Genomic DNA, 144,179 nt, shown 5'->3' with positions numbered 1-144,179 from the left:
ATGTTTGGTAGCCCTGTAGGCTGTTATATTAGACACGTTTGGTAGCCCTGTAGGCTGTTGTATTAGACACGTTTGGTAGCCCAATAGGCTGTTGTATTAGAAATGTTTGGTAGCCAGGTAAAGACTTAACAGACCCAGGATCATACCGTCCCATCTCCCTGATAAATCAGGATATAAAGTTGATTACTAAGATACTTGCGGATAGGTTAGCTGCCTTTCTTCCTGGTTTGGTGGGGACCCATCAGGTGGGTTTTGTGAGGAACCGGTCATCTGTAGTAAATATTCGCAAGGTCCTGACAGTAATGGACTTCGTGGGGCGCAGATCTCAGACAGACTCCCAACCGGTTTTACTGACATTAGACGCAGAAAAAGCGTTTGATAACGTGAGATGGGACTGGCTGGGATCTGTGCTTGATGAATTCGGGATCCGAGGCAACTTTAGGATCTTTTTATCAGGGTTATACCAGGGTCTCACAGCACGCATTTACACGCCGGGCATACTCTCCCCACCCTTTCCAATGGAAAGAGGTACCCGCCAGGGATGCCCCCTATCTCCCCTTTTATTTGACTTAGCCATAGAACCCTTAGCAAGACACTTATTATTATCTGACGCTTTTGAGGGCATACATCTCCGTCACCACACCGTAAAGCTGGCCATGTTTGCCGACGATGTGCTCCTTTTTTTAAGTAATCCCGTGTCTGATCTGCCTCGCTTATTTCAGTTTTTCTCCTGGTACGGCTCATTCACGGGCTACAAAATTAATATAACAAAGAGCGAGCTCTTGCCGTTGGGGAAAGCCTGTGCTCAGTTACATTCAGTAGCAAGTTCGCTAGGTCTGGTGATAGCCTCCTCCTTTATAACGTATTTGGGAATCAAAATAGGAAAGTCGATCGGCCAGTTATACTCATTGAATTATACCCCGGTTATACGGAGGGTAGTCACCGAATTGCAGTCTTGGCACTCCCTTCCGCTTTCCTTCATGGGGCGCTGCCATTTGATTAAAATAATAAGTTTTGCTCGCTTGTTATATCCCTTACAAACCTTGCCACTTCTGATAAAACATGCGGATATTAACGCACTCCAAGCGGCCTTCTCCAAGTTCATATGGAGTGGCAAGCGACCGCGGATATCTCTAGCAAAACTAATGTTGTGCAAGGCGGAAGGGGGTGTCAACTTTCCGAACGTACGTGGATACAATTTGGTGAGTCTTTTCCGCCATATTATAGACTGGTTACATGACTCCTCCCACTTCTCTAATCTTCTTTTAGAACAAGATCTTGCTTTTCCTTGGAACCTTATAAGCCTTTTGCATACCAACTATACCAAATTACCCTCTGAAATAAAGCAATCCTGCATACTCCGTGACTCGATAATACCATGGAAAGTACTCAGAAAGATGCTTGGACTTCCTTTTCTGCTGTCCAAGCACATGCCGTTAGATAGACATCCAGAATTTTTGAGGGGCCAAAATGTAGACTGGCTGAAAGTTTGGCATGAAAAAGGCTTTAACTGCGTTGGTGATCTCATAGATCCTCGTCAGCAACGCTGGCTCACACCCCAGGAAATACAGACGAAATTCCAGTTGCCACCCACACATAATTTATATATTAACCAGGTCCATACATTTTGTACCGCTAGACTTAGGAACATCAGGAAGGAATCCCAACGGCATGGGCTAGATGGGATTATTGGGGACAGTACTAATAGGGCATCCATATCTATCTTATATAATGCCCTAAGGAACGACTTCCTTAAGGTCGATCCCGCGAAGCTTTTCCACAAATGGGCACTGCTGACCGGAGACGAGAACATTACCGAAGTAATTTTATCAGGGTGGGCGGTTATCAGGAAATGTGTTATAAACGAACGATGGCGGGAGACATACTTTAAACTCTCACATTCAGCATTATATGGATTCAATATCCTTCCGTCGCCATCCTTCCCTGACAGAATCACTGAATGTCCTAAGTGCCACTCCCCCCTAACCAACCTGTGGCATGGAGTGTGGACTTGCCCCTCCACAGTCTCTTATTGGACCATGATAATCGCTTACATTCACACCTCTTACAAGATTAAACTTGATTTAGCCCCGAAGATGCTCTTATTTCACCAATTGAGACCCCCCGAATCGACATCGGATAGCAGTGCAATACCACAATTGGTGCACATCACTTTACTGATTGCTCTACGGTGCTTGTTTACCAATTGGTTATTGCCTAATGTGCCTGACCTTGATTTGGTAGTGGCACAGAAAAAGCTCTTTTTTGGAATCGATAAGATTGATACGGAGATGCATAAAGATTCTGGTTCAAAAAAGTTCTTCCAGAAATGGAGACTCTTTATTTTACAGCATTATGATACGCAGGCCATTCATGACATAGTGAAACCCTTCCAGTTCACAAAATGGTATTGTACGGAGTCGCTGAAAGGTACATTAGGGGCCTTACAGCTGACACATTGACTCACTTTCTATGTTACTCTGTTTGACTCTTATTAAACCCCCTTTGTTATATTGTAATGCGAATACCTTTATCTGTATGGTATGTTGTCCACTTTGTACTCTGTCCTGTCTGTACTTTGTACTTTGTCCTCTTTATCTGTCTATATGTTCCTATGTCTGGATCTTTTTGGTTATGATCCCGTTATTGGGCTCTGTTTTCTCTATTTTTGCTTGATATATGTTGTAATCTTTGTGTCTTGCATGGCACCTCATTGTTGTTTTTGGTCATTATTTCTGAAAATCCAATAAAAATATTTTGAAAAAAAAAAAAAAAAAAGAAATGTTTGGTAGCCCTGTAGGCTGTTGTATTAGACACGTTTAGTAGCCCATAGGCTGTTGTATTAAACATGTTTGGTAGCCCCATAGGCTGTCGTATTAGACACATTTAGTAGCCCCATAGGCTGTTGAATTAGACACACGTTTAGTAGCCCCATAGGCTGTTGTATTAGACAAGTTTGGTAGCCCCATAGGCTGTTGTATTAGACACGTTTGGTAGCCCAATAGGCTGTTGTATTGGAAATGTTTGGTAGCCCTGTAGGCTGTTGTATTAGACACGTTTAGTAGCCCATAGGCTGTTGTATTAGACATGTTTGGTAGCCCCATAGGCTGTTGTATTAGACACGTTTGGTAGCCCCATAGGCTGTTGTATTAGACATGTTTGGTAGCCCAATAGGCTGTTGTATTGGAAATGTTTGGTAGCCCTGTAGGCTGTCGTATTAGACACATTTAGTAGCCCATAGGCTGTTGTATTAGACACGTTTGGTAGCCCCATAGGCTGTTGTATTAGACATGTTTGGTAGCCCAATAGGCTGTTGTATTGGAAATGTTTGGTAGCCCTGTAGGCTGTCGTATTAGACACATTTAGTAGCCCATAGGCTGTTGTATTAGACATGTTTGGTAGCCCCATAGGCTGTTGTATTAGACACACGTTTGGTAGTCCCATAGGCTGTTGTATTAGAAACGTTTAGTAGCCCATAGGCTGTTGTATTAGACATGTTTGGTAGCCCCATAGGCTGTTGTATTAGACACACGTTTGGTAGTCCCATAGGCTGTTGTATTAGAAACGTTTAGTAGCCCATAGGCTGTTGTATTAGACATGTTTGGTAGCCCCATAGGCTGTTGTATTAGAGATGTTTGGTAGCCCCATAGGCTGTTGTATTAGAGATGTTTGGTAGCCCTCTTAGTCTTTTTGGTGGTGAGCTTCTTCACTGTAGTGGTCAGTTCAACCTTGAACAACTTTGTTCACCTCTCACATCAATGGCACCTGGTGCTTTCCAGTTTTCATATTGCTTATTCTCAATGGCGCCATTTGTTTGCTCATCATACACTTTCACCACAACAGTCCACAAACTGTGCGGTGTCAGAAATACCACCATTTATAGGTTGAATTTGATGGACTCTTGTTTTTTTAACCTTATTAACTATGTGACTATGTAACCCTTTGCCCGAAAGCCAATAATCATCTTTTCCTGCAACTCTGATAAATCTCCCTATTTACCCAGGATGGCAATGAAGGATATGTGTGCAGGCTATTGCACCCCTTATATACCCACCAAACCACTCACCACACATGACTCCATCATAAGCTACACACAAAAGTAAGAAGTGATCATAATTAGGGATGAGCAAAGCTGGATTCGTAATGAAGTTTGCAAAACTTTGCTCAGTTAACAAAGCAAAATTTTCAAATTTTCAATTTTCGTTTTCAAATTTGCTCAGGATAGCTGTCACACACACACACACACACACAAGGTATGCTTACCTGTCCACGCTCCCTCGGTGTCCTCCTCTGTGTCTCTGGTGTCTTTAGCTACTTTCAGCCTGCTCGGACTATAACTGACTTAGACAGGACAGCGCAGCGGCCAGTGATTGGCTGAGCGGGCTGTGACAAGAGTGACAGCCCACATAGCCAATCACTGTCTGCAGCACTGTCCCTCAGTCAGTGATTGACTGAGAGGGAGTTTGGCTGCGGGGGACACTGGAGACCAGAGATGGAGGACAGCGGGGGAGCAGGTAAGTATTCATGTTTGTTAATGCTTGGTTTGCAAGTCCATCATTTTTATGCCAAAAATCACGAAACCTTTGCAAACTTTGCTCATGTCTAGTCATAATAATGTGACCTGTGTGTATAAATCTTACAGCTACAGAACTTGGGTAGATGCCATTCGAGTCACAGTCTTATTTATGTATTATATAAGTTTATTGTTTGTAACTGTACAAGTCGTCGCCAAATTATTAGAAATCATTAAAAATGAACATTTTTGTGGCTGCCCAATAATAAGATCTTAAGTTACACGCAATACACTCTGTTCTGAAAGTTTCCAAAAACTAGGAACACTTTCTGTGCAATGTTCAGTAATGTTCAGTCATGGGTTGACACTTCTGTTGTTGAACGTCTGAGCGCCAGCGTGGTCACGATCCATCGGTTTCTTCTTATACAGCTAACAGATCTCCAACTTCTGACCCATGAGCACCATTGTGCTTTTGTGGCTTAGGTGAGACAATGTACCCATTATTATGGCAATACTCACCTGTTTACCAGTCGTGTATGGTGTTGCGCCATCTAATGGTACATTGATCATGTCCTTTATTGAATATGAAGAGCTATGTACGTCATGCTCAGATACGATTAGTTACAAAAAGACCAAAATACACCTGTATTTCCTTGAAACAATTCTGAACAAAACTTCTGGCAGCCTATGAAACAACCAACCCAAGGCAGAACGTCTGACGTTAAGTTGGCTTCTTCAGCTTTTTATAGAAAACAGCTTTTCGTAAGGGTTAGCCAACTTTATTGGCCAACTGAGAACCACAAAGAAAGGATAAAAGACACAATTTATTTTAAGATATAAAGGTGAAGTCGGGGCTCTGACTTTTATTTTCCCTAAAGAGCCAAGGAGGAGGTGGCTGAACATAGCAACATGCACCTACCTCCCCGGCTCCATTGATGTCCTCCACTCCGGTTCCCGGTCCCCCACCGCTTCCTGGTAGTGATCTGTCAGGTCCATTCAGCTAGTCAGTGGCTGAGGCGGAACCCCGCTATGGTCATTGACTGGCTGAGCATGCCTGACACATCACAACCTAGGTCCCCACTCAGACCAGGAAGTGGCCAGAGGACCAGGAACTGAATCGGAGGACAGGATTACCGTGATGGAGAAAGGGGCAACAGCAAATCCATGAGAGTCAACAAGTCAGTTTGGTCTCTTTCTGATCATCTGCCTTAAGGTCCTTTTATACAGACTGATTATCAGTTTGTAGGAGCACTTGATCCCAAAAATCAGCCCATGTAAAAGGGCCAGTGATCAGCTGATGAATGAGTAAATGATTAAACGTTCCTCCTGGACACCACAGGGTTCCCCAAGGAGATGAAAGTCCAGGTTGGCCTCACTGGACAGGGAGTTACTTGTGGGTGGGTGCAGATAATGATAGCCGTAATAATCACATACATATGGGGGGGGGGGCCATCTAAAATTGTGACCATCTCCTGGGCACACTGGGGCATGCTTGGTGATGCATGTTATATAGTAAGAACACGAAATACACTGGACAGTAACCCTGGATAACCCCTGTAAGGATCAGGCTGAAGATATCCCAGCAGGAAGGGGGGGGGGGGGGGGCTTTAAGTGGGAGAAGTGAAGCTGAAAAATATGGGAGTTAAACTACAGGGTGGAGACAATAACCAGGCATCGAAATAAAAATAGTTATATGGACGATGAGTGTAGGAGAAGCCATAGGTAAGAAGAGCTATAAACCCAGGCACTTACAAGAGGTAGAGACTGAGCATAAGTACTAAAAAGTTTCATTTAATTCCAGCACCTCCTCCCTGGTGCGTGTACTCTTGGTGTGTATTCATGTCATGTCACGTCCATTTATTTTCAATCTAAATATTTAAACACATTATTGGTTCCTCGCTTCACCGTGGGTTATCAGGACCAGATGCTGTCATCCGTTCTTCCTCTGATGGTAGACCTTCCTGTTAAAAGTTTGATACTAAGGGCCCTATTCCACCAGACGATTATCGTTCGCATAATCGTTAACGATCAACGATCTCAAACGACAGACCTGAAAACATTCACTCATTTCCATGGAACGATAATCGTTACTTATGATCGTATTTGCGATCGTTTCGTCTTCGCTATTTCTTCGCTATTGCGTTCATATCTATTGCGAACGACCGAACGATGTCTTATTCAATGCGAACGATTTGCGAACGTTTTGCAAACGAGCAACGATAAAAATAGGTCCAGGTCTTATAAAGCGATCAACGATTTCTCGTTCGGTTGTTAATCGTTAACTGCATTTCAATCGAACGATTATCGTTTAGATTCGAATGATTTAACGATAATCTGAACGATAATCGTCCGGTGGAATAGGGCCCTAAGGCCACCAGCAGGGCACAGTACTCACAATGTTCATAGTTGTTCTTCCTGACCTAACTGGACAGGAGGAAGATTCCCCATGCTCCCATGCTTGTCACCAGTCTCTTCGATAATCTTTGGCAACTCCAAGATGGCTTCCAATAAAACCTCTGGCTAGCCCGGGCTCACATAGGAGCTCTCCTCTTCATGCTCCTGTCCTTCTCTCACTGTTATCTGGGCAGTGTATGGCACTATTACATAGGTACTATGCTATGGTATTACAGTATGTTTTTGAACTTTTCACCCAATATCTGAGAAATTCTCCATCCCACCACTTTTTGGGAGGAAGGGACATTAAAATCAATATGACGCTCTTTTTGTTCTTGACTCTCGTAGACAATATTATGTGTATACATTTAGGTGATTTCCCCTTCTTAGTTATCAGCTTATGGCGTGTGTCCTGTATACATTATACGGTCATACATAATAATTATAGTACTTCTGCTTTAATCAGTCATCAGGCATCGTTCATTATTAAAGGATTGGAAGTCGTCTGTGTTTTTGGCTCGGGGATTGTTATTTTTGTTTTTACATCTAATAGCTTTTGGAAGCCGCACAAACCAAACATTCCCTTGTTTTATTGCCAGTCTTAAAATTCAGCCTTTGCCGTTTGATATTACATGCGGTTTGCGGAGTACGGGCCCAAGTCTCAAGCAAATCCCAGGTGGATTAGAGAAGCTAATTGTTCGGTCGCGGACTGATAATGGATGCGAAAGGCAACTTGTGGTTTGTTAAAATTAACAAGAGGAACGAGATGCCATTTCATTCTCACAGCTCGGTAATGTATTCAGGGATGGAGCGCAGAATAAGAGGTGTTATAACAGATTCTGATTATATTCTAACCAGCAACGTTTATCTCTTAAAGGGGTTTTAAAGAGATTTGAACTGATGCATTATGGGAGACATTCACAAAGGCTGCGCCACTGGTGTACGCCAGGGAGAAGGTGCAGATTTACTCCTTCTCCTACACCTACTGTATTGCCCGCTGGCCAGACTAGCAGGCAGGGGGCTGCGGCAAGGAGGGGAGGAGACGTGGCGTCCTCCTGCGCCTCATTTAACACGATTTACGGTCGCTCGCCGGAGTAAATCATGGCAGAAATCTACACCTTCTAAGGAGCAGGTACCGTATGGCGGTTACAGGTCAGGCCAGATTCACTAAGAAGTGTACGCCTCTTAGTGGATGCGGTGGGGGAATTAGAGGCAAGGCCTGTTTGAGACATATATATATATATATATATATATATATATATATATATAAAGAGAGAGAGACATATATATTTACTAATATCCCATGTGCCTGTTATGTTTTTATATCCTGCTGGATGCAAAAATGTAATGCATTTAATATGCATATGTGAAACTATCCTATGGGTAGGTTCCCTCTTCTCATATAACAGTTTGATCTTTTTTTCAAGTTGAAACATAACCTTAAAAGCACTGACACAATCTTTGCCCACCCTACCCTGCCGGTTTCTGTAACCAGGACATCAGAGGCCTCAACAAGGCCTCCAGTGTCCATATCTACCATTTGAACTCTGTGCTTGCTTTGGAGAGCCCTGATGGTGAACAAAGGAAGATTTCTCTCTCTGTAACCCCGTAGATGCTGCGGTTGCAGTGACCGCGGTGTTGATAGGATTAACTGTCATCATTGTTGGAGTCTGGCTCCAGTGCTGATAGTTACGGCAGGCGCCCAGCTATCCCTGACAGCTAGGACCTGCGGCGGATGGCACAGGCACTGCTTCTGTGCCTGTGTCATTCTGGAACAGCAAGAGAGGGTTAAGTTAGAATAGGGCTTGGAACTCACAGACACATGGGATGTTTCCAGGGTAACCAGAACGTCCGGTGTCAGCTGTATCTGGAGTTTCAAAAGCTTTAAACGCCATTTCATTTCATTTCTTTTTTTTTTTTTTAATGCACACTGTCATTTTAAAAAAAACTTTTCATATTTCATAGCAACAAAAGTTTTAATTGGTCAGGTGTTTAGACCCTAACCAGTATATATATATATATATATATACCAAGGCTGGAAAAAGAGGAAATAATACAACAGGGAACACAGTGGATGGTAATAAATAGAATAGAGGTGAATGATGTAGAGAAGCCAATGCTAGAAACACGTCCTCGTCCCTCGTACAGATGAGCGGGTGACCTGGGGTGTCACCGCTTGTGTCTGTCTGCTCTCCATCCCTCGGCCACTGACTGAAGGATGCCAGACGGCTCATGTCTTTCTATCCAGAACTCCTGATTAGACACACTGGGTTTGTAGTGTATTTTGTGATCTGTTTCCATCACTGCCAATTACATGTTCCCGGCTGTGACAGAGGAAAGGTGGGAAGGAAAGAGATAATAAACACCAGCGACCTCATCCTGCCAGCGAATCATTACCGAGCCGCCACCGCGCTCATCTGACTCACCCGGGATGTCATTGTGACAGCCGCCGCCCCGAGCTGTACTGAACTGTACTGAACTGTCCGTGTCTCTGTCATTAGGAAACAACTTTTGACCATTGAGAATCTAAGGGCCGTATTACATGACCCAATGTTAACGATAAGCGAGCGCCGATCTGCTAGATCGGCACTTGCTTACAAAGCCTATTACACGGCTTGATTATCATGCAGCAAGGGATATATATATATATGCCGTGGCCCGGGGTGCTGCTTGCAGATGTTGTGTGCAGCCGGTGGGCTCTGGTGTTTTGGGGCAACTCTTCACAGTGGCCAGGAGTGGTAAAGCCCACCCCCAGACAGAGCGCCCTGAAAGGTAGCACGAGTCCCAGGCCTCTGTCTCTGGGTGAAGCTAACTAGTAGTTTCCTTCCTACTTAGTCGAGCATAGTCAGTAGAGAGTGGCTAACTTGCACTGTGCTCTACTGTGTTACAGTCCCTTTTATCACTCCTTCAAAAGTTTGACACATCCCTATGACCCTTTGTTTTCATAACAGGAACACTTTAAAGGGGTTACCCAGCGCTACAAAAACATGGCCACTTTCCCCCTACTGTTGTCTCCAGTTTGGGTGGAGTTTTGAAACTCACTTCCATTGAAGTAAATGGAGCTTAATTGCAAACTGCACCTAAACTGGAGACAATAGTAGGGGAAAAGTGGCCATGTTTTTGTAGCGCTGGATAACCCCTTTAAAGTGTTCCCCTTCAATCTCTATGTCCATATTATGAGTTTGTACAACCTGTGAGCTAAATATAGTATCACAGAGGGGTTCTGGAAAGCCAGAGTCTTTGGTGGAAAAATGTTTAAAGGAAAAGTCATGCAAAAAATTTTTTTATTACCTCCAAAAGTTATACAAATCCCCAATATACACTTATTACGGGAAATGCTTATAAAGTGCTTTTTTCCCTGAACTTACTACTGCATCAAGGCTTCACTTCCTGGATAACATGGTGATGTCACTTCCTGGATAACATGGTGATGTCACTCCCTGGATAACATGGTGATGTTACTTCCTGGATAACATGGTGATGTCACTTCCTGGATAACATGGTGATGTCACTTCCTGGATGACATGGTGATGTCGCGACCCAACTCCCAGAGCTGTGCGGGCTGTGGCTGCTTGAGAAGATGATGGCGGGGGGGACACTGAGGGACACAGGGCACTGGAGGGACACTGAGCATCCATCTGCCATCATCCTCTCCAGCAGCCACAGCGCGCACAGCTCTGGGAGTCGGGTCGTGACATCACCATGTCATCCAGGAAGTGACATCACCATATTATCCAGGAAGTGAAGCCTTGATGCAGTAGTAAGTGCAGGGAAAAAAGCTCTTTATAAGCATTTCCCGTAATAAGTGTATATTGGGGATTTGTATAATTTTTGGGGGGCAATACAATACTTTAATAAAAATTCTCGCTGTACATCTCCTTTAATTACATAACTGGCCATGACATGCCAGTGATCTAGCACAGGTCAGACATACAGCTGCACAGGTTGTCGGTCCCTGCTGTGTGACCGTATATAAGCCTGTAGCCAGCACATCCTTATCCCTTGCCCTATTGGATGGTACAGTATGTAATCCACCTTCTATGGGATGTACAGCTGAATACATGCAGCGCGGCTTTAACCACATTGTTCACTAGAGCCAATATGTAATAAAAGACATAATAACAAAGTCTGCGGCTCCCTGGGCGGGCTGAGGGTCAGAGGTGACACTGAAAAATGTATCTGTAAATGTTCACAAGTTCATGCGTTTTTATGCTATTATTATGCCTCTCCTTTATTTCTGAGTTGAATGAGGCTCTCAAGGTCCAGGAGGGTAGGATAGTGCAATATAGGCTATGACATCATTGTGTGCAGTGTTGTTGGGACATGATCTTACTGTGTGCACAATATCCCTGCTCTATGACATCACTGTGTGCACAATATCCCTGGTGTATGATGACATCACTGTGCACACAATATCCCTGCTCTATGACATCTGTTTGGTTGCTAGGGGCAACTGAGCCAGTTTCACTTTACACCATGTTTGATAAATCTCCCCCAATATCCCTGCTCTATGACATCACTGTGTGCACAATATCCCTGCTCTATGATATCACTGTGCTCACAATATCCCCGGTCTATGACATCACTGTGTGCACAATATCCCTGCTCTATGACATCACTGTGTGCACAATATCCCTGCTCTATGATATCACTGTGCTCACAATATCCCCGGTCTATGACATCACTGTGTGCACAATATCCCTGCTCTATGACATCACTGTGTGCACAATATCCCTGGTCCATGACATCACTGTGTGGTCATCATGATGACTACCATTATTATCACCACCATCATGGTCGCCACCATCATCATCACCATTACCATCGTCATCAGGGCCGGACTGGGACTGAAAATCAGCCCTGGCACTCACACCCCTCCAGCCCACATACCATATCACACTGTGTCCTTAGGTTGTGTTGTATTGCAGCTCAGTTCCATTGACGGGAATGGTCCAAAGTCTATCTATCTATCTATCTATCTATCTATCTATCTATCTCCTATCTATCTATCTATCTATCTATCTATCTATCTATCTATCTATCTATCTATCTCCTATCTATCTATCTATCTCCTATCTATCTATCTATCTCTCTATCTATCTATCTCCTATCTATCTATCTCCTATCTATCTATCTCCTATCTATCTATCTCCTATCTATCTATCTATCTATCTATCTATCTATCTATCTATCTATCTCCTATCTATCTATCTCCTATCTATCTATCTATCTATCTATCTATCTATCTCTCTATCTATCTATCTATCTATCTATCTCTCTATCTATCTATCTATCTCCTATCTATCATCTATCTATCTATCTATCTACTATCTATCTCCTATCTATCTATCTCCTATCTATCTATCTATCTATCTATCTATCTATCTATCTATCTATCTATCTCCTATCTCCTATCTATCTATCTCCTATCTATCTATCTATCTATCTATCTATCTATCTATCTATCTCTCTATCTATCTATCTATCTATCTATCTATCTATCTATCTATCTATCTCCTATCTATCTATCTATCTATCTATCTATCTATCTCCTATCTATCTATCTATCTATCTATCTATCTATCTATCTATCTCCTATCTATCTATCTATCTATCTATCTCCTATCTATCTATCTATCTATCTATCTATCTATCTATCTATCTCCTATCTATCTATCTATCTATCTCCTATCTATCTATCTATCTATCTATCTATCTATCTATCTATCTATCTCCTATCTATCTATCTATCTATCTATCTATCTATCTATATCTATCTCCTATCTATCTATCTATCTATCTATCTATCTATCTCTCCTATCTATCTCCTATCTATCTCCTATCTATCTATTTTCTATCTCTCTCTCTATCTATCTCCTATCTATCTCTCTATCTATCTATCTCCTATCTATCTATCTCCTATCTATCTATCTCCTATCTATCTATCTATCTATCTATCTATCTATCTATCTATCTATCTATCTCCTATCTATCTATCTATCTATCTATCTATCTATCTATCTATTATGCAACAACAGGTTACAGCAGTGATAATATATATAAGTAGGGTCCTAGGGAAATTGTTAGGATATGTAAAATAATATTACACATTTCCTGTATAATGTTAGCACTGGTAAGACAATTTTCTATGCATGATAATACTGTATATCTCTAAATAGCTATTATAGTTACCAAAAACCACCAGTATACAGGAAGCGAATATCATCATTACTGTTACTGGCCAATCTATTATAAAGAGACTGATACTACCATTATTACAGTATACAAGTAACAGATAATACATCAACTACCATCATCACTACAACATGACTAATACCACTATGCTGTCACTGAATAAATCCACTACGGGAACACAAGTATTACCAATAAAATGAGTACAGGACAAATAATACCATGACCACTGCCATCATACAGTGACTGGATAATACTGCTGTACTGTCTATTAATAATATTCCCTTTATAGCACCAGTATATAAAATGCAATATTCTACCTCAGCATTGACCAGAGATGAATTTCAGAGGATTTGGGTTAATGTGAACCTAAACTTACTGTAAGGTCACTCATCTCTAGCAGTGACCACATAGAGGTAGAGATGCAGCTATACAAAGGATCTACAGACCTTAAGAGTGTGTTCACACATATAGGATCTGCAGCAGATTTCATGCTGCAGATATCTTTGTTACTCAATGACGGAACCCAGCATCAAATATGCAGCAGATCCTGTACGTGTGAATGCACCCAAAAAGTGATTATGCATGATTGTGCAGTTACATCCAGTGACTTACAGGAGGCGTCTTCCTACATGAATCATAAGTGACGTTCTTGGTAGTCAAAGTTGTCTGTTCTTTCCATCTGGCTCAGCCCATCATGAAGATTTCTCCAGCCATGACTCTTCTCCCCAGAATCTGCGAGACAAACACTTTAGGCTCCACGTTCCAGCACCAACCTAACCTTATACCTCATCATAACCCTATATTCCCCATTGCTTTACACAGTAACAATGCCCCCTCTGTGCTCCCACATAAGCAGTCAGGCCCAATATGTGCCTCCAAATAGTAGTCAGGCAGCTCCGTGTGCCTATATAGTATTAGACCCTCTCTGTGCTATGTCATTATATAGGCAACTTCAATGCTCCCCTATAGTAGGCTCCCCTGAGCAGCAGTCCCCATATACCATAGGTCCCACTGAGCAGAACTTATATAGCACAGGTCCCCATATGCAGCCCATAAAAAATATAGCCCCCCACACATAATATAGATGCCCTGTGCAGTCCCACATAATATAGCCCTTTCCCCTGTGTAGCCCACAAAGTATATCCTACCTTTGTAGCCCCTACATAGTATAGGTCCCTGTGTAGCCAGCCCCCACATAGCATAACCCCAATATATTACCCCCTCCCCATGAAGCCCCGCACATAGTATAGGTCCCTGTGTAGCCAGCCCCCACATAGCATAGCCCCAAAATATTACCCCCCATGTAGCTCCCCACATAGTATTGGTCCCTGTGTAGCCAGCCCCCACATAGCATAGCCCCAAAATATTATTCCCGCCCCGGTGTAGCCCCCCACATAGTATAGGTCCCTGTGTAACCAGCCCCCACATAGTATAGCCCCCAAGAAATTAACCCCCCCGTAGGCCCCACATAGTATAGGTCCCTGTGTAGTCAGCCCCCACATAGTATAGCCCTCCAACATATTATCCCCCCCCCTTTAGGCCCCCACATAGTATAGGTCCCTGTGTAGTCAGCCCCCACATAGTATAGCCCTCCAACATATTATCCCCCCCCCTTTAGGCCCCCACATAGTATAGGTCCCTGTGTAGTCAGCCCCCACATAGTATAGCCCCAACATATTACCCCCTTCCCATGTAGCCCGCACATAAGATAGGTCCTTGTGTAGCCAGCCCTTACATAGCATAGCCCCAATATATTACCCCCCCATGTAGTATAGGACCCTGTGTAGCCAGCCCCCACATAGTATAGCCCCAACATATTACCCCCTTCCCATGTAGCCCCGCACATAGTATAGGTCCTTGTGTAGCCAGCCCTTACATAGCATAGCCCCAATATATTACCCCACCCACATAGTATAGGTCCCTGTGTAGCCAGCCCTCACATAGAATAGCCCCCAACATTTTATCCCCCCCCCGTGTAGCCCCCCACATAGTATAGGTCCCTGTGTAGTCAGCCCCCACATAGTATAGCCCCTAACATATTACCCCCCCCGTGTAGCCCCCCACATAGTATAGGTCCCTGTGTAGCCAGCCCCCACATAGTATAGCCCCTAACATATTACCCCCCCCCCCCCCCGTGTAGCCCCCCACATAGTATAGGTCCCTGTGTAGTCAGCCCAACATATTACCCCCCCGTGTAGCCCCCCACATAGTATAGGTCCCTGTGTAGCCAGCCCTCACATAGTATAGCCCCTAACATATTACCCCCCCCCGTGTAGCCCCCCACATAGTATAGGTCCCCGTGTAGTCAGCCCCCACATAGTATAGCCCCAACATATTATCCCCCCCCCCCCCATGCAGCCCCCACATAGTATATGTGGCCCTCTGTAGCCCCCACATGGCATTTCCCCCTGTACAGCCCCCACATTGTAAAAAAACAACAAAAGTATACTCACCTCGGATCCAGCAGATTCTTCCTGGTCCTCTCTGGTCCGCTGCCGTTAGCTGCTTACATTTTCCGTCATCAGCAGCCCGATGCAGACCGGCCCCGGAGTCTCCCAGCTCCAGCCCCGCGGCGCCTGCACCTCTCTCATCTACTGCACGTCGGCGGACGTGTGACGTCATCCGTTACTGCCGGCCACAGAGCAGTAGATGAGAGAGGTGCAGGCGCCGCGGGGCTGGAGCTGGGAGACTCCGGGGCCGGTCTGCATCGGGCTGCTGATGACGGAAAATGTAAGCAGACAACAGCAGCAGCAGGTGCAGAGCGGCCGCACCAACTCCTTAACCGGTAGGGCTAGCGGAGGGGGGTTGGTCGGCGGCCCTCGGATTGACAATCTGAGCAGCCCAGCGGGCATTTGCCCGGCCTGCCAGATTGTCAGTCCGGGCCTGATCGTCATCACCATCATGACTTCCATCATCACCACTACCATCATTACCAGGGGCTGGCTGGCAGATTTTAGCCTGGGGGGCAAGCACACGGCACTGGCCCTTGACTGGCAGGCTAGCGGCCCATCCACCACCCTGGCCCTTACCTGGTATTACCCTCCCCAAATAAGTGCGGGAAAGGAAGATTACACATGCGCCACAGAATTATAGTATTGTGGCCAGTGTTCCCAGCCACTAAAAGCCCTTGTGATATACATCTATTGGATTAAAGGGAACCTAGCTCCAGGTGCACAGCACAGTACCTTAGGATGCCTTTAAACAGAGAGATTTATCTGACCGATGTTTGAAGCCAAAGCCAGGAACAGACTATAAGCAGAGAACAGGTAATAAAGGAAAAACTGAGATTTCTCCTCTTTTCAACTCCATTCCTGGCTTTGGCTTCAAAAATCTGTCAGCTAAATCTGTCTGTGTGAATGCACCCTTAAGGTACCATGCTGTGTACCCGGTGACCCTGTTATCAGTGCTGTAATGCCCTTTTGGTTCTCTTATCATGTTAAAACCATCAGCCCTGAATCTCTGCAGCACCAGCTGTTATCAGAGGATGTACTACAACTCCCAGCATATCCTGAGGGCTGCAGACTGTAAGTAAATGCTGGGAGTTGTAGTGTTTGCAGCTGTTGTACTTGGAGGATTCCTGGTGTATTGTATACTGGAGGCTTTGTGAGAGATCAGTATACAGAGTTCTGTGGGGGATCAGTGTGTGGATGTGACCCCAGAACAGAACTAATAGGGGATAGAAGAAATATACCGTTACTGACCAAATCCAATACACCAGTATATAAGAAACATATATTGTCACTGTGACCACAACCATTACCACCCCATACTAACTAATACCACCACACCATAACTGAGATCCAGTATAACAAGACCAATAATACCAGTATAAAAGAAACAAATATCACAACCCCTTCACCACCACCGCCATTACTAACTAACATCCACTGTACAAATACCAGGATCATCCCCATAGAAGGTTCTCATTATTAAAATGTGTCTGCTGGTTGTGATCTCATGTGTAATCAAAGATACATAATGAACTGCTAGATAGCTATTTCCTACTGGATATCTATCTATCTATCTATCTATCTATCTATCTATCTATCTATCTATCTATCTGTCTCCTATCTATCTCCTATCTATCTATCTCCTATCTATCTATCTATCTATCTATCTATCTATCTATCTATCTATCTATCTATCCATCTCCTATCTATCTATCTATCTATCTATCTATCTATCTATCTATCTATCTATCTATCTATCTGTCTCCTATCTATCTCCTATCTATCTATCTCCTATCTATCTATCTATCTATCTATCTATCTATCTATCTATCTATCCATCTCCTATCTATCTATCTATCTATCTATCTATCTATCTATCTCCTATCTATCTATCTATCTATCTATCTCCTATCTATCTATCTATCTATCTATCTATCTATCTATCTATCTATTATCTATCTATCTATCTATCTATCTCCCTATCTATCTATCTCCTATCTATCTATCTATCTATCTATCTATCTATCTATCTATCTATCCATCTCCTATCTATCTATCTATCTATCTATCTATCTATCTCCTATCTATCTATCTATCTCCTATCTATCTATCTATCTATCTATCTATCTATCTATCTATTATCTATCTATCTATCTATCTATCTATCTATCTATCTCCTATCTATCTATCTATCTATCCATCTCCTATCTATCTATCTATCTATCTATCTATCTATCTATCTATCTCCTATCTATCTATCTATCTATCTATCTCCTATCTATCTATCTATCTATCTATCTCCTATCTATCTATCTATCTATCTATCCATCTCCTATCTATCTATCTATCTATCTATCTATCTATCTATCTATCTATCTATCTCCTATCTATCTATCTCCTATCTATCTATCTATCTATCTATCTCCTATCTATCTATCTCCTATCTATCTATCTCCTATCTATCTATCTATCTATCTATCTCCTATCTATCTATCTATCTATCTATCTATCTATCTATCTATCTATCTATCTCCTATCTATCTATCTATCTCCTATCTATCTATCTATCTATCTATCTATCTATCTATCTCCTATCTATCTATCTATCTATCTATCTATCTATCTATCTCCTATCTATCTATCTATCTCCTATCTATCTCCTATCTATCTATCTATCTATCTATCTCCTATCTATCTATATATCTCCTATCTATCTCCTATCTATCTCCTATCTATCTCCTATCTATCTCCTATCTATCTCCTATCTATCTCCTATCTATCTCCTATCTATCTCCTATCTATCTATCTATCTATCTATCTATCTATCTATCTATCTATCTCCTATCTATCTATCTATCTATCTATCCATCTCCTATCTATCTATCTATCTATCTATCTATCTATCTATCTATCTATCTATCTCCTATCTATCTATCTCCTATCTATCTATCTATCTATCTCCTATCTATCTATCTCCTATCTATCTATCTCCTATCTATCTATCTCCTATCTATCTATCTATCTATCTATCTATCTATCTATCTATCTCCTATCTATCTATCTATCTATCTATCTCCTATCTATCTATCTATCTCCTATCTATCTATCTATCTCCTATCTATCTATCTATCTATCTATCTATCTCCTATCTATCTATCTATCTATCTATCTCCTATCTATCTATCTATCTATCTCCTATCTATCTATCTCCTATCTATCTATCTATCTATCTATCTATCTATCTATCTATCTCCTATCTATCTCCTATCTATCTCCTATCTATCTATCTATCTATCTATCTATCTATCTATCTATCTATCTATCTATCTCCTATCTATCTATCTATCTATCTCCTATCTATCTCCTATCTATCTCCTATCTATCTCCTATCTATCTCCTATCTATCTCCTATCTATCTATCTATCTCCTATCTATCTATCTATCTATCTATCTATCTATCTATCTATCTATCTATCTATCCATCTCCTATCTATCTATCTATCTATCTATCTATCTATCTATCTATCTATCTCCTATCTATCTCCTATCTATCTCCTATCTATCTATCTATCTATCTATCTCCTATCTATCTCCTATCTATCTCCTATCTATCTATCTATCTCCTATCTATCTATCTATCTATCTATCTATCTATCTCCTATCTATCTCCTATCTATCTCCTATCTATCTCCTATCTATCTCCTATCTATCTCCTATCTATCTCCTATCTATCTATCTATCTATCTCCTATCTATCTATCTATCTATCTATCTATCTATCTATCTATCTATCTATCTATCCATCTCCTATCTATCTATCTATCTATCTATCTATCTATCTATCTATCTCCTATCTATCTATCTCCTATCTATCTATCTATCTATCTATCTATCTATCTATCTATCTCCTATCTATCTATCTCCTATCTATCTATCTCCTATCTATCTATCTATCTATCTATCTATCTATCTATCTATCTATCTCCTATCTATCTATCTATCTATCTATCTCCTATCTATCTATCTATCTCCTATCTATCTATCTATCTATCTATCTATCTATCTATCTATCTATCTCCTATCTATCTATCTATCTATCTCCTATCTATCTATCTATCTATCTCCTATCTATCTCCTATCTATCTATCTATCTCCTATCTATCTATCTATCTATCTATCTATCTATCTATCTATCTCCTATCTATCTCCTATCTATCTCCTATCTATCTATCTATCTCCTATCTATCTATCTATCTATCTATCTCCTATCTATCTCCTATCTATCTCCTATCTATCTCCTATCTATCTCCTATCTATCTCCTATCTATCTCCTATCTATCTCCTATCTATCTCCTATCTATCTCCGGTATAAGAACACTGACAATAGAACACAGTTGTCAAACTCCGTCCCTCCAGTTGTTACAACACTACAAATCCCATCATGACTGGACAGATAAACCATGACGGGAATTGTAGTTTTGCAACATCTGGAGGGACATAGTTTGACACCCCTGATAAGTTATAAGACCTTATAAGTTATTATAGTGCAGTTACATTCAGTGACTCACAGTAAGCGTCTTCTCTGCATGAAGAGACGTCCACTTTTCCTTTTCTTCTCCATCCGGCTCCGGCCATCATGAAGGCTTCTCTGGCCATGACTCCTCTCCACGGGATCTGTCAGACAGACATTTTAGGCTTCTTGCTCCAGCAACATCCTCATCAATACATCCCTCCATATAGAATAGCCCCCCGCTGCACATCTCTCCATATAGAATAGCCCCCCCCCCCCGCTGCACATCTCTCCATAAAGAAAAGCCCACCTGTGCATCCCCCATATAGGATAGCCCCCCCCTGTGCATCCCCCCATTTAGAATAGCCCCCCCCTGTGCATCTCCCCATATAGAATAGCCCCCCCTGTGCATCCCCCCATATAGAATAGCCCCCTGTGCATCCCCCCTCATAGAATAGCCCCCTGTGCATCCCCCTTCATAGAATAGCCCCCCTGTGCGTTCTCCTTTATAGAATAGCTCCCCCTGTGCATCCCCCTCATAGAATAGCTCCCCCTGTGCATCCCCCCCCTCATAGAATAGCTCCCCCTGTGCATCCCCCCCTCATAGAATAGCCCCCCTGTGCATCCCCCCATATAGAATAGCTCCCCCTGTGCATCCCCCCTCATAGAATAGCCCCCCTGTGCATCCCCCCATATAGAATAGCCCCCCTGTGCATTCTCCCTTATAGAATAGCCCCCCTGTGCATCCCCCCTTATAGAATAGCCCCCCCCCGTGCATCCCCCCAATATAGAATAGCTCCCCCTGTGCATCCCCCCATATAGAATAGCCCCCTGTGCATTCCCCCAATATAGAATAACCCCCCCCTGTGCATCCTCCCATATAGAATAGCCCCCATGCACCCCCCCATATAGAATAGCCCCCTGTGCATCCCCCTTCATAGAATAGCCCCCCTGTGCATTCTCCTTTATAGAATAGCCCCCCCTGTGCATCCCCCCTTATAGAATAGCTCCCCCTGTGCATCCCCCTTATAGAATAGCTCCCCCTGTGCATCCCCCCCTCATAGAATAGCTCCCCCTGTGCATCCCCCCTCATAGAATAGCCCCCTGTGCATCCCCCCCTCATAGAATAGCCCCCTGTGCATCCCCCTTCATAGAATAGCCCCCCTGTGCATCCCCCCCTCATAGAATAGCCCCCCTGTGCATCCCCCCTTATAGAATAGCTCCCCCTGTGCATCCCCCCCTCATAGAATAGCCCCCTGTGCATCCCCCCCTAATAGAATACCCCCCCTGTGCATTCTCCTTTATAGAATAGCCCCCTGTGCATCCCCCTTCATAGAATAGCCCCCCTGTGCATCCCCCTTCATAGAATAGCCCCCCTGTGCATCCCCCCAATATAGAATAGCCCCCCTGTGCATCCCCCTTCATAGAATAGCCCCCCTGTGCATCCCCCCAATATAGAATAGCTCCCCCTGTGCATCCCCCCATATAGAATAGCCCCCCTGTGCATTCTCCCTTATAGAATAGCCCCCCTGTGCATCCCCCCTTATAGAATAGCTCCCCTGTGCATCCCCCCTTATAGAATAGCTCCACTGTGCATCCCCCCCTCATAGAATAACCTCCCTGTGCATCCTCCCATATAGAATAGCCCCCATGCACCCCCCCATATAGAATAGCCCCCTGTGCATCCCCCTTCATAGAATAGCCCCCCTGTGCATTCTCCTTTATAGAATAGCTCCCCCTGTGCATCCCCCCCATATAGAATAGCCCCCCTGTGCATCCCCCTTATAGAATAGCCCCCCTGCGCATCCCCCTTCATAGAATAGCCCCCCTGCGCATCCCCCTTCATAGAATAGCCCCCCTGTGCATCCCCCCAATATAGAATAGCCCCCCTGTGCATCCCCCCTCATAGAATAGCCCCCCTGCGATTCCCCCTTCATAGAATAGCCCCCCTGCGCATCCCCCTTCATAGAATAGCCCCCCTGTGCATCCCCCCAATATAGAATAGCCCCCCTGTGCATCCCCCCTCATAGAATAGCCCCCCTGCGCATCCCCCTTCATAGAATAGCCCCCCTGCGCATCCCCCTTCATAGAATAGCCCCCCTGTGCATCCCCCCAATATAGAATAGCCCCCCTGCGCATCCTCCCATATAGAATAGCCCCCCTGTGCATCCCCCCTCATAGAATAGCCCCCTGTGCATCCCCCCCTAATAGAATACCCCCCCTGTGCATCCCCCCTCATAGAATAGCCCCCTGTGCATCCCCCTTCATAGAATAGCCCCCTGTGCATCCCCCCAATATAGAATAGCCCCCCTGTGCATCCCCCTTCATAGAATAGCCCCCCTGTGCATCCCCCCAATATAGAATAGCCCCCCTGTGCATCCCCCCTCATAGAATAGCCCCCCTGTGCATCCCCCCAATATAGAATAGCCCCCCTGTGCATCCCCCCTCATAGAATAGCCCCCCTGCGCATCCCCCTTCATAGAATAGCCCCCCTGCGCATCCTCCCATATAGAATAGCCCCCCTGTGCATCCCCCCAATATAGAATAGCCCCCCTGTGCATCCCCCCAATATAGAATAGCCCCCCTGTGCATCCCCCCAATATAGAATAGCCCCCCTGTGCATCCACCCCTCATAGAATAGCCCCCCTGCGCATCCCCCTTCATAGACTAGCCCCCATGTGCATCCCCCCAATATAGAATAGCCCCCTGCGCATCCCCCCAATATAGAATAGCCCCCCTGCGCATCCCCCCAATATAGAATAGCCCCCACCCCCCCGGTGTGGCCACATGTTAATGGATTTAAAAAAAAGAAAAACAACTCACCTTTCCTCGGGCCGGATCTTCAGTGTGCAGCAGCTTCTCCCTGCTGCTGCAGCGCGGCGGCTCCTCTCCTCTCCCTTTCCTATCAGGTCCTCAGCGGCGCGTCAGGGAAGTGACGTCACCGCTGGGGACCTGATGTAGGTGCCTGCAGACGTGCCTGCGTACAGCACGTCTGCGGCTCCTGGGGGGAGCAGGCGGCCCGGAAGAGACTGAGGGAATAGCGCGGCGGCCGGCCGCGCTATTCTTTCAGTCTCAACTACTGCAGAGAGTCGGCCGCGGGTCGCGGCCCACTCATTGGTGGGGAAGACCGGCCCGGGGGGCACATGCCCTCCTGCCCCCCGGCCCAGCCCGCCCCTGATCATTACCATTACCATCATCATCAACCCCACCATTATCACCATCCCCACCATCATCATCACCATCACGACTACCATCATCACCAGTACCATCATCACCACCACCAATATCACCATCATCACCACTACCATCATCACCATCATCACCACTACCATCATCACCATCATCACCACTACCATCATCACCACCACCATTATCACCATCATCATCATGATCATCATCACCATCATCACCACTACCATCATCACCACCACCATTATCACCATCATCATCATCATCATCATCACCACTACCATCATCACCACCATCATCATCATTATCACCATCATCAGGGGCGGGCTGGGCCGGGGGGCAGGAGGGCATGTGCCCCCCGGGCCGGTCTTCCCCACCAATGAGTGGGCCGCGACCCGCGGCCGACTCTCTGCAGTAGTTGAGACTGAAAGAATAGCGCGGCCGGCCGCCGCGCTATTCCCTCAGTCTCTTCCGGGCCGCCTGCTCCCCCCAGGAGCCGCAGACGTGCTGTACGCAGGCACGTCTGCAGGCACCTACATCAGGTCCCCAGCGGTGACGTCACTTCCCTGACGCGCCGCTGAGGACCTGATAGGAAAGGGAGAGGAGAGGAGCCGCCGCGCTGCAGCAGCAGGGAGAAGCTGCTGCACACTGAAGATCCGGCCCGAGGAAAGGTGAGTTGTTTTTCTTTTTTTTTAAATCCATTAACATGTGGCCACACCGGGGGGGTGGGGGCTATTCTATATTGGGGGGATGCGCAGGGGGGCTATTCTATATTGGGGGGATGCGCAGGGGGCTATTCTATATTGGGGGGATGCACATGGGGGCTAGTCTATGAAGGGGGATGCACAGGGGGGCTATTCTATGAGGGGGGGATGCACAGGGGGGCTATTCTATATTGGGGGGATGCACAGGGGGGCTATTCTATATTGGGGGGATGCACAGGGGGGCTATTCTATATTGGGGGGATGCACAGGGGGGCTATTCTATATGGGAGGATGCGCAGGGGGGCTATTCTATGAAGGGGGATGCGCAGGGGGGCTATTCTATGAGGGGGGATGCACAGGGGGGCTATTCTATATTGGGGGGATGCACAGGGGGGCTATTCTATGAAGGGGGATGCACAGGGGGGCTATTCTATATTGGGGGGATGCACAGGGGGGCTATTCTATGAGGGGGGATGCACAGGGGGGCTATTCTATATTGGGGGGATGCACAGGGGGGCTATTCTATGAAGGGGGATGCACAGGGGGGCTATTCTATATTGGGGGGATGCACAGGGGGCTATTCTATGAAGGGGGATGCACAGGGGGCTATTCTATGAGGGGGGATGCACAGGGGGGGTATTCTATTAGGGGGGGATGCACAGGGGGCTATTCTATGAGGGGGGATGCACAGGGGGGCTATTCTATAAGGGGGGATGCACAGGGGGGCTATTCTATGAGGGGGGGATGCGCAGGGGGGCTATTCTATGAAGGGGGATGCGCAGGGGGGCTATTCTATGAGGGGGGATGCACAGGGGGGCTATTCTATATTGGGGGGATGCACAGGGGGGCTATTCTATGAAGGGGGATGCGCAGGGGGGCTATTCTATGAAGGGGGATTCGCAGGGGGGCTATTCTATGAGGGGGGATGCACAGGGGGGCTATTCTATATTGGGGGGATGCACAGGGGGGCTATTCTATGAAGGGGGATGCGCAGGGGGGCTATTCTATGAAGGGGGATGCGCAGGGGGGCTATTCTATAAGGGGGATGCACAGGGGGGCTATTCTATATTGGGGGGATGCACAGGGGGAGCTATTCTATAAAGGAGAATGCACAGGGGGGCTATTCTATGAAGGGGGATGCACAGGGGGCTATTCTATATGGGGGGGTGCATGGGGGCTATTCTATATGGGAGGATGCACAGGGAGGTTATTCTATGAGGGGGGGATGCACAGTGGAGCTATTCTATAAGGGGGGATGCACAGGGGAGCTATTCTATAAGGGGGGATGCACAGGGGGGCTATTCTATAAGGGAGAATGCACAGGGGGGCTATTCTATATGGGGGGATGCACAGGGGGAGCTATTCTATATTGGGGGGATGCACAGGGGGGCTATTCTATGAAGGGGGATGCACAGGGGGGCTATTCTATATTGGGGGGATGCACAGGGGGCTATTCTATGAAGGGGGATGCACAGGGGGGCTATTCTATGAAGGGGGATGCACAGGGGGCTATTCTATGAGGGGGGATGGACAAGGAGGCTATTCTATATGGGGGGGTGCATGGGGGGCTATTCTATGAGGGGGGATGCACAGGGGGGCTATTCTATAAAGGAGAATGCACAGGGGGGCTATTCTATAAAGGAGAATGCACAGGGGGGGTATTCTATTAGGGGGGGATGCACAGGGGGCTATTCTATGAGGGGGGGATGCACAGGGGGAGCTATTCTATAAGGGGGGGTGCACAGGGGGGCTATTCTATGAGGGGGGGATGCACAGGGGGGCTATTCTATGAAGGGGGATGCACAGGGGGCTATTCTATGAGGGGGGGATGCACAGGGGGCTATTCTATGAGGGGGGATGCACAGGGGGAGCTATTCTATGAGGGGGGGATGCACAGGGGGAGCTATTCTATAAGGGGGATGCACAGGGGGAGCTATTCTATAAGGGGGGATGCACAGGGGGGCTATTCTATGAAGGGGGATGCACAGGGGGCTATTCTATATGGGGGGGTGCATGGGGGCTATTCTATATGGGAGGATGCACAGGGGGGGGTTATTCTATATTGGGGGAATGCACAGGGGGCTATTCTATATGGGGGGATGCACAGGGGGAGCTATTCTATATTGGGGGGATGCACGGGGGGGGGCTATTCTATAAGGGGGGATGCACAGGGGGGCTATTCTATAAGGGAGAATGCACAGGGGGGCTATTCTATATGGGGGGATGCACAGGGGGGCTATTCTATGAGGGGGAATGCACAGGGGGAGCTATTCTATATGGGGGGATGCACAGGGGGGCTATTCTATGAGGGGGGGATGCACAGGGGGAGCTATTCTATGAGGGGGGGATGCACAGGGGGAGCTATTCTATGAGGGGGATGCACAGGGGGAGCTATTCTATAAAGGAGAACGCACAGGGGGGCTATTCTATGAAGGGGGATGCACAGGGGGCTATTCTATGAGGGGGGGATGCACAGGGGGCTATTCTATATGGGGGGATGCACAGGGGGGGCTATTCTATATGGGGAGATGCACAGGGGGGGGCTATTCTAAATGGGGGGATGCACAGGGGGGGGCTATCCTATATGGGGGATGCACAGGTGGGCTTTTCTTTATGGAGAGATGTGCAGCGGGGGGGGGGGGCTATTCTATATGGAGAGATGTGCAGCGGGGGGCTATTCTATATGGAGGGATGTATTGATGAGGATGTTGCTGGAGCAAGAAGCCTAAAATGTCTGTCTGACAGATCCCGTGGAGAGGAGTCATGGCCAGAGAAGCCTTCATGATGGCCGGAGCCGGATGGAGAAGAAAAGGAAAAGTGGACGTCTCTTCATGCAGAGAAGACGCTTACTGTGAGTCACTGAATGTAACTGCACTATAATAACTTATAAGGTCTTATAACTTATCAGGGGTGTCAAACTATGTCCCTCCAGATGTTGCAAAACTACAATTCCCGTCATGGTTTATCTGTCCAGTCATGATGGGATTTGTAGTGTTGTAACAACTGGAGGGACGGAGTTTGACAACTGTGTTCTATTGTCAGTGTTCTTATACCGGAGATAGATAGGAGATAGATAGGAGATAGATAGGAGATAGATAGATAGATAGATAGATAGATAGATAGATAGATAGGAGATAGATAGATAGATAGATAGGAGATAGATAGGAGATAGATAGGAGATAGATAGATAGATAGATAGATAGATAGATAGATAGATAGATAGGAGATAGATAGATAGATAGGAGATAGATAGGAGATAGATAGATAGATAGATAGATAGATAGGAGATAGATAGATAGATAGATAGGAGATAGATAGATAGATAGATAGATAGATAGATAGATAGATAGATAGATAGGAGATAGATAGATAGATAGGAGATAGATAGATAGATAGATAGATAGATAGATAGATAGGAGATAGATAGATAGATAGATAGATAGATAGATAGATAGATAGGAGATAGATAGATAGGAGATAGATAGATAGGAGATAGATAGATAGATAGATAGATAGGAGATAGATAGATAGGAGATAGATAGATAGATAGATAGATAGATAGATAGATAGGAGATGGATAGATAGATAGATAGATAGATAGATAGATAGATAGATAGATAGGAGATAGATAGATAGATAGATAGATAGGAGATAGATAGGAGATAGATAGGAGATAGATAGGAGATAGATAGGAGATAGATAGGAGATAGATAGATAGATAGATAGATAAGAGATAGATAGATAGATAGGAGATAGATAGGAGATAGATAGGAGATAGATAGATAGATAGATAGATAGATAGATAGATAGATAGATAGATAGATAGATAGATAGATAGGAGATAGATAGGAGATAGATAGGAGATAGATAGATAGATAGATAGATAGATAGATAGATAGATAGATAGGAGATGGATAGATAGATAGATAGATAGATAGATAGATAGATAGATAGGAGATAGATAGATAGATAGGAGATAGATAGGAGATAGATAGGAGATAGATAGGAGATAGATAGGAGATAGATAGGAGATAGATAGGAGATAGATAGGAGATAGATAGGAGATAGATAGATAGATAGGAGATAGATAGATAGATAGATAGATAGATAGATAGATAGATAGATAGATAGATAGGAGATAGATATGAGATAGATAGGAGATAGATAGATAGATAGATAGATAGATAGATAGATAGATAGGAGATAGATAGATAGATAGATAGATAGGAGATAGATAGATAGATAGATAGATAGGAGATAGATAGATAGATAGATAGATAGATAGATAGATAGATAGGAGATAGATAGATAGATAGGAGATAGATAGATAGATAGGAGATAGATAGATAGATAGATAGGAGATAGATAGATAGATAGATAGATAGATAGATAGATAGATAGATAGGAGATAGATAGATAGATAGATAGATAGATAGGAGATAGATAGATAGGAGATAGATAGATAGGAGATAGATAGATAGGAGATAGATAGATAGATAGATAGGAGATAGATAGATAGGAGATAGATAGATAGATAGATAGATAGATAGATAGATAGATAGATAGATAGGAGATGGATAGATAGATAGATAGATAGATAGATAGATAGGAGATAGATAGATAGATAGATAGATAGATAGATAGGAGATAGATAGGAGATAGATAGGAGATAGATAGGAGATAGATAGGAGATAGATAGGAGATAGATAGATAGATAGGAGATAGATAGATAGATAGATAGATAGGAGATAGATAGATAGATAGGAGATAGATAGGAGATAGATAGATAGATAGGAGATAGATAGATAGATAGATAGATAGATAGATAGATAGATAGATAGATAGATAGATAGGAGATAGATAGATAGATAGATAGATAGGAGATAGATAGATAGATAGGAGATAGATAGATAGATAGATAGATAGGAGATAGATAGATAGATAGATAGATAGATAGGAGATAGATAGATAGGAGATAGATAGATAGATAGATAGATAGGAGATAGATAGATAGGAGATAGATAGATAGATAGATAGATAGATAGATAGATAGATAGGAGATGGATAGATAGATAGATAGATAAATAGATAGATAGATAGATAGATAGGAGATAGATAGATAGATAGATAGATAGGAGATAGATAGATAGATAGATAGGAGATAGATAGATAGATAGATAGATAGATAGATAGATAGATAGATAGGAGATGGATAGATAGATAGATAGATAGATAGGAGATAGATAGATAGATAGATAGATAGATAGATAGATAATAGATAGATAGATAGATAGATAGATAGATAGATAGGAGATAGATAGATAGATAGGAGATAGATAGATAGATAGATAGATAGATAGATAGGAGATGGATAGATAGATAGATAGATAGATAGATAGATAGATAGATAGGAGATAGATAGATAGGGAGATAGATAGATAGATAGATAGATAATAGATAGATAGATAGATAGATAGATAGATAGATAGATAGGAGATAGATAGATAGATAGATAGGAGATAGATAGATAGATAGATAGATAGATAGATAGATAGATAGATAGATAGGAGATGGATAGATAGATAGATAGATAGATAGATAGATAGATAGATAGATAGATAGATAGGAGATAGATAGATAGGAGATAGATAGGAGACAGATAGATAGATAGATAGATAGATAGATAGATAGATAGATAGATAGGAGATGGATAGATAGATAGATAGATAGATAGATAGATAGATAGATAGATAGATAGATAGGAGATAGATAGATAGGAGATAGATAGGAGACAGATAGATAGATAGATAGATAGATAGATAGATAGATAGATAGATAGATAGATATCCAGTAGGAAATAGCTATCTAGCAGTTCATTATGTATCTTTGATTACACATGAGATCACAACCAGCAGACACATTTTAATAATGAGAACCTTCTATGGGGATGATCCTGGTATTTGTACAGTGGATGTTAGTTAGTAATGGCGGTGGTGGTGAAGGGGTTGTGATATTTGTTTCTTTTATACTGGTATTATTGGTCTTGTTATACTGGATCTCAGTTATGGTGTGGTGGTATTAGTTAGTATGGGGTGGTAATGGTTGTGGTCACAGTGACAATATATGTTTCTTATATACTGGTGTATTGGATTTGGTCAGTAACGGTATATTTCTTCTATCCCCTATTAGTTCTGTTCTGGGGTCACATCCACACACTGATCCCCCACAGAACTCTGTATACTGATCTCTCACAAAGCCTCCAGTATACAATACACCAGGAATCCTCCAAGTACAACAGCTGCAAACACTACAACTCCCAGCATTTACTTACAGTCTGCAGCCCTCAGGATATGCTGGGAGTTGTAGTACATCCTCTGATAACAGCTGGTGCTGCAGAGATTCAGGGCTGATGGTTTTAACATGATAAGAGAACCAAAAGGGCATTACAGCACTGATAACAGGGTCACCGGGTACACAGCATGGTACCTTAAGGGTGCATTCACACAGACAGATTTAGCTGACAGATTTTTGAAGCCAAAGCCAGGAATGGAGTTGAAAAGAGGAGAAATCTCAGTTTTTCCTTTATTACCTGTTCTCTGCTTATAGTCTGTTCCTGGCTTTGGCTTCAAACATCGGTCAGATAAATCTCTCTGTTTAAAGGCATCCTAAGGTACTGTGCTGTGCACCTGGAGCTAGGTTCCCTTTAATCCAATAGATGTATATCACAAGGGCTTTTCGTGGCTGGGAACACTGGCCACAATACTATAATTCTGTGGCGCATGTGTAATCTTCCTTTCCCGCACTTATTTGGGGAGGGTAATACCAGGTAAGGGCCAGGGTGGTGGATGGGCCGCTAGCCTGCCAGTCAAGGGCCAGTGCCGTGTGCTTGCCCCCCAGGCTAAAATCTGCCAGCCAGCCCCTGACCATCACGACTACCATCATCACCACCAGTGACTTTTCCTGATACTGATCTCGCAGAGCCGGCAGATCCTTCTTGTTTTTCTCATTCGCTTTGTTCTGTAATGATCCTTTTGAAGAGGAAACAGAACATGTAATTTGCGGGGCCCATCGAATCCCGTCACAACTCATTAGAATTATGTGAAAGAGATGAAGCAGTGTCGGTTCCTCACCTCTGTGGTAATGGCTGTAAGGTAACGTATACTAGTACAGAACCAGTGACCGGCCGACAGCAGGACCCCTAAGCTGGCCCATGCATACCGTACTCCTCCTGCCCTATAACACTATATGAGACCTTCAACATCTAAGTAAGACCTAAACTGTCCAAGAAAAGTCTATAATACACAGAGTATACCACTGCAGTCATAATGCAACGCCACATTGATATTTGCAAAATTTACTTTCTTACAATATTTGCTTTATTATAGTCTATGGTGTGAGTGTCATCATCTCTTTGTCCAACTCAACACAGTATACAGCACATATGTAAAAAAAAAAAATGCTATCTTCTTAAAGGGATAATCAACTGATACCAGAGAGTTATATAGATTTGTAAATTACTCTGTTTACAAATCTCCAGTCTTCCAGTACTTATCAGCTGGTGTATGTCCTGCAGGAAGTGGTGTATTCTTGCTCTCTGCTGCCACCTCTGTCCATGTAAGGAATTGTCCAGAGCAGCAGAAAATCCCCATAGAAAACCCCACCTGCTCTGGACAGTTCCTGACATGGACTGAGGTTGCTGCAGAGAGCACTGTGCAGCACATACAGCAGCTGATAAGTACTGGAAGACTGGAGACTTTTAAATTTAAATAATTTACAAATCTGTATAACTTTTTGGTACCAGTTGATTTGGGGAAGAAAATAATAACAACTTTTCGCTGGAGTCCCCCTTAAAACATAAAAAAACTTGTTAAGCCATGCACGCCAATTTTCAGAGTATACATTTTTTGTCTTATTTTGTGCCACTTCCCCCCCAATTTTGTGTGATTTATGGTACATGGGCATTCAGGAAGAGGTGGGACCTCCCACAGACCCATAAAGTTCAAATGTTGCTGTGAAACATATCCTAAAATTGCAAGTTATCCAGAGGATAGGAGATAGCTAGCTGATCGGTGGGGATCCCAGTAGTCAGTCCTCCATCATCCTCTTCATCTGGGATAACTTTCTACCCCTTTAATTAATTCCCCTATAGCTCTCACAATACCAACCTCTGTCCATTGGTTAATAATAATAATAATAATAATAATAATAATAATCATCATCATCATAAAAACAATAATAATAGTAATAATAATAATAATCATAAAAACAATAATAGTAATAATAAAAATAATTGTAACAGTAATAATAATAATAATAATAATAATAACAATAATAATAGCAGCTGCAATAATAATAATATAATAATGATGATAATAATATTAACCCTTTAAGAACCCGGACCAAAATGACCCAGTGGACCACGCAAATTTTCATTTTTGTGTTTTCGTTTTTTTCCCTAAGAGCTCTAGCACTCTTAGTTTTCTATCTACAAGGCCATGTGGGGGTTTGTTTTTTACAGGAATAGCTATACTGTGTAATGGCGTCATTCATTTTACCATAACATGTATGATGGAATCCCAAATATATTATTTATGAAGATATAAATTGGTAAAATCCTAAAAAAGAATGCAATATGGTAACGTTTGGGGGGTTCCTGTGTCTACGTAATGCACAATATGGTAACAGCGACATGATACTATTACTCTATAGGTCAGTCTGAACACAACCATATGCAGGTTACACAGATTCTCTAATGTTATATATATTTTTTTTTTATTAAATCCTTTTTTTTTTTGCAATTAATTATTAATAAAATGGGCCTATTGTGAGGCTTATAACTGTTTTAGTTTTTCACCTACGGGGCTGTGTGTGGTGTCATTTTTTGCGCCATGATCCCTAGTTTTAATAATTCCCTTTTTGTGTAGATCGGACGTTTTGATCACTTTTTAATACGTTTTTTTTTGCATATAATGTAACAAAAAAAATCGATAATCCTGGCGCTTTTTCCCCTTTTTCCGTTTACGCCGTTCGCGATGGCGATTGTTATCTTTTAATAGATCGGACAATTACGCACGTTACGGTATATAATATGTCTATCTATTTTTAAAAGTTTTATTTATATAATGGGAAAGAGTGTGATTTTAACTTTTATTGAGGGAGGGGCTTTAGGGTAGTTATAAAAACATTTTTACTTTTTTTTTTTTTTTTTTTTTAACATTTTAAGTCCCTTTAACTCTTTGAGGACCAGGCCCAAAATAACCCAGTGGACCGCGCAAATTTTGATCTTTGCGCTTTTGTTTTTTCCCTCCTCCCCTTCTAAGAGCTCCAGCACTCTCAGTTTTCTATCTACAGGCCATGTAAGGGCTTGATTGTTACAGGAATAGTTGTACTTTGTAATGGCGTCTTTCATTTTACCATAACATGTATGATGGAATCCCAAATATATTATTTAAATCGTAAAAAAAAATATGCAATATCGTAACTTTGGGGGGTTCCTGTGTCTACGTAATGCACTATATGGTAACAGCGACATGATACTATTACTCTATAGGTCAGTCCGAACACAACCATATGCAGGTTACACAGATTCTCTAATGTTATATATTTTTTTTATTTAATTCTTTTTTTTGGCAATTAATTATTAATAAAATGGGCCTATTGTGACACTTATAACTGTTTTATTTTTTCACCTACGGGGCTGTATGGGGTGTCATTTTTTCCGCCATGATCTCTAGTTGTTATTAATACCATATTTGTGAAGATCGGACGTTTTGATCACTTTTTATTAATTTTTTATATATATAATGTAACATAAAATCGGTAATCCGCAAGACTTTTTTCCCTCTTTTCATCTACGCCGTTCATCGTTTGCAATGACGCTTGTTATATTTTAATAGATCGGACAATTACGCACGCTACGGTATATTATATGTTTATTTATTTATTTTTATATGTTTTATTTAAATAATGGGAAAGGGGGTGGTTCAAACTTTTATTGGGCGAGGGGTTTTGGGGTAGTGTGTTAGTGATTTTAACTTTTTTTTTTTAATACATTTTAAGTCCCTTTGGGGGACTTGTACATACACTACTTTTATTTTCATTACTGATCACTGCTATGCCATAGGCATAGCATTGATCAGTGTTATCGGTGCTCTGCTCATTGAGCCTGCCTGTGCAGGCTCAGAGAACAGATCGCCGATCAGACTGCGCGGAGGCCGGTGAGAGACCTTTGGCGGTCCGTTTTAACCCCCTCGCGATCGCTGCAACCTGTGATTAACGGTGAGGTGCCGGCTGCTTACTGCAGCCAGCCCCCACCTCCTATGAAGCGTGCTCCACTCTGGAGCGCATGTCATAGCAAAGGACGTACCGGTACACCCTAGGTCACCTAGGGGTTCATAGTAAAAATAATAGCAATAATAATAGTAATATTAATAATAATAACAACAATAATTAAATGCTGTCCAGACTCCTGAAGAAGCAGGTAGACAGCCAATAACTGATAACGAACGCTCGCGCCTATAGTCACGTATTCAGTCTCCTGATCTGAACATCCATGAACATCTTGGGGACATTTCATCACTCTGGATGTTGAAACTAGAGGAACAAGGAGGATTTGTTTCTTACTAACATTGGGAATGGAAGGGTATAAGTCAGCGTGATCCCAATGATCCTGTGCTCCTAACAATGTGGGCTTCTACTGTGTATACAGCAATGTTCTTGTGTCTGGAGAACAATATGGGCTGATGTGGTGCAATGTGGTGTTGAATTATACAGATGGAGCAGTGTTTATTGCTGCAGTGTGGTGTTGGATCATACAGGTGGAGCAGTATGTATTACTGAAGTTTGGTGTTGGATTATACAGATGGAGCAGTGTTTATTGCTGAAGTGTGGTGTTAGATTATACATGTGGAGTGGTATGTATTAGTGCAGTGTAGTGTTGGATTATACAGGTGGAGCGGTATGTATTAGTGCAGTGTGGTGTTAGATTATACAAGTGGAGCAGTATGTATTAGTGCAGTGTGGTGTTAGATTATACAAGTGGAGCAGTATGTATTAGTGCAGTGTGGTGTTGGATTATACAGGTGGAGCAGAATGTAATTGTGCAATGTGGTGTTGGGTACATAGGTGCAGCAGTATTTATTTCTGCACTGTTGTGCTAATTTGGTGCTGCTCTGGGATATTATGTGCGCTACATGGCAGTCTCTGGCACTGCGTAGTAGTATGTGTTTGTTGTTGAGGCCCCAGCATCACCATGGATCACCAGGTGAGGCCCAAAGACAACAGAAAAAAAGAACTATTGCCCCACACTCTGGGAAAACTACATACTGCTTCACCTGTATATTCCAACAACACACTGCAGCAATAAACACTGCTCCACCTGTATAATTCAACACCAAACTTCACTAATACATACTGCTCCACCTGTATAATCCAAGACCACACTGCAGAAATAAACACTGCTCCACCTGTATAATTCAACACCAAACTTCACTAATACATACTCTTCCACCTGTATAATCCAAGACCACACTGCAGCCATAAACTTTGCTCCATCTGTATAATCCGATACCACACTGCAGCAATAAACACTGCTCCACCTGTATAATCCAAGACCACACTGCAGCAATAAACACTGCTCCACCCGTATAATCCAACACCACACTGCAGCAATAAACATTGCTCTATCTGTATAATGTACCAGGATTGACCATCCCCAGAAGTTGAATAACCATAATTTACTTTATTATATTTTACAAGTAAGGTCCCAGACACCTCTTGACCTTGTTCAATGAAGCAACCATCACAGTATCATATGGTGGAAGTTCCACAGCGTCCTTGCTACAGATTGAAGACGAAGGCCTTCATCCTCATCAGTTTATGATGCTTTTACATTTTCTAGGAAGATTATAATCAGTTCATACACAACCCCCATCCTCCATAGCCCAGCAGCCTATATCTGGAGGAAACATGTATACGCATCTAATGGGGTTACATAAGGAGTATTTGTTATTACTGAGCTCATTGTTTTAGGCTAGAGGAGTCTGGGAGCGCAGGCCTCAGGAAGGTAGTCTCCAGATCTGCTCAGTATGTTCTGTCCCCGGCTGTCAGTATAGTCCCTTGCACTTCATGACAGACATTTCCAGAGGGCACCCCGGGCCTCTCCTCTGTGCTCCGATATCAGGCAGTTCCTGGAAAGCCTTTCCATTATATAGCATGTCAGGATGTGGTGATGAAGTCCAGCGTCAGGCAGAGCCGAGCTTCTCTCATAACCGGAATAAATGAGCCTCAGGACGAGGTCGAGGAGTCAGAGATTAGAATCAGAGGCTGAAGAGGCATAGGTGAGGGTGAATGCACACATAGTAGGACTGGCGGAGTTCTCTGTATGGCCGCCATCCCACTCAGTGCTTGTAACCTTCATCTGAATAATAATAAAATTGCAGAAGCTGTTGGACTTAAAGGGGATCTGCGATGTGCTCTGAAAAATCTAGCTGGCAGCATCCACTGATATAGTCACCCATATACTAATTCATTACCCCAATCACTATTAGTGCTCTTATCCTATACACCAGGGATGGGGAACCTCGGCCCTCCAGCTGTTACAAAACTACAATCCCCATCATGCCTGGACAGCCAAAGCTGTCCAGGGCTGAAGGTTCCCCATCCCTGATGTATACTATGGAGCCCCTATACTGTTGAGTGCATGGACACCATTGCTCAGTTCTTTATAGGAAAAATGCTCAGATTTACACTTGACTGCCCCCTTAAAGGGGTATTTTTTTCATTCAAATCAACTGGTTTTAGAACGTTTAATAGATTTGTGTTTACTTCTATTTAAAAATCTCCAATCTTCCAGCACTTAGCAGCTGCTGTATGTCCTGCAGGAAGTGGTGTATTCTTTCCAGTCTTACACAGTGCTCCCTACTGCCATCTATGTCCATGTCAGGAACTGTCCAGAGCAGCAGCAAATCCCCATAGAAAACCTCTCCTGCTCTGGACAGTTCCTGACATGGACAGAGGTGGCAGCAGAGAGGCTGGAAAGAATACACCCCTTCCTGCAGGACATACAACAGCTGATAAGTACTGGAAGGCTGGAGATTTTTATTTTTTTTTTTTAAATAGAAGCAAACTACAAATCTATATAACTTTTGAAAAGCAGTTAATTTGAAAGAAAAAGATTTTCGCCGGAGTACCCCTTAACAGGGCAAAGGCTGCAGTAATGTCCATAGACTGTCAAGGGGAAGGTCACCAGTTCTCAGTGTCTCATGAACCCGAGCGCTCTCCCCCTATTCTATCTAGTGGCTCCTTAGCATATTGTGCTGGAACTAATAGTACCTTCTTATATGTTATAGATCAAATAATAGGGGAGAACTGATTCTGAACGTTGCTCTGTTTCACTCCTTGCTGAGTTAATTGGATTCCACCACACCCGTCCGTTTCTCCTGCTTTCTTTGTTCTGGGCTGCAGAGGGTTAAGCTTGTTGTGGGTGATAGTTTCTTCACCAATCATGTTCCTTCCTTACCAGTCTCTGATGTGTGTAGTTTGGATGTCAGAGGACTGGTCCAATCATGCCCTGGACTGGGACTCTGACATCCCATAAGAATACCTCTGGCCCTCTCATCAATGCTGCTGTAAGTCTATTTGGATTTGACTGACATTTGAATAATAACTATATTGCTATTTTGGATCTTTTGACCTCTGGCTTACCCTTCTCTGTTTTTTTTATTTACCTGCTGATTTAGTTCTGTATTTTCCTACTTGTTTTTCTGACCTATTTCTGTACAACCATTATTTAGTGTTTGTTTGTGTGCACCTTGGCATAGGAGCCAGTTGACCAGTTGTCACTGACTGCCATGGGTCACATGGGTAAGTAGGCAGTTGGGGGGCATAGCATTAGGGCTCACCTACCTATTCACCCTGGTCGTATGTTCCTAATATATACTCTGTATAAAAAAAAAATGCAAAGCAGCTCATTTGAACCTTCAATCTATGAGGGAGTGGGAGGCTACAGCAAGGAAAGATTAAGAATAATAAAAGCTTATAGCGTGCATTAAAAATATATAAATAAGCTAAGCCTAAATACAATCCAGAATAATACAAAAGGCTCACCAAACATGGCAGAAAGAAATGTTCTAATAGTAAATAATGTACGGGCAACAAAAGGCAGAAAAGCCCGAGGTAAACTGGTGACTGGAAAATGCAATTAATATAATAAAGAAAAAGCCAATACTTTGTTACTTAAAGGAGAAGTACAGTGAAAATTTTTATTATTCTATTGTATTGCCCCCCAAAAGTTATACAAATTACCAATATACACTTATTACGGGAAAGGCTTATAAAGTGATTTTTTCCATGCACTTACTACTGCATCAAGGCTTCACTTCCTGGATAACATGGTGATGTCACTTCCTGGATAACATGGTGACGTCACTTCCTGGATAACATGGTGACGTCACTTCCTGGATAACATGATGACGTCACTTCCTGGATAACATGGTGATGTCACTTCCTGGATAATATGGTGATGTCACTTCCTGGATAATATGGTGATGTCACTTCCTGGATAACATGGTGATGTCACTTCCTGGATAACATGGTGATGTCACTTCCTGGATAACATGGTGATGTCTCTTCCTGGGTAACATGGTGATGTCACGCCCCGACTCCCAGAGCTGTGCGGGCTGTGGCTGCTGGAGAGGATGATGGCAGGGGGACACTGAGGGACACAGGGCACTGGAGGGACACTGAGCATCCCTCTGCCATCATCCTCTCCAGCAGCCACAGCCCGCACAGCTCTGGGAGTCAGGTCGTGACATCACCATATTATCCAGGAAGTGACATCACCATTTTTATCCAGGAAGTGACGTCACCATGTTATCCAGGAAGTGACATCACCATGTTATCCAGGAAGTGACGTCACCATGTTATCCAGGAAGTGACATCACCATGTTATCCAGGAAGTGAAGCCTTGATGCAGTAGTAAGTGCAGGGAAAAAGCACTTTATAAGCTTTTCCCGTAATAACTGTATATTGGTGATTTGTATAACTTTTGGGGGGCAATACAATACTTTAATAAAAATGTTCGCCGGACTTCTCCTTAAACACCAGATACAAGTGTCCCAACCTTCACCCCAACACCCCTTTACTGCACGACTTCTTCAGGGGAACCTGAGGCCTAGGAGACAGAAAAGGGCAGGGAGCGGGTTACACCCTATTTTTTTTTTTTAAGAAACAACTGAATAAAGGCATTTTAAATCTTCCCCTCTGTACTGTGTATGTATAGTCATAGCCAAATCAGCAGGTAGGCCCCCCCCTCTTTGTTTTGTGGCATCACACGGACGCCGGTTTTGGAGTCGGCTTGTTTACTCCTGGGTCTCTGACCTGTCATGAGAAACTGAAAAGTTCCATCCTCCATAATTCCCTAAGTTTTCCGGCTCATCTTCACATAACAAGAGGAGGGGGAGCGACACTCAACAAATAAACAAGCGGCTTTGTGATCCAGATCATCCTGAATAATGAAGCCATTCTCATCCCCGCCGGGAATCTCATGTGAATACGACACAAGGATCGCAGCTCAGGAGGGAAGAGAACTTGGGAATCCAGAGAATGGAATCGATATGATCTGTAATGGAGATGAAAGTGGTTCCATCCTGTGCAATATGTTCCAGTGATCGGAGCAGTTATAGTTTCTGCCTTGTGTTAGTGCAGCCACACTGACTGCAAAACTACAACTCCCAGCAGGGCTGGACTGGGACTAAAATGGAGCCCTGGCATATAAAGCACCTTACCAGCCCAGCACATAAATCATCATATAATAGAAAGACATTGCTGTGTTCCCAAATGGTAGTTGGGTCTCTTTGTGCCCCTATATAGTGGTTAGGTCCCCTCTGTGCATCCAGATAGGTAGCCTCCCTGGTAGTAGTTGGTAGTATCCCCCGCGTAGCTATTCTTACTGCTACTTAGTCCCCCCATTGTATCACCCATGCAGGCAATCCTCCCCCATGTAGGTAATCCTCCTGTAGGCAATCCTCCCCCATGTAGGTAATCCCCCTGTAGGCAATCCTCCCCCATGTAGGTAATCCCCCTGTAGGCAATCCTCCTCCATGTACTGTAGGTAATCCCCCTGTAGGCAATCCTCCTCCATGAAGATAATCCCCCTGTAGGCAATCCTCCCCCATGTAGGTAATCCCCCTGTAGGCAATCCTCCTCCATGAAGATAATCCCCCTGTAGGCAATCCTCCCCCATGTAGGTAATCCCCCTGCAGGCAATCCCCCCCATTTAGGTAATCCCCCTGTAGGTAATCATCCTCCATGTACTGTAGGTAATCCCCCTGTAGGCAATCCTCCTCCATGTACTGTAGGTAATCCCCCTGTAGGCAATCCTCCTCCATGAAGATAATCCCCCTGTAGGCAATCCTCCCCCATGTAGGTAATCCCCCTGTAGGCAATCCTCCTCCATGAAGATAATCCCCCTGTAGGCAATCCTCCCCCATGTAGGTAATCCCCCTGTAGGCAATCCTCCCCCATGTAGGTAATCCCCCTGTAGGCAATCCTCCTCCATGAAGATAATCCCCCTGTAGGCAATCCTCCCCCATGTAGGTAATCCCCCTGTAGGCAATCCTCCTCCATGAAGATAATCCCCCTGTAGGCAATCCCCCCCATTTAGGTAATCCCTCTGTAGGCAATCCTCCCCCATGTAGGTAATCCCCCTGTAGGCAATCCTCCCCCATGTAGGTAATCCCCCTGTAGGCAATCCTCCTCCATGAAGATAATCCCCCTGTAGGCAATCCCCCCCATTTAGGTAATCCCTCTGTAGGCAATCCTCCCCCATGAAGATAATCCCCCTGTAGGCAATCCTCCTCCATAAAGATAATCCCTCTGTAGGCAATCCTCCCCCATGAAGATAATCCCCCTGTACGCAATCCTCCCCCATGTAGGTAATCCCCCTGTAGGCAATCCTCCTCCATGAAGATAATCCCCCTGTAGACAATCCTCCCCCATGTAGGTAATCCCCCTGTACGCAATCCTCCCCCATGTAGGTAATCCCCCTGTAGGCAATATTCCCCCATATAGGTAATCCCCCTGTAGGCAATTCTCCTCCATAAAGATAATCCCCCTGTAGGAAATCCTCTTCCATATAGGTAATCCCCCTGTAGACAATCCATCTCCGTGTAGGTAATCCCCAGGCCAGCTCACCTCCGCCTCTTGTGGCCAGAGGCATAATGATGCCTGCTGCCACAAGAGTGACTGACTAAGCGGGGAGCCAATGGCTCCTCACTCTGTCACTACACCTCTTTTAACTGTATGAGCTGAGCTGATTAGGAACGCATGTAGTTAAAGGCACAGGCGTCACTCCTGGTGATTTGCATGGAAACAGCAAAATCAAAATAAGGCAGCTGTGACCGGCCCACAAAGGGGACTGGCCCATCTGGCATTTGCCCAACATGCCAGATAGCCAGTCCAGCCCTGACTCCCAGCATATCCTGCAGTTTCCCAACAGCCCTGGAGACTCATGTTTGAAACCAAGTAATATTTATCCTACTATGGGTATAAGCTGAAGGCCGCACTCCTTTATGGCGGGGCTGTGTCTTTAATATCTTTCCTACAGCAAATTAAATAGAATTATTAGGCAATAACATTGTAGCCAAATCATCGCTCAGACAGGAAACTAGTTAGAATGTAATAAGTCAGCAGAGATTTCGGGAGCGCTCCTTGGTAACCGTTTCATGTCCTCAAAAAAGAAGATAGACAGATAGAAACCCCGCATGTAAAAGGGCTAAAGCTTTGGATAGAAAGTCTATATCGTAGCATAATGTCAGACAAATGCACAAAAGCAAAGTAAATGTTATACAGTATAACTCTATATGGGCACAGCTCCATGTGTGTCAACAGCAAATACACATAGTAGTATAACAGCAGCCAAAGCAAGAAGGGTAAGCACAAAATAGGAGAAGGACAGATAAAAAGGAGTTTAAAGAGGAACTCTAGAGAGAAAAAGAAATGTTTTCAAATCAACTGGTGTCAGAGAGTTATTCATATCTGTAAATTACCTCTTTTCTCAATTTCCAGTACTTATCATCTGCTGTATGCCCTGCAGGAAGTGGTGTATTCTCTCCAGTCTGACACCGTGCTCTCTGCTGCCACCTCTGTCCATGTCAGGAACTGTCCAGAGCAGGATAGGTTTTCTATAGGGATTTGCTACTACTCTGGACAGTTCCTGACATGGGCAGAGGTGGCAGCAGAGAGCACTGTGTCAGACTGGAGAGAATACACCACTTCCTGCAGGACATACAGTACCTGATAAGTACTGGAAGTCTGAAGATTTTTAAATAGATGTCATTTACAAATCTGTATAACTTTCTGACACCAGTTGATTTGGAAACTATTTTTTTCTCCGGAGTTCCCCTTTAAAGTGGTAAAAACCAGACATAAAAAAGACTGCAAAGCATTCCTTGCTACCTGGACAAATCAGTTTTTGTGAAATGTGTGTTGGATGTGGTTAGTTACCTGGTTGGCTACTTAGTAGACTTTTTATTTGCCCACCACCGGGCTGCTCCATGTACTGGGGCGGGCAACGAACAAAGGCAAATGTTTTGTAAAATTTGTACTTAATCCGATCCGATCATTGCTGAATGACTTCTTTCATCTCTAATTCTTACTCTGGGCCTTCTAGTATTATTATTATCATTGTGTACCTATGTTTGTACCTTTTGGGATACACGGTGCCAGGTTACCTCTGCCGCAGGTGCCGTGTTCTGTGCTCCTCCCCGCTCCTGTGCTTGTATAATGCTGCAGTACCTGTTTCTGCCTGTAGGGGGTGCACACTCTCCCTTTCTGCCTCCTAAAGTATTTGTGTACACACCCAAACCTTCCCACCCTTCCACCTTGCCCACCGTGCCTGAGCGAGGACGCAACTGTAATCGTATATATATAGAATAAAGTATATATATAGAATATAGTGACTTATCAACGGTTGTACAGAACTTTTTCAGTGTCTAGTTAAAATTTTTGGATTTATTTTGCCGTTACGATCTTACAGCATGACGGCCAATTGGACTGGATGACCAAGTCCGTTGTGATTTCAGTACACCACGTACAGGGGACGTACAGGGATAAAACCAGGCATAGAAAAAAACAATACATTTATAGAATACAAAAAGTCTTTGTTTTTCTGAATCTTTATGTAATTGGATAACAAAGGACAATAGATAATTCATAGATAAGTTACGGAACATTGGACCTGATCCCTGGAGAGTTCTGTGGATTTGTGGTTGGTGATGGGATACATAGAGATGAGTGAGTATACTATGCACTCCAGTATCGGGGGGCTCAGCGGTACTTGGTGCACCAGACACCCCGCTGCCCAATAGGAGGAGGCCCCTGAAAAAATCCTTAAGTCTCCTAGTGGACTTAATGGGGTTTGTCACTCGATATTGGATTTGGATATATTAAAGGGAAACTCCAGCAAATTTTTTTTTCTTTCGAATCAACTGGTTTCAGAAAGTTATATAGATCTGTAAATTACTTATATTTAAAAATCTCCAGTACTTATGAGCTGCTGTATGTCCTGCAGGAAGTGGTGTATTCTTTCCACTCTGACTCAGTGCTCTCTGCTGCCACCTCTGTCAATGTCAGGAACTGTCCAGAGCAGCAGCAAATCCCCATAGAAAACCTCTCCAGCTCTGAACAGTTCCTGACATGGACAGAGGTGGCAGCAGAGAGCACTGTGTACCAGTTGATTGAACAAAAAATGCCTGTGTACTGTGTACCCCTTTAATATGTGCACTATTTGTAATTCTCTACTCTTGAAGCACTGTCGTTCCATTCACTGCCAACTCCATTTTACCAGTACATGTAGACCGGAAAGAATACACCACTTTCAGTAGCTGATAAGTACTGGAAGACTAGACATCTTTAATTAGAAGTAAATTACAAATGTATATAACTTTATGGCAGCACAATTCGGAGTACCCCTTTAGGAGTAATAATACAAGCTCATAAAACAGCATATAAAGTAGGACTTCCTTGTAAACCAGTTCCTGGCTGAGGATGGGCAGACAGCTGGGTCCTTGGTTCTTCCTCGAGTCCTCTCTGCCATGATGACATTGCTCTGACCCTGCCCTTCCTAGAGAACGTCAGTGCTTGGACACACACTTGTATTCAGAATCATGTAGTAGGAACAACAATCATCCATCAGATTCCGATCACATAACATTAGGTCATACGTTATAACGTCGGGGGATGGGTATCATGTATTTTATATGGATGAGACCCAAATGAGTCTGATTTCTGTTTCTGGCTTATAAACCCGTCTGACAGCAGCTAAAACAGGTCGGTCAGGTAGACGGGTAGACTGGCATCAGGACATCGAGGTTTCATCCTCGCTTACACAAAACATTGTTTCATTCAGCTTCGATGCCGCCTAACATTAACTATGGAATCATCAGCGTTATCAATGCCAAATATCTACCTGCAATGTTTCTTCTAATATGATCAATCCACAAAGTAGAGAATTAAAGGGGTATTCCGCTCATATATAACTTCTGATATGTTGCTGCCCATGGTGAGACTAACAATTCCTTCCATACTTGTGTTAACTATTTAGTCTCCTTCCCCCAGTTCTGAGCTGCTGCTTTCTGTTGAAGACACAAAAATCTGTGTGAGAGCTTTTCTCCCCCTCCTCCCCTCTCCCTTCTGAGACAGCTGATGTAAATAAGTCCATGGCAGGCTTTATCTGCAACATTGTAGCTTCTTTGTAATGTTGGGAGGGTTTTTCACAGGGAGTTCCTCAGCAATTTGACCTCAGATTAACACTGTCAGCATTACAAAGAAGCTACAATGTTGCAGATACAGCCTGCCAGGGACTTGTTTACATCATCTGTCTCAGAAGGGAGGGGGGGAGACTAAGAGAAAAGCTCATATACAGATCTTTGTGTTTTCAGCAGAAAGCAGCCTCTCAGAACTGGAGGAAGGAGACTGAATAGATAATAACAAGTATGGAAGGATTTGTTAGTCTCATCCTGTTCTCATTCCTATACCAATACACACTAGAGGTCAGTGACTGGGGCGGCACCTTGTTGGGAGGAGGCAAACACCACTCCACCACCGTGCAAACAGACACCCCCAGCGGTTAATCACTAACAATTGGTTAGAGAGTAAAAAATCTGAAACTTCTACTTCAGTCTTTCCAATGCTGTCAAACTAAATTAGCTGATTCAGAGCAATGTATAGCAATTGCCTCAATAGAATAGCATTAAAGGGGTACTCCGGTGAAAATTTATGTACTTCTATTTAAAAATCTCTAGTCTTCCAGTACTTTTCAGCTGATGTATGTCCTGCAGGAAGTGGTGTATTCTTTCCAGTCTGACACAGTGCTCTCTGCTGCCACCTCTGTCCATGTCAGGAACTGTCCAGAGCAGCAGCAAATCCCCATAGAAAACCTCTCCAGCTCTGGACAGTTCCTGACATGGACAGAGGTGGCAGCAGAGAGCACTGTGTACCAGTTGATTAAAAAAAAAAATGCCTGTGTACTTTGTACCCCTTTAATATGTGCACTATTTGTAATTCTCTACTCTTGAAGCACTGTCGTTCCATTCACTGCCAACTCCATTTTACCAATACATGTATAGGTGTCAGCGTTTCCCGGTATAATGCATCCGGCTGAACTCTCTGACCCAGTCATTCCCAAAATTTCTTCACTGTATTACAAATCTGATGGTGGTGGATCGGCTCCAACTCCGCAAACTGATAAATGACATAACAGCCCATAATAGGTTATGAGAATAAGAGAATTTTATCAGTAATGTTGTAATGGTTGTAGCTGGACTATAAAACAACAGTCAGGCAGCAGGAGGAAGGCCGCCCCTCGCCCTCTCACCCCTCGCCCCTCGCCAAAAAGCACTCTCCTTTTTCTTGTGTTTGTTAGGCCGGCCATACTTCCTTCCTTAGCTCGTTGTATGTCATTAGCATGTAATGTTATGCAATGCCACCATGTGACTAATGTGATCGCCATCGCTTTGCTGGCAATTTAGAGGAAATGGTGGAATTGCTAAATAATATATATATATATTACTGGATAGCATTGCTTTTGGTTTCTTAAAACGCCACAGACCATTTCATCAGCTAAAAAATGCATCAGAAACCGTTATACTTATAGCGAAAAACAAAACAACAACTCCCCTCTGCATGAAAATGGCAACAATAAAAATAGCGGAACACTGCGCAAAAATAAAAATAAATAAAGGTTTTAGGAGTCAAAACAGTTAAAACTAGTACATCATAAAAAAACAAACTACTATACTGCTATAACTGACCTGAAGAATCAAGAGAACATGTCATTAGATACTTCTAACCACTTTCACATTAAAAACAAGTGTGGTGTACTAATACGCCTCCGTTGATGATGTGATTATGGAGGAGCGGACAGTCACTTGCCAGATGTTGAGGTGTGACTCCACTCCGGTGGTGGTTGGCCGAGATACAGCCGGACCTTGAGGTGTTATTTGGTGACACCAGTGCCGGTGTAGCAGGCCAGTTTAACCCCCATCCAGATTATACCCGGGTATAAAATGGCCTAGGCCAGAGAATACCCCGGGGTATAAAATACCCTAGGCCAGAGTATACCCCGGGGTATGAAATAGCCTAGGCCAAACTATACCCCTCCAGGCCAGAATATACCCCAGGGTATAAAATAGCCTAGGCCAGAGTATACCCGGGGTATAATCTAGCCTAGGCCATTTTAACACCGGGTATAGTCTGGGCTGGGGGTATACTCTGGCCTGTTACTCCGGGACGGTGTAGTGACCCTCCCGGACTATCGAATCTGCCACCCACAGAAAGGGTAAGTGTCCCAAGGTTGTGGTGTATACTGTGTCGGTGTAAGGCGAAAGATCACAGAGTCTCTTTACCATAAATAAGTTTGTTTTTACTGAAGAATACGTGCTTGCAGCAGGATACACAATTATAACGTTTCTCTTGATAAAGCACTGGATAATACACTTGATAACACTTGTAGATAAATACTTGGCAATACAGCAACCAAATCTGCAATAAGAATACAGTGTGAGAAATAGTCGTGCCGACTGAGTAGCTTGTGGAGTGATGCAGAGAAGCAGGGTAGCAGAGAGGAGCATGTCGTGAGAGTCTCAACCCAGGTAGTACTGTGCTCTGCCGGGATGTTGTAGGATGAGGTATAATAGTGTTTAGAAGAAGAAGAAGAAGAAGAAGAGAACACATGTGCACATGTATTGACCTTTGATTAGTCTTCACACCACCTTTGCCCACTAGATTTGGCCGAACCATCCTAGAGGGTGACACAGGCCCCAGACCTTGTTACCTGAGATGAGTGGAATGCTGAGTGTTCCCTGCTGACAACCACGCTGCGAGATAGAGTTCCTAGGCTTACTGCAACTTTGCTCTGTCTGGATCAGTTCCTAGCCTCTGTGGCTTTTGTGCATACTGTCCTGCTCTGTTACTCTCCTAGTGCACAGCATGGGTTGAGGTTGTCTCTGACATGTCCTCTCCTGAGAGGGGTTTAACACTGCATAGTGTTGTGTAGCATCACTGAGAAGAAACTGTTAGCTGTGTATTGTCTGACGTCCTACCCATATGGAGCTCTGGCTAAGACTGAACCTTTGAGGATATGGGGACCTGGCAGAGGGCCAGGGCCCAGAGAGGACCAATGTAGAGAGCTGTCTAGCTTGTGTTCTTCCTCTACAACGTCCAACGCGAAAAGACCCATGCGTTTTCTCCACCCATGTGACTTCCTTCCTCCAGGGCATCTTAAGTGCGCTGTGAGTGGGTAAAGAGTGCAAACAGAAGAAGTAAAGAGAGAGGTGATAGGAAAGAAGTACAGATTGTTATTGCTTCACAGATCCATGTGACATACAGATAAACAATAACCCTTTACACACTTCAGCTGTGCAGCTTTTGAACACACATATCTTATACAGCGACATCTAGTGGCAAAGCTTTATCACTACTTTCATCACCACATAAGTACAATAAATACAGGCATTTACGAAGGGTGTATTTAGTAACACCCATGGTAGGACACCATCCCTACCTACCAAACCTTCTCCTATGTCACTATCCTTACCTACCAAACATTCTCCTATGTCACTATCCTTACCTACCAAACCTTCTACTATGTCGCTATCCTTACCTACCAAAACTTCTCCTATGTCACTAACCTTACCAATATACACCATTACCAACAACCCTCTAATATCTCTCCTTCCCCAACCACAAATCCACTGAACTCTCCAGGGATTGAGTCCAGTTTTCTCTAGCTTTTCTATCTGCTCTTTACGGGGAACTGTATCAGTTTTTACTGAAGTCCAAATAGGCAATATCCACGGCGCCTTCACCTGTGACATAAACAAAGAAATAAATGCGATTAGTCCGACATGATCTGCCTGCAGTAAAGCCATGCTGGTTGGGTTCCATCAAATTGTTCCATTATGTTCTTTTTTTAATAATGTTTCCATAATTTTTACTACTACAGATGTCAGGCTAACTGGCCTGTAGTTACTGGCATCTTCTCTACTCCCCTTCTTGTGGATGGGTGTAACATTGGCCTTTCTTCAATCATCAGGAACATCTCCTAGTAGGAGGGATTGGTTATAAAGATCTGTCAGGGGGGCAGCAATCACAGATCCGAGGTCTTTAAGAAGCCTGGGGAGAACCCATCGCCTTATTCAACTTTAAACGGAAAAGTTCCTCCTAAAGATCGTCCTCTGAAAACACTGGAGCTGAACCCATATAACAGGACCCAATGCTATGTGCTGCCATACTGTGATTGTGAAGGCCTCCTGAAAACACTGAGCAGTGAGCCCTGATGCTGAACCCACCAGCTGTCCCTACCTACTTGCCTCAAACGGCCCTAGGTAGCCGTGGACAACCACAAAGACGTTCCCTGTACTGGATACGTGCACACAGAACAAGACAGACAAACAAACACAATAGCAGATAATCAAACAAGCAAGGTTAGAACCAAACTTGCAGCGTAGTACAAAAGCAAGTTACAATCGAATAGTCAAAAAGTCAAGCCAGAGGTCAGGTAACAAAATCAAGCAAGCAGAGGGAGTTAGGACGGGGAGCGCAGGAATAGACATGGGGGAGCTGGGACCAGGGTATTAACCTAATAGCCAGCGCTGGGAGACTACCTCAGCTTAGTTTTATGCTGACCAAGAGCCCGGTCCGGATCCTCATTGGACCGGCGCTCTGATCTCCCAGGCTTCAGACAGGCAGAGGAACAAGTCAATCAAGGAGCCCGCTCAGCTGCACTAATCAGGTCTTTGCAGGGCTCTGGTTAACTCCTGCATTGCCGAATGCAGAGAAGCAGTCGGGTGTGTCACATAAATGCAAAAACCAAGCCCAGTTCACACCAGGTTACTGCACGATCCTGACAAAGATTATTCCGGTTGCCCAGAGCGACCAGCTTTTATGTTACCAGGGCAATGAGACCTGAAAGCTGAGCTGTGATTGGTTGCTATGTGCAACACAAAGACTATACTAGAAGACTGTACTATAAATGCCTATATATAATTACAATAAGTGCCATAAAGCTCCCCCTTGATGAATATATCCTATGCAGTGGAGCAGTTACCATAGCAACCCATCAAACTCCAGCTTTCATTTTCAGAGGCCTTTTAAAAAATGAGAGCTGGACTCTGGTTGCTAAGGGCAACTGCTCTATAGTTACTTAGCAACTGCTCTATAGTTACTTAGCAACTGCTCTATAGTTACTTAGCACAGGCTGTGATAACTGCCCCCGATAGTGTTATGGAGGGTGGAGGAGGGGAGCGCCTAAGTCCATAGTCACCATATCGCATCAGTCTCTGGCATATGATCATGTTGCTTCATTTCCTATAAACAATGTTATGATTAATCTGTTTAGGGATAGGGTGAGGGCGCGCCATTGTGCAGATCTACAGTGTGTAGAATTACCATCTTGGCAGTGGTTTCTAGGAGTTTTTCCCAATGGCAAGATCATGAGGTAAAATCTTTACAAAGCAGTACGGAGATCAGGCCGCCATTTTACTTAAAAAAGATTAGACCGGCCCTGAAGAAGTGATGCACTAGTGAAGAAACACGGTGAGTCATTTCCCTTTATCACGGGGGTCTGCGATGATGTCATCTGGCACCCAACGTAATACCTGTATGCCACAGGCTACATTCACATGCTGTGTACTTTTGTCCGTATATGCAAATGACCTATTCACTCCTATTGGGCTAATCACACATCCGTAATTTTACTGATCGGTGAATAGCCCATACACTATGCCATGACAAGCCCAGCATAGAACGTTCCATAGAAGTCTATGGAAGTGTTACAGAAGTATCCTCAGTAATGTCCGCAAAATACGGATCCATCATTCCGATGTCACTGATGTAGCTCTTCCTGGCAGCCATTTTAACAAGTGACTTCCCACTTTTACAGAACAGCAAAAAAAAAAAATATATATACACCCAGATTACGGATGACTTTTTTTGCGCATTTCGGAGATAATAGACGGTCGTGGAAATTCAGGAACGTGTGAATGTAGTCTTACTAAAGATGAACCTGTTTGCCTTTACACTGGCTGTCATCCTGATGATGTATGTAAACAAACATGGCGGACGCCTCCCCCATATACAAGCATTATATAAACTGCGATGCTATGTGTGTATATAATAAGCAATTATACAATAACAAAAGAGGAGCACACATAGGTGCACACCCAGTACAAGACATGTAATAGCTATCTGCAAGATGAAAACATCCGACACAAAGAACAACCGTGAACATCTATCCCTACCCGGTGATGAGAACATAAAATAACAAGCAGTCCAATAATACAAACCCACATCACAATCAATATATACCTGGAAGAAAATGACGTCCACAAAGTAACAAAGAAGATTAAGTTGAGACTGCATACAAGGAGAACAATGGAAAAAACATGTAGAGAAAGCAGGATACAAAAGGACTGCCTGCTACCACTGGGAACAACCCGACGTGTATTGCTGTGCTTTGTAACTTCATCAGGGATCATAAAAAAAAATACAAAAGAAGCCTGTAGAAATACACAAAAACTTAGAAACATAGAAGATTGTCGCAGAAAAAGCCCCCTCCTCCGGCCCATCTAGTCTTCTTAGTATTTCCGTTCTTATTAACCTTAGGATAGATATGTGTATATACCAGGCAGGTTACATTCAGTTATTGCAGATTTACCAACAACACCTGCTGAAAGTTTGTTCCAAGCATCTACTACTCTTTCAGTAAAGTAATTATTACCAGAAAAAGGCAAGAAAGGTTATGGTGCTAGACAAGGACTGGTGGTGGCATTGGTGTCAGGTAGACTGCAGTGCATTGTTGGATTACAAAAAAGAGAAGAGATATACAGCGCATGTGGGCAAGACAAGGAGCGAAGGTTACAGGGGTACTTCGGAGAAAATCTTTTTCTTTGAAATCAACAGGTTTTATAGATTTATAATTTACTTCTATCTGAAAATCTCCAGTCTTCCAGTACTTATCAGCTGCTGTATATCCTGCAGGAAGTGGTGTATTCTTTCCAGTCTGACCCAGTGCTCTCTGCTGCCACTTCTGTCCATGCCAGGAACTGTCCAGAGTAGGCTCACCTCCATTAAATTGCTTCTTTTTTACCTTTTACCTTTAGTTTTTCAACCACCTATTGGATTTTGTAATGAATCTATTGATTTCTCTGTCTATGTATCCACCCTCTGTGGACACATGTATTATATACTGTATATATGTACTGTATATATGTAAATGTATTGTATACTGTATATATGTACTGTATATATGTATATGGATTGTATACTGTATATATGTACTGTATATGTATTGTGTACTGTATATATGTACAGTATATATGTATATGGATTGTATACTGTATATATGTACTGTATATGTATTGTATACTGTATATATGTACTGTATATATGTATATGTATTGTATACTGTATATATGTACTGTATATATATTGTGTACTGTATATATGTACTGTATATGTATTGTGTACTGTATATACACTTCCGTTCAAAAGTTTGGGGGTCACCTAAACAATTTTGTGTTTTCCATGAAAAGTCACACTTCTTCACCACCATACATTGTGAAATGAATAGAAAATAGAGCCAAGACATTGACAAAGTTAGAAATAAGGATTTGTATGTGAAATAACATTGTTCTTACATGACACTTTGCTTCCGTCCCAGAATCCTCCTTTTGCAGCAATTCCAGCATTGCACACCTTTGGCATTCTAGCTATTAATCTGTTGGGGTAAGCTGGAGAAATTGCCCCCCACGCTTCTAGAAGAAGCTCCCACAAGTTGGATTGGTTGGATGGGCACTTCTGGCGTACCATACGGTCCAGCTGCTCCCACAACAGCTCAATGGGGTGGTGATCTGGTGACTGCACTGGCCACTCCATTACCTATGATAGAATACCAGCTGCTGCTTCTGCTGTAAATAGTTCTTGCACAATTTGGAGGTGTGTTTAGGGTCATTGTCCTGTTGTAGGATGAAATTGGCTCCAACCAAGCGCTGCCCACTGGGTATGGCATGGCAGTGCAGAGTGATAGCCTTCCTTATTCAGAATCCCTTTTACCCTGTACAAATCTCCCACCTTACCAGCACCAACCCCAGACCATCACATGACCTCCACCATGCTAACAGATGGCGTCAGGCATTCTTCCAGCATCTTCTCATTTCTTCTGCGTCTCACAAACGTTCTTCTTTGTGATCCAAACACCTCAAACTTGGATTCATCCGTCCACAACACTTTTTTCCAGTCTTCCTCTGTCCAATCTCTGTGTTCTTTTGCCCATCTTAATCTTTTTCTTTTATTGGCCAGTCTCAGATATGGCTTTTTCTTTGCCACTCTGCCCTGAAGCCCAAAATCCCGCAGCCGCCTCTTCACTGTAGATGGTGACACTGGTGTTTTGCGGGTACTATTTAATGAAGATGCCAGTTGGGGACCTGTGAGGCGTCTGTTTCTCAAACTAGAGACTCTAATGTGCTTATCTTCTTGCTTAGTTGTGCAATGCGGCCTCCCACTTCTTTTTCTATTCTGGTTAGAGCCTGTTTGTGCTGTCCTCTGAAGGGAGTAGTACACACCATTGTAGGAAATCTTCAATTTCTTAACAATTTCTCGCATGGAATAGCCTTCATTTCTAAGAACAAGAATAGACTGTCGAGTTTCAGATGAAAGTTCTCTTTTTCTGGCCATTTTGAGTGCTTAATTGACCCCACAAATGTGATGCTCCAGAAACACAATCTGCTCAAAGGAAGGTCAGTTTTGTAGCTTCTGTAACAAGCTAGACTGTTTTCAGATGTGTGAACATGATTGCACAAGGGTTTTCTAATCATCAATTAGCCTTCTGAGCCAATGAGCAAACACATTGTACCATTAGAAGACTGGAGTGATAGTTGCTGGAAATGGGCCTCTATACACCTATGTAGATATTGCACCACAAACCAGACATTTGCAGCTAGAATAGTCATTTACCACATTAGCAATGTATAGAGTGTATTTGTTTAAAGTTAGGACTAGTTTAAAGTTATCTTCATTGAAAAGTACAGTGCTTTTCCTTCAAAAATAAGGACATTTCAATGTGACCCCAAACTTTTGAACGGTAGTGTATGTATTGTGTACTGTATATATGTAAATGTATTGTATACTGTATATTACTGCATATGTATTGTGTACTGTATATGTATTGTATATGTATTGTATACTGTATATATGTACTGTATATGTATTATGTACTGTATATGTATTGTATACTGTATATATATATATACTGTATATGTATTGTGTACTGTATATATGTATTGTATATGTATTGTGTACTGTATATATGTACTGTATATATGTAATTGTTATGTATACTGTACATATGTATTGTATATGTATTGTGTACTGTATATATGTACTGTATATGTATTGTGTACTGTATATATGTACTGTATATGTATTGTGTACTGTATATATGTACTGTATATGTATTGTGTACTGTATATATGTACTGACTTCAGACTTTGTTCACACTTCTGCATTTTGTTCTGTTTGTTTTTTAAGGACTATGATTTAGTTTTTTCCTTCTAACCTTCCAATAGCCATAGACATAGCTGTTTCCCATAGGATAGGTTTTCCTTTTTAAAGCCCCCATAACGTTCAGTATATAATATACGAACCCCAAAAAAATAATGATGTGTAGGGTGGAAAAATTAAAAAGTAGTTCTGTCAATTTTGAGTTGTTTTTTTTGTTACTGTAAATTTATATTTTACATATACTGAAAATTATATAGATTTGTAATTTACTTCTATTTAAAAATGTCAATTCTTCCATTATTTATCAGCTGCCGTATGTCCTGCAGGAAGTGGTGTATTCTTTCTAGTCTGACACAGTGCTCTCTGCTGCCACCTCTGTCTGTGTCAGGAACTGTCCAGAGCAGGAGAGGTTTTCTATTTTTTTGAATGGAGCTGAATTGTAATACCTCACATAACCTAAGAACAAGGGTGGCGTTCTTTTTTTTTTTTTTTTTTTTGTAGCTGTGCTTTTTCTAATTCCTTTTTCCTGTATAACCCCTTTAATATCTTGATCCCAATGTATGGTCTCATCTCTGGAACCAGCAGGGACTGTGCCCGGCCTATTGGTGCAAGTGCCTGGTTATTGCCTCCAGATTGTTAGGTTGTTGTGTTTCCTATTGATTTTTGTAGCACATGTTCCACCTCAGCGCCTTCACTATCCTCTTTACACTGTTACTATGCGTCGCTGTCAGGATAATACACTGATAGTCGGCTGTAAATACTGTTTTTATATATAACAGTCATAGTGATACAATGCTTAGGCACTCACTAGGTTATTGATCAGGATATTGATCCCACAGGTCTGCAGATCCAGGAGTGTTCTACTCTGCTATATAGCGGTGGATACATTCTAGAACTCACTGCACTTTATAAGTTGATCGGTTTTAGTAGAAATTGAAGAAACAAACATTACATCTGTCCTGTGTCTTTTTCTTGCTCTTTTATAGGGTTATCCAGGATTAGAAAAAACACAGCTGGAATTTTGCAAAAACAGCGCCACCCCTGTCCTCAGGTTGTGTGTGGTATTGCAATTAAGCTCCATTCACTTCAACAGAACTGACCTGCAAAATTACAAACACACTGAGGAAAAGGGTGGCACTTTGTGGAGGAAAGTGGTCCTGTTTTTTTTTAGTCTGGATAATCCCTTTAAAGGGGTATCCTTTAATTTTTTTTCCTTTCAAATTAACTGGTGTCAAAAAGTGATGCAGATTTGTAATTTACTTCTATAAAAAAAAAAATCTCCAGTCTTTCAATATTTATCAGCTGCTGTATGTGCTACAGGGAGTGGTGTATTCTTTTCAGTCTGACACAGTGCTCTCTGCTGCCACCTCTGTCCATGTCAGGAACTGTCCAGAGCAAGAGAGGTTTTCTATGGGGATTTGCTACTGCTCTGGACAGTTCCTGACATGGACAGAGGTGGCAGCAGAGAGTACTGTCAGAATACACCGCTTCCTGCAGGACAGGCAGCAGCTGATAAGTACTGGAAGGCTGAATATTTTTAAATAGAAGTAAATTACAAATCTAAATAACTTTCTGACACCACTTGATTTGAAAGAAAAAAAAAATTGTCGCAGTACCCGTTTAACTGAAGATGAAAATGGTTGTGTTTTCTTATAAAATTCAATGTTTTAAGAATCCCTCTTAGGGTACAAACACACACAGCAGATACGCAGCAGATTTGATACTGTGTTCAGTTATTTAGATCTAATCTGCTGCGTATCTGCTGCGTATTGCAGCAGTAAATACGCAGCGTATATGCCGTGTGTGTTTGTACCCTTAATCCTTAAACTGTAGATCCAGAACTATTTGAAAACTGCAACTCCCATCATGCCCTAAATTGCAGTTATGTAACTATTGAACAGGCCAGAATATGGAACAATAATGCAGGGGGAGAAAGGGGAGAGACCTGGGGCATAATGGGAGTTGTAGTTTTGTAACAGCTGCAGAGTTCATGTTGAGAAACTCTAAGGTAGGGGAAGCTAGCCAGGACATGATGGGGGTTGTAGTTTTGTAACAGCTGCAGAGTTCATGTTGAGAAACTCTAACCTATAGGGAGCTAGCCAGGACATGGTGGGATGATGATGATGATGGGAGTTAGACCCCCTTCACATTCATGCAGTGGTCCAATTTCAAAGTGCCGGAGATAATCTGATGTTTGGACTGATCCCATTCACTTGAATGGGAACAGTTCGAACTAACTGCCGCTCAAATTTGGACGCCAGATTGCTGGACACGAGGACACATTTTCCAGCGTTCTTCCGACTGTCGTGTCCGGAAAACCGATGACAGCCATTGCATTCTTGGCATCAAGTGTCATCAAATGACGGGACTGGTCCGCCTGATGTGTGACACCGGCCTAGAGAGGGAAGGGGGGGGGGGGGGGGTAGGGGGTTATAAGAGGTTTTTAAATACTTTTCAAAACTTTTTTTTTTTTTATTACACTTCCCCCCTTCCCACACACACACACACACACACACACTTTTTTCCACTTTAAAACATGGAATTATTAGATTACATATACTGATCTATGCCATGCCATAGCATAGCATAGATCAGTGTTATCAGCGATCTGTGTATAGAGCCTGCCTGAGAGGAGTCTCTATACATGGAACTCCGATCTAACAGGACAGAGGTAAGTGACTTACCCCCGCCCATCGATACAAGTTATTGGGATCCCTGCAGCATGGCAGCGGGGGTCTCGATTACTCAGTTACAGGAGTTTGTCCTGTCACTGAGTACCTAAATGCCGGGATCACTATAGATGGCAGCATTTAAGGGCTTAATGACAAGCAGCTGCGGGATCGCAGCTGCTTGTCATTATGCTGGGCTCCCGGGACCGCTTTGTGAGGGACCACTCTCACTGCAGCGCTCCCGTACACATCTACAGCCTCTCAGTCAGGAACATAGATATACATGCCTACTGCATTGGGTGTGTTCAGTAGGAACTTATATATACAGATTGCTGATGTGAAGGGGTTAAACACCTGAAAAAGAACAGTTTGCAGAACACTAAAGGGAGCTAAACAGAACATGATGGGGGTTGTAGTTTTGGAACAGCTGGAGAGCCACATGATGGGGAAGTCTGGCCTTGAGGCAGCTGGCTAGTGCATGAAGGAATGATGGGTGCAGTAGTTTTGCAATAGTTGGAGAGGTCACTTAGGGAACACTGATCTAAGGGAGCAGAGACAGGACATGATGTTTCACCAGCTGGAGAAGAATAGTTTGGAGAACACTGACTTAATGATAAGCAGTCAGATCATGATGGGAGTTGTAGTTTTGCAGCAGACAGAGGTGCATGGGTTGGGGAACAGTAACCCCTGATCCCAGCATGCGGCATCCTCTGTATCCTCTGTATGTGTGAGGAGGCGAGGATCCTGCGCTGGGAGGCAGCATGTCATTGGATGGGGGGCGGCTCTCCTCCACAGCTGAGCCTCTATATACTTCTGCAAGTATGAGACTGCTCCAGAGTGAGAAAACTAGAGAGAGTGCTACTGTCACAGCAGAGAGCTAGATCAGCCAGAGACAGCCTGCCACCCAGGAGCAGAAGAGCACAATCCCTCACACCCTTCTTATAAGACAAGGAAAGCTTCTCCATCTTACTTCTCAAGGACCAGACTCACTAGGCCAAAATGTGTAAAGGATTAGCCGCCCTGCCGCACACCTGCCTGGAGAGGTGAGACCACCTGGATGTGCTGTGTGCCTAGATGTAGCAGAGCTGGGAGGGCTACATAGGCGTCTGATACTTTGTAACAACTTTGTAACTGTTTTGTGTCAATGTAGCAGATCTGAGCTTGTCACCTGGAACAGCTCATTGGGATATCTGTGGTTTTTACATGGGACTGCAGGTACATCGATTGCGTTAACTCACCAAAATGACAAGTTCAGCTCTGCTACATTATTGTTTGTAGGCAGGGGTAGGGAACCTTGGCTCTCCAGCTATTGCAAAACTACAACTCCCATCATGCCTGGACAGCCAAAGCTAAAGCTTTGGCTGTCCAGGCATGATGGGAGTTGTAGTTTTTCAGCCAAGGTTCCCTACCCCTGCTTCAGTGTATCCTCAGGAGCGGTGAGGTCCTATGATGGGCATCTTTGTATGACGTAGCGGAGACGTGTTGGTGTTTTGGTACAGAAGGACGATTATCTTATCTTTCATTTTATCCAAGTCTCATGACTTATAAACAGATCTCAGTATAGACAAGAAAATCATTCATTGACGTCCCCCCCCCCCCCTCCCATCAGCGACGGGACGTGTAATATTAAACATGAGCATCTGCGACTAGTCAAACTTTATGTACGTGTGAGCGGTGATGCCGTATCCATAGGGCTCAGGGATCCAAATATAGTGCACAGGGGTACAGGAGCCTCAACTGCTATACGTCACCGGAGGAGAGAGGTCTGACTACTGACTGACATAAGGAGATGGGATAGCTGATGGCTGATGTATATAGTATGTATATAGTACGTGTATACGCTTTTTATTATCTAAAGTTTTTACAGAAGAGAAGTAAAAAAAAAAGTTTTCTTGTGTAGATTTATATACTTGAGCCGTGTTCACACTGAGTAAACCAGGTGTAATCCCGCCTGTGTGCCATAGTCTGTCTATGGTAGAGCACACGCTCCTCCGCTGCCGCCGCTCTCTGCTCCGAGAAGTGACATGTCAGGCTATGGCACACTGAGACAGGTGGGATGCTGCAGCAAAGTTCCACCTGATTTACTCAGTGTGAACATACCCTTACTGTATATGCTGCAGATTTTATGCCGTGTGAATAGACACTAATAATCAGAAAGACACATGGTAATAGAGGGAAAAACTCAGAGCAGCAGCATGAAAAATGCAACACACATTCACATGTAGCAAAGTAACTTGACATTAACATGTTACATTCCATAATACAGCACAGTGTATGGGGGGAACATGGCAAGTTACAGTTATCCAAATCTCCTATCTATCTATCTATCTCCTATCTATCTATCTATCTTCTATCTATCTATCTATCTATCTATCTATCTATCTCCTATCTATCTATCTATCTATCTATCTATCTATCTTCTATCTATCTATCTATCTATCTATCTCCTATCTATCTATCTATCTATCTATCTATCTATCTATCTATCTATCTATCTTCTATCTATCTATCTATCTATCTACCTACCTATCTATCTATCTATCTATCTATCTATCTATCTCCTATCTATCTATCTATCTCCTATCTATCTATCTCCTATCTATCTATCTATCTATCTATCTATCTATCTATCTATCTATCTATCTATCTATCTCCTATCTATCTATTATCTATCTATCTATCTATCTCCTATCTATCTATCTATCTCCTATCTATCTATCTATCTATCTATCTATCTATCTATCTATCTATCTATCTTCTATCTATCTATCTATCTATCTATCTATCTATCTCCTATCTATCTATCTATCTATCTCCTATCTATCTATCACACAGCACGGCAAAAGCATAAGGGGGTGCAACGTTTCAAGCATGCTTGAAAATGACATGAGGTCGTCGAAACGTCGCACCCCCTTATGCTTTTGCCGTGCTGTGTTACCATGTTACTGCACTTTGAATAAATCTTTTTATGCACTGAACTTCGGATGTGCCGCGGTATATCTATGTGAATTATATCGAAGAAGAGGTCCTGGGTCAAGACCTTACCGTAGGTACCCAACTCATCTGCTCTTGGTGTGCAGCTACACAACATTGAAGGATCTATCTATCTATCCATCTATCTATCTATCTATCTATCTATCTATCTATCATCTATCTATCTCCTATCTATCTATCTATCTCCTATCTATCTATCTATCTATCTATCTATCTATCTCCTATCTATCTATCTATCTATCTCCTATCTATCTATCTATCTATCTATCTATCTATCTATCTATCATCTATCTATCTCCTATCTATCTATCTATCTATCTATCTATCTATCTATCTATCTATCTCATATCATCTATCTATCTATCTATCTATCTATCTATCTATCTATCTCCTATCTATCTATCTATCTATCTATCTATCTATCTATCCTTCTGTCTGCCTTCCCCCGTTTTTTCCCCGCAGTGGGAACATATCCTTAGTGTCACATCAATGTCCTTTCACCTTCAGCACTCAGACCCCAAAAATACGGGCATCATTTTGAGTGAAAATAAAACAATGTATGAACAGGTGAAAAACATTGCCAGATTTTGCAAAAGCTGGTGGTAAATAATGAGCATGTTCAGTATCTGGACGGTGGTGATTATATGCGGCCGTTATTCTATACGGTATGTGCCCTGCCCAACAACTTCCCATTGAAATTGGTCAGGAGCACGTTATTATATTATTTTGTTGTTATTATTATTATTATTATGATATTGAATACAGAGGTATTTTACATTTATTTTATGGGGTGAGGCTATGTTACTCAGGCTTTGGCAAAATACATCTGAATATGTGGAAATACCTAGAAAAGGGAACCATGAACCATGCTCGCCAATGTATGGCTGTCCAGCTGTTGCAAAACTACATCTCCCAGCATGCCCTGACAGCCAACGGCTGTCAGGGCATGCTGGGAGTTGTAGTTTTGCAACAGCTGGAAAGCTACAGGTTGAGGAGCATTGATCTAGAAGCTTCCAATGCAAATCAATCACGTGTTCAGCCACTTACCTCTATAGCGGGTTCTGTGTACAGATTGGTATCGGACAGAATGACTTCTGTTCTTCCGAAATCAAACGATTTATATAACTTATATGTTTCCATTTATTATTGATCCCGGGCCGATTCTCAATCTGATGGACATCAATACGGGGGCAGAAATCTGTTCCGTAAAGATTAAACTTTTCTTACCTGCCTGTTTCCGACACCTTTTTTTATTTTGAAATCATCTTTAAAGGGGTATTCCACTCAAACATAACGTTTGATCTGTTGCTGCCTATGATGAGACTAACAGTTCCTTCCATACTTATTATTATCTATTCAGTCACCTTCCCCCAGTTTTCAACTGCTGCATTGGGCTGAAGACACAAAAATCTGTGTGTGAGCTTTTTTCTCTGTCTCCCCCTCCTCCCCCTTGTGAGACAGATGATGCAAACAAGTCCCTATCTGCAACTTTGAGGCTTCTTTGTAATGCTGGTAGGATTAATCACAGTGAGTTCATCAGCAACTTGACCTCAGAATAATCTTCTCAGCATTATAAAGAAGCTACAATGTTGCAGATACAGCCTGCCAGGGACTTGTTTACATCAGCCGTCTCAGAAGGGAGGGGGGAGGAGGGGGAGACAGAGAGAAAAGCTCACGCACAGATTTTTGTGTTTTTAGCCGAAAGCAGCAACTCAGAATTGGAGGAAGGAGACTGAATAGATAATAACAAGTATGGAAGGAATTGTTAGTCTCACCATATGAAGTTATGTTTGAGTAGAATACCCCTTTAGGGTATGTTCACACTTACCAGATCCGCAGCAGATTTCATTTAATTAACTGAACACAGCATCAAATCTGCACCATCAAATCTGCTGCAGATCTGCTGCGGATCCTGAAGGTGTGAACGCACCCTTAAGGGGTCACAATATAATGGTCAACCCCCCCCCAGTACAACAGACTCAAGAAGTCAGAGATCATCTAATGCCAAACTTATTCTTTTAATCCCACCATATTCTGATGATGTCATAGAATTATGTCAGAAGCTTTGATCAGTGGTGGTGGGGTGTCCAGGTGCTAAGACCCCCATGATTGCCAAAAGGAAGGTGCCAACGTAATAGGGTAAAATAAGAAGAATCAGTTCTATTCCTCCAAACATGGTGTAAAGTGAAACTGGCCCAGTTGCCCCTAGCAACCAATCAGATTCCACCTTTCATTCCTCACAGACTCTTTGGAAAATGAAAGGTGGAATCTGATTGGTTGCTAGGGGCAACTGAGCCAGTTTCACTTTACACCTTGTTTGATAAATCTCCCCCTTCGATTTCTGCAGGTTCCATTCAGATGAATAGAAAAGTCACTGAGAATTCAGCAACAAACCTGCTGCGTGTGAATATGCACCTATTCACCAAAACGGCTCTTTACATGTTGGTGTAGCAGAGCTGGTTTTGTTATGTGTGTGGTCATCGCTCACTAATGTTGAGCAGATTTAACTCTGCTACATCTGAAGGTTTTAATGTTACCCCAATATTTCCTTACCATGAAGAAAGTTTGGCTTCTTTCATGTGATACAGTTCCCGTATAATGGCTAAACATCCCAGCATGACCGCAAGCTGAATGACCCGAACTCATAGAGCCTCCCAGATCCCTACTATGCTCATAGTTTGGGGTCAGACAGGGACATCCGGCATAGAAACCCATCAAATTCACTCTTTTGTGCCATTACATAGAGTTAAAAAAAACTTTTATTTTTCTTCCAAAAAACAGTGCCACCTCTGTCTCCAGGTTGTGTGTGATATTGCAACTTAGCCTAATGGATCTGCAATACCGCACCCAAACTGAGGACAAAAGTGTTGCTGTTTCTTGGATGGATTATGAAAGTTCATTCTCGGCACTCACCATCATGCTTCACAAATTTTTATTGTAGAAAAAAAGTCCATCACAAAAATATATAACGGCAACCGGACGTTTCGGCGTCAAGCCTTTCTCAACTTTCTTGACGCCGTAACATCCAGTTGCATATATATATATTATTCTTCTTATATATTCTTGTGATGGACTTTTTTTCTACAATAAAAATTTGTGAAGCATGATGGTGAGTGCCGAGAATGAACTTTCATAATACTGCTAGAATTTTTTCTTACTGTAATCACCACCCTAGACACAGAAGTGCCGTCTAAAAAACTTGTTTCTTGGAGGGAAACAGATAAGTTTTATCAATCTATTGGACAAAACGAGGAAAATGTGACACCGGGAACACAGTCCCCTCCACGTGCTCGGGTTGTGTAATGGAAGATCAGATATAAGGGACGTTCTATCGATGGGTTCTATGTAAACAGTAGAGTGATATTCCAATGTTTCCTTTGGCGTCTGCTATAATTTAGTGTATAGATCTATAGAGATGGAGCGCCTGTGGGTTACACCGCACATCAGAACAATAGGGGTTTGTATTGGACACATTGCAGGTAGACTCCATGTAATGTTTTATAAGAGGCGACAGCCGGGACCTCACAGGGCGGAGTTCACACCTAATAGTATGATCAGTATTTTCAAAACTGGATCCGTACGCAAAAGCATAGTGTAGCCCCAGCCTAATCTAAAGAGAATCGTGAGTGTTCAGTTTACCTGCAGCACCCCCGCAGGAGAAAAAAAGCATTACACGAGGACCATTCACTTTAATGATGTATCTGTGTACTGCAGAACAGAATCAGTCCTCCAGAGGAAGAGACCCTCTTTATAACCAAAACTCTCTCAACTATGGGGAAGAGATCCTGACCCCCTCCCCAATAATTTAGAATGACCTAATAGGGTAAATAATAATTCCGACCATAGAACATTTTATTATACTTTATAAACAATTGGCAACCTGCATAGTGGAAAAACTCTGGGCAGTTTTTGTCATCTTTTATATATTTAGTAATAGGAAAAAACTTTATAGACCATTCCTTAGCATAACAACACTTTTTAACAAGGCTGTGGTATGTTAGTATAGCGGAGCGTTAAGCAATCTTTATTAATATTAGAGAACCCCGGCTGTGAGAGATGGCAAAAACAACTTGCTAAGAGTGATATATATATAGAGGTGGCTTGTTCTAGGTCAGTGACCTCCAAGCTGTGGCTGTCAGGTTGTTGCAAAACTACAATTCCCAGCAGTCAGGGCATGCTGGGAGTTGTAGTTTTGTGACAGTCAGTAGGAATATGCAGAGCTATCTAAGGGCAATATAAACTAGTGACAGCGAAGCTGAACAGAATGATGTATCACTTACATTGTTCTGTGCAGCTGACCCAGAGATCTCCTCCTGAATAACATGGAAAATAAGAAGTCCTCTCCATTATGTGCATGTGCTCAGTAGTCCTGGATATTCATGAGCACCAGCACACTCTGGCAGTTGGCTATCTATAGTGTGTATAGGTATACAGCTGACAATCAGCAGCTGAGGGCGGGGTTAGTGGCCCAGCCTAAAGCCTATTCTCCTGCATATTAGGAGAACGGCTGAAGAGTATGATGTAAGTAATACACTGATCTGTTCAGCATTTTGGTCACTAGTTTATGCTGCCCTCATTTCAGCTGGAAAAAAACCTATTGATAGATTCCCTTTAAAGTGCCCTCACAAAAGTTCCAGATGTGTATCCTCTGTGGTGTTTTCCTACTTACTGACATCAATAGAATAAAGATTGAAAAATAAGAACCATCTGCCAATATTGCATCTGGTTCCATGTTAGAAATGTACACAATCAGTGCAACAATGCGATATAGGCGACATGTTGTATGGAGTGTATTGATGTGATCCCACTATCCCCTGTGAGGCCATCGCTTACACAACACAAGCGTGAGTCAACCACTAACTCAATAACTAGAATTGCTTATAGCTGCAAAGCTGTTCCCCCTGACTCGTTATAAATGTACAGCTGTTCCCCCTGACCCCCTATACATGTACAGCTATTCCCCTTGACCCCCCTATACATGTACAGCTATTCCCCCTGACCCCCTATACATGTACAGCTGTTACCCCTGACCCCCTATACATGTACAGCTCTTCCCCCTGACCCCCCTATACATGTACAGCTCTTCCCCCTGACCCCCCTATACATGTACAGTTATTCCCCCTGACCCCCTATACATGTACAGCTATTCCCCCTGACCCCCTATACATGTACAGCTCTTCCCCCTGACCCCCTATACATGTGCATCTATTCCCCCTGACCCCCTATACATGTGCAGCTATTCCCCCTGACCCCCTATACATGTACAGCTATTCCCCCTGACCCCCCTATACATGTACAGCTGTTCCCCCTGACCCCCTATACATGTACAGCTATTCCCCCTGACCCCCTATACATGTACAGCTATTCCCCCTGACCCCCTATACATGTACAGCTCTTCCCCCTGACCCCCTATACATGTACAGCTATTCCCCCTGACCCCCTATACATGTACAGCTCTTCCCCCTGACCCCCTATACATGTACATCTATTCCCCCTGACCCCCCTATACATGTACAGCTCTTCCCCCTGACCCCCTATACATGTACAGCTCTTCCCCCTGACCCCCTATACATGTGCATCTATTCCCCCTGACCCCCTATACATGTGCAGCTATTTCCCCTGACCCCCCTATACATGTACAGCTGTTCCCCCAGACCCCCCTATACATGTACAGCTATTCCCCCTGACCCCCTATACATGTACAGCTATTCCCCTTGACCCCTTATACATGTACAGCTCTTCCCCCTGACCCCCTATACATGTACAGCTATTCCCCCTGACCCCCCTATACATGTACAGCTATTCCCCCTGACCCCCTATACATGTACAGCTATTCCCCCTGCCCCCCCCCTATACATGTACAGCTATTCCCCCTGACCCCCTATACATGTACAGCTATTCCCCCTGACCCCCTATACATGTACAGCTATTCCCCCTGACCCCCTATACATGTACAGCTATTCCCCCTGACCCCCTATACATGTACAGCTATTCCCCCTGACCCCCTATACATGTACAGCTGTTCCCCCTGCCCCCCTATACATGTACAGCTGTTCCCCTTGACCCCCCTATACATGTACAGCTGTTCCCCTTGACCCCCCTATACATGTACAGCTGTTCCCCTTGACCCCCCTATACATGTACAGCTCTTCCCCCTGACCCCCTATACATGTACAGCTGTTCCCCCTGACCCCCCTATACATGTACAGCTATTCCCCCTGACCCCCTATACATGTACAGCTGTTACCCCTGACCCCCTATACATGTGCATCTATTCCCCCTGACCCCCTATACATGTGCAGCTATTTCCCCTGACCCCCCTATACATGTACAGCTGTTCCCCCTGACCCCCCTATACATGTACAGCTGTTACCCCTGACCCCCCTATACATGTACAGCTATTCCCCCTGACCCCCCTATACATGTACAGCTATTCCCCCTGACCCCCCTATACATGTACAGCTGTTACCCCTGACCCCCCTATACATGTACAGCTATTCCCCCTGACCCCCTATACATGTACAGCTGTTACCCCTGACCCCCTATACATGTACAGCTATTCCCCCTGACCCCCTATACATGTACAGCTCTTCCCCCTGACCCCCCTATACATGTACAGCTCTTCCCCCTGACCCCCTATACATGTACAGCTATTCCCCCTGACCCCCTATACATGTACAGCTATTCCCCCTGACCCCCTATACATGTACAGCTATTCCCCCTGCCCCCCCCCCTATACATGTACAGCTCTTCCCCCTGACCCCCCTATACATGTACAGCTCTTCCCCCTGACCCCCCTATACATGTACAGCTCTTCCCCCTGACCCCCTATACATGTACAGCTCTTCCCCCTGACCCCCCTATACATGTACAGCTCTTCCCCCTGACCCCCCTATACATGTACAGCTATTCCCCCTGACCCCCTATACATGTACAGCTATTCCCCCTGACCCCCTATACATGTACAGCTATTCCCCCTGACCCCCTATACATGTACAGCTGTTCCCCTTGACCCCCCTATACATGTACAGCTGTTCCCCCTGACCCCCCTATACATGTACAGCTGTTACCCCTGACCCCCCTATACATGTACAGCTATTCCCCCTGACCCCCCTATACATGTACAGCTATTCCCCCTGACCCCCCTATACATGTACAGCTGTTCCCCCTGACCCCCCCTATACATGTACAGCTGTTCCTCCTGACCCCCTATACATGTACAGCTATTCCCCCTGACCCCCCTATACATGTACAGCTATTCCCCCTGACCCCCTATACATGTACAGCTATTCCCCCTGACCCCCTATACATGTGCAGCTGTTCCTCCTGACCCCCTATACATGTGCAGCTGTTCCTCCTGACCCCCTATACATGTACAGCTATTCCCCCTGACCCCCTATATATGTGCAGCTGTTCCTCCTGACCCCCCTATACATGTACAGCTGTTCCCCTGACCCCCTATACATGTACAGCTATTCCCCCTGACCCCCCTATACATGTACAGCTCTTCCCCCTGACCCCCCTATACATGTACAGCTGTTACCCCTGACCCCCTATACATGTACAGCTGTTCCCCCTGACCCCCTATACATGTACAGCTGTTACCCCTGACCCCCTATACATGTACAGCTATTCCCCCTGACCCCCTATACATGTACAGCTATTCCCCCTGACCCCCTATACATGTACAGCTATTATCCCTGACCTCCTGGTGGTGATTCTGGAAGATAGTGGCCATGTTTTTCTAAGCCTGGACAATCCCTTTATTTATCACTATGGAAAAATCCTTGCAACACAATTCGAAAAAAACGTGTTAATCAGCTCCGGAGCGATTTGGCATTTGGGAACATTGGGGCTCGGCCCCTGATGTTTTGGCCTTTCCGCTGATAGAAACTTATGGCGCTGCCTTCATATTAATTCTGGGTTTATGACATAATGTTGAGCGGAGATTTGTGGAATTGTTATCACCTGGAGGAGTTATGATGGAGAGCGACCAATTCTGCAGATATTTTTAGGATCACAGAACTCTCTATCTTCATCCCTGTAAGGTGATACATCTGTTGGGATCAGGACGCCAGATATCCTGGATGAGTGCCGAGTCGGTGCTTTGTGGATACTCAACCTCCGATAGACAGCGTTACGAGGCGGCTGCTACCTTTCATCTGTGTTACTCCTTGTTAACAAAGGACAGAAGGAAACTGTATAATGGGCTTTGCTTTAAAGAAGAACTCCCTATGTGGCGACCCAGAGGTGCTAGGTGTTACTTACAAGAGCTGATATTGCGGTACCGCTGCAGCACTCGCCATGGGGCTCGGAGTGGTAGTAGCTCTGCCTAGTCTCAACACATGTCCATTAAAAGGTTGTCACTGGTGTTTCCTTTGCAGTGTACTGGTGCAATACAGTAAGGTACAAAGTCCAGGATAACGTAACCACTTGGAACGTTTACTGGGCGGTCTCTTAAAGACACAGTACAGTGCTGTTTTAAGGCTCCGTTCACAAAGGGTGTTTGGCGCATGTTTCCCCTTGAGTGGTTTCGGAGAAATACTGCTTTATCAGTTTAGACTTAACAGTCTAAGTTAGTGACACTTGGAGTTTTCAAAGTCTCTGTTACTTTAGTCAGAACTTGTACTTGAGGGGAGGGGGCCCTGTCCAATTATGCATGTCAATGTGTAGGGGGAATTCTGACAACAGAAGTAACCTGTACTCACAGCTATGAAGTTTTCTCTAATGCTGGAAGGTAGTACAGGCCCCAGGGTTGGATGACTGGGCAGAGCTAGCCCATTAACTTATACTAAGGGAACCAAGCAGCAGGCAGCGGAGTACATCGGCGTAAGCAACTTCTCCAACCACTTTGTAAATAGTACCTCTGCAGGACTTGCAGACTTTGTGACACGTGACACTTGAGAATGATAATCCCCCACAGCGTAAACAGTTGGGAGTCCCCCTCCAGTGGTAGTCATGAGTCGCAGGTGATGGCTTGGTTAAAGGAATAAATTTAGCAGCTTATACTCCTCCTCTACTCTGATACAGGGCTAAACTGACCACATGGCTATCTCCACCAACTTATAAGAAAGGGCCGAGACTTGTTTCCTGTTGGTGGAGAGCAGCCTGAGAATCCTCTGTACCTGATAGGGCAGAACTAAAGGGGAACTTCTAGAAGGGCTTGTGAAAGGGAGGTGGGTGGAAGCAGCTGCACTGGAATTAAACAGATAGTGATGCGGGGCTGTTTGGCCCCAATACTAAAGGGATTTTCTGGAACTTTAAAACTGGCGACCTGTCGTTAGGAAACTAGGACTATGAGGCGGGACTAGGATGAAGGACTAGGAGGAGGGACTACGATGAAGTATTAGGAAGAAGCACTAGGAGGAGGGACTAGGATGAAGGACTAGGAGGAGGGACTAGGAGGAAAGACTAGGAGGAGGGACAAGGAGAAAGCACTAGGAGGAGGGACTAGGAGGAAGATCCAGGAGGAAGGACTAGGAGGAGAAACTAGGAGGAAGAACTAGGAGGAAGAACTAATAGGAGGGACTAGGAGGAAGATCCAGGAGGAAAGACTAGGAGGAGGGACAAGGAGAAAGCACTAGGAGGAGGGACTAGGAGGAAGATCCAGGAGGAAGGACTAGGAGGAGAAACTAGGAGGAAGGTACTAGGGGGAAGAACTAGAAGGAGGGACTAGGAGGAGGGACTTGGATGAATGACTAGGAGGAGGGACTAGGAGGAAGATCCAGGAGGAGGGACTAAGAGGAGAAACTAGGAGGAAGAACTAATAGGAGGGACTAGGAGGAAGATCCAGGAGGAGAACTTGAAGGAGGGACTAGGGGCAGGGACTAGGTGGAAGAACTAGGAGGAGGGACTAGGAAGAAGCACTAGGAGGAAGAACTAGGAGGAGGGACTAGGGGGAAGGACTAGGAGGTAGGAGAACTACTCTGGTGGAGGTATCATTTTTACCAATATTATTGCATTTTGTTATAGGAAATCACTGGGCCGACTGTTTTTAGAAAAGATGATATGCGGATGAGACAATCCTTTTAGGGATCACGTTCGCTGATCATATGGCCAATCCTTTTGGGCTGATATGTTATCAGAGAAGTCACATAAGTTCCAAGAGGTCCTGCTTGTTCCCCATCCTAGGCTTGAAAGTTTTTTTTAAATGTTTTTTTTTGCTTTATATAGCCCTATAATGGACAATTATTAGATAGGGAAAACATCAAATTAGAAACAGGACTCAAAGGGCTGGGAGAACAAACCCAGACATGTCTGATACTTGAGTCACTCTGATCCCTGGCACCATCGCCAACTCTCTGGGCGCAATGATTAATAAGCGGTGACAGAAATAGAGACCCTACTGGATATTTCTCTGACCCGGCCCTTGAGTTTCATCGAAATGGACCCCTGGAGTGACAGTTGTGGGACTGGAACATAGTTTACTATGTATGTCCTCATGGTTGTGCGCTGACCTGACAGTGTGGGGGGGAAAACACACAGCCCAGATAGAAGCAGACCCAAAATACACTATTGACCATCATGTGGCCAGCCCCGAAAGCCCATCATATATACCGTCCATAGAGGAGACGCCCGCAGAAAGCTGTGGTGTTAATCTTGCATGTTGGAAACGTTGGAGATTACATTTTTATTGGGAAATATTTATTGGGCGTCTCATAATGTTGCGTCTATGTCACAATCATGGAAATCTAAGCCTTCTGGCTGTCATTGTGTGCATCACATTCACACATACTAAAAATACACGAGCCGGCCTGAAGATGAATACAACAATGGCGCCAGTCACTGGAGTGTCTACATAGATAAAGCATTTCACTGAAACTTTGAGGTTTTCTTCGACATGTAGATTGACCTTCCCGTCTATCACCCTGCGAATCCATGAGCGCAGTACGTGTCGCTATTTATGGCATCCATCATTATATACGGATGGCTGGTTAGTCATATTCTGATTGACAGGCAGTGTAAAAGTAAGGAGGGTTACAAATGTCCTTATGCTGAGTGTGTATCATTAAAGGCCTCCGGCTACTTAAGGTGGAGTACCTAAAAATTAAAGGGGTTGTCCAGGAAGCAAAGCATACAATCTCCTGCTCTCTTAAGATGGCCAGAGGGAGAAAGAGGTGCGTCGAGGAGCAGAGCAGATGGGACCTTTTCTTCCCCTTTAAGGGATTCAATCCTTTCAGAAGGGTCTCTTGGCAAAAAGCTGATGACATGATGTCCTCCTGATGAAACTCCACTGTTTGTATGGCAAGTAAGTGTTCAAAGTCCCTACAATACCACCACAAGGGAAATTAATCGTTACACACAGATCCTCCAGAGTGGGAGACGCTCTTTGTAACCTCTCTGAAAGGTGATGGGGCTGAACAGAGTGCCCTTAAAGGGTGTCTGGATGGGCCACCCTCTGTGCATCCTACATTTTCCAGCTAAACACCTATTCACCATTGGACAAGGTTTAAGCTTCATGGCAGATTGATGGGATATAACCCAAATGGAGTGATTGACGGGAGTCGGACAGCTGGAAGCAAGAGATTGTTGGTGGTCCCAATGGTCGTCTTCTAAGTGACACATTTCTGGCATGTCCTGAGATGTCGTCTTCTCTCAGATTGTTTAATACATCCATTATGCCATTCTTTGGGAAAGCGCAGCGACAAGCACCATGAGATTTTCTGCAGGTCAGGTCACGGTACAGATGTCCAAACTACTATCCTGCCAAAACATCAGAGAACAGTCCATTAACTTCTTCAGATCACAGAAGGACGGGCTGAGCACACGGGCAGCCTGGCCTTATGAGGATACGATTTGGACAATCCTGAGACAAGGGAATGTGAAGATGACAAATTACAAGAACATTTAGAAAAGTCAACTGGATAATACGATATCATGTGACCTTTATATTGCTACAAAGGAAATAACAAGAGGGTTAAAGTTTCTTAAAATATGTCATCATCGTGTCCAATAGAGATGAGGACAACTCGAGCATGCTCAAGTTTGTCCGAACCCAGAAATCTCAGGATTTGATTACCGGTGGCTAAAGAAATTGGAGCCTGGAAAACATTCATACAGCCGTAGGCCATAGGTTGTATCTATGTTTTAAAGCATTCCCTAGGGTTACATCCAACTTCTTCAGCCACCGGTGATCAAATGGCCAGACTTTCGGGATCGGACAGACTTGTGCAAGTTACGCTCATCTCTAATGTCAAATTCCCTGATGAATTGTCAAATGTTGGGTTTCGGGATCAGGTCCAGTTTCTAATTGAAGAGATTTATTTTCAAATGAGGCACCATGGAAAAAAAGTATGTAAATTAGCTTCACATCTTCTATGTCATCAGAGTCAACAGATGTTGATCCATTCCTACAGGATCCTGATTTTGGGTTTACCTTCTATAATTTATATATACTCTACATTTGCTAATGTACATCTTTTCTCCTCAATAAGTGACCTGTTCACATGCCGGTATTAAGAAGTGGCCATGCTTTCTCAATTACTTGTTAGGCTTATTATCTTTCCTGTCTTCCCCATACACTTGAACGTTCCCTATAGGAAGGGTAAACTGCAGCCAGACTTTTCTGGGGGCGGCTTATCCCCTCAAGAATGGGGTTAAGCATCGGAAAACCATCACACCCAACCCATCTCTCCATCAATGTCATCAGTCTTTGGATAGCCAGCAGACCCCCATATACCTTATACTGCTGGCTAAACACAACTTCTACTACTACTACTTTAAGTTTTATGAGCACCTTTACTTGATAAATACTTTATTCCTAAGGTATATTTAGTGCGTCTAAGAAAAAGTTGCAAATGTAATGGAGAATATGGTAAAAAGTGAGAGGTAGAATCTTAGTTGATCTAAATGGGAAATTATATTTTAAGGCTATGTTCACACTGCGTATGAATCCGTCCGTAGTGCGAACCGCGAATATACACACGAAGTTTTGAGGTTGATGCGTTCGCTTGAAAGTATACGATATACGGCCGCACAGTGCACACTACGTATGAACTTACGGCCGGATCGTATACGGCGCCGTGAAAAATGAACAAGACCATTGTTTGAGGACGGAAATGTTAAAACTCACGGCCATGGATTTCCATGCGGTCCCGTACGGAGAACTTATTTCAGCCAAATTGAACTTGATTTTTCGATCCAAAAGGTTCTGTGTGGTTTACGGGGCTGGGCGAAGATTTCCAAGTAAATGACCTGCCTCAGATCGCTTCGAAACAAGCTAGGGAAGCATAACTGTACTACGGGCGTATGTTCGCGGTTCGTACGCATCCGGCCGCATGTCGATTTTTCGCACACCCGTAGTTTCAGCCGCACATGTACGGCAGCGTAAGACCTGCGTATGGATTCATACGCAGTGTGAACATAGCCTAAGAGGAATTACACCATAAAGTGGACAGAACTATAAATCCCCCTACTATCGGTGTCCTGGCGTGGTCTTTTTTTGGTCCTGAGTGTTTTTTCTGCTATTCTTCATATGACTTATAGCCAACATATGATTCTCATTTCTGCAGAATTCTACTTTGCATGCAGAGGCCACCGGCAGGGTCGTCTATTCACGCTATAACTTAGTATCGCATTGTCCTGACATCCGGCTCCTTCTGAAGTGACACGAGCTGCCGATACTACTAGTGGAGTCTATACCCAGCTCTATAAATACATAGGTGGGCCACAGAAGGAATATTTTTGGCTAGAACATGAGAATACGATTATCTTACAGTCATTAGAAGTTCCATAATGTCTCCCAATCAGTCACGGTGAACGACGGAGCAAGAAGTGTCTCACAAATCCAAAATACGGGTGGAACTTGGTATGGAAAGAATGACTGCTTTACCTGAAAGACTCTTTGGATCCGGACGGTTCCTGTGGTTTTCATTTTGGGAACTTAATCCTCCCTGTAATTTCTGTATTCTACGTCCTCTCGCCCACATGGTTCTTTAGCATTCATTGAATTCTACAGGTTGTTTATTGTACGGCTGCAAACTAAGACTCAGCAATGTCTCACTCCGTCGCTCTTCTAAGTAACTGCACTATGCCGCGTTATACTGGGGTCACATGGGAAGTTGTTGTGTATAGAAGTCAACTGGATAATATCTTTCATTTGCAAATTGATTGGATCCTATGACCTTCCCCCTCCTGGCCATCTCCTCAAAGTTTCATCTCAAGGCACCGTGCACATTCAAAAAAAAGTTGGATAAATTCACCCATATCTTATGGGAATTCTCCAACATGTGAGACACATTAAATTTTGACACCCAACTTTTTTTTTGTTCTTCTCCCTATTCAGAACACCTGCCTACCGAGCGTGCACGTGTATGGAAGGGTCCAGAGGAATATTGCTTGATCAAATCAGCTCTTGTCCAACAAATTTTGAATGTGTATGGGCACCTTAAGGCACTCTATTGGGTCATCCATGACAGGTATTGTGAAGGGTATCTGAGGCAAAAACACTTTAAGGGGGCATCTAAGGCCAAAGCTAGCCTTAGATAGCTTTCGCCTGAATGTCTGTTCTATTAAGAGCTTTATCTCCCAATCCCCCCCATACATATGCATGCTTGGACAAGCGTACCTCTACCCTAAGTTGGAAGAGGGGAGAAAACCACTGCCAGACTTTTCCAGTAACTCATCTCCATGAAAACATAAATCTGGCATTTTCTCTCTCCCAACCTGCACGGCGGGGAACAGTAGGCGTTAGGTGATCAGTCAATCCCATAGAAATATTGTTATTGTGTATGGTCGGCTTTAGACTCTTACAGATAGAACTTATGCTTCTCAGACAATTTTACGGAACCATTGGAACTAGCGTTGAGCGGACTTGAAGAAACTGTCCGGGTCTGGCAACTTCTCCGAACCTAAACTCTCTCGGTGGCTGAAAAAGTTGGATGCAGCCCTAGGAAGTCCTGGAAAACATGGATATGGTCTATGGCTGTATTCATGTTTCCCGGACATCTGGATCCAAACTCTACAGATGCCGGACATCAAATGCCACGAGTTCAGGTTCGGAGAAGTTGCCAGACCCGAACAGTTTTAGCAAGGCAAGGAGGTTCAGCATTTGTACCTCTTTTATATTTTTGAAGGAAACCTTTCATTAGTTTCATGCTGATCGAACCCCTGCAGCATGAACACACTACCTGGCTCCTTTATCACAATGAGTTTAAATGACTGTATTAGAACGACTTTTACCTTGATGAGTCCTAGAAGTATAAGTATGGGAATTTCCTTTTAATGTCAAGTAATGCTAAACGTCAAGTTAAGGTTTACTACGTCAGCATAAGACAAAGGATTTCATTTTCTCATTTCAAGTCCTTAGAGACCAATTTCTTATAACAAGTGAGGAGGAAGACTGGAGTCTATTGTATGAAGCAGGAAAATAAAGGAACGTATAACCATCGCTATCTTCCACACATTCCCTTTATGAGTCATCCAAAGAATCTATGGGAGATTTGCTGATGCCGATGGATTGTTCTGTGGGAATACAGGTTATTCCAGGTCAGGAGCATTATTGCTCCGAGCAGATATCTCATATACGTTCTATTTATTGAATGACCTAAGGTGTCGCCCGCGTTTCTGCTGAGACAGCCATACCCGGGAATCATCTGCTCCCATTACGTTCCGGCTCAGTGGGCTTCTCAGCCGTATGTAAGAGTCTGTTTGCTCGTTGATGGAAGTGCGGTGCTGTCTGTGTAAATGTTTAGTTACGGATCTTTCAGCAGGAAAGCATTAGGCCGGCTGCAGGTTGAGGCGATGCTGGTTTGGCCGATTGGCAGGAGGACGGCCGTCTACCGTATTGTAACGTGTCCTCTCAGCCTCATTTATCGCAGCTAATGGCCCGTCCTGGCCAAGAAAGGATGTAACGTCTTAATGCCGCTTCATGGAGCACGACTAAACTGTTATTAGACCATTAACGTGTCATTTACAGAGAGGCGGCGGCACGTTTTATGTTTTATAATTGGGAATCCATTATCTTGAAAATTACAGACAGTTTACCACACCTCACGGCACAAGGTTACCCAACAAATATATAAAAGTTATAATAGTGCAGTCCACATTGACCATTTAGACCAACCGGTATCCCAATAATCTTGCAAATGTTCACAAGATATACTGTACCAATAGGTGGTCAAACATTTCTACACAATTCTTTTTCTTCCAGCACATAAAATGTAACTTTCAACCTGATGCAAGATTGGGACAAATGGGTCAAAAAAATTGCATTTTTTTTTTATACTTCAGGAAAGTTGGATGCAACTATAGGGGGGAGGAAGGTATACAGCATGGGGGAACAACTACAGAGGGGGAAGGTATACAGTATGGGGGAAGAACTACAGAGGGGGAAGGTATACAGTATGGGGGAAGAACTACAGAGGAGGAGGAAGCTATATACAGTAGTATGGGGGGAGGTGTACAGCATGGGGGAACAACTACAGAGGTGGGGGGAGGTATACAGTATGGGGGGAACAACTACAGAGGGGGGGGGGTATACAGTATGGGGGAACAACTACAGAGGGGGGAGATATACAGTATGGGGGAACAACTACAGAGGGGGGAGGTATACAGTATGGGGGAACAACTACAGAGGGGGGAGGTATACAGTATGGGGGAACAACTACAGAGGGGGGAGGTATACAGTATGGGGGAACAACTACAGAGGGGGGAGGTATACAGTATGGGGGAACAACTACAGAGGGGGGAGGTATACAGTATGGGGGAACAAGTACAGAGGGGGAGGGAGGTATACAGTATGGGGGAACAAGTACAGAGGGGGGAGATATACAGTATGGGGGAACAACTACAGAGGGGGGAGATATACAGTATGGGGGAACAACTACAGAGGGGGAGGGAGGTATACAGTATGGGGGAACAACTACAGAGGGGGGAGGTATACAGTATGGGGGAACAACTACAGAGGGGGAGGTATACAGTATGGGGGAACAACTACAGAGGGGGGAGGTATACAGTATGGGGGAACAACTACAGAGGGGGAGGGAGGTATACAGTATGGGGGAACAACTACAGAGGGGGGAGGTATACAGTATGGGGGAACAAGTACAGAGGGGGAGGGAGGTATACAGTATGGGGGAACAAGTACAGAGGGGGGAGATATACAGTATGGGGGGGGGACAACTACAGAGGAGGGAGATATACAGTATGGGGGAACAACTACAGAGGGGGAGGGAGGTATACAGTATGGGGAATAACTACAGAGGGGGAAGGGAGGTGTACAGTATGGGGGAACAACTATGGAGGGGAAGGAAGGTATACAGTATGGGGGGGAACAACTACAAAGGGGGGAGGGAGGTATACAGTATGGGGGAACAACTATGGAGGGGAAGGAAGGTATACAGTATGGGGGGGAACAACTACAAAGGGGGGAGGGAGGTATACAGTATGGGGGAACAAGTACAGAGGGGGATGTATACAGTATGGGGGAACAACTACAGAGGGACTAACAACAGTGGGATATTCAGTATGGCAGCTATCTACTGTATAGAGTGGGGCCACAGTGTAGGGTCATAATGCGTTTCTCTGAAAATAACACCCACCCATCTTTTCAGAGAAAAAAAAAATCTAGTACCCTGTGTTATTTTGGGCGAAGCCCGATGCTTCACATGGATCCATATTGTTTGTAGCTCTATAGTCTCTGTGCACACAGTATAGCTGGAGGCTGGCAGGGCTGCCACTATGGCGTCTGCACATGTGAAGTATCTTATTTCAGTGTAACTGGATGTCAGTCCTATCAGCATCCTACATAATTCTCCCATATGGCAGCGATTTGCTGTGATCCTCGGCAGGGTGAAGCCTGGGTGCACACTTCCCGCACATTGTAGTGAGTAAGGGCTGTCATCAGAGAGAACACAGACTGAGGTCTGTACACCATAAAACAATACCATGGACATCCGCCAGGGACCAGGGAGCGTGTTGCAATATCCGAGAAATTATTTGTACACATTTTTCATTGCAGAATATTGGGGGGGGGGGGGGGGGTTCTGATTCTTTTTCACTGGAAAGATTTATTCCTTAGTAAGTCTTGAGTAAGCAGTCCGATCCCACATTCCTGATTCACGAGGCTGCTTTATTGAGATGTTTATACAGTATCGTCTTTTTTTGTATATTACTTTACAAGATAGTCTAATCTGTATACACTTCCATCAGAAAGATTCAGAGAGTACATACATAAAACTTCATAGGGGCGTAGGGTATCGGGGGAGGGGGAGGGGTGATGTGGGGGCCGCAGAGGTTCTTGTGGTCCTTGCCTAGGGCTGGAGACCTTGAAGGACTCCATGTTCCATCATGGGTCACTAGAAGGCTACAGCCTACCCTACCTAGTAGATGTTTGCTGGGTTATGACATGGGTCTCCATGAAACTCATAACCACTAAGTCACGCCTTTTCACGGACTTTCTCAACTAACGTACCATGCGTATATAGCCCAATACCCACTGCAGTCCCTAGCTCTCATCTAGTGTCCATGAAAGGGCACCACGTCTTTGAGGACTACTCTCTGGCATGCAGCTGCCCAAAGCTTTATGGATGGAGAGTAGAGATGAGCAAACTTTCAAAAGTTAGGCCCGACAGGTTCGCTGAACTTTGAAGCAAAGTTCGGGTTCGGTTTAGATGAAACGACATTTTTTTTAAATCCCCTAAAGTAATATTATTTATATTATTTTAGGGGATTGAGCTGTGGCATACAGTAAGTTTTCCATATGCTAGCTTTGCATAGACTTTGCATCTCTATGTATGCTGATTGCTTTTTACCCCGCCAGTTCCTTTTGTGTATACTTACTTATCACAGCATGTTTTTGTTCCAATGTTGCTGCTGGAAAAAAAAAAACAGCAACATTGGAATGAAAAAATGCTGTCATAGGTAAATATCCACAAAACAAGCTGGCGGGAAAGAAAGCAATCGGCATACACAGGGATCACGTCTATTACTTTCTTCCCTGCCGGCTTTTTTTGTGTGTATTTACTTATCACAACATGTTTTTGTTCCAGTGTTTCTGTTTATCATTTCCAACAGTAAAATTGGAACAAAAACACTCTGTGATAAGTAAATATACATAAAAGAAGCTGGCGGGGGACACATAGACCTGTAGGAGTACACTGGTGGACTCTTTTCTTTATTTGTTTTTATGTGTACTAAATTGTTCTTTACGAACTGGTTACAAAGCAAACTTTTTGCAAAGTTTGTAACGAATCTTGGTTTGTGAAGTTCAGTTCGCTCATCTCTAGTGGAGAGAGTTATACCACACACCCCACACTTCGTTCTCCTGCACATATCACATGCTAAACTCCCACTTCTTGTGTTTTGTCCTGTTCTGTCTGTTACTAGAGACAGATTTTCCCTGGCAACAGGCAGAAGACAGCAGATTGCATAGCCATGACACATCTAGTGGCCAGGACTTTACAGCAGTTTTTCTGGGGTAAGGAGCCATCTTTTTAGGTAACTGATATGATGCACACACTGCAGCAAGCCAGTCAACTACACCTCGGGCAGAATAGTGCACGGACAGTATGGGACACAATACAGTACGGTATAATATAATGCAACACATTATACACACACATTCAAGTCATCAATTAGATCTAACAAGTTTTTCTTTCATCAAAGAGAGAGAGGCCATTATGTAAGGTCTAGTTACATCACAGGCCGTATACAGTAGGTCCATTAGCAGTTAAAGGTCGGCCTTCCTGCTCTTGTTTCCCTTGAGAGCGTTTGGTGAAAGGAAGGCCACTTTTACGGTTAGTCTTTGATCAGGACGTTTCCTCTGCTGTAATGTAGAGACTGGGTGGCACAGGCATAGAGGAAACCTTATTCATAACAATCCATGCCCTTCTATTGTGTCTTCCCAGTCCTCTCCTGGCTATACAGACTGCACGTATCTGGCATCAAGCCAAAGAATTTTAATGACTAATGACCAATTGCAGATGAATTGAACCAAGTGAATTGCGTTCAATATCTTGTCATGTGATACTTTGTTTTATAGATTGATAATTCTATACACAGGTCCTCTGACCACTAGCATATAACATGGGGTCCCTAGTACATGGAGCGCCTATTTTCGCTTGATAAGATCGCACTTTAATGTTCAATGTTAATGTCCGGCCATTCTTAACATTATTGATGGAGTCGAAACGTTGGCCATGCATCATTTGGGATTTGCATAAAACTTCTAAAGCTTATGTCTGAGCGCTGGAGCGACAGATTAAAATAAGAGTTATATCTCCTGATTTAGTCAGCAAAAAGCTGACAGGTGCACTTTAAAGCAGAAGTCCGGCATCAGGCATTTTTATTTCTAAAGAGTCTGGGGGGAGGTGACTGAAGATAACAACATGCGACGACCTCCCCAGCTCCAGCACAGGGGTCAGCTGTCCTCCGCTTTGGTTCCCGGTCCCCTGGACACTTCCTGGTCCAAGCTGGGACCCGGGTTGTGATGTGTCATAGTGTGGTCCCACCTCAGCCACTGACTGACTGAACAGGACTGACACATCATGACTCGGGTCCCCACTCAGACCAGGAAGTAGACAGGGGACCAGGAACCGGAGAGTAGGGGACAACGGACCCCTGCGCTGGAGCCGGGGAGGTAAGTGCATGTTGTTATGTTCACCTTCTCCCCGACTTCGGGAGTGGCGGGTGCACCAGCAACACTGCAGCAGTACACCGGGGGAGTAAGGAGAGATAAGAATAAAGTGTTTGTTATGTTTTCAAATAGGATAGCACCATACAATAAGTTTTCTACTGCTAGAATACCCCTTTAAAGGATTTGTACAGGATAATTTGATCCTTGTGGATCCTGCTGGGGCTGTGGGGGACATATCAGTAATGTATACTTACCTGTCCTGCTCCCTCTCAGCTGCCGGATCCCGGGTCGTCCATTCTCCACCACATTTCCACCGTGTCTTGGAAACATCTGGTGATGTCTCCCCCCCTCCGTATATGTACGGTCAGCTTAGACAGTATAGGATCTATGCTGATGGACCATTTCCAGAGGGAGGGGTGTCTGTCAATGAATGTTTCCAAAACACTGACAGTAACAGAGCAGGCAGTCTTAGATCTGGCAGCTGCAGGGGAGCGGGACAGGTAAGTATACTTTAGTAACATGTCCCTCACAGCCCCGGCAGGATCCTTGAGTATGAAATTATCTGGGACAACCCCTTTAAGACATGGTACATTGAGTTCTGTCTCTTTGCATTGGTTGTATAACATTTCTTTAGCACTTAACTGCAATCACATGGTAAGTATTCTATACGTCATATCCATTCCCATTAAAAAGAATTTGCATCAAGAACTCCAAAAAGTTGGCAAAAGTTGGAAGAAAGTAAGAAAAATGTGAAGAGGTCACGGAGAGTAACGTACGGCGGATCATGGACAACCCTACATCTAATCCACCCTGTATAGTTTACGTCATCGTACGGAGATTGTTTCCTTCTCCTTTCGGCCCGTCGCTTCTTTTCATCAGAAATTCTCTGAAAATGTTTAGTTTTTGCAAGATTAATTATTCAAGAGGAAAAAAACTTTGTGTGTTTTCAACTGAGCAAAAATTCTTTCTTTGATGCGTCCGTCCCCGGATAAATAAACAGCATTTCTGAATATAGCCGCAGCCCATCTCGATGGATAGATGGAGTCCAAGTATGAAAAGTTTCTTTCGTATGTTCCTCACTTTTCTTGTCATTTTCTGACTTGTTAGCTTCTTGTTTCGGCGTGTTTATGTGACCCGCCTGAGGTTTCCTTGGGTCATTGCTGTGTTTTCTATGCAGATTTGCTGCTGCTCTAGACAGTACCTGGTAGCAGCAGAGAGCACTGTGTCAGACTGGGAATAATACACTACTTCCTGCATGACATACAGCAGCTGATAAGTACTGGAAGACTGGAGATTTTTAAATAGAAGTAAATTACAATTTATATAACTTTCTGACACCACTTGGTTGTAAGGAAATTTATTTTTCACTGGGGTACCATTAAGTTCCAATAACCAATGTGCAGTGCTTCGTTTCTCCTATGGTGGCGCTGCAGGGGAACTTAACACTTGCTTCCCATAGAGTTTCCAGCAGATTTCTCGGTTCACAGCATTATATTGTATGGGGACCCATCTAACAGATTGGACTGAACAGAAAGTGGGTGATGCCGCCTGGTACGGACATGTTTATGCCACCTATCCCTGACGTAATGATCTAAGTAAGTGGCCTTATCTGAGAGCTGCAGCTCGGATACACTTCACCTGGCCTTCTGTGCAGTATAATGACTGGTGCTGGATGGATGTGCTCGGATACAGATGAAGCTTTGGTAAGACTTCCTGTTTTTCTGCACGGAGCGCGGTGTTTGCCCTTCTGGGTTCCCTTTTGGTTGTGGACGCACCTGTTTTATATAGTCGAGATCCTGGAGTAGGAAGCCACCAGGTAAACATTTATCTACCGGCTGCGGCCGTCGCATCAGGACCAAGACATAATAAGGACCTGGTGGCTGCGCAATTTCCCTAACGTCTTACTTGTTATCTACAGCGGGATCATTGCGTCATAGACTCTTCTGTTTAGTCTTGCTGTTCCCCCCCACTCATTTGCTTCATGCTTAGTGGTGGATTAAATAGACCTGAGCCTTAATGGGGTACTCCAGCTAATAATTCAACCGGTATCAAAAGGTTATAAATGACTTCTATTTAAAAATTAAGTCTTCCAGTACTTTTCAGCTGCTGTATGTCCTACAGGAAGTGGTGTATTCTTTCCAGGCTGACACAGTGCTCTCTGCTGCTACCTCTGTCCATGTCAGGAACTGTCCAGAGCAGGAGAGGTTTTCTATGGGGATTTGCTGCTGCTCTGGACAGTTCCTGGCAAATGACCTGAAGGTGGAAAAATAAAAGCGTTGTGGCTCTTAGAAAATAAGGAGGAACATCGCTTTGGTATGAATGAGGTTAATAAATTTTAGTAATAATCTATTTCAGAGATGACTAATAGCAGGAGCGGAGGAACAATGTTATATACAATCAGGCTGTAGTGTCATTGTATCACTAGAATTCTTATACGTGAAGGATCAGTGATGCTGTAGTCAATGGACATGAAGGTTCTCCCACCCATGGCTTGCAGATTATAATACCGTTCTTCCCTATAAATGACGGTTCTCTATAGCTCCGTGCTCCCAGACGCAAGAGGAATTTATAACCTTATTATTCTCACATCCTAAGATATTTATAGCAGAAAATCCATACTTCTTGTGTCTATACAGGTGGCTCTATATCAGGGGTAAGGGACCTCGGCCCTCCAGCTGTTGCAAAACAACAATTCCCATCATGCCTGGACAGCTAAAGCTTTGGCTGTCCAGGCATGATGGGAGTTGTAGTTTTGCAACAGCCGGGGGGCCAAGGTATCTGACCTCTGCTCTACAGTATATGAACGCTATTGGAGGGGGGGGGGGGAAGCGGGTTACTATCCCTGTTTCATGGCATATCATTGGTGCTGGCTTTAGCACAGGTTATGTTTGATATTTTTGTGCTCATCCTATGACTTTTTTAAAAGTGATGAGAAAATATTTATGCCAGAAATTGGTGTAAATAATGGTGCAAATCCACACTTGGGGTCTGTTCACATGTACAGACTCGCTGCGTATTTATCACTGCTAGTTTCTCGCACATAAATTCACAGCGATACTGATTGCTATCAAGTCAATGTATGTGTATTCTCGCTGCGTGTTTGGTGCGATTTTTACATGCGAGTTTTGATTTTCACAGGCGAGTTTAACACCACAAAAAACGCAGCTACTTTCATGCGAGTTCTGTGCAAGTTTTACGCATCAAATCTGTGCGTGTGAACAGACCCTTACTCATAGCAGGGATAGATTGGCTTATCCAGAGCACACTTAATATATAATTCAGCTAGAAGTAACTCATTTAGTTCATTCATGGAATCTTTTTCTTTTGTTGGTTCATCTGATCTCATGCTCTATAGCTCCTCTATAATGAAACTACACGGACTGTTCAATCCAAAAACTAATTTTCAGCAGCACCAGAAAAAACAGTATGTGGGTGGACGTCTCACCAAACCGGACCCAGGTTCGTATGTGATATCCACGAAGAAGATGGAGACCGCACTTCCAAGTAAAGTGTTCACCTTTTAATCACACCAATGCATTGGTGTGATTAAAAGGTGAACACTTTACTTGGAAGTGCGGTCTCCATCTTCATCTTGGATATACACGGACTGTTCCACACAACCTCTTAACATGGGGGAAGAGAGAAGCTTCCAGTGGAATGACTAATGATGATTATTCAGCTCCTGTTACACATTTAGGCTATGTTCACACAATGTATATTTTCATAAAAGTCTGGTCGTTGTTGCAATCAGCAACAACGGCCGTACTTTTTACGAAAATATACGTTGCCTTGTCTTCTATGGAATCACACAGTATACCCTCCAGCCATAGAAAACCGACATGTCAGTTTTCTGAGGCCGCTATTCAGTGAATAGCGGCCGCAGAAAACCTTGTCAGTGTACACTATGGAGCAAGCGGCTCCAGCCGCACGTTCCATAGTGCGCAGGGGGGAGTTCTAATGCGGGCGTGCAGGGATGCGCCCGCATCAGAACTCTGTGGCCCAAAAGATCATTTGGCCGGTACTGCAGTACTGGCTGGGATAATCTTTTCAGAGACCGTCCGTTCCGTGACCCGGACCCAAAATATAGTCTTAGAAAGTGCCCTATTGGGCCTGGAAAATGCTATTGCTTTTCTCCCAGCGGTGACTGCCATTTGGTTACCCGTCACCGCCTTCCTCTGTCTCCTGCTGCCATCTCTGTAGTTTTGAGCCTCTCTTTTAGGTATCCAAAACCAGTCAATCCTCATTTAGCACCCCCTATCTTAGATAGGCCCTGTCAACATTGGGGGCACTCCTAAAAAGGATTGATCTAGTAACCTCCTGCATTGACCGTGAACTCCTAATTAATAGACAAAGGATCGTATTACATTGTCCAATATGCTGCTAAGTCGGCGCTTGCTTACAGAGCCTATCAGATTGCTTGATTATTGTGTGGCAAAGGCTCACATCGATGTCAGTGTAGTCCTTGCTTTATATAGAAAATAACAAACATGTATACTTACCTGTCCAGGCTCCCCTGATGTCCTGCTGCCTTTTCCCTGCTGACCGGAGCTGCCATTGACACTTCATTGTCACTCGTCTCTGAAGTGACAGGCTACTCAGCCAATCACTGGTCGAGATGGGACAGCGGGAGCTCCAGTCAGGGAAAAAAGGAAGCAGAATTCCGGGGGAGCATGGACAGGTAAGTATACATGTTTATTTTTTTCTATACACCGAGTACCCCTCAAAACACCTCTTTTAATAGGGCCCTTAAAGGGTGAACACCAGGAGGTTACTTAGACATTACCCTTGTGAGTGAACCAAAGCTGAACTAGTTGGGTGGCACAGGGGGTCCATACAAGTTTTCCGTTCTCGGCTGCTTCATTACACTCTCTCCTTCCTACAATGGAACCAGTTGGGTTTTAACACATGAATCTGATTACTGTTGTAGATTGTCTCCAAAAACCATCCGCAAAGGAGGCCGAAGCCAATTCCAGGTGCTGTCGATTTTAGCAAAATATTATCCGAGAGATTGTGCGGAACTGGGCAATTTTGTAGAAATTTGAGAAATTCAGATGGCGTGTGATCCGGAAAAACTTATGGAAACTATTTCACGTGCCGTCTTTTCTAAACGTGGCGGAAGACAGAAAAATGACTCGTGGAGGGAATCGCTTTAGAAAGGAACAGAGGCCATTTAGAAAAACATTAAGCAGACAAAACTCTGGAATGTGGTTGTTGAATTCATGGAGACAGTCGGGTCTTAAGCCGGGCGGCTGTGAATAGGATTAAAGGAATATATTATAGACTCATTATAGACGCTGGCGGCCATGATGACCAGGAGCAAGGAGCCGTTTGGTGATTTCTATGACAAAATAGTTGCCATATCTGTTTGGGAGTCATTCAGACAGTAAATCCCTATAGACCCACCACATGTTTACTCCTTGAAGTATAATCTAGAAATTAAAAATTTTGAAATTGTTGAATTTAGTCCATCTGCTGCGAAGAGACTGATGACATATAAAAGATTCATGGTTACAAGAGAAGTGAAGCTTTCTTATGTATGTCCGCCAAAACTGGTACTGGATGGAAAAAGGAGGAGAGGTCGAAATTTTCCCAATCAACCAATTAATAATGGTTTTATGAAAATTTGTGCACAAATCGGGGGAGAGTTATCAAACATGATGTAAATTAAAACTGGGTCAGTTGCCCCTAGCAACCAATCAGATTCCACCTTTCATTTTCCAAAGAGTCTGTGAGGAATAAAAGGTGGAATCTGATTGGTTGCTAGGGGCAACAGAGCCAGTTTCACTGTGGGAGATTTGATAAATCTCCCAAATCTCCCATAATGTCCATTAATTCTCTGCGACCTTTCCAATAGCAATGTTCTTACTTAGGGTGGGTTCACACTACAGAATGCGGCGGATAAGTTCCAGCGCATTCCGTCGCCTGTACCCACTCACGGCCGTGCGTGTCTCCGCCCGCCCCACAGACTTGTCAGTTTGCGCGGTCAACAGCCGCTACGAGTGACGGAATCTGACGGAAACCTATCTGCGCGGATTTCATAGTGTGAACCCACCCTTAGGCTTAAAGGGAAACTCCAGCGATCCCATAAAAATAAAATGCACAAAAAGCATATAGGTGCACTCACCTTTCCCACTGTTGTGGCTGCTCCGCTCCTCCCAGTCCCTGGTGTTGGCAGATGCCACAGCCCATGCACTAGGGCCCCGCGCCGCCTCATCCTTGGCCCTGTAGGGTGCCTTACCTGTTCACACTCCTGCTTGGCCTCCTCGCTGCCGGCGTGCCTCAGCCTCCTAGGGAGTGCACGCGCCGGCTCAGTCAGCTTTAAAGGGGCAGCGTGCCCTTTATTGGCTATTGCTCACAAGCATTTCTCTATATAAGCCTGTCCCTTCTCTGACTTCCCTGTTGGAGCCTCTGCATGTTAACCCTTATTATTGCGGTCTCAGCTCTCCTGCCTGTAATTCCTGCCCGTGATGCCTCTCTATGGCTCCTGCCCGTGATGCCTCTCTGTAATTCCTGACCGTGATGCCACTCTGTAATTCCTGCCCGTGATGCCTTTCTATGGCTCCTGCCCGTGATGCCTCTCTGTAATTCCTGCCCGTGATGCCTTTCTATGGCTCCTGCCCGTGATGCCTCTCTGTAATTCCTGCCCGTGATGCCTCTCTATGGCTCCTGCCCGTGATGCCTCTCTATGGCTCCTGCCTGTGATGCCTCTGTGTAATTCCTGCCCATGATTCCTCTCCGTGTCCCCCGCCCCCCCCCCCCCCCCCCCGTGCTCCATCGCTAATGGCGTTTCAGCAGATCTGCAACTCCAGTAATTATACCCACTATATACATTGTCCCAGATTTAAACATTTTACAAATGATCCCAGTTTTTATCATGGCACCCAGCCAGGAAACTACATCTCCCAGCATGCAGTGCACCTCAGAGCCAAATGTCGGTTACCCTCTCCCTATGTAAGCCCTGGCGGGCAGGGTCCTCTCTCCCTATGTAAGCCCTGGCGGGCAGGGTCCTCTCTCCCTATGTAAGCCCTGGCGGGCAGGGTTCTCTCTTCCTATGTAAGTCCTGGCGGGCAGGGTCCTCTCTTCCTATGTAAGTCCTGGCGGGCAAGGTCCTCTCTTCCTTTGTAAGCCCTGGCGGCCAGGGTCCTCTCTTCCTATGTAAGTCCTGGCGGGCAGGGTCCTTTCTTCCTATGTAATACCTGGCGGGCAGGGTCCTCTCTTCCTATGTACTGTAAGCCCTGGCGGGCAGGGTCCTCTCTTCCTATGCAATACCTGGCGGGCAGGGTCCTCTCTTCCTATGTAATACCTGGCGGGCAGGGTCCTCTCTTCCTATGTAAGCCCTGGCGGGCAGGGTCCTCTCTTCCTATGTAAGCCCTAGCGGGCAGGGTCCTCTCTTCCTATGTAAGCCCTGGCGGGCGGGTCCTCTCTTCCTATGTAAGCCCTAGCGGGCAGGGTCCTCTCTTCCTATGTAAGCCCTGGCGGGCAGGGTCCTCTCTTCCTATGTAAGCCCTGGCGGGCAGGGTCCTCTCTTCCTATGTAAGCCCTGGCGGGCAGGGTCCTCTCTTCCTATGTAAGCCCTGGCGGGCAGGGTCCTCTCTTCCTATGTAAGCCCTGGCGGGCAGGGTCCTCTCTTCCTATGTAAGCCCTGGCGGGCAGGGTCCTCTCTTCCTATGTAAGTGCGATGCCCTGGCCCCTGGGGGCCACTTCCGCAGTGCTGGTGTTATGAGCGGGCAATGACCGGGGCAGCTGCAGGGTGTATACTTGTCACGGTATAGGCCTGAGGGCAGCACAGCTGTAGGGCCGGTCTGTGGAATCTGCGGGTGATGATGGGCATGCGATTCTTCGCTGCACTTAGTCAGGGCACCAGTTAGTGGACACCAATGCCAGGGTTCAGTAACAGCGGTTTTATTATAGAAAAGGTAACTAGTAGCAACAGTTCTGTCCGGATGCAACCGGGTATATAGCAGGCTTTGACAAATAAGGCAGGAGTGGTGCTGCATAGGCTGTGAGAATACGTGCCGGATGATGGGAGTAGGAGTATGAGAGAAATAGCGTTGCTGGGTGGATTAGCTTGAGAATAATACTTGCTGTGAATCCTTGTAGCGATGATGAGAGATAACGGAATGACACCCAGATGAGAGAGAAGAATCCGGTCACTTGAGCAGGCAGATACAGCCGAAGACTGGTATATAGCAGCAGACTTAGTCACTCTTCTGTGGGAGAGGATAGAACCACACAACCTCCTTGCTTGGAAGCAGGGGGAAGACTAACTTGTCAGCAGGAAGTGGGAGGTCACATGGTTGCTCCTGGCCAGAACTAGTCGGCCATTGGAGGAACCATGGTTACAGGTCACGTGATCAACAGCCTTGCATACCACTGTACACTGTAATAATACACAGGAATACATGACAATACACATGAAAATGCACACTACCAGAGAATACTAGGGGAAAACCAGCAGCAGTTGCAGTGCAAACACTTACCAGAACAGGCATTGACACAGCAAGAGAAATGGCCATAATAGGAGTAGTAGTCTGCATGTTCTGGGACACTGCATACCTCCCTAGCAAATTTGAGCCGACCTCGGCGAATCTAGAAGGCAGCAAACATGAATAGACTGGACAATCAAACAACAGGAATGAATTATGAGAGTGAGTGTGATGAGGTGTGTGTTTCCCACGCCCAAGGCACAGGTGAAAAGAGAGAGAGAATGAGAAACCCTAGTGGCAGAACTTCACCTAGGGGTGCCTAACGTACTCTGGCGACCAGGTAGCTAGTGCGTGAACCATCTGACGTGTAAGCCAGGACAACTTAACTGCTGGCGGGTGACCCTCAATATTCCAGCCAGTTAGACAGTAGGTTTTCTGTTAAATGTGTTACCCTACTGGAAGAGAACGTGAAGACCTGTGTACTACCTTGGCGTGTCTGAGTAGTGTCTTGGATACCTGGAAGAGAAAGGAACAAAATAATAAAAGCAAACATACATGGGGAGCTCCCTTTCATACCACTCAATCACACACACAAGCACTCCACAGGCCAAACACACGAAAAGGTATCCAAGGTGCGATATGTATGGACAAGTGTGAAGGTTAGGTATGACTATGTGTGATAACTACTGTGTTGGGACAAGACAGAGGCGAACAAATACTGGAAACAAAAAGGAAGGGAAACACAACAGACAACAAATACTGCGAGGTCTTGAGGAGAACTGGCTCACATGAATCTGAATGAAAATCTGAGAGAAATCTGAATGAAAATCTGAGAAAAATCTGAATGAAAATCTGAGAAAAATCTGAATGAAAATCTGAGAAAAATCTACATACGAACTGGCTCAACTAAATCTTTCCAGCTATAGATATGATAATAATACACAATACTGAGACTGGATGAGAAAATACACTCCTACATAAACTGAACTTTCTCTGAGGTATATGTAAACTGACTTCTCTTACTCAGAGGAGGAGCTATCTGACTTAGACACTGGAAAATATACTGTTTTACAAAAGAGGCACTCTACTCTGAGGCAATCTATGTAACCTTGTGCTTACTCAGAGGAGGAAATACAAATGACTCCGATAACACTGGAATGCAATAGTAGAAAAAATGCAATAATGAAATAAGTGCAATAATACCCTGTGTGGAACACACAATCACAGGAAAGTGCATTAGGAAGGAATGGGTTAAGTGTCTCTGTTAGGTAGAGTCTCTTTTAGGCAATTAGACATCTTCCATGTAAAAGGCTCTGGGGCAGGCACTAGAGAACTTTTTGTTAGTGTAAGTGTCCATCAGCTCATGGCTGGTTAGTACAGGGAACTTGGTCAGGAGGACCAGGCACGAACCTTGAACGTTGCAGGAACTGGAACAATTAAACAGTTAGACAACAGAAACAGTTTAAGGACTCATCTTTCGGGAGGACACTTAACAGAAATGTCCTGGAGGACCCCAAGTAGGCTTCTTCTTTTTCTTCTTCCACGGATAGCGATAGCGTGAAGGGCCTGGAGCAGAAGCATCACTGGATGCAGTAGTGACTACAATGCTGGGCGTCACCATGGTGATAGGAGAGATGATGGGGGCCACATGATAGGTGACGGTCGTGGTAGAAGAGGCAGCCTTAGCCACAGCAGTGGGGGCAGTAGAGGGGGCTGCGGTAGTAGACGGGCCCGCTGTAGTGGAAGCTGCAGGAGTAGCGCTAGGCATAGCGGTGGCAGCTGTAGTGGCAGGCGACAGGGCAGCGAGGGCCTGCTGAATGTCCTCGATCAGCTGCATAATCTTAGGCCCCGGCCCGAGCATCCATTGCGGCAGGGGCGGCGAATCACGCCCTGGAGGTTGCCACAGACCCGGGCATATGAAGGCCTTAGCAGAGTTCTCCCCTTTAGGGCCAGGGACTGAGGACAACAGAGTCGGTCCACTTACAATCTGTTCGATGTCCGGTGATGAGGACCCTCCGGTACAAGAAGCGAGGTCAGCGGTGCTGGAGTGACCGGCTCCTGGAGAAATGCTGGTCTCAGGTATGGGCCCCTCATTCTGATCAGCAGAGGCCGGGATTAAGGCTCGGCGAAGACTTCCGTCGTCCGACGGGGCAGCGGCCCAGCTGGTGTCGCTGTAGGATGGGAGCGGTGCTAGCAGACAGGCAGGATTGCTCTCCGGCAGCTCCGGTATCACAGGAGCTGCGGCTGCAGGCAGGTGCTCCTCGTAGGCCACCATCTTGTCACGCTCTGGCCGGAACTTGTAGCAGGAAGGAGAGGAGCGCCAGGCTGGAGGATCAGGTTCCAGAATCTGCCCAGCAACAGTGACGTCATCCGGCCCAGGCAGCCAACCAGGAGAAGTCAATGGAAAGTCTATGGCGCCGGGCGATTCCCGCGCTTTGGCAGCATGGCTGTTAACCCCCTCCTCTCCAGGGTATGGCGCAGCCAGAAATTGAAGAAGACGGCGGCCCTCTTGTGTACAGTTTAGGGCCCGAAACACTTCAATCACCCCCATAGTAATCGGCAAAGTCTCTGGGGGGTAGCAGTACAGTTCTGGGGGGCAAATATGAACACCGCGGGGTGTACGTATCCTGTTCGTGACGCCAAAAATGCGATGCCCTGGCCCCTGGGGGCCACTTCCGCAGTGCTGGTGTTATGAGCGGGCAATGACCGGGGCAGCTGCAGGGTTATACTTGTCACGGTATAGGCCTGAGGGCAGCACAGCTGTAGGGCCGGTCTGTGGAATCTGCGGGTGATGATGGGCATGCGATTCTTCGCTGCACTTAGTCAGGGCACCAGTTAGTGGACACCAATGCCAGGGTTCAGTAACAGCGGTTTTATTATAGAAAAGGTAACTAGTAGCAACAGTTCTGTCCGGATGCAACCGGGTATATAGCAGGCTTTGACAAATAAGGCAGGAGTGGTGCTGCATAGGCTGTGAGAATACGTGCCGGATGATGGGAGTAGGAGTATGAGAGGAATAGCGTTGCTGGGTGGATTAGCTTGAGAATAATACTTGCTGTGAATCCTTGTAGCGATGATGAGAGATAACGGAATGACACCCAGATGAGAGAGAAGAATCCGGTCACTTGAGCAGGCAGATACAGCCGAAGACTGGTATATAGCAGCAGACTTAGTCACTCTTCTGTGGGAGAGGATAGAACCACACAACCTCCTTGCTTGGAAGCAGGGGGAAGACTAACTTGTCAGCAGGAAGTGGGAGGTCACATGGTTGCTCCTGGCCAGAACTAGTCGGCCATTGGAGGAACCATGGTTACAGGTCACGTGATCAACAGCCTTGCATACCACTGTACACTGTAATAATACACAGGAATACATGACAATACACATGAAAATGCACAATACCAGAGAATACTAGGGGAAAACCAGCAGCAGTTGCAGTGCAAACACTTACCAGAACAGGCATTGACACAGCAAGAGAAATGGCCATAATAGGAGTAGTAGTCTGCATGTTCTGGGACACTGCATAAGCCCTAGCGGGCAGGGTCCTCTCTTCCTATGTAAGCCCTGGCGGGCAGGGTCCTCTCTTCCTATGTAAGTCCTGGCGGGCAGGGTCCTCTCTTCCTATGTAAGCCCTGGTGCGCAGCGTCCTCTCTTCCTATGTAAGTCCTGGCGGGCAGGGTCCTCTCTTCCTATGTAAGCCCTGGCGGGCAGGGTCCTCTCTTCCTATGTAAGTCCTGGCGGGCAGGGTCCTCTTTCCCTATGTACCAATCTGACATTTATTTTATGTTGTTTTCTTCATTTTATGATTTTATGTTGTATGTTACGCCCTCATCATCTGTATAGCGTTCTGGAGTCAAGGTTCTTAAAAAACAATAATTATTCTGCCTTCTCCATGCCTCCGCCATCTATGGCCGGGATCCTCTGTACGCCACACACATGGATGGGGGCACCGGCGGGGGTACACAGCTGTATACTGCAGAGTTATTACACAGTACAGTGACTATGCGTCGCCTTATGGCTAAGATTAAGGACGTCTCGTGTTATAATGAGGAGTCTGTTCCCTGCAACGTGTCTCATGTCTGCATTGTAATTGTGGAGAATAGAGATATATAAGGCTCCTGCCTATGCTGGACAATACTTGTGCAAAGTCATGAATATAAACCTGATGGAGTTTATTAAAATCTAGAACCATGTGTGTACAGGGACTGAGTCACATGTCCCACCAATGAACCTCCTCCATGATCTTTATTTAGAGGGCTGTAAATGTGATCCCCATCATCTGTCCTACGTTTCCTCTATTACACGGTCTGCTGGTAATAACATTGGATGCTTGGGTTCATCCAACATAACATTGTGTAATTGTAACAGGGGCTCAAGTGAATACGGATGCGGCAAGTGCATATAAGCCGCAACATATCATGTATCCTCAGTGTCAGCAATGCATATTTCTACTACTGTTAATTTAAAAAAACTTTTAAAAAGTTCTCCTATCCCTGTATACAGCTGGAAGAGCCACTCAGCGGATGGCCTCACTGCCCGGCTGGATGTACAGCATGAGCTCCATAGTCTTACAATGGTTCACATCCTATGCGAGTTGTGGATCGAAGCGCTCAGCCATGTGCTTCTTCCTTGTTAGACATCAATGGAACTCTAAACACCCAGATCTCAACCAATGAAAACTTTTCACAGTAGTCCCTGCTGCCACCATGCTGTCCATGTCAGGAACTGTCCAGATCGGGAGAGATTTTCTTTAACCCATAGAAAAATCGTTCATGTTCATGATTTGTAAATTACTTTTATTGCAAAATCTCAAGTCTTCCAGTACTTATCAGCTGCTGTATGTCCTGCAGGAAGTGGTGTATTGTTTCCAGTCTGACACAGTGCTCTCTGTTGCCACCTCTGTCCATGTCAGGAACTGTCCAGAGCAGGAGAGCTTTTCTATGGGGATTTGCTGCTGCTCTGGACAGTTCCTGACATGGACAGAGGTGGCAAAAGAGAGCACTGTGTCAGACTGGAAACAATACACCACTTCCTGCAGGACATGCAGCAGCTGATAAGTACTGGAAGACTGGAGATTTTTAAATAGAAGTAATTTACAAATCTGTATAACTTTCTGACACCAGTTGATTTGAAAGAAAAAACATTTAGAAAAAAAACCTTTAAGAGTATCATTGATTTTTCTTGAATTCTAAATCATCATCGGCACATTACTCCATCATCAGTATGGCTACTTCACAACCATTAAATATAATAATATATTATCCGATTCCACCTCTAAAATAGGCCAGACGCTTATTGATTGCTTGAGGAGACGTATTGATTCTCTCCCTGGCCACGTATATTAGGGAATACTTGGTATCTGCCTTTCTTCTATAGTCTGGAGACCCCACAGCTATTCTTATCTATTCTTATTCATGGTGTTAAATGTCAGTGAAATCCTGTGAACCCTTCCGGCAAAAAAAAAAAAGAAGATCTGAGAGGTCATCACTGCCCACTATTGCTATGATCCATTTTTTAACAAAAGTCTGGACCCCCCCAGGACCCCGACAAGGTGGATATGTGTTATGGATATGAATAGGATGAGTGTTTGCTTCTGTCCCTCATATCCCTGAAGTTTCTTGATTGACACTAAGTAAAGGCCCTATTCCACGGAACGATTATCGGCCTTATTCGGCCGATGGTTATCCTGTGGAATTGAAGGCAACGATCAGCCAACATCGTTTATGTGATGCTGATCATTATGTCGATTGTCTTTCAAACATGTTGAAAGACAAACGACTGGGATAGCAGCGATCTGCTGCCGCCGCCCCATGGGATAGGAGCGGCGGCGCCGCTATCCTCTATGCGCTGCTCCCCGTAGCTCCCCGCGGCCCCTCCCGCACTCACCCGCTCACTGCCGCCGTGTGATATAGGGCCTTAATTCAGATCCTATATAACTTGCACCATTATCTTCCTAACGTTTGATTCTTTGCCATTTGCAATAGTAACGGTGATTGTGGGAATTACCATAAACTACAGCACAGGGATGGGGAACCTGTGGCCCTCCAGCTGTTGCAGAACTACAATTCCCATCATGCCTGGACAGCCTATCCCTAGGCCTTGGCATAACTAAGGAGTCACTGACACTTCTGGTCCACAATGCTCCAGTGTGACACAGTGCTCTGTGCTGCCACCTCAGGGAGGGCGAAACGGGCGCAGTATAGTGCAGCCCGTACATGACAGGGTGGGCAGGAAGGGGTTAAGCTAGGGGAGCTGGCTGCTAGCATGGTTGCTATAGTAAAGGGCAGCAGCCATTCAGAAGTGCGGGGCTCTATGAATGGGCCAATAGGGGTAGTGTTAGGAGCGTGGGGGGAGTGCCATAGCTGGGGGGTAGAAATAGGTCAGGGGGAGGGGTTACCTCATTCTGCAGCGTCCGGACCTGAGACAGCCCGCCCGCCCGCCCTATTGCTTTTGCTTGGCCGGTGGTGTGGGGCTCGTTCCTGATCATCGTTGCGGCAGCCCGCGGAGGGGTGGTCACGGATGGCCCTGAGTGAGTTGGTTCAGGGGCCCATTTAAAGTGATGGGAAACCCCTGTTTTTTGTTATCTGCAGTTCGGTTTGGGATTTGGTGCAGGTGGTTACCGCTTAAGCGGTTATTCTGAGGTTCCATAGGAACCAGGTGGACAGCAGTACATGGCATATTTGCCATCCCTGAGCCGGCGCGGTGCGACTGGGGGTTCTATAGATTACACTTGTACTGCTTGGTTGGGCTATCCGTTACCTCCCCATGTTGTGGCTATGTTTACAAGATGCAATCAAAAGGTTTTTATATATATAATGTTTACAGAGTTATTTATGTTTTCTATTTAATAAAGAGGCTGCTGTGGCCAGTATTTTCCAACGTTACTCAGTGTGGTGTCCGTTATTGGGGTGGGGGTGAGTAAAAGGGAACTGTTAAAGTGAGGGGTAACGCGGGGTATGGGGTTTGGTTCTTCAACCCCGTAATCTGCCTTACCCGGGTCATGTCCATGTCAGGAACTGTCCAGAGCAGGAGAGGTTTTCTATGGGGATTTGCTGCTGCTCTATGCAGTTCCTGACATAGGCCCCGTTCACACTAAGCAAGATCGTCGGAATTCCACAGCGAAGCTCTTCGTCGCGGAATCCTGCCGTGCTCAGTGTCCTGCTCTGAGTGAAGGAGAGGGCACACGTCCGCGTCCTCTGCTCTCCGCTCGAGGAATTGATATGTCATTTCTTTGAGCGGAGAGGGGAGGACGCGGACGCGCATGTGCCCTCTCCTTCACTCACAGCGACACACTGAGCATGGTGGGATTCTGTGGCGGATCGCTCTGCTGCAGAATTCAGACGATCTTGCTCAGTGTGAACGGGGCTTATGTCAGGAACTGCCTAGAGCAGCAGCAAATCCCCATAGAAAACCTCTCCTGCTCTGGACAGTTCCTGACATGGACAGAGGTGGCAGCAGAAAGCACTGTGTCAGACTGGAAAGAATGCATCACTTCCTACAGGACATACAGCAGCTGATAAGTACTGGAAGACTGGAGATTTTTAAATAGAAGTAATTTACAAATCTATATGACTTTCTCACACCAGTTGACTTAAAAGACAAAGTTTTGCCAGAGTACCCCTTAAGAAACAGAATGATCAAATAGATTTAGAGACAATTTATTGTTCTAGGACTCTCTTATGTACCAGATGTTTTTTTGGGGTCCTTGGTGATGTTCCCTAATGTCGTCTTGAAAATAAGGTGCAAAAAAAGAAGAATTTAGCCACCATGTGTGAGGACACCATGGGGGAGATTTATCAAACATGGTGTAAAGTGAAACTGGCTCAGTTGCCCCTAGCAACCAATCAGATTCCACCTTTCATTCCTCACAGACTCTTTGGAAAATGAAAGGAGGAATCTGATTGGTTGCTAGGGGCAACTGAGCCAGTTTCACTTTACACCATGGTTGATAAATCTCCCCCCTATGAGCTCACAGCCGTACAGGAGACTCGGGACCAGGCTTGGCGCACACGCATCTCATCCATAACGCACTGTAAAAGCCAATATCCACCTCCTGTACGTAGAACCATCTCAGCAATGGGGTCAGCTAATGGTTATGTGCAGTTACACAATCTCCTCTATAATAGAGGGTAAAACCTCGCTTAGGGTGATGAATAGTATGACGTAGGACAATGGTGTGCGTGTACCCGGCTGACAGGTGACGTTACTTGATGTATGGCTCATGATAAGAAGATTATGGTGTAGGTGGAAAAAAAGCCATAAACAAGTACAATGAAACCGCTGGGAGAAGAACAATCAAAATTGCATTGAAAAGCAGTCTCCTGTATGTGGTTATATATCCCTAAAAACAATGACATCATGTGATATGGTTACTATGTAGATGACCTCAAATGACAACAACACTCTGACAGTATACAGGATTATTGGACTATGTGTTTTTAAAAATTACTATGGGGCAGCCAACATGCCTGAGAGGTTTGTAACAGCATTTAGTGATATGTTTTATGGCAAGGCTCATGGACATAGACAACAATAGACAGGATCTCTTCCATGAATTAGCGCTCTGAAATTAAGGGCGCTTGATAAATAAATAAATAATTATAATAATAATAATGAATAAGGAACATTACCAAGCATGCTCTGTAATCTTTGAAGAGATTGTTCCATGGGGAGGGAAAGGCTGAGTTGTGAGCTTCATCTATTGTCTTCTTTATCTACTGTCACCATTTTGCTGTAATGCTGTCCAGATCATGATTACCACAGACAGAACAGGAAGCCTCGGCTTAGTTTTAAATGGGTGGCAGCAGAGAGCACTGTGTCAGACTGGAAAGAATACACCAGTTCCTGCAGGACATACAGCAGCTGATATTTTATTTTATTTAAAAATCTCAAGTTCAGTACTTCCAGTACTTATCAAATAAAATTACAAATCTGTATAACTTTCTGACGCCAGTTGATTTGAATTTTTTTTTTTGTTGGACTGCCCCTTTAACTGTAAAAACAGACCTGTCAATTATGTATATTTATCATGCACCTGGTAATCATGGCTCCTGAGCCTGCTCCATACTCCACACCCACTGCTGTGCTGTCAGTGCTCAGTGCGGACTGTTAAAGGGGTTCTGCTCATCAGTATGTTCCCCTTTAAGAGAAATAAAGCAGAAAATCTTCCTCTAATATCACGTTTCATAATGTTCCATATCAGGGGCGTGAAAGCATTTATGGCGGTACATACAAGTACTGAGCGGGTGAGGTCTCTGGGTTCCGGCTCTTCTATAACTGAGAACCTCTTATGCTTTGAAACGCGTTGGTTGCTTGGTCCGCTCATGTTTTAATATGATCCACTAATAACTCAGCTGATTCCATCTATCTGCCATGTGGAGCTGGAGCATCATTGACTTATACATGCATATACATGAGTCTAACTACTGTATTACATTTCTTCTCCTCAGGGCCAAGGAAATAAAGACCAAACTTGGAACCCTCCTTCAGAAGCCGGATACTGCCATTGACCTCATTATCCCATACCCCGAGAAGCCCGAGAAGACAATCAAGTCTCCCAAGTAGGTATCTCCATGTGAAGGATGTAATCAGCCAATGCACTTCATAGTACAAAGAGAACGGCTTGTGCTTCATGATTACGGTGTGCGGCATACAGTATATATATATATATACCCCACTCCATCTGCACGCATTGCCTCCCCACTGGTGATCACTTCACTGCCAGGAAATGATTTACTACATTATTAGCGAGTAATTTTGCAGCTTCTGATTCAAGTGTCGGATGGTTTCTCTGCTACCGAATACAATTTTTATTATTTTGCAAAAAAAATTAAATAAAAAAAGTCTGCACTTTATCGTTGAGACGGATGAAGGGTGTGACGTGTGTGAGCTGGGAATGACTCTGAGATCCAGTGGCGACTAAGCAGGCAATGCTCCATGGGAAAACAAGTATGCAAATTAGGCCTCTTATCTTCTAGTCCACAAAGGTCAAGCTCGCCGCCCTCCAACTACAATTCCCATCATGCCTGGACAACCAAAGCCGAAGATTGTTGTTTAGCAGCAGTAAGGGAACTATTACACGGAACGATAATCGGGCAAATCGGTCCGATTCGGCCGATTATCGCTCCGTGTAATAAAGACAACAATCGTTGTCATCGGCTGATAGTTAATATAGGTTAGAACCTATAATTGTCGGGCACTGACTGCGCTATGTGTATTAGAGGTGCGCGGCCGGTGACTGACGATATGGGCTGCACGGTGGCTCAGTGGTTAGCACTGTAGCCTTGCAGAGCTGGAGTCCTAGGTTCAAATCCCACCAAGGGCAACATCTGCAAAGAGTTTGTATGTTCTCTCCGTGTTTACGTGGGTTTCCTCCAGGTACTTCGGTTTCCTCCCACACCCAAAGACATACAGATAGGTGAATTTAGATTGTGAGCCCTATACAAATAAAACCATTACATTACCTATCCACGCTCCAGGGCTGCTGCTGCGGTCCGCTTCTCCCTGGGTCCTACTCGCTCTACCTTCAGAGCGTCCTGTCTGAGCTGACAGGCCGCTCAGCCAATCACAGGCTGGGACCACCGCGGCCTGTTATTCGCTCTGCAGCTACAGCGTGCGGGACCCGGGGAGAAGTGGACCGCAGCAGCAGCCCTGGAGCATGGATAGGTAAAGTATACCGTCCTTGCAGCCCTTGTTAAACAATTATCGGGCCGTGTAATAGGCCTAGTAAAGCGCCGATCTAGCAGATTGGCGCTCGTTTACAGTTGTTATCGGGCCAATATAGCCAAACCAGCGGCCCCTCCAAATGGAAGAGACTACCTTGTAGTGTGGAGACAGCAGGGTTTTTTTTTTGTTTTTTTAATTTAAATTACCAATTCAAAACAAATTATCAAAAACAAAACATTAAAACAGTAATATAAATAAGACACACATAAAGACTAAATGAGGGGGAAGTGAGCACCGACCTGTTAGCTTAGAGCTTGATTCCTTCTTGTTCCCTAGGGTCCTATTACACAGAGCAATTTTTAACGATTAACGAAAAACGATCGCAAATGAGATTGTTTATCGTTAACCTGAAATCGTTCACCATATTACACAGAACGATGGTCGTTAGTTACGATCGTTACTACAATCGTTATTGCGATCGTTACTATGATCGTTAATTCCTTCTGATCCCAGCAAAACAACGGACAATGTGCAATTACACTGAACGACTAGTGAAAAAATACAACGAGCGAACGAATGTGGAATTACAGCAAACGATTAGCGATAATTTTAGGTTTAGATCTAAATCAATGATTAACGACATACAAAAGATTTTTCGATCGTTGCCTGCAATTACACAGAATGATTATAGTTGAAATTCGAACGATATAAGATTTTTTGCACGATAATCGTCCCGTGTAATTGGGCCCTTACTTGCTACCAGTGCTATTACCTGCACAAAGAAATTTCCCAGCACTCAACAATGTAACTTGCAATAAGGTTCTATTCCATCATGTAGGGAGGCGCACACAAACAGGACACATCTGCTGATAACCCAGCTGACATCTGCCATCAGTGGTCTGTATGGGAGGTAACTCTGATTGGTCCATGGACCATGGAACATTTGAAACCCCTTAGATGCTGCAGTCAATAAGGTACAGTAAGAGAATTAACCAGAGAAATGGACAAAAAGTGGTCAAAATATGTAGAGATAAGCCAGCGGAGCTTCCCAAACCCAGATTCCCAAAAATAGATAGCACACCTGTCACCGCTGAAGGCATTGAAACGCAGTTTGAAGGGAGTCTGTGCACAAAGCGGTTCGGGCTGTATTAATCGCAGAAGAATAGCTGGAAGAAGAAGAAGCGGATGAAGAATACGGATTACAATATAGCGCTTTTTCAAGCACTATAATAAGAATGTCCCCACTAAACAGAGATGATGTCAGCATTATTGTCCATACCAGGTCATGGATACAGGTCAGACTCCCTACTGATCACTAATGGCACCATGCTGTGTCCTCTATGGAGGTGAGGTCACATAACACAGTGTCACAATGACCTCCCTGTCTGACCTGTCCCAGTACCATCTACTCCTACCAATATAGCGCTTCATTATAGACAAGGACTTGTGTAGGTAGAGGCTCCATGATGATCACGCAGGTATAAAACAAGTGTCCATGCAGGCAGTAGCAGAAGATGGGCTGTGATTGACAGCTGTAAAGACAACAACCTCCTCCTTTTATAGGACAGTGTTCTTCCAACCAGTATCTAGCTGTTGCAAAACTACAACTCCCATCATGCCTGGACACCTGTTGCCCTCCAGCTGTTTAAAAACTACAACTTTGATCATGCCCGGACACCTGTTGCCCATCAGCTGTTGCAAAACTACAACTCCCATCATGTACAGACACCTGTTGCCCTCCAGCTGTTTAAAAACTACAACTTCGATCATGCCCGGACACCCGTGGCCCTCCAGCTGTTGCAAAAAGGACAACTCCCATCATGCCCAGACACCTGTGTCCCTCCAGATGTTGCAAAAACTACAACTCCCATTATGCCCGGACACCTGTTGCTTTCCAGCTGTTGCAAAACTACAACTCCCATCATGCCCGGACAGCCTTCGGCTGTCCAGGCATGATGGGAGTTGTAGTTTTGCAACAGCTGGAGGGTGACAGGTTGGTGAACCTAATATAATCCTATCATGCATATACAGCATGACCAGTACACGTGCTAACAACCTTTCCATCTGTGATGCCGCACGGCAGGATCCCTCCATAAATCACGCCTGCCCCCCTCCCCCCCGCTGCTCGCCGCGCCTCACTTAATGACCCGGCTTTATTGGATATTGTGGCTGCAGTTTTTCCTTAATCTAATTGTAGAGCAATTATTGGACGACTGTGAAATATCCCACAGAACATCTAATTCTGAGCATCCCCCCCCTCCCCCCACCCTGGGACCCGAGGGCAAAGATGTCAATTACGGTTACGGCTAATGATTCCTGCACCAGGACGACCAGGAGCAAGATGTAAAATGGACTTTTAATAATAGGATTGTATTAGCAACCGGGGACACTATGCTATCCGCCTGCTCTGCTGCCTCCATGCTTTACAATATAGGAAAAGGGCGAAACACGTATTAATTATAAGAAATATTCAGGTTTCCTGCACAGTCGATATTAGTCAATATTTTCACCCTTGCAAAAGAACTTTTAAAAAAAAAAATCTCAGCCATATTTCTTTGCCTTTTCGGCCGTGTTCACACGCTGTAAAATTGGTAATTTTTTTAGCTGCAAAATGTTTTTTTTTTTTTTTTTACAGCTAAGTTAAAAATAATTGGAAGATTTTTGTATAATATATAATAATTTTCATATTTTTTTATATTTTTTTCTATAATTTTTTAATATTTTTATTTATTTATTTTAATTTTTTTAAATAAAAGATGGCTTAAGTAGTGCTGATTTTCCTTTTCTCTTCTAATTATTATGGACATTTTACTTTAAGGCACTTAAAGGCACACTACGGATGAGACCGCCATCAGCGTGCGCCCGCATCAGAACCTTCCACAGCACACTATGAAGCAAGCGGCCGGAGCGGCTCGCTTCATTGTGTGAACTGACAGGGTTTCCTACAGCCACTATTCACTGAATTGCGGCCGCAAAAAACTGACATGTCAGTTATTTGCGGGTCCGCATGGGATCCCGGCCGGAGCGTATACGATGTGTATACGCTCCCGCCGGGATCCCATTGGAGTAGAGGCAGTGTTCACAGGCGCATAAAGTACGGCCATTGTAAACGTAGTATGAACATAGCCTTAAAAGTGGTTTCAAAGGCTGTTATATTAATTTGCATATTTTTAATTTCTTGGTTAAAAATAAATAAAATAAAAAGTCCATAACAATATAAAAAATCAACAGTACAGCATTTATTTGTAGACAAATAGGCAGTAAAACATAATAAAAGTGGCTTTTTTTAAAAAATAATGAGAATCTATGAGAATGTTTTTTTAATGGCTACAAAAAACATCAGAAAAACTTTTCCGTCTGTTTTTAGAGCCATTTTTTTTCTTGCATTTCCTGAAGATGTTTATTTCAGCACATACTATAACACAAATTTCAAACCTGACGGTTTTTTTTTTAGATTAAAAAAATGCAAAAAACATGCAAAAACTGAACCCCCCCCCCCCCAGCTGTAAATAGTTGAAAAAAGTGGTCTTGCACAGGATTTTATAGGGACAAAATGGGAGTTACCGGCTGTATGAGGTCATTGAAAGGCAATATTATAATAAAGCAGGTTTGTCTGGTCTCGGGTTTTGATTTCTAAACTGGCGCTTTTTGGGCAAAATACTGTATGAGAAGATAACCACAAAGTGTTACGATATTGGTTGAGCACTTAAAGGGGTTTTTCAACTTAAAAACTAACTTGTCGCCTATCCACAAGATAGGGGACAAGTAAGAGATTGCGGGGTGATCTCCAGATCGGCCCCCGGCTCCTTTGTTTTGAATACAGCAGGTGACCCACGGCATTATTCATTCTCTACGGAGCCACCAGAGTGAGATGAGGACAGCACTTGTTTCTTTCCGGCGGTTCCATTGGGGTGCGTGCTGTAACAGTGACTGTATTCATAACAAAGGTCGGACCCCCCGCGATCTCTTACTTGCAGATAAGGGACAAGTTACTGTAGTTTTTGTTGAAAAACCTCTATAACCTACAATCTACAATTTTACCAATTTATTGTGCCATCTCATACACTAGACCATGGGTCTCCAAACTGCGGCCCTCCAGCTGTTGCGAAACTACAACTCCAATCATGCCTGGACAACTAAAGCTTTGGATTTGGCTGTCCAGGCATGATGGGAAATGTAGTTTTGCAACAGCTGGAGGGCCGCAGTTTGGAGATCCATGCACTAGACCATCTGGTCTCATACCGCAGAAATGCTACTGTAAAGCAAACTGCTATAAAAATTTCAGCAGGACATCACAGCTTGTTGTGTAGGGGGCCCGTAGACCGATCAGAGCCCATGTGACCCCAGTCCACCACCGATAGTGTCTACAATGGACATCAGACCTGGAGCATGGAGCAATGGAAGAAGTCTGGTCTGATGGGTCACGTTCTCCATCATGTGGGGAAGAGATGGCACCAGGATGCATTATGGGAAGAAGACAAGATGGAGGGGACAGTGTTTTGGGCAATGTTCTGCTGGATCCTGGCATTGTCTACTTATGATCATTGCTACTTTTGATAAATCAATATAACCCATCAGCTTAATTTCTTCTTCATTGGGGAGTAGTACTTTATGCATCATGTTATATCATAGCGTAGTCTTCTATATCTGCAACTCACCTGCTTCATCCTCTTCTTCCCTCTCCAGACCCTCGGTGGAGGAGGCCGGGCAGTGGAAGGATTCTCTGGAGAAGCTTCTTCAGAACAGCTGTGAGTATCCGTCTCCTCTTCCTCCTCCTTCTTCTTCTTCTTCTTCCTGTCCCGTCACTGAAGGCTTAGCATCTCTATGATCAATGCCATTGACCCCATATAGCTTCATGTCTTTTCCCACAAGCAGAACATTTCTCTAGCTGGAAAATCCAGACCTTCTTGTCCTCTATTCTCAGATGACCCAGTCGGATTCCTGGAAAGGTTTAAGAGGTTCCCTCCATGATCCCGATATGATTCGGTTGTAAACATCACACGTACGTCTCATTAGGAATTAACAGAGACGGCTGAGTCACCAAGATCACTAATTTATGAAATTGGCCATAAAAAAAGACAAACAAAAAGTCAGTGGGGTTTCATGTCTCCCTGAAATATTGTTAGATATCAAACCATAGATTTTATTGCAGTAGTGACTGAAAGAACTCGACATCGGCAGAACCAGGTCCTATGTGTATCTGATTGTCCCGACAGATGATGTCAGGGGGGAAAAAATCAGTACGTAGACCTATTCCCACTGGAAATAAACTTCCGAGTTGTGACTTAAAGGGTTTATCCAACATTAGAAAAACATGGCCGCTTACTTCCCAAAATAGCACCACACTTGTCTACAGGTAGTGTGTGGTATTACAACTCTGCTCTATTCACTTTAATGGAACTGTGCTGCAGTACCAGAGCCAAGCTGAGGACAAGAGGGGCGCTGTATCGTTAGGAAAAATGTGCTTAATGTTTCCGTACCAAGAAAATTGTTGCCTCTAGCTTTGTGGGAACAGTTTAGGTTCAGACCTTTCCTTTTCCATGACTGCCCCCAGTGCACACAGCGAGGCCCATAAAGAAATAAATGGGATGTCTGGTTTGGAAGGACTCGAGCCTTAAGCTCAACCCCATCCAACACCCATGGAAGAACTAGAACGGAGATTTTGAGTCTGACCTCTCCCCAACATCAGAGTACGACCTCATAAATGCTTTACACCTCCAAATTCTTGTAGAAAGTCTTCCCAGAGGAGTGCGAGCTGTTATGGGGAAGGGGCAATTCTATATTAATACTTACGGACTTGGCCTGTAATATGAAATTGACCCAATACTTTGTCCATATAGTACATCTTCCTGTTTGATATCACAAGATGAAAGTCAATTAAAATCTAAAGCTAGTCATACATGTTGCATTATTGTTGGACAAATCCACCAATTTTGGCTGGACTGGTCAACCATCTAACATGTATGGTGGCTTACCATGCCTTGCTGCTCAGAAAGTAAATGAGCAGGGACTCATGTCTATGATAGGTGTCCATGCTATGATAGGTGTTCCAGTTATGATAGGTGTCCTTGCTATGATAGGTGTCCCCTCTATGAAAGATGTCCCCCTTAACATAGATGTCCCTGCTATGATAGGTGTCCCCTCTACGATATGTGTCCCCTCTATGATAAGTTTTCCTGCTATGATAACTGTTCCCACTATTTGTGTCCTTGCTATAATAGGTGTTCCTGCTATGATAGATGTCCCAGCTATGATAGGTGCCCCCTCTATGATAGGTGTCCCTTTTATGATAGGCGTCCCCTTTATGATAGGTGTCCCCTCTATGATTGTTGTCCCTGCTATGATTGTTGTCCCTGCTATGATAGGTGTCCCTTCTATGATAGGTGTCCCTTTTATGATAGGCGTCCCTTTTATGATAGGCGTACCCTTTATGATAGGTGTCCCCTCTATGATAGTTGTCCCTGCTATGATAGGTGTCCCTTCTATGATAGGCGTCCCCTCTAAGGTAGGTGTTCCCACTATCATAGGTGTCCTCTCTATGATAGGCGTCTCCTCTATGATACGTGTCCCTGCTCATGTACCAGTTTGCTTGAGGCTAAATCAAACTAATTAGATTTTTTGTAATAAATTATAACAAACTTGATTAATTCCTAACTGATTCTCTCATCTCTAGCAGTGAAGGCTGTATAGCAGAAATTAATATGGACCCTATCATGCTTACCAGTGTATACCATGGCAATAAAGGGTCAGGTGTGTTTGCATATTTTATTTCCATTCCTATAAGACCCTATGTAACAACCCCATAACGTGTATGGCAGCCTACTATCCTTCCCCTGATGGCAGAGATAAAGATTGACCAGTTGGATTTCAACATGCCTCATCCTTTGGTTCTGGGGAGGGGATAAGCTACCCCTAGAGGTGTCTGGCAGCAGCTTAATCCCTTAATGCACCAATATACCATCATCCCACTGTGACAATCAGGATCAGAGTTATCTCCGGTCCCGGCCTTTAAACCCAGTAGATGCAAAGTTTGACAAAAACTTCTATGTTCTATCAGGTCTGGTTGCAGGAAGGGGTTAAACAGACCTGTTCATTTGCCCAGAATCTAAATATCTGATGATATCCTAATCTCACATGGACCTACTATAACCGCAGGCAGTCATTTCTACCAATCTCCCTTCATCTTCCCATATTAAACCGCGCTGCCATTGTTAATCTGCCTTCGGCTCTCGTACAAAGGACTCGTATTTACCGAGCTTAATTGCTCAAACAAAAGCAGGCGTGATCGGAGCGGACGCCGCGGGCGGCCAGGGATGGATTACAGAACCTCTCACATTGTCATATTCAGTTCTGATTAATCATAAAGCAGCTCCGCAATTACCATTCAACGGCCTTGAGGGCCAGGTGAGGGCCGCAGTATTGGAGAGATCCCATTATTCCCCCCTATAGGGATACGCAGACAAGTATACTGCTGTTTACCATGACATTTACAGAATTCTATGTCGCCGGCTCCTCCTCACCCGGCACCCTGTAATAACACTAATAATATAATGAACATAATGGGTTACATAATGGCGCTCCACCTCTACGTACATAACAAAGCACGCGGCACAACAGTCATTGATACCCGGTGATCTGCAACGTGATAAACATCCGTTATATAAGAGAAGACGTGGAAGGTTCTGGTTCTTCTATCATGATAACATTGTCAGCTTTAGTATATCGATAAGCTATCCCTAACCTAGCCAAAAAGTTTTCAGATCTTTCCTATAATTGTAATCTGAACTGGAATGTGTAATGGAGCCTAAGGGCCCTATTCCATGGGACGATTCAGATTATCGTTAAGTCATTCGAATTTAAGCGATAATCGTTCGGTTAAATAGCAGTTAATGATTAACGACCAAACGAGAAATTGTTGATCGTTTAATAAGACCTGGACCTATTTTTATCGTTGCTTGTTCCCAAATCATTTGCATTGAATAAGACGTCGTTTGCAGTAGTGACGAACACAATAGCGACGACAAGACGACCGCAAGAACGATCATAAGTAACGATTATCGTTCCATGTAAATGGGCGAACGATTTCAGGTCTTTCGCAATAGCGGTCGTTTGGATCGTTTATCGTTAACGATTATGCAAACGATAATCGTCCCATATAATAGGGCCCTAAGGGTCTGTTTAGACAAGGAAGAAAATTGATTGTTATTAGCATGTATCCAAATTTTCAAATATAAAAATAAAAAATTGGGATATAAAGTAGGGGCCTAAACATTTTCAAATCTCCATTACAATTCTTAAAAAAAACTGGATGATCTATGCTGCAGCTGTTTAGTCTGAGAAGGAGTCTATGGGTAAGTTAGGATGTTGCTGTGAATGTAATCTGAGTAGCAGGTATTCAGTGTATACCATGCTGCTCAGTAAGTACAGGAGCATCTATCATGTCTATGATAGATGTCCACGCTACCTGTTATGATAGATGTCTACGCTATGATAGGTGTCCCTGCTTTAATAGGTATCCCCGTTATGATAGGTGCCCCCGCTTTAATAGGTGTCCCTGCTATGATAGGTGTCCCTGCTATAATACGTGTCCCTGCCTATGTACAAATTTGCTTGAGGCTAATTTGAACTTTGCTTAGGTTTTCTTCATGGATTCTCTGAACCTTATGGCAGCTGTATGATATGTTTGCCTGTGTGTCCATCTATGGCCATAGAAGAAAAAATTCAAAAAAATAAAAACAATAAAAAAAATAAAACAATTTTTCATAGTTTGTGTCAAGATGAGAACCCATTATCTCTCAATTTCCCAGGGGGCAGTATGAGTCCTCTCCATCCATCAGAGTACTGTTCCCGTTTGTTCACATCGCTGGTAACAGACACACTGCACATTTACTTGTATTGTAGGAATTTGTCGCTTTCATCACCTGCCGGTTTTGGAAATATTAAATATCTAGATTTCCAGTTCCGTTACGTTAAACTATGTAAAAATACACAACTATGGAAATCCTATATGTGGCATTACCCTGTGGGTCATGGTGTTTGCTATAGATGGGTTTTCCGTATCATTCATTTTCCAGGCGTACGTGTCGTCCGTGTGTAAACAGAGGGAAAGCTGTAGTTCTGCTTTTCAACATCGTATTCTTATTTTACTAGTATGTTGACATGGATGTTAATCTCTCCCTGCTCTCGTCTGGGGTCGGGTCGTAGCTTTAGAATAATGATCGACAATTTATTACTATTTACTATAAACATATTTGCCTCATTCCTATATTAGTCTCTGATTCCTGACCCTCCTAAATCCACACTGTAAATGATGGCTTAGAGTCCAGCGAAAGACGGCTCCATCACCGTAACATTAAAATGGTAGAAAGTATTATCCAAACTGTAGGCAGGTTAGGAGGGACGTCATTCCGGAGGTCCGTGGTGCTCGAGGTGGAAATATCCAAGAAAATGTTAAGAAGACTCGGCACTCGCCAAATGGTTTTGCTCATTTATTGCAGTGCAGTATGCATCAGGTTACAGTAAGGACGCGTTTCGGCCAAGCATGGACATCATCAGTTTAGCTTAACCCTAATACGTCCTAAGGGTAAATTCACACGGGCGTCTCGCACAAGAAATCGGCAGCTAATCCGCAGCTAATCCGCAAAATACATATTATTCTTATTATTATCAATACGTGTATTGCGGATTAGCTGCGGATTTCTTATGCGAGACGCCCGTGTGAATTTACCCTTACTGTGACTTGATGCATACTGCTTTGCAATAAATGAGCAAAACGTTGGTGAGTGCCGAGTCTTCTTAACATTTTCTAATCCAAAACCTAAACTTACTAGTTTAACTATGTAATAGTGAACAATAATTAATCCGATAATAATCTACATTTAAATTGAGTCTGAATAATAAAACAAAAATTTACTTGGGCTTTCAGGCCAAGAAGAGCACCAAGGGGTCAGGCAAGAGAGGAGTCAAGGTATGGGCCAAGGTCATGGCCAGTGGTTAGCATTCATGCATAGTCAATGGCCAGGCAATAGGCATTTTTTTTTGCCCAACCCATCATCTGCTGGTGGAGATGGGAGACCCCCAACCACCTTATACCATCAGCCAAACTCACTACCGGGAGTAAAGTGTATGGGAATCTTAAAAGGCTAGGAACTGCTCGGGCAGGATGTTTTTGGTAAAGCTGATTATTATCACAGGTAGTTGCCAGGAATTGGCTGGGGAAGATTTGGGTGTGTCAATGCTGGTCCTTTAAGAAACAGGTGCGCACCCTGTAAACATAGTCATCAGCAAGTGCATAGTCAGTAGCAAGTGCACTGGTATGACTGCAAGTAGAAGAGCGGACCACATCACATAGAGCAAGGGTAACCCACAATCCTGCCTGTCAGTATTAGCGGTATGCCAATAGGAGAGGACCACCAGTGTTATACCACCATACCAATCTGAGGACCATGACCTGGGGATTCTGTGCAGAACTTAAAGGGTAAAATCCAGTAATGTGTCCCTTCTCGATGAAGGCGGCCATCATTCTTCCCTCCGTCCTGCAATTCATTGCTTTGTTTCTACTTACATTCCTATTCTCCTTCTTGTGAACATCTGCGCCACCCTTCACCTTTAGACTAATGGACTCTAAATAATAAATGAGGGCTCGTAGGAACGTCATATTCAGGGTTGAACTGTTTATTCTCACTGTAAACAACGTCCAACGTATTAACTAAAGGAAGGCGTGGGCAAGTGGGAGACAAGTCCACGGGTGATGCTGCTTCCTCCGCACAAGAGGAAATAGAGCAGCGGAGATCATGCTTGTCACTTTGTGCCCATCTATCATGTATTTCTTACTGTGGATTTCGAGGAAAAAATAATTTGTATGGGACATTAGTTTCTGCAATATATACAGATGTCCCATATCAGTAAACAGCAAGGAAATATTCCGAGAAAACATGGTGCACATAGGGAGCCCAACGCCGGAAGTCAAAGCAGATGAGTCTCCTTATTAAGCCAATGACCCCGTAGACATTCATCTTAAATCTTTGATGAAGCCAAAACTCTGTGATTGTTACCACCAAGGAACTAAGAGCATTGCAGACACGATAATAGAGTTGGATGGAAATTTTGGTAAGAAAGAGAGTAGAGTTGCAGTCCTCGGGGGTCCTGGAAAACATGGATACAGCCTATTGCCTCCGACTGTATCCATGCTTTTTCTTCCCTGTCCTCAGTTTGTGTGTGGTATTACAAATCTATTCTATTTACTTCAATGGAACTGAACTTCAGAACCCACATCCAAACTGAGGACAGGAATGGCGCTGTTTCTGGAGGAAAAAGGACATGTTTTTTCTAAGTCTGGACAACCTCTTCAAAAGGAAATTCTCAACTTCTGTAGCATATGCCAAATATCTGATAGATGTAGATCTCAACTCTTGGAGAATGGTGGACTTTGACCCATTGACCTATCTGGTCCCATAAGGGTATGTTCACACTGAGGAATAGGCGAGGAATTGAAGAGGAAAGTTTGATATTCTCCCTTCCAATAGGCATGGAATTCGAGCAGAAAGTGGAAATTCAAAGCCCCAATGACTTCTACGGAATTTCTCTAGCGGAATCCGCTGAAAGAATTGACATGTCAATTCTTGGAATGGAAAACGAATCTGTGGCAGAACATTCCGCGCGTAAATTACACTGTGTGAACAACAGAGTGGAAATCCCGTTGAACACAATGGAACATTTTAAGCAGAATACACGTGATATTAAGTGTGGATTACGCTTGAAAGTCCTCACCTATTCCTCAGTGTGAACATACCCTAAAAGTGAATAGAGGTTACTGCAACTAGTCATGGCCACTTCTCTATTCATTGTTTTCTGCTCCGGATGTGGAACTGATGGACATCTCTGCAGATGAGTCCGGGGCCCCTCGTTCTTCGTAAAGGTGTGGTCCAGGGGTAAGACCCATATTCTATCAAACATTTGGAAAGTCTAAGTTTGGAACCCCACTTTGATTGTATAGTAGAGGCAAGGTGAATGAAACTGTAGAACAGAAACTTGATAACTCAATAGACTTTGGATGAACACAATCCCAATAGTTTTCCAATTTGTCTGAAAACGTCCAACCTGACAAACTCCGCACCATCACATTACCAGGAGGTCATTCTCATCTCCACATCTCTTCACTTGTTGTGACCTTTTACGTTTTTTCTGCCCTCCGTCCAGATGGCCTTTCTGCCTTCCAGAACTTTCTGAAGATGGAATTCAGCGAGGAGAACATTGAGTTTTGGATGGCTTGTGAGGATTTCAAGAAGACCAAGTCCCCAGCCAAGATGGCAGCAAAGGCTAAGAAAATCTATGAAGAATTCATCCAAACCGATGCTCCCAGAGAGGTAAATGCATGACGTAGACATGACAGAGTGTTATCCTCATATATCTGTGTAATTCCACAGTCTGACTGCTACAGGGCGCCCATGACTTATGTGCCAGTACAGACCAATGACTGATGTCTGGTAGTCTGTGTACTAGGGATACATAGGTTGGGTTCCTGGTATCATATGCCTAGCAACTAGTGTGGCTCACGTTACTCAGGTTAAGGTAAGTCATGGCAGAATTTGATGGGGAAAAAAATGGCCAAGATGATTTTGTATGACTTAGTCTCCGCTCACATGACTGGTCAAGATTGATATTACTGATCCAAAGAACAATTCCTTTAAATTTCTCTTTAAGCTTACACAAAATATATAACAAGTATGTATACCAATATCCCACTTGGAACTTTTTTTTTTTTTTTTTTTTTTTTTACAATAAGTACCAACTGATTAGGTCAGGTTAGATCACCTCTTAGAACGTCCATGTAAAAGGATCAGTGTTGTCGGTCACACATGCCCAGTTGCACATTCCCTACTGCCTGGATTTTTTTCTATACAAGAAGTGGATTGCTTCAAAAGTTGTTGTTCGGACTAGCAAAGAAACGTTAATCATCTTAAATCATCTTCTTTTTAAGAGGGCAAATCTGTGAGTCATGGGGGGTGAGGCGGGGGATCTCATTCTAAGATTGCTCCAGACTTGTCACCATGGTTCAGATGGATTGTCTAGTTTAAGCTTGCACCATAAAGTAGTTAGTTTTTTTTTTTTTACCTATTTAGACCACACCCCTTTTAAATTAAAGCCACACCCACTTTCCTGGTAAGCCAGTCTAACACGTGCATAGAAAATGTACCCTGAAATATGCATAAACCCCAGTGACATCCGCATCCTATGTATGTCAATAGGATTTTCACAATCCAATTCACACATAACAGAACATTCCAGAGCGGATTCTTATGGTCTTACGCTCATTATTTTCTTTGGTTCTGCACAAAAAAGCCAAAGCTTAACCCTCTTTAATGAAATTGGGGCTAATCCACGTGCAGATGGGTGGCACGTATCCAAGAGCCAGCCTCAGAGTTCTTCGACAGAAATATACATCAGGCTTTAATCTAACACGTGAATATACGTATGCAGGGTACATGCCGGGACCTGAGCAGACTGATACCATGTGCACAGTCTTCCCCTATATACAAGCTGTTACCATGTTTATAGTCTACCCCTATATACTGTACAAGCTGTTACATTGTTAACATGTGCACAGTCTACCCCTATATACAAGCTGTTACCATGTTCATAGTCTACCCCTATATACTGTACAAGCTGTTACATTGTTAACATGTGCACAGTTTACCCTTATATACAAGCTGTTACCATGTTCATAGTCTACCCCTATATACAAGCTGTTACCATGTTCATAGTCTACCCCTATACACAGGCTGTTACCATGTGCACAGTCTTCCCCTATATACAAGCTGATACCATGTGCACAGTCTTCCCCTATATACAGGCATTTACCATGTGCACAGTCTTCCCCTATATACAGGCTGTTACCATGTGCACAGTCTTCCCCTATATACAGACTGTTACCATGTGCACAGTCTTGACACCTTGGTCCACAAAATTCCCCATGTTGTATATTTGTAAAACCTTCATTCTAGGTATTTGCGTCTGTAGATGTCATCTGTGTGTCTCCAGGGAGTGTGCAAGAAGGTTACGTAATGTTCAAGGCAGCAACTCCGGGCTTGTTTGTAGATCTCCACATATCCACATATACAGATATCCACATATCCACATATACAGATATCCACATATCCACATATACAGATATCCACATATACAGATATCCACATATCCACATATACAGATATCCACATATACAGATATCCACATATACAGTATGATGCAATAGCTCAGAATATGTGAAGTTTTATTTTTATTATAGATTGGTAGGGAATGTTCTCCTGCAAAATAAACCGTAAGCCTGAATTCTGAGTTTGTAGGTTTTGTAGCTGATCTCTGCTGTTACGTGGCTGCAATAGTCACATGTGATGCAACATCATGGCTGGAAGCTGGTGGAGAAGTACAGGGACCAGAGAAGTGTTGCCGGGCACAGGGATATAGCTAGGATTCACGGGGGCCCCATTGCAAAAGACTGTACGCCCCCCATACGCAAAGTACATAACATATGCCACCACCAAACACTGTGAACTGGGAGAGTTGCATAAAACTAAGGAAAATACACATAAAAAAAGCCACAACGTAAATGCTGCAGATTTAAAGTGAATTTGCCAGCTGCAATTCACATACCAAACTGCTGGCAGAACTGGCAGAGCCGTGGCTCCCAGGGTATGCAAGGTGGTCTTCAGGCCTAGGTTAGAGAACGGTGGGCCTGGCTGCTCCTCACTTCTTGCTAGTTAAAGGGGTTATCCTACAAAAACACAGCCACTTTCTTTCAGAGACAACACAATTCTTATCTCCAGTTCAGGTGCGGTTTGCAATTAAGCTCCATTCACTTCAATGGAAATGAGTAGCAAAACCTGACCCAAAACTAGAGACAAGAGCGGTGCTGTCTCTGGAAGAAAGTGTCCATGTTTTTGTAGCGCTGGATAACCCCTTTAACACTCGATTCCTTCCACTATGTGACAGGGTCTCTTCTTGGGAGGGGGACACAACAAAGGAACTTCTGCTTGCTAGGGCTCCACTCCCAGTAGGCGCCTATTGGTCCTAATACAATGAGCCACTAGGTGGCAGTAACATTCTAACACATGAACCGCACATTGTCAGTGCAAATAACAGATGTACAAACTGGGTATACTGGCTCTTAGGTGGAGGTCCTACTGGTCTGATATCTGTTCAATTTTACAGAAAAAAAAACCTTTATATGAACTGAATGGGAGCTGCAGTAACCTCGAATGGCCACTATACAATGTATGGCGCTAAGTATGCTCGGCTAGACCCTTGATCAGATATTGATAATCTATCTTGAGGATAGGTCATCAGTAAGTTTTGCCTGCAACCCCTTTAAGTATCTTTATATTTCTTATAGTCTTATTTTTTTCCCTTTTTGCTGTTGGTCACTTTGCAGTAACTGTTCACACTATTAGACTTCGCACAGTCACATTATTCTTAGTTTTCAAGCCTCAGCGCTGGTTTCCATCATCAGTATAGACGCAATCATGTTCCTCACACGCCGCGCTTCATCTTTCAGCCTTTAAGGACTCGGCGGGCACAGGCCACACATTGACGCAAGTCATTTCCTCTGATTAAAGGTTTGTTTTTACATGTGAGCTAAGAGAGCGGCGTAGACGGAGGCCGGGGAGTATATGCATGGGGGGGTGCTCATTTACTGTCATGCTGCAAAAGTACAAAACGTCCGTGAAACAGACGGAAAGGAAATGTCTTTGCCTTACACTTTGTTGGAGGGATTTTTAAATGACTTTAACCCATGGCATGCCAGTTACTGAGAGCAAGTTATTTGTCCGTCCTTCCCTTTATGTCTGTGTCTATGTGCGTCCACCCCATTACAAAGTGAATGGGATCGTCTGTAACTCTAATAAACTGGGATTTGCAATGCAAATCAATGAGATTTCCGCAATTCAAAATAGCCCATGTATTATGTTTCTATGGGTCACAGAGCATGTCTAGAAACCTCTTCTATAGTAGTAAATAGGGTCTTCCCCTTGCTCCTCTCCATGTGCCTGCTCTAAAGCATATCCCTAAAAACAGCTCAGGCAAGATGCTGTTCCAGTTCCAGTCCCTGTGTTGTGCTTCCCTGTTCAGGTTTAAGACGTTACCCCCTCTTTTTACTAAAATTCTACCTGGATGATCACTTTAATAAGGTTGGAAAAAGGTAAATGTACACGCTCCCATAGATTTAAAGGGGTACTCTTTTTTTAGATCAGCTGGTGTCAAAAAGTTATACAGTTATAATTTACTTATATTTAAAAATTGCTCCAGTACTTACCAGCTGCTGTATGTCCTGCAGGAAAGTGGTGTACTCTTTCCAGTCTAAAACAGTGCTCTCTGCTGCCACCTCTGTCCATGTCAGGAACGAGAAGTAGAGGTTTTCTATAGGGATTTGCTACTGCTCTGGACAGTTCCTAACATGGACAGCAGAGGTGGCAGCAGAGAGCACTGCAGGACATACAGCAGGACATACAGCAGTTGATAAGTACTGGAATGCTGGAGATTTTGAAACAGAAGTAATTTACAAATCATGAACATGAATTATCTTTCTATGGGTCACAGAGCATGTCTAGAAACCTCTTCTCTAGTAGTAAATCCTATCCATGGGCCTGCACTGAAGTATAAAGCAACTTTCTGACATTAATTGTTTAGATTTTTTTCTTCTTTTTTTCTTTCAATGGATATGGATACAGATAATGTGATCACTGAACAAGGCACCTGCCAACCCTGCTTAACATAATAGGGATTCTAGCCTTGGAGTCTCATTGTAACCTCTAGAGGGCGCCCTGTGCCCCCCCCCCCCCCACACACACACACACATCTACGTCTTATTGTGAGATTACAGGAAGCGCCGTGTTATTAAGTTTAAAAGTTCACTTTTAAAAGTTCCCGTCAAACTCTTATTGTTGTAAATTAATTTGTGGAAGCGGCCCACGTCCCAGCCGTGTACAGAAGGTTGGCACCATACTAGTACATTGAGTAAAAGCCATTTATCATAATAGGTAAGCAGATTTGCCTTTGGCTTCCTGCTGCTCTATCGCATACAGACTCGTGAAATGCAGCCAAACAGCTGGGGTAATTCCTCTCAATGACAGCGGCCAAAGAGATTAGAACCAGAACAAATATGGCCACGGTGCTGGATGCCTTCAGTGCTGCTCAGGAGGGTAACAGGGCCTTATAAACAAGCAGGCCATGGCTTCATACCAGGGCCGGCCTTAGGGTAGATGGTGCCCTGTGCAAAACTTTATTTTTCGGTGCCCGCACCCCCGCCTCAGGGCCTCTGCTGAGAACCCCTAAAGGTGACATACAGCTCCAACGTATCCTACAGCCTCCCACCCCTCCAGATTACAACCAACATCCACCACCTGACCCCTCCAGGCTCCAGCCATACAACTACCAATCCCCCCCAACCCCCCAGTAGACATGATCTAACGTCAGGATTTTTCAGGTTGGTTCGAACTCGAACCTTCGTCATTTGATTCCCGATGCCTTCCCGTTCCGTGGGGAAGGTGGAGACAGCCCGAGTACTGAGGTAATAGGCTGTATCCCTGTTTTCCAGGCGGTACTCGGGCTGTCTCCACCTTCCCCACGGAACGGGAAGGCAGCGGGAATCAAATGACGAAGGTTCGAGAAGGTTCGAGTTTGAACGAACCTGAAAAATCCTGATGTTCCATCATCTCTACCCCCCAGCCATGCAAACAACTACCCCAGCCATACAAATAACTACCTGACCACCCACCATACAAACAACTACTCACCCAGCCCCCACAGCCAAACAACTACTGACCCCCCCAGCTATACAAACAACTACCCGAATCCCCCAGCCTTACAAAAAAGTACCCCCCAGCCATAAAAAACAACTACCTGACTCCCCCAGCCATAAAAAACAACTACCTGACTCCCCCAGCCATAAAAAACAACTACCTGACTCCCCCAGCTATACAAACCACTACCTCCCAGCCATACAACTGCCAGACCCCCAGCCATACAACTACCAGACCCCCCAGCCATACAACTACCTTACCCCCACAACCCCCAGCCATATAAACAACTACCCAACCCCCCAGTCCCTTTTCTTCTGGCTTCCTTCTTATGTCCTTGTTTCTGTATCTTGTACTTACTGTTGTTTCTCTTAATTTGATCTTGTCACATTTGCTTAGTTTTGTACCTGTTCAGACTTAGTTACTAGTGTTTTCCTCTTCTTTGTGTTAGGGTCAGGTTTTTTTAGATTAGGATTTTCATTAGGGATGTTTTCAGGGACAATGAGGACCCTTGGTGTTTTAGCTTTAATGTCATCGTTCAGGTATAGATCGAAGGAAAGATTCAGGGAAAGCTAGATAGCGTCAGTTCTTGCCGTTTCTGTTCATCATCCATCAGTTTTTAAGAGGTTGTTATTGTTTTTAAATCAACTGGTGTCAGAAAGTTATACAGATTTGTAATTTTTTCCCCCTAAAATTTCAAGCATTCCAGTACTTATCAGCTGCTGTATGTCCTGCAGGAAGTGGTGTATTCTTTCCACTCTGACACAGTGCTCTCTGCTGCCATCTCTGTCAATGTCAGGAACTGTCCAGAGCAGGAGAGGTTTTCTGTTTCTATCTTCTCATTAAATTTTTCATATAATAGAGTATATATAATACTGGAAGACTGGAGATTTTTAGATAGAAGTCATTTACAAATCTTTATAACAATGCAACAGGGCTAATGACGCTATATATATATATATATATATATATATATATATATATATATATATATATATGGATCTAGCTAGAAACCAGCACAACAGGGATAACATACAGTCTCCATGCAGGTGCTTTGTTGGATTTCACCCCAGACATCTGTAATGGCTGTTGTCTAGATGAGGTGTAATGGGAGGTAATAAAAGATCTATTAATTATTGGTAATCAGTAATAAACTATCATTTCCGGACTGCGTGAACAGATGCCGCAGCAAAGGTCGACCTCGCGATCCGCATGATATCTTATTAGGTCAGAAGAATTATTATTTTGCCGGGGTAGATTATGTTTTCCCATTATGTCTCATTGTGATCAGTTTCAAATACAGATGAAGGGGGAGAGTTATCAAACATGGTGTAAAGTGAAACAGGCCCTGTTGCCCCTAGCAACCAATCAGATTCCACCTTTCATTTTGCAAAGAATCTGTGAGGAATGAAAAGTGGAATCTGATTGGTTGCTAGGGGCAACTGAGCCAGCACTACTTTACACCAGTTTGATAAATCTCCCCTGAAAAGTTTATAAACTACAGTTGCTGGGTGCGAGGTCAGCATCATAGTAATGGATGGAGTGGTGGCCACTCTGGCGCAATAGGAGTCCAATCACAAGGAGCAAGTTGGAAAACATAATAAATAAAGTATACTTACCTGCCCCTGTGCCCCCACAGTGCTGCTGTTATCGCTCTCAGACAGCGAGCGGATGTAATTTTCTCCCAGCTTCCGGGTACATCACGACCCCGCTGATAGACAGTCAGTGACTGCAGCGGTGTCCCGCCCCAATAACTGATTGGCTGAGCGGGCAATCCATTAGCCAGTAGGTATGATAAGGCAGTGCTGCACAGGCACGGGGACAGGTAAGTATACTTTTTTAAATTATGTTTCCGCACCCCCCTGCCTGTCAGTGATTGTTTATTTTTGTAGGTCTTTTCCTTTAAAAACCTGAACGTGGGAACACAGACATCCTAGGGGTCTAAATCTGTTAGGAACATTTGATCTGATGCCTATATAACCGCATAGGTCAGATGCGAGCCATAGAGTCAGGGCAGCAGGATCCCAAGCTATCTCATAGGTATCTTACCTGAAACGTCTCCGTGGAGCCCGCCCTAACACTCTCTGTATTTTTATATTTATAAAATGAGGGTGTAAACTTTTTCCTGGTCATGAATGGGTTACCAGCACTTCCTCCGCACCTACCAAGGCCAGGTGCAGAGCGGCCAGGGAGCGGAGCGCAGCCTGTACATTAATGCACCCGGCGCTGGTTTCTATGGAAAAGCTTCAAAGGTCACTAGAAAAAACTTCAATCCTGTTGTAAAAAAGTATAAAGAAAAGAAACGGCATATATATATATATATATATATATATATATATATACAGTGGTACCTTTGTTTAAGAGTAACTTGGTTTAAGAGCGTTTTGGTTTAAGAGCTCACAGTTTTTCAAAATTGTGACTTGGATTAAGAGCATTGCATTGGTTTAAGAGCTCCCTGTACTGGGTGGGAGCGCGAGTGGAGGAGGGGCATGGTCTGCATAGCAGGGTCTACAGCCCTGTACTCTGACCCAGGAAGTCTCCCTCACCTTCCAAATCATAGCAGATCCACTTCAGGCTGAGGCTTGCATCAGGGGACAGGACTGTGGAGGTAATCTCTCCATAGCTGTTACCCCTCTCTCCCCCGACAGAGAGTGCTGCATGTATGTGCCCACATCTGTCCTGCTCATTCCTTCCTGCTCCCTGCAGTCTCTGTCCGCCCTTGTGTTTCCCATCCTCTCCATTAATGTACAGTAACTTATAATATCACAGATTCTGCTGTTTTTGAATGTTTGTTTTACATGTTATTCAGAATAATAAATCATTATTTTTGGGGTGTGGAACCAATTGTCTGCATTTCCATGATTTTTTATTGGAAAATTTGCTTTGGTTTAAGAGTGGATTTGGATTACAAGCATAGTCCCAGAACGAATTATGCTCGTAATCCAAGGCACCACTATATATATATATAATATAATATAATATATATATGAAGTGCGGGCACCATGGGGCATGTATAGCCAGCTTAATCCCAGCCATAACCGGTGTCTGTATCAGTGCTGTGTATGGCCACAATTATTTCACCAATGGAAGTGATTGTGGTGTTTGAGTGGAGATGGTGGAGCACAGCGCTCAGCCTCAGCCCTCCAGACCAAGGGGGTCAAACTGGTGGCCCTCCAGCTGTTGCAAAATTACAATTCCCATCATGCGCGGACAGCCAAAGCTTTAGGGTTCGGCATCATCTTTACAGGTCACAAAAGTATATGCCTACCTGATTCGGGACCATGGCAGCGGTAATCATGGCAAATCATTGGCTGTCTCATATGGTAACATCAGAATACACCTGAAAGCTGAACATATATATGACATTATGGTTGGAAGATGTTGTAATTAGAGATGAGCGAATAGTGAAATATTCGATAATTCGAATAGCTCCCAATATTCATATATTCAAATGAATATTGAATCCCATTATAGTCTATGGGAGAAAAATCCTTGGGACCTGGAAATCCATATTCGACCACTAGGAGGTCACCAAGTGCCCAATGACACCTCAGGAAGCGATGCCAACACCTCTGGCATGCCTGGGTGCGTCTAACACTAGTGATGAGCGAACATCCCAATTTTCCTAAGTGCACACCGAAGATTTACAAACAAATTACGAATGTAAAGTAGAAGCGTACGTTTCGGTGTAGCGGTACGCACTTGCGTACATATCTGGTCAGGTGCAGTGTAAAATACGTAATAACGAAAGTTAACGATAACTACAAATCAGTAGTACCAAGATAATAATAAAATGAAAGAGCCATTCAACTAGGGCTGGGCGGTATACCGCAAAAATACCGATACCGTCACTGGCGTCGGTTAACCGACCTCAACTTAGCCAGGACGGTATCTGCGGTATTTTTGTATTTTTTTCTGCTGCTCCTCCACCACTGACATGCCGGCGTCTCTGCACACAGGGACACCGGCATCAGAGCGGGAGGTGGAGGAGCAGCAGCAGCAGCAGGACCCAGGTGACAATGCCGCCCGACCCGCCCCCCGCCCGTCCGAGCACCCTCACCGGTCCAGTCCCAGTCCCAGGCCCCGTCCCGCCGCACCTGTCCATCCATGCGCCCCACAAGTCCAGTCCCGTCCGGCGTCCCGGCACACACAGCACATTGACATTGCCCTCCCCGGCACCAGTCCCGTCCGAGCGCCCCCCCCCCCCGGCCGGCGAGCGCTGCACATGTCAATGTGCTGTGTGTGCAGGGACGCCGGACTTGACGGGTGGGCGCATGGATGGACAGGTGCGGCGGGACGGGGCCTGGGACCGGACGGGTGGGGGTGAGGGCGCTCAGACGGGCGGGGGGCGCGTCGGGCGGCATTGTCACCTGGGCCCTGCTGCTCCTCCACCTCCCGCTCTGATACCGGCGTCCCTGCACATGTTGTTGTGCTGTGTGTGCAGTGACGCCGGCATGTAGAGCTGGAGGTGCATGCTGGGACCTGTAGTCCCCTCAGTACCAGTACAGGGCTGTAACATAGGAGGAATAATGGGCTGCAGCAGGCAGGATAACTTATAGCTGTGTGTGGTATCCTGCCTGCTGCAGCACATCCATTCCTCCTATGTTACAGTCCTGTATTGTTACTGAGTGGACTACAGGTACCAGCATGCACCTCCCTGTATAATATTCTCCTACCCGCCTGCCATCCTTATGTGCCCCCTGTAAAGTTACACGCCCCTTTTTACCCCTCCGTATAGTCATACCCCCTATCCGCGCCCCCCCTGTTTAGTCATACACCCCTGTCCGCCCCCGTTTAGTCATACGCCCCTATCCGCCCCCCTATGTATAGTCATACACCCCTGTCCGCCCCCCTGTTTAGTCATACGCCCCTATCCGCCCCCCTATGTATAGTCATACACCCCTGTCCGCCACCCCCAGATAGTCATACACCCCTGTCCGCCCCCTATGTATAGTCATACACCCCTATCTGCCCCCCCGTATAGTCTTACACCCCTAACTGCCCCCCCCCGTATAGTCATACACCCTTGCCCCCCCCCGTATAGTCGTACACCCCTGTGCGCCCTTCCCGTATAGTCATACACCCCTATCCACCCTCCCTGTAGTCATACACCCCTGTCCGCCCTCCCTGTAGTCATACACCCCCGTCCGCCATCCCTGTATAGTCATACACCCCCGTCCGCCATCCCTGTATAGTCATACAGCCCCGTCCGCCATCCCTGTATAGTCATAAAGCCCCGTCCGCCATCCCTGTATAGTCATACACCCCCGTCCGCCATCCCTGTATAGTCATACAGCCCCGTCCGCCATCCCTGTATAGTCATACAGCCCCGTCCGCCATCCCTGTATAGTCATACACCCCCGTCCGCCATCCCTGTATAGTCATACACCCCCGTCCGCCATCCCTGTATAGTCATACACCCCCGTCCGCCATCCCTGTATAGTCATACACCCCCGTCCGCCATCCCTGTATAGTCATACACCCCCGTCCGCCATCCCTGTATAGTCATACACCCCCGTCCGCCATCCCTGTATAGTCATACAGCCCCGTCCGCCTCCTATCCCTATGTGCTGCCTGTATAGTCCTGTAACCCGATCCCAACCTACTGTATAGTAATACACCCCAATCCATCCCCCCCATATAGTCATACACACCTATCCCTCTGTGACCTGTGTATACCCTGTAGAGGGTGTATACCTGTATATACACATGTCCAGGTCTCTGCTGAGACCCCCTAATAATGACAAATAATAATAATGATAATAGACTAACCATGGGTTGCTGCTCAGTGAGTTCTTTTTAACTTTTTTTGAATCAAAATATCGCCAGTTTGGCACGGCAAGTGGGTGTGGTTTGCAAAAAGGGGTGTGTCATAATTATCGTTCAATTATCGTTACCGCGGCTACATGTGCGATAAACCGCGATATTGATTTAGGCCAATATCGCCCAGCCCTACATTCAACTCCTTTACAGGATGCAGACTGCGCAAATCAGTAGTAGCAAAATAACAGGTATTATCCCACACTCACAACAGCTTCTAAATATAAGGTTTCTATACTTTTAGCCCTACCAAGGGCTTTTGGGTGTCCCTTCCTACCTAACTCCACCTAAAAGCTTTCTCTCCCTGTTAGACAGTCTGTCCCTCTTTATCTCCAACCAGCAAGTGACACGAATCTGAAATCCCCTATTGTTATACTCAGAAGGTGACATAGTTTAGCCAGCCAATCACAGTTAGAGTTTTTTTTAAATCCTTCCTACTCATAGTTCCTGTCCCTCCCTACTGCATGGTTATTGGCTGGAAAAAAGCGCCAGGTGGGTGGGAGGGCGAAATAGAATTTTTACTGCGGTTTCATTCAAATATTCGAACGAAAACGAATAGCCCACAGGAAAGAATGATCAGACAGTTGGCTTGTAATTTGCCGATCCCTTTGTTGGTGTCTGGCAATGACTCTTTTCTTTCATTCAGAGTGTATGCATGCTCGGCCAGGTTATTCATTGGGTGAAATGTTCTTATAGAGATATTCCCATATGACAAAGCTATCCTTCATCCACAGGACTAAGACTAAGAACCCCAGTCTGACTATAGGATGGAGTGGTGGGTCACTCATCGGTGCCGCTACTTCTTTCATTCTTTATGGGAGCTTCTATAAACAGGTGAACACTGTACTCATCTCCCACAGAAAATTGATGGAGCGACGGTGTGCATATGGGACCTGCCACTTCATTCTAACATGAGACTGGGGTCCCCATTGAAATCGCAGGGCCTCTAACTCCGATATCTTTTAATTCCAAACAAAAAAAAATCATAATTCCTAGCTTAAACCCTCTTCTAGTCAGCATACAGTAAATGGAGCCTTGACTCTATTAGTCCTTCCTATATGAGCATTGCAGCCTTATAATTCTTTGCAAAACAGCCTAAGCTCCATCAAGTTGCATGGGGACCAAGATATTTATGGAGGCCCGTTCTACTATTATCTCTATAGGCAGCAAAGTATAGCGCTTTCACTTTATCTCAGCTGTAATAAATCAGAGGTAATGGTCAGAAAAGTGTCAATAGACTAATAAAGTTTCAAGGAAGTAAAGGAAAACGACTTAACTCCCATAGTGGTTGGTGAGAGGTATACAGAGCTGTGTCTGTGAGTATATGGCCATAGCTAAGTCTCCAGCAGAAGAATATAGCTGTAATATGTCATAAAATACCCTGTTTTCAATGCTGAGATGACTCTGATGATCTGTCCTGGCCTACACAGTAAAGCTGAACCTGGAAATGTCATCCATTGAGTTGTCTGCAATGGCCGGTTTATAAACTGAAATGTTGTAGGGTTTATTTTTTTTAGAGGAGGTTACATAAAAATACCAATGCCAATGTCATGAAATCCCCTGTTCCCACTGCTGAGATGACACTGCTGATCTGTCCCAGCCTATACAGTAAATCTGAACCTTGAAATGTCATATGTTTTGCCTTCTGCAATGGCCCGGGTATAAACTGAAATGTTTTAAGATTCATTTTAAAAGAGCTTACATAAAAATACCAATGTCATGAAATCCCCTGTTCCCACTGCTGAGATGGCTCTGCAAATCTGTCCCAGTCTATACAGTAAAGCTGAACCTGGAAATGTCATATGTTTTGCCATCTGCAATGGCCCAGGTATAAACTGAAATGTTTTAAGATTCATTTTAGAAGAGCTTACATAAAAATGCCAATGTCATGAAATCTCATGTTCCCACGGCTGAGATAGCTCTGCAGATCTGTCCCAGTCTATACAGTAAAGCTGAACCTGGAAATGTCATCTAATGTGTGGTTTGAAATGGTGGGTATATAAAATGGAACATTTTAGGATTTTTTTAGAGGGGGTTGCATAAAAATACCAGTTCCTTTGTTGTCTAGAATAAAAACGTTTCCATGTTCTATCTCGTTTTTATTGCCTACATTTAAAGAGTCACTGTCGTATTTTTTTTTTTTTGCAGAAATCAATAGTCCAGGCGATTTTAAGAAACTTTGTAATTGGGTTTATTAGCCAAATCTGTCATTATCTCCATGTAAAAAGCCTTTTCCCAGGTCCCCCCCTCCTTCCTCTTTTTCATCCACTCTGAAAAATCTGAAAATTGTGACTTGTTGCAGGAGACGTCCCCTGTCTGTTCTAGGGAGAGGGGAGGGGGGAGGAGGAAGGAGGGAGTTAGCCGGCAGCAGAAAGCAGATAACAGAGGATTACAGGCACAGAGCTGGGTGACAGCTGTAATCGGAGCTCAGACAGGTCACTGGTGATGGTCAGTAGAGATAACGGGTGAGGGATTTGTAGATTAACTCTTTGTTGTCCTGTTTTGGTCTTTTCTTTAGCTCTCTCCATAGGAGAACAATGAAGACAGGGGGGAGAGCTTCAAACTGCTTTTTCATGATAAAAATGCATTTTTCGGATAATAAACCCAATTACAAAGTTTCTTAAAATCGCCTGGACTATTGATTTCTGCAAAAAAAAATTCACGACAGTGACACTTTAAGAATACATTTTCTGAAGCGAGCGACAGAATTACCAAACCCATCCAGATGCAACTGAAGATACTATACCGGCTAATTTTATAGACACACTTGTCACTCAATATATAGTGGACGCATCCCTTGTCTGGACAACCAGCCCTCAGGCATTGGAGCCCATTCACAGCTTTGATGCTGCACGTAGTGAATGTCAAGGACTTTGCTTCCCATGGTGATCTACCCGAGAGAGACACAGATGTTTTATCCCAGCAGAGCTGGTCCTGCCGCATTCTGCGGATGTGGAGCGTCCCAGGGGGAGTCGCGGTGACCCTGCCTGTGCTCAGACACTTGTGTAAATATTTTGCGCTGCAGCTCGTGACATGCGGTACTGTGAAATACGGCAGGGCTTGGCTGGAGCATAGCCAAATGTGCAGCTGGCAGCAGGCTATCTTCTGGAGAGTATACATTCTCCTCCTAAAAATAGCCAGCCCATTGAACGGAATGATGTGCTCGAAGAAAAATTACATGTGTATGTATATTGTGAATCTCTAGCGTACACAACGCCCCCTAAGAAGAATCCTGGGTCAACAAAGAGGTCAGAGATAGGTGAGGGTGGGCGGAGAAAGGCATCGGAAGAGTTTTTTTACCCCCAATATACAATGCAACAAAGACTGGGTTCACACTACATTTTTGCAATCTGTTTTTTTTTCATCCGTTTTTGCAAAAAATGGATGCATTTGTGTGCATCCGTTTCCATCCGTTTTTTCCCTGACTTCCATTATTAAAAAAAAATGGATCGAAACGCATCCGTTTTTTTAACGTACACAAAAGTAATGTCAAGTACATTCCTGTGTACGTTAAAAGAAACAGAACCCTTTTGATCCGTTTTTTTTTTTTTTTTTTTTTTTAAATAATGGAAGTCAATGGAAAAATGTATCAAAGTGGATGCACGCCATTGCATCCGTATTTTGCAAAAACGGATAAAAAAAAAGGATTGCAAATAGGTAGTGTGAACTTAGCCTAAGACATGCTAGTGAGCATTAAAATACTTGTTACTCGAGTGCTCGACTCATCAAAATCAATGGGAGACTCAAAGCACTTAAGCAGGTGCCCCCTGCTCAGCAGGAGGGTGCCTGGTTCACCTTGACGGCATACTGCCCAAGCTGTAATGTGTCTTGCAGTAAGGTATTGCATTTTTTGGTTCAACCTTTTGTATATTTCGTTTATGTATTCCCTTCAAGGGAAAATATAAAAAAAAAATTAGAACTAAAAATGCAACAGCTTACTGCAGCGGGTAGGAGCTATAACTGATCATCCGGTCGTCAGTAATTGAAGGTATATGGCCACCTTTACCCCAGCAAGGTGCTTGGTTGAGCATCAAGCTTGATCAAGAACCCTGATCTACTATAACTGTGATGTCATGTACATTGGTTACATGGCTTCTCCATATTGATAGCGCCACCCCATTCAATTATGTGGCATATACAGGAGGGTGGGGCTATGCTTCGGAGCTACTCTGGTGCATGCTTGGGGATCTCAAGCCCGCCACATATCACCAATCACTTGGCGTACATAGTAGTAGGCTAGAAGCTTCTACGCATGCACAGTGATCAGTGAGGCCTACAACGTTGTAGATACAGAATAGATGAGGCATATAGAGAAGAGTCGCGGACACTGTTTGCAGTCAGAAATGGCAAAGAAAAGGCAGATTTGGGTCTACTTGTAGACTATGTAAGAGTTACTAAGACTTATCATAGTAGAGAGCATCACATCTTGTAGAAAGTCTTTGTACCCAGCCTATTCCGAGCAGTATCTCAGAAGATTCAACAAAAGGAAGTAGGGATTATGGGGATCAAGCTTCATTTCCCGTTGTATGATCTCAGTCTGGAAATTGGGATTCCTGGGGATCAGAAGGGAAATGTCAGTTTAGCTAAATATATTAGGTTATATAAAGGCGCTTTTAGTTACTCTACATTGCCGAATTTTGCCTGGATGAAGGGCGGGTACTAAGTGTTTTGCGTCTATCAATTTGTTTTATGAAAATATTATGGGATAGACATCCCAAACTTGTCTGTCTCCAACCTCCATGACCCTGTCTGGTATTACTGCCGTGTATGGAACCATGACCTTGTGCTGTCATGGTGCCCATATAGTTTGGCTTTGGCTAGACTAGAATAATGTTGGCCAAACCTGGCCATTTTGGTGGCACTAGCTTTGGCTGAGCATCTCTCAGGAGATGGATTGAAGCTTTGGCTGTTTAGGCATGATGGAAATTGTAGTTTTGCAGCAGCTTGAGGGCCGCAGGTGTGACCCCCCTGGTATAGAGGGAATGAGGACAGATAGCTGTATGTCCCACTTTAATTAGCAGGTGATTAGTGCAGTTAAAGGGGCACTATCAGTTCTTCCCAGAGAACCTGCTGATATGCCGCAGAAGCAGAGGACCTCATTAGTAGATTGCTGTTAGTTACATCCCTCTTCTCCCCCACATTGTTTCTTAAATTGCTAATTGCCCCTATGCAAATCTATTGCTTAAGAGCATTTGGGGCGTAGCAGGCAGGCCCCAAGCACCACTGCGCCCCGCCCAACCCTTCCAACCAACCAAGGGTCCCTTCCCAGTTTTTGGACTTTGGTTTCCTACAATCTGGACACCTCCTGTCACCAAACACTATCACCCTATGGGTGGGGTGCTCCCAAAACAAGACCCATAAGGTGGGAACATCTACAAAAAATGTGACTGCACCTCAACTTAGTACATAGATGAAGCCCTGTAACTCTTTGCAGATATTTTGTAAATCCGTACACTGCCCGGAGCCTAGCCAAATGGTGAAGAACAGACAGGAACAGGCACAAGGTTCAGCTGAGCACGACTGTCTGTTCATTTTAACAATCATGGGGGTCTTAGCACCTGGACCCCTATCAATCAAAACTTGTCATGTCAGTTTTTTTTTCTAAAGCTTTAGGTAGTCCTTAAAGGGGTTATCCAGCGCTACAAAAACATGGCCACTTTCCCCTTACTGTTGTCTCCTGTTTGGGTGGGGTTTTGAAACTCCATTGAAGTAAATGGAGCTTAATTGCAAACCGCACCTGAACTAGAGACAACAGTAGGGGGAAAAGTGGCCATGTTTTTGTAGGGCTGGATAACCCCTTTAAAGGAATTATCCAGATCTACAAAAACATGGCCACTTTTTTGCCAGAGACAGCACCACTCTTGTCTCCAGTTCAGGTGCAGGTTTTGTAACTCAGTTCCATTGAAGTGAATGGAGCTTAATTGCAAACTACACCTGACCTGGAGACAAGAGTGTTGCTGTCTCTGGAAGAAAGTGGCCATGTTTTTGTAGCGCTGGATAATCCGTTTAAATGCAATAAACTCAAACTTTGGCTACTGCATCAACCTTTAAATTTGAAATTTTATGCCTTGGTTGAAAATCCTCCCCGAGAATCAATCCGAGTTATTAGAGACGTAGACAATTTCCATGGATGAATCCCAAGCTAATTACTCTCCTTTGTTAGAATACATAAGGAATATGGCCTGATAAATAAGCTGTAGCCCAGAGCGGCGGCAGACGCTTCACGGGTGGATATGGAGAGACACGTGTCTATTATCAGCAGGTCACTCCAGTCCGTGGTTATCATGGCTTCTGTATTCCTCCCATCTCATGTTGTGCTGATTGCAGGAATCAGTCGGCGTCTGTAATATAAAGAGCTCGCACCTTCTTTTTATGCCTCGTCCTGTATGTCAGCGTGTGTGAATGGAACATGAGGCGTGAGTCTTTCCACTCTATTAAGAAGCATTGTGAGTATAGACGCCGGCAGAAAACGTTCTGTAAATGAACATGACATCAAAGTGCTGGAGATTGTATAGCAAATAAAAGAAGAATAGAATTCTGAAGAAAAAAAAACGTGCGTCGCTAAAGAATGAAAGCGATCAGCTGGATGAGTTACTGTCTGTTTGTATACTGGACTCGGCTATAGGTAACGGAGCCGCTGATGACTGATCCCGACCTTATGAGTTCCAAGTGTTTTGTTATGTTACTAAACATCCTCTATGTGTTGTATCCAGGGGGGAATCACGCCTTTCTGCTGCCTGGGGTAAAACACAAAATGGCATTCCCCCCCATATATATGCGGTGTGTGTGTGTGTGTGTGTATATATATATATATATATATATATATATATATGTAAGCCCCCAGTAGTTATTATCACCAATCTAGCTAGTTAGTATCCCCCTGGTAGTTAGGCCTCTGTAGATAGACCCTACGGTAGATGTTTCTCAAGGAATCTCCCCTTTAGTTCATCCCCAGACATTCCCCATGTAGGCATCCTGCTGCAGGTAATCCCTCAGTTGACATTGCCCCCCCCCCTCCTGCAGGTTATCCCCCATGTAGGCAGCCACCTGATGTTTGTAGTACTTACTGACCCCTGTAATGCCTAAAACTGGTCCTCTCAGGTACATGGAGGACTAGGCCCGACCTGAGGCCTACAGGTCCTAGATTGCATTAAGGTACTTGAACAACTTATCTTCCGTTGAGTTAGACTTGTCTTCCCCCCCAAGTAAATAATAATATCTCCAATGTAGGTAATCCTCATGTAGGTACCCCCCCCCCCCCCCCCCCGAAAGTAGGCATACCCCCGTCGGTAAAGTAATCTCTAGTTCACAGATGTTTCTCAAGGAATCTCCCCTTTAGTTCATCCCCAGTACTTACTGACCCCTGTAATGCCCAAAACTGGTCCTCTCAGGTACATGGAGGACTAGGTCCAGCCTGAGGCCTACAGGTCCTAGATTGCAGTGGGGTACTTGAACAACTTATCCTCACCAGATTTTGTCTTAGTTGCCCCTAGCAACCAATCAGATTCCACCTTTATTCCTCACAGATTTTTTGATAGGTGGAATCTGATTGGTTGCTAGGGGCACCTAAGTCAGCTCTACTTTACACCAGTTTGATAAATCTCCCCCATTGTGCACACAAAAGGGCAAAAAACGGGATACCACACCCAACAACTGGTAGGCAGCACAAATTACATACAGTAGGACACTGCACATAGTATTCCTATACAGTATAGACAATTCCATAATCAGAGCTTGGCCAAGGCCTTCCTTCTGGGAACAGGCAAGGTATCCCTCTCTATGCTGTTACACTGGGATATATTTTAGGCTTCTATTAGATTTCTTATTTTACAAATCAAAGTTGCAGGATGGTGCAAAGGGTTCCGTGAATGTCGGGAAGTCAGGAGTGTGTTAACCAACTTACACAGTGGGCTCAGTCTCACTACCAGTGGCCAGTGATGTGGTGGAACCTATATGCCCTCTAGAATTCCGGATCAAGACTGCAAGAGGGCACCCAGGGCAAATGCAAGTTCTTTACAATTGCCCCATGCTCCTGATAGCTTCAGACTATAATATATGCTCTTTATTATAAATAGGACTGAGACCACAGACTAAAACCCGTCTGTAACCTAGCACGTGAAATCCCCCTAGTTTCCCAGTCCATTCCACATTCTGCTAATAATATCCCAAGTGCTCGGTGTTTATATTGTGCCGAATATCCCCGAAGCTTCCCGCAGAATAGGGATGAGTTCCAGTCTATTCCTCCCCCAAGGATAATAAAATGCATATAAAGACCATGACACTTGCCCCGGTTACCATGAAAACCTCAGAGATTACCCATAAAGTCTGAGAGGTTTACGCCGATCCAGGATGGGGGTCGCGGCGTCTGTTCATTTTTCAAGTTTGACCTTTTTTACATGGAAGCTTCAGGGCTATAATACGACTCTATAACAGGCAAACGTCAGATATTCTGCATATGTATATTAGGATGTGAGTACAGACATATTATCATTTTATGTATCTTTTTTTTTATGTATTTTTGTGCAATTATATTTATTATGACCCCACTGGGACTTTATAAAACCGTATCAGCAGTATGTCGTGCAATGCAATGATTGTCAATGTTTTTTGGTGGCACAACTTTGCAAAGTAAGGCTGGGTCCACACTGCGTTTTTGCAGTCTCTTTAACATATATGTTTTAGGGGGGGTGCAATAAGCCTAAGGTCGGCCGGTACTACACTACACATTCCGGTGTGCCCGAATTCCAATTCACCATATTCAGTGAATAGTGGCTGCATACAACTTACATGTCGGGATTCCATAGCAGTTAAAGCGATCGGCTAATTCATAACGTCCGTGGTTGCAAAACTGCCATTATGGCCGTTTAATGAATTTATACGTTGTGTGAACTTAGCCTAAGGGCCCTATTCAATGGGACAATTATCGTTCAGATTATCGTTAAGTCGTTCGAATCTAAGCCATAATCGTTCGGTTGAATAGCAGTCCGGTCGTTTGCAGTACTGACGAACGCAATAGCGAGGACAAGAACGATCATAAGTAACGATTATTGTTTCATGTTAACTATTCAACTATTTCAGGTCTTTCGCAATAGCGGTAGTTTGAAATCGTTTATCGTTAACGATTATGCGAACGATAATTGTCCCATGGAATAGGGCCCTAAGGCTTTGTTCACACTGCGTTTTTGCAGTGCTTTTTTTTTCATCTATTTTATGCATAAAAAGGATGTATTTGTGTGCATCCATTTTGATCTGTTTTTCCATTGACTTCAATTATAAAGAAAAATGGATCAAAATGCATCTTTTTTTAGCGTACACAAAACGTGGTCGATGCACACAAATACATCTGTTTTTTCATCCTTTTTATGCAAAAACCATATGAAAAACGGTTGAAAAACTTGTGTGCATGGATTTTGATGCATTTTTTTTTTACTTCCATTACAGAACACTACTTGCTCTTTCAGGGAAGAAATGCCAGGCTTACGCAATGGTATTTTATGCCTTCTTCTTCTCTCTGCATGGTACAGTGTGTTCAGAACGTCAGATATCATTGACAAAACCAAAGAGTTGCACAAAGAAAATTTCTTTAAGTGAATGTCAGTGGGAAACCACTTTGTTAACAGCTCAGCTGATATTCCACTAAAGTACATTTATAGGCTATAGAAAATACACAGCGGGTTCCACAATCTAATCCTTCATATTAGCCTATCACATGTCAGGGACATGCACAGATATGTGGACAAAGGGTTTTTTCCTTAATAGCAATTGAATTGACCCTCCAACCCCCATGACAAAGCTTACAAAGAATCATTGTGTATCTGGCTTCTAGAGATGAGCACCACTGGAACATGCTCGAGTCCGATCGTCCAGAATTTGAATAACGATGGCTGAAGAAGTTGGATGCATCCCTAGGGAATCTGGGATTCTGTGGATACAGATGTAGGCCATAAACTGTATCCATGTTTTCCAGGTATTCAAATGCCAAAGAATCGGACTCGAGCATGCTTGAGTTGCAGTCATCTCTGCCAGTCTTCAACTGGTATCAACTCCAGAGTCCATCAGCAAGTTATATGGGCCTGACATTGGGACAAAAGGAGAAGTCTGTCCGAATCACATTTTTATCAGGCTGCAGGGGAAGGGGAGAGAGCAACAATGAAGCATTGCTTACCTCTCCCATTTCTCGCGATGCACCGCCTAACCGGCCCCGGGCCCAGTTGTCCTGACTGATGGACAGTGTACTTAGCCAATCAGTGACTGGAGTGGCCTCAGTCACTGACTGACTGAGCAGCCAGTCCACCAGTTGGGTTGTGACATCTGCAGTGCCGTAGATCCCAAAACCGACGGAGATCCGGCCCTGAAGAGGCACGGGGAGAGGTGAGTTAATACCTTATGTTACTTCCCGCCTTTTTTAAAAACAACCCGAAGGCCAGACTTCTCCTTTAAGCGTTCATACTATTTGGCTTGTCTGTCTTTGATCCTGGCCTGGATCATCATAGGTGCCTTTCCATTACCAATGGCCACAGTTTTAGCCAAAGAACACATACTACGCTTGATCTTAACCAAAAGCCAGAGAAGTGTCATAGCTCCTGGTCAATACAGGACACTGGCTGGTTGAGAGGCCGAAATTATATATAAATGACCTCTTCTCCTGAAGAGAGAAAAGTTCTGATGCCTCCTAATCTAAGTAACCTCCCTATATGTCAATGTCTGATCCATTAAAGACCCTTAAAACATTACTAGGGATTTAGCCAAAACAAAATGTCTTCCAAAAAAGAAGAGTAACTATCTGGAGACAGCTGTTTAAGGCATTTGCTTTCCTTCTAGAAGAAAATTACTTTGCATATATTTTCCCAGAAAGCATTGCCTGTACGTCTCCCTAACCCAGCAGGGGGTCTCTGCCAAGGAAAAACAATCATTCCCAGAAGTAGTAACTTTAAAGGTATCAGAGCCTTGTGGTTACAGAGAAGTTTTCTAGTGATTGGTGCCATCAGCCTTGGCTGTATTCATAGTGGATGTCCTTAATAATTGGTTCTTTGGTATAGGGGTCTGTTTATGGCCATCAGGTTTTGCAATCCCAGCTTCTCAATGAATAACAGATTTTTGGTGGACATTGGGCAGTGGGCAGCACAAGTGGAACCCAAGAGCCTAAGGGGTTCTCCCTATGCTTCAGTGAAGGGTGTCCATCAATCCCTGACCCTTAAAGGTGCCTTCTTACATGGAGCGCTTGAGTTGAACTGCATCTTTGTTTTTAGGCACGGAGATGGTCGAACTTGATGGACATGTGTCTTTTTATATTTTTTAACCGTACCAACTGTATAAATATGTAAGATACAAGAAATGCTGAAAGTTTTTTTTAAATCCACTAGTATTTGTAGGAGAAACTCCTAAACTTTGCATTACTTGTTTTCACAGGTCAACATTGACCACTTCACCAAAGCTGTGACCATGAAGAACCTGGTGGAACCATCATCCTCAAGTTTTGACCTTGCCCAGAAGAAGATCTTTGCGCTTATGGAGAAGGACACTCTGCCCAGATTTATCCGCTCAGATGTCTATCAGGAACTAGTGAAGTAGCAGTGTGAGAGAGCTGTGCAGTGCACCCCCAGCACACTTTGGGGATTTATACTCGGGTTTGCTGGTCTGTTGTTTCTGCAGTCGCTTTTTTTTTATGGGCCTTTCAATTGACTGTTGTTGCCAATCTGTCCATTATTTTACAGGCCATAGAGAGTCTGCACAACTTCTGTTAGTCATATATAGTGCAAAAAAAAATAAGTTATCCAATTTATTTTACTTAACAAGTTTTTGATGACGTGAGTAGTTGTAGGAAACCATACCTAGTGGACGTTTGCTCTGTTAACTCTACTGCCCCACTTGTCCCATAGGATTTCAAGAGAGAACATTACACAACAGGTCATGGATAAGTAAAAGAAGCCATGTTGTAATACACCCAGGGGAAGGGGATATTTTTAGTCAGAGCAGCAATTTATTTGTGCCATGCAACTAAATGACCTGGAAAATGATCACAAAATAACTATTGGATTGGAGCCAAGGTTAAATGGAACTCATCGAGGCCTTGATCAGCATCGGAGAGTATTCCTGATGAATGCCCTCTTCATGCTGATCATGAGTCAGGGTGTGTTCACCTTAAAAACATCTCAAAGAGCTCCTGTGTCGACCTCAGGAGAAGCGGAAGTTCTGAGGGCAGCTGGTTGCCGTAGAACGTAACCTATTTAGTATACATAGGCACATTCCTTACTAATTCGTGAGTCAACACTTGCTGACCATGTAATGCTTCGACTTTCCTAACAATAAAACGCATAGTAATTATCCCCTCTAACGTTACAGTAGAGTTATTAAAACACTAGCATGTATAATGCATGAACACGTCCTAGTGGCCTGCAGAGACTGTTACAGCAAGTTATTTTCTGAAGGCAATACTTACCCAACTAGGGCCTGTAGGATAAGTATTCGTAAAGGAGACATGTTGTAAGGTTCCGGGAATGGGGTGAAAAGCTTACAGAGAGGTATGAAAAGGGATGGGTGGTTTCAAAAAGTACAGGATGACCTACATTTATTTACATGGAGATGGGTATAATGGTGTTCGGACTTTGGGATAGGTGGGCCTTATGTGTTAAGGTGGCATGGAAAGTTCCAGGTAATGTAAATGGAACTCAAGGGATGGCTACTCCAGACGGGCCAGACTAAATTTTTACATCTGAGACTGTAACACTTCAAAAGTAGTTCCAGGTAATGTAAATGGAATTCAACGGATGGCTATTCCAGACGGGCCAAACTAAATTACATCTGGGACTGTAACACTTCAAAACTACTAATTTGCTTAGAGAGTACTTAAAGACTATCACAGGTAACGCAATTTACTATTTTGTTTGGCAATTGCTTTTGAAGGAAGTAATCCCTATAATAAAATATACATCACAAGATGGCCTCATAGCCCTGAGCATGAGCAGGACATATCCCAAATTTGAATGTAAAGAAGAAACATAAGATAAAAAAATATAAGATTTAGTTCTTTCCATTGAGGTTTAAGATCTGAGTTCATTCAGATATCCTGAGACAGTCAGGATATTGGCTGGTAGGTGTCCATCCTGACCTTTCTCAAAGCCAGTCATCAAGGTTAATGTATAGCAGAAAGGTAAGGATGGACACATCTATGTTCTGACTGGTCAGAGTTGCCAACTCCATGCATAGCGTCATCTCCTAAATCACGGACCACAAATGTACGACGTTCTGTCAAGTGTTAAACCCGATTAGGTCTCCTACACAATGAACAGCCTGTACATGAGGGATCCTTTCTGTAAGGCAGGCACATGGGCTGCAGAATTGTTTTACGTGCAACCTAGGATAGTAATTTATATGGACATTATGGAAACACAGCTCAGATTTTCATCTTGTAGATGCGGAATAAAAGCAAATGCATGCATTCCCTTTAGACCTTGTAAGAGTCTCTGCTCGGACTGGTTCGGTATGAGGGGGCATTGTTTGTCTTTGATTATGAGTTGTTTTTCTTAAATAAAATGTATAAAACTTGAGTTACATGATGGCCGTCTTGAAATCCTTGTCGCATAAGAGTATCAATCACAAGTATGCAATGTGGGTGGTCATCCTGTGAGTCTATCGGTGGGTAGGTTGTATTCTAGTAAATATTGGTCCAGAGGAAATACTTTTGTCTCCATTGCTTATGGTCAACACCAGTTATAGTTTAGTTGGGTATGAAAAGTTACAGCTAGAGATGAGTGAACGTCAAGTTTAAGTCCAGGTTTGGCTACTTTTTTGAACCCAGACACTCGGCATTTAACTCTCCATGTCTGGAACAGTTGGTTGTCATCCTCAGGAGTCCTGGAAAACCTGGATACAGCCATAGGCTATAGCCATACTTTTCTGGCAGTCTTAGGGCAGCAACCAACTTTCAGATGTGGGGAGTTAAGTGCTGAATGTTCATGTTCGAAAAAAGTTGCCAAACCTGGATTTAAACTTGAAGTTCATTCATCTCTAGTTACAGCCAGTCTCTACCGCACATAGGGCTCGTATACAGCTGAATTAGTATTCCTGGATTTATATATGACTATGATTTGGGATTTTTCTTCTAATTCCACTTCAGGTTGCTTGGCAACCACTTTCCTTCCTAGCTGGGTGACTACTATTTGAGTACATGCCACTGCGTTCTCCAAATGGTCACTAAATCTTCTATCCGATGTACAAGAAACTCCATATCCACATTACATGGCTTATTTTAAAGAACTTTTAAGTTAACTAGCAGGAAAAACTATAGGTTTAGGTAAAACATACTAAAAAGCAAAAGAAGAAGGAAAATTTATGATTATATAGGGGGATCTGTAAGGCTATGTCCACACTGAATGAAAACGTTGTGGATTATCCGGCCCAGATTAGTGGGTAGAAAGTCCACAAAGGACTAATCTTCTGCTGCTCCGATGATAGACCTTCCATGGTGCCCTGCAGGGTCTTTCTGCTGCTCCCATGATAGACCTTCCATGGTGCCCTGCAGGGTCTTTCTGCTGCTCCCATGATAGGCCTGCCCTGGTGCCCTGCAGGGTCTTTCTGCTGCTCCCATGATAGGCATGCCCTGGTGCCCTGCAGGGTCTTTCTGCTGCTCCCATGATAGGCATGCTCTGGTGCCCTAGAAAGTCTCAGTTTACTGGTCCTTACGAATGATGTGTCGAGACATGATCATTGCAGCCAATCACAAGCTTCAGTGGTCACACGTGTTGGGGGTCATCACTTGAGTTAGAAGTACAAGCAGCAGCTGGGGAAATCAGGGAAAGCTTGGCATAGGGGCAGCAGAAGGTGAGTAAATATTAGGCGTTTGAATCCACAATAAGATCAAAAAATTGGTGAATTTGTACAACCATGTGGACATCACCCAACAGTTTTGAATCCGGTGAGATGTAACAAGGTTACACAACACATAAAACTATAATGTGATTAGCGTCTTACCCATAGAAGGCTCATCATCCATCAAATCCAATCAGAATTAGCCAGTCGGCTACTTATAAGGCAGGACACCTTGGCAATAACAGGAAATAATCCCAATATTTTAACGCTTTTGCTTTTGGAATGGGTTTATGGGAGTTCTGCACAGCTCCGTAACCTGCACATTGAGACGGTGTGTCTTCCACATGGTTTATTTTTCGCAGTATGTTATATGTATTCTTGCTTTGTAGGAGAAATGCCAATGTAATGTGTTGTACGAGGTTTCGTAGTCCTTAGACATCTAGACAAAACTTCATGTACCGTACAAAAAGAGAAAAAAAAAGTCCAAAAAAGAGTAAAGCACTTTTAATGGGGTGATCAGGTATTATTTGTTCGGTAGACTGCCCTGTAGAAGAAGCCCAGTAGTAAGAGATGTAGGAGGGTTGATTTATGGAGAATGGAATGGGATCACTGTCAGCCAACATGAGACCCATCTCGAAGGTTTAAGATGTCCATGGTGAGAAATGGCTGCTGAAAAAGAGGTAGCTATGTACTGGTGACTAGTATAGTATATTAATAGGTGATATGCTAAGTCGGGTTTTTAGGGTTATATCAGAAGGAACATGCCCCTCATCTTGCCCAATGGTTACCAGTTGGGTTCACCTGTGTAAACGCTACAGCCCTATTACATTGTTGACCGAAAACATATCCATCAAAGTTTATTGGGTGGCTAAACTATCCTTCGGCCATAGCCCAACATTCAGTAGTGTCTACAACGAATGATAAATACCGATCTATTCTCCATCTGTCAAAAAGTCATCAACAAAGCCGAATCCAAAACGCACCCTTGTTTCTTTGAACCATATTATAATAGTTTGGTTTTACACTGGAAAGATTACAATACCAATGTCTTCTGTAGGTTAAAGTGGGCAGATTTGTTGAAAAAATTAATTTATTTAAATGGGGCTTGCCAAAATCCAAGTTTTTGTTGCCAAAATTCGGAATTTGTTGCCAACATTCAGCCCATTCAGAATTTTTTGCAACCAATCTGTTGCATGTGAATTCACCCTTAAAGGTTACAGTAGGGATGGGGAACCTACTACTCTTCAGCTGTTGCAAAACTACACTTCTCATCATGTCTGGACAGCCAAAGCCAAAGGCATGATGGGAATTGTAGTTTGGTAACAGCTGGAGGGACGAAGATTTCCCATCCCTGGGTTACAGTATGTGAACCTATGCATGCAAATGTTTACCTCTCCAATGCACAGACACCTGTCATGTGTTTTACATCTGATCCTTCCTCTACTGTTGGTTGGCAAGGAAAAGTAGCGGTGGTATCACATGACTTGCAGGTTAACGCTGGCCATACATCAGCCAAATGGCACTTCTTCTGTTACCTATTCTTACAATCCTTACATACACATGGGTGTATATTCTGAACAGGCCGAGGAGACTAAGTTGCCACCCAAAACCTCTGGTGACGGCTTATCTCCCCAAGAACCTAAAGGATTGGACATTTTGATATCCAACATTGCCAACCCTTCTCTCAACATCTGCCATCAATAGCTCCACCAATGGCTCCAGCCAATCTTAATCTATTATATATGGCCAGTTGTAGACGATAGGATCTGTATGCATATGGAGGCACATATCATATAATATGCCCATACTATCAATCCTTGTGTGGTGAAATTCAGTAGCTGGACACTGATTTTATCCCCACTGGTACATGGACTTACGAATAACTCTACAAAGCAAAGATGGCGTCTCCTACATATATAACAGCCAATCTGTCACCTCGCTTCACCCTCATATACATTATCTGCACCTGAGTGATTATACTGATGAGCTTCTAATCATTCCCGTGATGATTCCATCCATTCCACCGCCAGGTCTGACAGACAGGAGGGCGTCTCACCATAGATCTTCAGGACTGCATTGGCTGCACATCACCTAGCAGAATGAATACTATTAATGCAAAAAAAAAGGCAATTTTTGCAGCCGGGTTTAATGTCACCTACAACAAGAGCTTTGCTTGTTATAGATGGTATAATCAATCTCACCGTATTATTCAACAAATTTATTTGCTACCATTGTGACATGACAGAGAGGAATTTTCTAAAGCTAATGGAAATGTATCAGCTCAACGGCTCAGATTTAAAGGGGTTGTTCACAAAAAAGAATTCTGTCAAATCAAAAGTGCTAGAGATCTGTCATTTACTTCTATTAAAAAAATAAAAAAAAATCTCAAATCTTCCAATACTTATCAGCTGCTGTACGTCTTGCAGGAAGTGGTGTATTTTTTCCAGTCTGGAGAGCAGGAGAGGTTTCCTGTAGGTATTTGCTGCTGCTTTGGACAGTTCCTGACATGGACAGAGGTGGCAGCAGAGAGCACTGTGTCAGACTGCAAAGAATATGCCACTTCCTGCAGGATATACAGCAGCTGATAAGTACTGGAAGGCTGGAGATTTTTTTTAATAGAAGTAAATTACAAATCTGTATACGTTTCTGATACCAGTTGATTTGAAAGAATTATTTTTTTTTTTGTGAACTACCCCTTTATGAAATACATGTTACATGTGATGGTATCAGCGTTACGATATAACGTCGTCTATGTAACATATTCATTTATTTTCTAGAAGAAAAAAAAAATTGCCTATTCCACGTCTGTAAATCATTCGCTAGACTTCTAGCACTGCGTAGATCTGAAGTCATAGGGGGAAACACACAACACTTGACATTTCAAGTCGCCTGTTTGCTCGGTAACCAGGGAAGGGACGCCGCGCTCGCTGATCCAGAGTAATAAATAAAATTAGGCGCCGGCAGTAAAATGTTCGGCGCCCGCACTCCTGCTACTAGATCAACCTTGTTTAAACCTTCCCGCGGAGAACCATTAAAGTCTATCAAGTGCAGACTCCCTTTATCATTCGGACACAGATACACAATCTCCCATTATTACAGCACTTGATGCGTTGGTCCCTCCCAGGTACTCGGAGAAGGTTATAAACACTGCAGTGACTAGCTGTACTGTAAGAGCCAGAAACATGTTTCCTCTCTAAAACTTGGGTTAGAAACATTGCCAGGTTATTTCCTGGATCACAAAATGTTCCCCTCCAAATATCTTCGCATACCTAAAAAGGTCAGGGAGAGAGTCAGAAAGACATTGATGAACTGAAATCATCTCTGTGTTATGTTTTCCTATTGCTAGGCAATTGCAAAGTATCCAAATAGGACTACGACCACGTGGAGCATAGAGTCTGTACTCTATCCAGCTGGTGTATGGAGTCTTAAAGGCTCTATGCTCAATGGGAAGAAAATATGCAAATTAGCTCTCCTCCAGGAAAAAGACAATGGTCTCTCTGGCGCCACCTATAGGTAGCGACCCTGTAAGAACATGACAAAGGTCATCAGTAAAACCAATATCCTGCTCTGTACTGACAAAGGGTAAGAGCTCCCGAAACAGAACATCTGCCTTTGCTAATATCCCTTGTCATGTTTTAAGGCTCTTACATGAATCAGACACGTGGGGGACTATTTAAAGAGAAAGCTGGTGTATAAAGAGTTCCAAATGTGTTCTGCAATTTTTTTTTTTACTATTTTCTTTATATGCCAGAAAACTGTGATGTGATGGGTGATAAATTCCCCTTGTTACACTTCCATACAGCTACCTATAGGTGTCACTAGAGAGAGAGAGTTTTCTCCCTTATGGAGGAGGGCTAGTTTCCGTACGAGTAGGTAGCACAGAAATGACGATCTTAAAGGGGTTATGGATTTATCTGGAATTAGGAAAAAATGGATTGTGGTGTGCCCTATTGGGTGGTGTATTTCTCCCATATGATCAATACACCATAAAGAAACACATAGAGTATCAATGGAAAATAAGCTATCCCACATATGGGAATCAGATGGATATAGCTAATGTTGAGGTGCAGCCATTCAGCTACTGAGGGTCGCCCCCATCTCTGCTGTCTCCTGGCGGAATGTGATGGTGATATGTTGCATGTTCTGTATATGGATTAATACTTCACTATCTATCTGGCTACTGTTATATATATATATATATATATATATATATATATATATACACACAATGTAACACTGCATGAGAAATAAATAGTAATGAGCAGCTTTGTGTTTGTGTGATCCGTGCTGGCGGGAGCAAGTAAGAAGATGCAGCCATGTATTAGATAGGGGGCGAAGCAGATGAGTCCTGGTGTCAGCACAGGACTAACCCGAGCAAGTGTCGGGGCCAACAGCGCCTCTAGGGGCCCAGAGAGGGAGAGGGAACCCGTGTTCTAGTGCTCAGGCCGCTTACTGTAGTGTAGGGTGAGCGCAGAACATCAGAAGACACAGGAGAGGGAAGAGGACCTGCACAGAGAGAGAAAAAGGTGAAGGACCTGATCACATGATCCGAAGGTCCTTAACCTTACATTGTGGAGAGCAGCCTGACAGAGAGGAAGAGGGAGAAGACTGAGATGTAAGTGCTGTGTGTCAGTGTCTGAGTGTGTCAGAGTCAGTCAGTGTCTGTGTCAGTAAATGTCAGTAAGTCAGTCAGTCAGTCAGTGGCAGTCAGTGGCTGTGTCAGGCAGTCAGAGTCAGTCAGTCAGTCAGTGTCTGAGTGTGTCAGCCAATCAGTGTCAGTCTATGGCTGTGTCAGTACTGTGTGTTTGTGTATGTTAGTGGTGTCTTAAGTGATTGTGTGGATGATGGGTGGACAGTGGATGGAGGAGGGGCCCGCTAAGGCTCTGTCACATGAGGGCCCTCGAAAACCTGAAGCCGGCCCTGCCTGATGTGACTGGCCGTGTACTCGGGGGCCCGGATGTCATCGATCACCACAAGGAATACAGGCACTGCGCTGATTTTAGATTGTGTGTGTACAGTAATTGTGGCTTTCGGATCAGCTGTGATGAGAGGCGTAAAAACCATCACACAGGTCCATTACTGAGGCCCATGGAGGCAGCAGGTATGTATACTCTGAAGGGTGGAGCAACATGGAAACCACATCAGTGCCCACTACGTTCTTATACGCATGAAGAGTCCCAGCAGTTTTCTCTACCTGATTGTGATGGATCAGATTTATATTTTTCTGAGGCCAAAATGGATCCATCCGAACCAATTTTGATCGGGATCACTTTTTGTCAGTAGTCAATCCATGCAAAATACAGATCAATCACACATCACATTCTCCTGGTACCCGACCACAGACCTTTTGCATACAGTGACTGTTTAAGGGTTACACCAACCGGGCATTAATGGCGGCAGGCGGCACAACCTACAAGTGTGCAGGATCTACAAGCCAAGCTGTAACATCTGAGGGCGAATGTGCTGAAGTACTGTACACCATATAGAACCTGTATCCTCCATGTTTAACCGTACCTCATCCTGTATCACTCATTCCCAATCGTATCTCATCCTGTATCTCTTATGCCCAACCGTATCTCATCTTGGATCCTCCATGTTCAGTCGTATCTCATCCTGTATCTCTTATGCCCAACCGTATCTCATCCTGTATCCTCCGTGTCCAACCGTATCTCTTCCTGTATCCTCCATGTCCAACTGTATCTTATCCTGTATCCTTTATGTCCAACCGTATCTCATCCGGTATCCTCCATGTCCAACGGTATCTCATCTTGGATCCTCCATGTTCAGTCGTATCTCATCCTGTATCTCTAATGCCCAACCGTATCTCATCCTGTATCCTCAATGTACAACCGCATCTCATCCTGTATCCTCCATGTCCACCCGTATCTTATCCTGTATCCTTTATGTCCAACCGTATCTCATCCTGTATCCTCCATGTCCAACGGTATCTCATCCTGTATCCTCCATGTCCAACGGTATCTCATCCTGTATCCTCCATGTCCAACCGTATCTCATCCTGTATCCTTCATGTCCAACCGTATCTTATGCTGTATCTCCCATCTTCTTTACATCCCCTATCTCTAATGTCCAACTGTATCTTATCCTGTATCCTTTATGTCCAAACCATTTCCCATATTGTATCCTCGATGTCCAACCGTATCTCATCCGTTATCCTCCATGTCCAACTGTATCTCATCCTGTATCCTCCATGTTCAGTCGTATCTCATCCTGTATCTCTAATGCCCAACCGTATCTCATCCGTTATCCTCCATGTCCAACTGTATCTCATCCTGTATCCTCCATGTTCAGTCGTATCTCATTATGTATCTCTAATGCCCAACCGTATCTCATCCTGTATCCTCCATGTCCAACCGTATCTCATCCTGTATCCTCCATGTCCAACCGTATCTTATCCTGTA

At 44.1% G+C, this 144,179-nt stretch overlaps 1 protein-coding gene across 2 annotated transcripts; it reads left to right on the top strand.

The window, feature by feature from the left end:
• The first annotated feature begins 57,568 nt into the window (after positions 1 to 57,568).
• LOC138789053 (regulator of G-protein signaling 5-like) lies at positions 57,569 to 136,503 on the top strand. 2 transcript variants are annotated; one of them, XM_069967572.1, is made up of 5 exons: positions 57,569 to 57,723; positions 98,125 to 98,235; positions 104,027 to 104,088; positions 111,539 to 111,705; positions 134,362 to 136,503. In XM_069967572.1, the coding sequence occupies exons 1-5, from the start codon at positions 57,680 to 57,682 to the stop codon at positions 134,521 to 134,523; spliced, it is 546 nt and encodes a 181-aa protein (XP_069823673.1). In that variant the 5' UTR covers positions 57,569 to 57,679; the 3' UTR covers positions 134,524 to 136,503. The 2 variants fall into 2 exon arrangements, with proteins under 2 accessions (XP_069823673.1, XP_069823674.1); XM_069967573.1 differs by lacking the exon at positions 57,569 to 57,723 and adding an exon at positions 96,736 to 96,756.
• The last annotated feature ends 7,676 nt before the right edge of the window (positions 136,504 to 144,179 follow it).

This window comes from Dendropsophus ebraccatus, chromosome 4 (assembly GCF_027789765.1).
Source record: "Dendropsophus ebraccatus isolate aDenEbr1 chromosome 4, aDenEbr1.pat, whole genome shotgun sequence".
Lineage (NCBI taxonomy): Eukaryota > Metazoa > Chordata > Amphibia > Anura > Hylidae > Dendropsophus > Dendropsophus ebraccatus.
This window is presented reverse-complemented; position numbering and strand designations above follow the sequence as displayed.

Excerpts from the sequence above, each read along its gene's own strand:
- LOC138789053 (XM_069967572.1), top strand. The coding sequence starts at position 57,680 with ATGTGTAAAGGATTAGCCGCCCTGCCGCACACCTGCCTGGAGAG. Across the intron at positions 57,724-98,124 it reads CCGCACACCTGCCTGGAGAG|GGCCAAGGAAATAAAGACCA; the intron begins GTGAGACCACCT and ends TCTTCTCCTCAG. Across the intron at positions 111,706-134,361 it reads AAACCGATGCTCCCAGAGAG|GTCAACATTGACCACTTCAC; the intron begins GTAAATGCATGA and ends TTGTTTTCACAG.